The sequence below is a fragment of the Meriones unguiculatus genome, chromosome 10, assembly GCF_030254825.1.
Source record: "Meriones unguiculatus strain TT.TT164.6M chromosome 10, Bangor_MerUng_6.1, whole genome shotgun sequence".
NCBI lineage: Eukaryota > Metazoa > Chordata > Mammalia > Rodentia > Muridae > Meriones > Meriones unguiculatus.
In genome coordinates this window covers 84,529,215-84,673,393 of record NC_083358.1, presented here as the reverse complement: position 1 = coordinate 84,673,393, position 144,179 = coordinate 84,529,215, and the positions used below count along the sequence as shown (strand labels likewise).

The following is a 144,179-nucleotide window of genomic DNA, read 5'->3' as shown; positions in this document are numbered from 1 at the left end:
TGATAGATCATACATTTGAAAAACTTGAAAGTTTACCCCTAACACTAAAAAATAAGGAGAAACAGAGAACCAAATTAACCCAGGACAACCCTATGAGAACAACCAATATAAGGAATCCATAGCCAGGCTGTAGTTCAGACCTTTAATCCCAGCACTTGGAAGGCAGAGACAGGCACATAGGAATTACAGTGATTTAAATTTAAATGCTACTTGCAAAGGGCAGGCTGAAGTTCAAAGTGAGTGTCCTTTGTGATCTAAAAATAAACACACTTAAACCTCGAATTTATATATAAAGAAAAAGGGGAATACAGTATATGTATCCACACACACACCATCGTATATTTAGTTTTGATTTTTCAAAAGATTTTTCTTATTTTTATTTTATTTATTTATCTATTTATTTGTTGGTGACAGAAAAAGTCACCAAAAAAACATTTGGAACTAAGAAAGTTTAACCTGCCAAAAAGGGAGCCCCCCAGACGTAGGATTGGGGAACAGTTTTATTTTTATCTTTCCAGGAGAACAAAAGCACCCGCTGGACAAATGAAACATCTGAAGAAAAAGAACAGATCATCAAGAGAAAACATCCCAAGAAAAAAGTAAACCGGCCACCTCCAATCACCCACCTCCAGCTTCTCTCTGCCGCCCTCTACAGACACAAATGACAAATGGTCCTCACGTGGTCCCAATTCAATTAAAAAATAAACCTGGTTTTGGGGTTGGAGCATGGGTCTCTCCTTTTCTAACCCATGCATGCTTGTAAAAGGATAAACCAAAATCCTTGTCTCATATCAGAAGAGACACCAGGTATGGAACAGAGGAAAACAAAAAAAGAGGACTATTCTATTGTTGACTAGTCTCATTATCTTTTGGTTCTCAACTGACTTTTTAAAACTTGTCTTAAGGTATAAATATTACCTCAAAACCTGTAAGACTGTTATGTACATACAAACTTTCTGTCATGATACTAGTAGTCATACAGAGTACTAATTCTAGAAATAAACTTTATCTAGCTTCCTGGACACACCTTCAGGTTTGAGTCTGAAGCAGGTACCTTGGAATAAACTTTTCGTACCTCAGATGTACTTAATAGATTGTGGTCCTCAACCTTCTCAGAGATCTGCTGAATATGGCATTTAAAATGTTTATGGTTTTCTACCATTCCTAATAGTGTCCAAGAAGATGATGGGGCCCTGAAATGACAAATCCACCTGAATTCTGGTAACGCTAACCACTGGGAAAAACTATCCTATGCCTCTTCTGCTGCCAGGTTCTGAGCAAACAGTAGACACCTTTAGGTTGACTGTTGTGTTCCTCCTAGCCAGGATTGCCACTAAGCTGACAAATACCATGCAAAGATCAGCTTCAGACTACAAACTGCTTAGGACATTCAAATTGCTGAATTCACATAAGACTGACACAAACATTTAACAGAACTTTGAACTCAAAAACACTTAATCCTAAGACTGCCAAACCAAGCTGGATATTGTGGGAAGCTTGGCAGAAATAGCTTCATTATTGTAAATGGCTTTACTGTGTTACAGTTAAAAATCTTTCCTTTGTATTTAGACAAAAAGGGGGAAATGTGGCAGGATATTTGATCATGCTGTAAACCCTGAAATTGCTTTGTTTACTAGAAAAACCTGTTTCTGGTTTCTGGTTCAGTCCTAGCACACACCTTTATTCCAAGAGCTTTCTGTTTGTTAAATAAAAGTCAACCATAGGTCAAGAGGCAGAGCAAGCCACTAGTTGACAGGGAGTAATCACAGGGGAAAAAAAAAACATAGAGAGTAAGAGGAAGTCAGGGGGACAGATAGAAAGGCACACAGGAAGTAGAAGGGAGAGACATTTAGTTTGGGACAATGTGGAGAAGGAGCATTCCTGTTTTGGAGATATCAACTGAGGAGAAAGGTCAGCTGGGTGCTTTCTCTGCCTCTCTGAGCCTTTCACCCTAGCATCCGTCTCCCACGTCTTTATAGTTAAAATCTAATGATCAAGATTTTGTTTAAAACAACACACCAGGCATCTACAGGGTGCCATTCATATAGTAAAACACCCATACACATAATTTGAAATATATATATGTGCATATATATTTGAACCTCTATCAGGCATCATGTACAATATTGTTTCTTGTAACTTCATTTTTAAGAGTGAAAAATACTTTTATCCAAATGTCAAATAAATGTTGGCGCATGATTTAACAAGGGGGAAACGTTCTGAGAAGGCATCAATAGGTGAATTCATCACAGTAGAGTGTACTCTTATAAGCCAAGATAGCTATAATCCCACAAGCAGCATCATATGGGACCACTGTTTGCGTACATTATTGTGTATGGATATGAAAGATTGCCATGTATCACTACAGTTATACTTTGTTCATTTTTATGTGCACACTGCATTTGACAGCACAATCTTTTGAAGACAGAGCATGATCCTATAATAACATCATAAATTTTGTTTTGGTTAGCAGAGCAAAGTGGAACTCAAAGACAAGAGATGCTATTTATAAAAGGAAGATTGGAGCATTTGCCTTGAATGTAATGAGTAATCTTGACTGTCAACGGGGATTGGATTTAGAATCAATTAAAAGACATGCCTCTAGGGGAAGAGGGTCTATGAGGTCATTTCCAGGAAGGATTACCTGAAGGGAGAAGATACCCCCAGTGTAGGCGGCACCTTATGATGGGTGGCCCAGGTGCAAAGAAGCCAGGGAAAAAGCAGTCTTGTCTGCCTACCTTCTGTTCTTGCTAGCGTCTGGTTCTTGCTAGCGTCTGTCCTAATGCTGCTTGCTGCAGCTGTGACTGCTATCCTTCGCTAAGATCAGACTCTAGCTTCTTCAGCCTTCCAACAAGGACTGAAGAGCAGTATCTCTCCAGGAACGTTCAGGCCCTCAATGCCACACTGGGACTGCTGAGGTATCCAGCTTTGGACACTGAGCAGCGATCATCTGCTCGCCCCCGCCAGCTTTAACCCAGCCTTTGTTGGATGACCCAGGCCCTGCAATGTAAGCCAGTAGAGTAAATCGTCTTTTACAGCATATGTTCGTTCTATCCACGCTGTTCTTCTAGAGGACCCTGCCTAGCACAACTCAAAATTAACAATGCAAGAGAGTTAATGTCATAAAAGGAGACACATGAAAGAAGGCAGGATCAGGTGTCATGCAAAAGGTCTTACCTGGAAAAGTGAGTCATTGTTTCTCCAGATAAGGAAAGAAAGAGGACTAACAGCACCAAGAATACTTCCAAGAGGGACTACTGTGATGAAATTACCTATTGATGCCTTCTCAGAATGTTTCCCCCTTGTTAAATCATGCGCCAACATTTATTTGACATTTGAATCCGGGAACTCTGGCTAGATGACAGGCAGCTAGAATGCTAAGAGTGGGACTTCTGAAGACATGATTGTGATCATGGCTGTTGTATTTGAATGATTAATATTTACTATTTTAGTAAAGCTGCTGTTAATCCTAAACAGCTGTATAACCAAATCACCACACAGACTATGATTTATTTAGTTAACCTAGAACACAATGCTAGGCAATAGTTACTCCATCCTAAACCTCCAAGCCTTCATAGTTTCCTGACATTTAGATTCACCCATTATACTTGCTTTTTGTGAAATCTTAGATCCGGTTCATTCTCCAAGACATCTCCTCCAGCTTCTCTCTCCCAGTCTCTCTCTCCCAGCCTCTCTCCCAGCTCTCTCCTCCTCTGCCTCCCACTCCTTCCTGTCCTCTGGCCCCTCCTACTCCTTCCTCTCCATTCCTCAACATTGTGGCTAGTTGTTTTATTTTGGCATGTTTACACAAAGTTGAGACAGGTAATGCTTAGAATAAGTATCACAATGCAATGTCCGGATTGAAACCAGAGAGTGGGGGAGAAATCAACATTTGAATGAACAAGGGTAAGATGTATACATTCCAAAAGAACATTATGCCAACACATGGCCCCAGTTTTTACTGGGTTTTTACAAACCTCTGCAAACCCAAATCTAGGGAACAGAAGGGCCAGTTTGCACCTTTTGTCATAACAGCATTTATAGTCACTGCCTGTAACTCCATTTATTCTAGGCTTCTAATAAACCAGATTCTACCCTTAGATTTATAATGGGAGAAAATATCTTAAAAAATATGATGGGCTGGAGAGATAGTTCAGCAGTTATGAGCACTTGCTATTCTTGCAGAAGACCTGGGTTTGATTCCCAGCACCACTTTACCTCACAACCATCTGCAACTCCAACAGGCCCAATGCCTTCGAAGTACACTTATGCAGATACAGGCAAAACACTCATGCACATATAAAATATTAAAAGAAATGTACAACATAAAGCACAGGTCTATGGCTGTATCTCAGTGATGAAGTATACACTTGACTTTATATTCCAATTCCAGCATCACAAAATAGAAGAGAAGGGAAAGTGAAAGAAGGAGGAGGAGACACAGCTACAGTGTATACAAAAAAAAAAAAAAAAAGGAATGAAGTGAGGAAACAGGAAGTGTTCACTGTGGCTGTGTGCTGAGTGGCTTACATTGTTAAACCTAAAACAAGGCTGAAAGATAAAGTGTTGTAATTATTCTGGTGTCCATATGTAAAGACTGAAGCTTGTTATAAGAATTCAGAGAAGAGGACAATTATGGATTCCAGAAAAGGACCAAGCAGCTTACAGAGAAACACAGGACAGGTGTCAAAAGACTGGTGGGAGAAAACTGGGCAGGAAAAGGACATTTTGAGACAAAACACAGACCTGGACATATACAGAAGAAGGAAAAACAACAATAGTTGCCCATTCTACTTGAGGGGGGAAAATATAGGTAACAGAAGAGTGAAATGAAAAAATAATGTTTGGGGCCAAAATGAGAAGACATTTGAAATAGCAAAATAAAAAATTTTAGTTATCATGGAAATGTGTGTGGGAGCATCCAATTACTCGAGAAAGATTTACTTGTGAAGTCTAAGTAACGCTATCTCTTGTCCATAATTCTAAAAATAAAAAGTATGGGGCTTTTTTTGCCAAGTTTTTGTTTTATTTTGTTGTGTTTGAGGCAGGGTCTTACTATGTAGCACTGTATGGCCTGGAACTCACAGAGATACACCTACCTCTGCCTCCAAACTATTGGGATTAAACAGTATGTCATTATGCATAGTGCCTTGAGCCTATATTTTTTTAAAAGTAATTTCTTTGGAGATAAAAGCTGATGTGCTCTGAGTTCCTCTGCCTTCAACTTTCACCTGAACCAGTGTTCTTTGTTCTACATAGTATGGCACTCAGGTTTCACTGAAGAAACAACTGGACTTGACCATGGGGTACTGGACAAGATCTAGTTAGGAGTTTGTAAAGTAGATTGTATAATCACAATATTGCCTCCAGAAATGTAAAAGTCAAAACCTGCTTTACAAAACCCATCTCCTGTGACAATGGATGGAATGGAAGGAAAAGAATAAAGGTGAGGTGACCACTTGGGAATAGTTCTAGATAGAAAAGAAGAAGAAGAAGAAGAAGAAGAAGAAGAAGAAGAAGAAGAAGAAGAAGAATATGAGGTAAAATGAAGCCATCAGGGTGGCTGAATATAAGACTCTATGAACCAGCTGTGGCAGCCAATTGGATGTAATGAAATGAGGAAACAATCAAAGGAAATTTCAAGATTAATTCTTGGGTCTTGATGGTAGCGTTTTCAACAACAGCATTAACAAGAGAAATAGACCGCTAATGAGTCTATTTTAATGATGTTGACTTGGAGTACAGGGGAACATGTAAGTTGTGTAGACAGAATTAGAAACAGTTCTTCAACCTTCAGGAAATCCCAGGACTTGAAGGTTAAATTTGAGATGTAACTTCATAGCCAGCATCATGAATGTCCATATTTTTTTATATTCTCATGCTATCAGAAATGTAGCTTTGTAGAATCCATTCTTATGTCCTTATTCTAACTCTGGAAGTTTTCAAACATTAGCCTTTGAAGTTTTTTGGTTGGTTGGTTGGTTGGTTATTTTGATTTATATCAATTTACAAAGAGCACTAGAAGCAAACACAGCTATACTTTCTCTCTGGGAATCTGTCTTACTTTAAGATTTTATCAACGTTCTGTCTCTGTGTCATAACTCAGTGTTCAAGGGCCTCATTCATCTTAATATCCCACCAGGGATCCCATAGAACCTGGTGAACAGGAAGTAGCATTTTGAACATGTTAGAGAACTCGTATTTATAAGAGGGAAGGAGCTAAAACCAATAAAAATTCAGAAGCCTGACAGTTTGGTAGATGTTTGGGGGCTTGGTGTTTTGAGGTGCATTTCAGAATATGTCTGTATGATGGACACACTGTTTCATCCAGTATTCTCACCACTAAGATATGTTTCAAACTCTTGGAGTTTGAAAGCCATAGACCTATCTTTGACCCATTTCCTGGTTAACCCCTTAAGTTGCCTATTTTGAGTGGGACCCAAGAGAGAGAAAGGTCAAAGATCCAGACTGTAGTGCCTGTCAAAGATTCCTGTGTCCTGGGATCCACTCATCTAAAGAAGTAAACAAATAAATATATGAGTGCTTTTAAAATAATAAATACTAATTTTTTTAATGTGAGTGTGCTACTGCCACATGATATCAATTAACAATTTTGGGACTGAATCCATGAAACATTCGTTGCACAGCATGAACTGAGTATTATTTCATCCTAACCCTGGGCATGCACAGAGCAGGGTGTACGGGGTCAGTCACAGCTCTTAGAGGGGCATGGAAGCCCAAGAGCAAGTGTGACTCCATTATCTTTAGTGCTTCCTCCTCCTCCTCCTCAGTCCACACTTGTTGTCACATGGGGAATACAGTCCCTTGCTAACTGAGCAAGACCAAGTGCAGGCCTGTGTGCCATATGGCTCACCACAATATGCTTCAGGAACGATCACTCCAATGCCAAATGTCTTTGAAAGAAAGAAGTGAAACCAAATCTCAGAGTATACACTTTATGTAGGTGAAGAGCTAGCCAACAGGTGTGACTCATTGTGTTCCCTGGACAGTGGCTGACAAGTCAGCCTGATGGTCGGAGACAATGAGAGGACACAACCAGAAAGCTAATGACAGGAGCTATGAGGAGAAGTACATAAATGTGCCTCTCAAGCTGAGCACAAAATGGGAGGACATTTGTGCCTTAAGAGATGTTTAAACAAAGGGCAACCACTGCAGAACAGGCCCTCGCTAACCCACTGACAGGATAACTTACCCTGTGAGGTCAGCCAGGCTGTTTCCCTAGCACTCAGTTTGCTCAGTGGGCCCATGTACAAAAAAAAACATGTGCATGGAAATGGAAGTCATGCAGGGACTTAGCAACCTGAACTTGCTCTGTCACTTCTGAGCGTCTAACCTGTGAAGAATAAAAGCTGAGGCACCAACCAAGGCCTCACTTCCTGGGAAACACAGCTATGTAGCTCCTTACACTGACTTCCTTCTCTAATGAAAGGGCCAGCAACTATACATAGATAAATTGTCTATGTATTAGTCAGGAATCTTTACAGGAACAGAACCAAAAGAATGAATATATTATAAAACAGGATGCATTCAACTGACTTACACAACAGTTACTGGGTAGTCCAAAAATGGTTGTCTGCAAATTGCCATTTCACTGGCATCCACTTTTTAAGGATGATAATTCTCAAGATGAGGGCGTAACTTTGATTTAAATCCTAAGGCCAGATCAGTCCCGGTCTGCTGCTAAAGGCCTGGAGATCACTGAAGATTCAGTGCTCATTGGAAGGCCAAAGAAGCTGGATTCTGTCATGACAGTATCAATGCACTCACCACCAAGAAGTGAAGACAGGCAAGCAAGCAGCACCGCTCTCTCCTCAGACCACTTTATTAGTGAGCCACCACCAAAAGGTGCTACCCACTGTAGGGGTCGTGGGGACATTCTCCCCTCAGTTAATCCTTCCTGGAACTTCCATGATAGGTCTCAGAGGCTTGTCTCTTACTTGATTTGAGATTCAGTCAAGTTGGCAATCAGGATTAAGCACCACACTCTGGAGATGAATCAGCAGTCTCTTCCTACAGTACCATCAAATATGATCTGACAGACATGGTGTCCCTCACAAATTACACGCAAATGATCAGGGTCTCATTTCCCAACAAAATGATGTGGCAATGAGATCATGACTATGAAATTCATAGGACTTTCCAGGACAGAACAACACAGGAGTGCCTAGCTACAAGAGAATGTAACAACCTACCCAGACTCAGCCATTAGGGCAGGAAGGAGAAAAAAGACTCCGACACTGGGGTTCTGTCATACAAAATGTAAAACAACACTTCAGCCAGTCGTTAAAACATGCTCTCTCTCACCCATGCTATGTTCTCCTTCAGGACATAGAGCCAGGGACTCAAGATTAAAAAAAAAAAAAAAAAAAAAAAGTGATAGTTTCCAGTATTACAGTTAGTAACTCTCTAACAGAATTTCTTATTATTTTTATTATTTCCAAGAAGGTTTCTACTAGAGTATATAAATGGTTTAAGAAAACTGAAAGCTAAGACAATTAGGTACACTAAACCACGGAGAGAGGTTCTTAAACTGGCTGGGGTGTCTACTGAGATTGTTATAGAGAGATCAGCTTGCTACTGGGGTCAACGAGGGTGGTGAGGGATCTACTGGTTCTCCGGGTACCCTCCTCAAACTCCCAAATGTGGCAGTGAGAGGTAGTTAAGAAACTCAGCTATGAAGGGCTCAATCTGTTCCAGAATGAAGAACCCTGGCCACTGCAGAAAAACCTCAAATAAAGAAGTTACAAATACCAACCACAGCTTCCTGACCAGTTATACAAAGTACAAAGTAATTAGACAAGTTCTCTTTTCTGCTTGTCCTGGGTATCTTTGTATGTAGTAACTATTCTTTCCAAATCCACATCCCCTGTGACTTTAAGCTAAAAGTGTGGGTGGCAATGATCCTTACGGTTAGCATTACAGAATCTCTAGGAGGGACTATAAATAAAACTGGAAGAATTAACTCTAATAAAGATAATAGTAGCTGTTAAGACTTTGTCTCTCCCTTTGGGGCAAAAAAAAAAAGTGAGAAATTTCTTCTGTGTCCAAAAAATAATTAGAAACATATACATACATGCATGCGCACACATATATACATACATAACTATTATTGCTGGGCAGAAATTTAAAGCTGATAAAGGATGTGTATGGATACTTGGTGGCTAAACCTGGTCAGTATAGCGATTCAGGACTTTTTAAAAATTTTTTAATTTATTTTTTTTATTAATTACAGCTTATTCACTTTGTATCCCAGCTGTTGCTCCCTCCCTCAGCCCCTCCCAATCCTGCCTTCCCTTGCTTTTCTCCTCCCATGCTCCTCCCCCAGTCCACTGATAGGAGAGGTACTCCTCCCCTTCCAGCTGACCCTCACCTATCAGGTCTCATCAGGACTGGCTGCATTGTATTCCTCTTTGGCCTGGTAAGGCTGCTTCCTCCTCAGGGGGAGGTGATCAAAGAGCCAGCCACTGAGTTTATGTCAGAGACAGTCCCTGTTCCTATTACTAGAGAACCCACTTGGAGAATGAGCTACCATGGGCTACATCTGTGCAGGGGTTCTAGGTTATCTCCATGAATGGTCCTTGGTTGGAGAATCAGTCTCAGAAAAGAGCCCTGTGTCCAGAAATTTTGGTTCTGTTGCTCTCCTTGTAGAGCTCCAGTCCTCTCCAGTTCTATCTATCTCCCCCTTCTTTCATAAGATTCCCTGCACTCTGCCCAAAGTTTGGTTAAGAGTCTCAGCATCTGCTTTGATACCCTGCTGGGTAGTCTTTCAGAGGCCCTCTGTGGTAGGCTCCTGTCCTATTCCCATTTTCTCCCTCTTCCAATGTCTGTCCCGTTTGCCTTTCGTGGTTCAGAATTTTCAAAGTGTATGTACCATGCTCCTCACACCCACCCACATTTCCCTTCCCTTTTGTTTTTCCAGTATTTCTTACCCATGTCTACCTTAAAGACAGTCTGTTTGAAGAACCTAGAGTCATTTGCTTTCCTAAATGAACCTTCATTGATTAACCATCTGCTCTAGTTTTCTTCTGTTGCTGTTATCACAGCAATAACCAAAAGCAACCTGGGAAGGAAGGAGTTTATGTGCCTTATAGGTTATGGTCTGTCAGCAAGGGAAACCAAGGCAGGAACTAAATCAGAAACCATGGAGGAACTCTGCTTACTGGCTTGCTCCCCTTGGCTTTCTTAGCTGCCTTTCCTGTACAGCCCAGGTTCACCTGCATAAGGATGGCACCTCCCACAACATGGCCCTGCTACATCAATTAGCCGCCAATACAATGCCCACAGACCTGGCCACAGGCCAATCTGATGAAGGAAATTCCTTAATTGAGAGTCCCTCTAAGTTGGCATCAAGCAGACAGCCACTAAGCGTCATGCGGTCCCATGAGCTCTCAGTGTTTTTCAGCTCTACTTGCAAGCTTGTTTCTATTGCTTGTTTCTTGGTGCATCCAATTGCCTCTCGTCACACTGAATTTTAAAATAATTCAGATAAAATTTGAGGATTATAACAATATTTTCCCCCCAAAGAAAATTCAGAAGATTTGATAGCTTTAGAACTACAGACCACCTTAATCCAAGTTCAAGGTCTAAGATTTCCTAGATCTGGTCTGAATCCTCAGTGCTTAGCTGGGTGGACTGGTTCATTGAGCTCACCCTTCCTCCTACAGCACAGTTCTTCAGGAATCCTAGTCTCAGTTCCCTGCCCCCTCTCATCCCCCAGAGCTCAAAATTTTACTTCTTAGTTCTTTTGGGCCCAGGGGGACCTGCAGAAACCGATGCTCCAACCAAGTACCATGCATAGATAGGACGTAGACTCCCTGATCAAATGTAGCCCATAGGCAGCTCAGTCTCAATGTGTGTTCCCTAGTAAGGTGAACAGAGGCTCTCTGACATGAACTCAGTGGCCAGCTCTTTCATCACCTCCTCCAGGGGGTGGGATGGGGACAGCCTTGCCAGGCTACTTCTTAGTTCTTCAAACTTGTAAAAATTAAGTCAACCCTTGTGCTAACTCCCCCAAACTAGCTAAGATATCCAAGTTCACTTCTTCTCTCCTCCCAGCAGTTCTGTCTTCTTGACTTGATCATTGAAAAATGTTTGATACTGCTTTTCAATTTCTTTTAAGAAGCCAGTTAGCTCTTAAGAAATAAGTTGCCAGGCATGGTGGTACAAGCCTTTAATCCCACCATTTGGGAGGCAAAGGCAAGTGAATTTTTGTATACTGGAGAGCAGCCTGGCCTACACAGCAAGCTCCAGGACAGCCAGGACTACATAATAGAGACCTTGTAGCCAAGAAAGGAGAGAGAGAGGGCAGGAAAAGAAGAGAAAAGAAAAGAAAGAAAAAACAGAAAAGACAGAAATCAGAAGTCGGTTTAAGTACAGCAAGCTGAAAGGCCAGCTGCAGATTTTGAGAAAAAATACCAATGGAAATAATGAAGATTCTCTTCCCCTAAAGCAGTAGCACAGCCTGGAGATGACTCAGCAGTAAGGTTCTTGGCCATTGGTCCTAAGTACCTAAGTTTCATTCCCATGCCCCTTAGAGTGGAGGTGGGACAGCAGGTTGTCCTCTGACTCCACTTGCACACTGTAGCACATGCACATACACACACACACACACAAATAAATAAAACATAATTAAGAAAACTAAAATCAAGGAGACCTGATTTTACATTATAGCTTCTTGATACATAATTTAAAACCTTCTTTTATCCAAAGGTCAAGTTTAATTCCTTAAACATTGTCAGCATTTCATCTTCTATTCTGAATGTGAATGTATATGTAAATATACAAGGAAGTAATAAAGAATACTGTTCAAATAGTTCTAACACAAACGTAGTGAAGTGGAAGGAGTCACTACGGCCCAAGATCTTTTCCAAGAGTACAGAGTGAACGCTGAGACGCAACTTTGACAATGTGCCTTAGAGCACGGGACAGACAGCATGTCAACAGAGAAGAGTCACATCATGATGAGGCAGGACCAGAAGTTCAGCTGTGATAAAGCTCAGAGCAGACCTCCTGCTGCTGGGCTACAATCCTGATGACAATGACCTTTAATGTTGCTGTATATAATCCTCCTCGGTTCAGCTCAATCACGGATGCACAGAATTCTCAGTTCTGGCTTCTGCCCTTTTTTTTGATTTTCATTAAAACCACAGTAAATCAAGTAAAAAGGTAATAATGGCCAGCACTGAATCTTAAGAGTCCTTTCTCAGGTTGATATCCAAGTAGGGCATCCTCAACTTGTCACAGGTATTCTCTCCCTGGGACAGTCTAACTGCATTTGTCAGTCCTTCAAGAAAGAAATAAACACCCTGGTGCCTGACTTAAGAAACTGAAATCACCTCTGCTTAACAGAGCTCCATGAGATGAGCACTGGGTAAGCAAAATGCAATAATGGTGAGGAAAGAAATTAAGACTATCACACTGAACCTCCATGGTCACAGGACAGCACAGCCAAGAAACATTCCTCATGGTGCTAGGAAGGAGACTTGGTGCAAATAGAATAGTCTGAATTCAAATCCCTAACACTCACACAAAATCCTGGCACAGTGGTACACACAGGAGGATCCCAGGGACTTGCTGATCAACCAGCCTAGGCAGTGAGTTCCACATTCAGCGAAACACGGTCTCAAAGTGTAAGAAGAAGAGCTAGAGAGCTGGCTTGGTGGTTAAGAGCTCAGGCTGCTCTTCCAGAGGATCCAGGTTCTGTTCTTAACACCCACATGACAGCTCACAAGCATCTGTAACTCCAGTTCCAGAGCATCCAACACTCTCATTTGGCCTCCTTAGGCAGGGCACACATATGGTACACAGGCGTAGACACAAGAAAAACACCCATACACAAAAAATAAAATCACAAAATTTTAAATAAAAATAAGATAAAATAGGAGCCAGGCAGTGGTGGTGCACGCCTTTAATTCCACTTGGGAGGCAGAGGCAGGTGGATCTCTGGATTTGACGCCAGCCTGCTCTACAGAGTGAGTTCCAGGATAGCCAGGGCTACACAGAGAGACTCTGTCTAGATAGAAATAAACTGAGGAAGACATTTAATATTGACCTCTGGACCCCACATGCAGGGGCAAGCACACACAGAAACACACACGCACATGCACAGGGGCACACGCTCACGCATGCACGAGCTTGTCACTCTTAATTCACCCCAACACCAACTCCAAGATTAAGTTGGCTCCTGTGTTCACAGAGGGCTGGGAGAGAAATTCTCCTGGCCTTTTTTCACATTTCAGCATGTCACTTTTGAAGCCCAAGTGGCTTTATGTGCACAAATACTCTTCTCAAACACACGGGTCCTCTTACTTTTCATCATAAATTTTAATAAAGATAATTATTTTGCAAGTTTATCTCCCTTTGAACATAATAAGTATATTTATCATTCTTTGAAAGATTTCACAATGAAAACTGTATAGCTTCCGGAGTTTTTTTTTTCCTAGCCAGCAAACAAGGTTCACTTTGTTGGATACACTTCCCTGGTAAAAACAGAATTTTTTTTTTTCAAATAGGAATTTTAATTTAAACATTGTAATGTAAACATATTATGTAGTCTTAGAGCTAGGAATAGAATGTCATCCTGGAACCCTAAACAGCAACTTGTGTTCTGTAAAACTTCTTAGCTTTGTATTTAATCCAAAGATTTATGCAACTGCACCAAGAAAATTAGTGTTAGACTTTTCTCAACATTCAACGTAAAACATTACACATAATAGGCTGAATGGGGAGGAATTGTGATTAAATGCCAAAAATGTAAACACGAGAAAGTAAACATGAAAACAAATCACTTTAAGAAATCATTTAATTACAAGAAAATTAGCCTGAAAATTGCAGACTTCTAAACAAACCGTCTATAGAAAAACAACAGCTCATTTACCGTTGTGGGTTTGTTTATTTCTCCTTCAGATAATCCCATCTATTGAACCTAGTCTTTTCTGGCAAACATTAGAATATATGGGGTCTTTTCATGTTTAATATTCCATAAAACAGAACTCGCTTTCTTCCTGAAATGAGAATGATTTTGCTTCAGAGAAACTTTAGATTGCTCTCTTGTGACTACTTCAACGAGCCCCTCCCCAAAGGCATCAGGAAGTCAGCCACGGAGCGGCTGTTTTACCCATGGTCCCCGTCATTCACTTCATTTTACCAGCCCGAGTACACATTCTGAGAAGAGCTCCCGAAGTCCCGCAGTTTCAAATTCCTTTTGTAACTCCTCCAATGTTGAATACTCTTTGACTTCAAACGCCAGAAACCTGCATTATGCAAGAGAAGCTCATGAATATGCGTAGATTTGTCAGAGGATAATTACCCATTCAGTTGCTTTTGCATCTGCAATAGTACTAAATTATACCTTTTGTGTTCCGTTTGTACTTTTGTCTCAGACAGTACACTAATCATTTTCTCTTTGCATTTCTTTCCACTTGAGTCCACATCTACTTTGGAGGTTTTCTGAAGAACCAGGTACTCCTAAATGATAATCAGTATGTTAAATGCAGACCATGTGCTGAATGGCAAAGCCCTGTTGTGGGAGCCAGAACCCACAAGCATTTTCCTGCCCGAGGGGCACTCTCAGGATGCAGCAGTAAGACAGCTACAAGATATCTTTACGGAGGTGCAGAACATTGCTCCGGTGAGTGCCCTGTAAAGAGCAATTAAAAAAAAAGTACTCACCTCTAAATCTGGACTGGACAGCTACTAGAGGGGGCTATTTAAACTCTGTTGTTTAAACCGGTTATTTAAACTACTTATTTAAGCTGGCTGCTCACACTTTCTGTGCCCTAGTTAGCGAGCGGACTCCACTCCGGGACTCCTAACGTGACCCACCTCCTGGTGATACTGGGACTACTGAGAGAAGTGAGACACACACACACACACACACACACACACACACACACACACACGAGGCACTTCCGGGAGGGACACGGCACGGAACACAACACACCCCTAACTGCCCATCTACACATGCACTGTACCTTCCTGGCCCCAGTATACAATCTCATGAAAAAAAAAAAAAAATCAGAGAAATTCATGTAAAATGACACCTTAGAGAGAGTTATTTTAAAATATTCATGTCTCTGAACTAGTGGAATTGTAGTCGTAAGAACAAATACACGTTAGTAATTCATTATTCTGTTGGCCAAACGCTGCATTTATCCTAGTGTGCACGAGCTGGTCACAATCAGAGCTCAGGTAAACATGACTGAGGAACCTAGTACCCATTTTCATCAGCTAGTGTGTTACCCTAAAGGTTCAAAGTTTATAATGCACACAGGCTGCCTCAGAATAGGTGGTTGCTCGGTTAGGCTCCCCTGCTATCTACAGATCAAATCTAACTTCTTACTTTCCCCACACCAGAACCCAGCAAGGACTTGGTTAAGCAAATGTCAAAGGAGGTTGTGGTAAGGACCTATCTTGGGAAAACTCTGGGCTGTTGTTCTGCAAAGCTTTAAGATTATAGGTTGTTCATGCTAAATCTGTTTTAAATAAAATCTCTGTATCTGTGCCTAACCCCCCCTACTGACAGCGTAAAACTTACTGAGTTAGCTCTGAAAAGGTTTAAAACATAATGAGCAGCTTTCCTTGTCTGGCCCCTCATAAAACAGGCTTGCGGGCTTCAGGATGAGGGCTTGGAAGCCTGAAGATGATGGCTTTGAAAGCAGCTGCTGAGACAAGTCAGGTGGAAAGAAGAAGTCGGGAGGAGGTGACATGCTGACAGTCCTGCCGACCCAACCCGCTTCCTCTGAGGCTGGCTCTCCGCTGTAAGGGACAAGCCTTTCTTTCAGGAACTACAGATACAACACTGAAGGATCAGGATGCGCTTTTTTGCACCTGCATATGTTAGGAATTTTGCAGACTGCTCACAAACACACTCCTTGCTGTGCTGAGCTATGGAAAAATTAGTATGTACCAACTTTCCATGCTCATTTATACAACTGCAGCTTATCATTAATATGAAACAAATACAGGCCTGGGACTTTTTCAAAAACTGTTGCTGGTGCTGGAGAGACAGCTCAGAGGTTAAGAGCACAGGGCATCCTTTCAGAGGACCTGGGTTTGAGTCTCAATACCCACAGAGCAGCTAGAAGCTGCCTGTGGCACCAGTTCCACGGGATCCTACACCCTCTTCTGGCTTCCTTGGGCACTGCACCTGCTGCCTCGACAGGCAAAACACCCGTGCATGTTAGGAATAAGCAAATATCTTTTTAAAACTATCGCTTTCATTAAGTGGAATAATTTTTAATTTATTTTAGTTTTTCTGAGACAGGGTTTCTCTGTGTAACAGGTCTGGCTGTCCTGGAACTCTCTCTGCGGGCCTTGAAGATCTACCTGTCTCTGCCTCCCGAGTGCTGGAATTAAAGACTTACACCACCACACTCTTAAGCTTTGGAAGTTTGTAGCTATCGTTAGGAACAAGATATTCAGTTTAAAAAAGAACTTGAGGTGGGGCAGGGGTTAAAGAAATGGCTCAGTGGTTAAGAGTATGTCTGCTCTTCCAGAGGACCTGTTAGGTTCCCAGTTCCCACTTGGTAGCTCAGAGCCCACTACGACTTCAGCTGCAGGGGATCCAACACCTTCTTCTGGCCTCTGTGAAAACTAGGCACACATGAGATGCACAGACAGACAGACAAAATACCATACACACAAAACAGAGAAATATTAGAGAATAAAGAAAACCAAAGGAGAACTTAACATGATAATAAGTACAGCAGAAACACCATGCTTCCACTATCCTGTCCTTAGAAAACACACTTAAAGAAACACCACGTTTTACAGAAAGTAGATTCATATTCAACATTAAATTTCTGGCACCTTGATGTTGCTTCTGTCTCCTTGTAGTAAAATCAGTATTATTTTACCCATGAACATCAGTCTTCCTGTCAGCCTTAACTCGGAAGCCCACTTCTCCACAGCTTTGACATATTTAGTCCTTGCTCTCATGTGATCTAAATGCAAAAGAGTTATCCACAATCCGTCATCCCCGGCCGTGCTTTCTGGCAAAGTACACTTCGCACTGCTGCCTGCAGTCTCTGGCCGGCTGAGGACGAGCCTCAGATTCTGCTGAACCCAAAGAACCAGCTCGTGGACCATAGGTTCTGACAAAAGCTTCCCGGCTTCGTCGAGTAACTTTTCCTTCACCGTAAGACACTGGGCCCTGGTCAGCTGTTCCGAGTTGACCGAGACCCCGGGTAGACACGAAGGGTAGCCGGCTGGTAAATGGAACACCAGCTCTAAGGGCACGGCCTCACCCACAAGTCCTTCAGCTGTCGTGTGAATTTTCAGTACAGCCCCATCTGTCTCTGGAAGACATCCAAAGATAATCATTAGCTGTACATAATTCAATCGCAACGGAATACTAATCGCTCAAAATTTCCCTTTTAAATCTCAATTTATTTCTCATAGGAAAACTCTTGAGTTATTTTATGAAGAGACACACAACGAAAAAAAAAAAAAAACTGATTTAGAGGTCATTTCCCCCGGTCATAAAGACATGTGAACAACTCCACGCAAACGTCCTTGCAATTTGCACTTTTTAGCGCCCAAAAGAGTAGTTTTGGTTCATATCACTCCCTTTCACATTTCACTGGAACTTAGGAAAATCACAGATCCACTCTTACAGGTGTTCGGTGGAGAAGTCCGCTCGAAGTTACCCATGGTGAATCACGTGGAGAGCGAGGTGGTGGCAGGGCTAGGAGAAACGGATGGCTGGGCGTGATACTGAAGGTGATGGGGCCTGCTCTTCTCCTCCACCCTCGTCCCTGTCAGCACGGAGGCAGCCTGAGGAGCTGAGCCTGCACGGGCGTCCATTCAGCACCCGCTGGCTCCCTGAGAAGGGGCGGGGGTGGGGGAGCGCACCTAGGAGATGACATGAACGATTCTGCTCTCTTTCAGGTGTGCTCGGCTTCACCACTCTGACACGTTCCACATCACTTCACCCCACTTTCCAAAAAGCTGATGAAATGTCAGGCCAGTTCATTCTGCAGGGGCCAGAAGCGCCCACGTCGGAGAGCGGAGAAGGGAGCCGGGTCCAGAGGCACGGCTGTGGCCTGCTGCCCTGGGCCTTCCTCAGCCTGTCCTCCGCCTCTCCTCAGCAGGGGAGCCGCCAGACCCCAACCCTGGAGGGCTGCCGCAACAATGCAGACCTGAACGCGGCCCCCACGAAGAATCTAACAGAGCTCGAAAATCACTTCTCAGCCATCTGATCCCAATGGTATAGAAGAGCCTTTGTTAAGCAGATTCATACGGGGCCAAGCACATCTGTTGCAGAGGTGTTCTTTAATGGGTGTCAATATCAGCTGCGAGGAACTATTTTCAGACATCATCCAGAACCACAGGCAGGAACCATTCCAAAGATCATACTGTCTTTTCTTTTACATGTGTAATGTATATACCAACAAACCTTTCTAAATCTAACGGCATATGTGCTTCTAGAACCTATCACACACTTCAAACCTCTTCCTTCTTCCTTCCTTAATTCTACTATCATTATTACTACTATTACTCTGTGTATGTGTGTGTGTGTGCGTGTGTGTGTGTCAGAGAACAACTCAGGAAATCATTCTGTCTCATCATCTTAGAGGATTCTGGGATTGTCAGGGCCATGTGCAAGCACCTCCACCCACTGAACCACCTCACCAGCTCCAAGTTTATTCTTCCTTTCATTGCGTTCCTCTTCTTAACGAGACAGTTTACTGTCAAAATAGGCTCCCATAATATCCGTTCAGTTCATATATTTTGCTCTAACGGGGCTTTTATGGACCTGCAGACAACACAATCCTCCAGCAAGCCTGCACGCTCTCTCAAGAGGGGGCAGAATTTTTAAAGATCTTCATTTATCCAGCAACTATCCCTGGGCACTGTCAACCCCTCCACACTGTGCTGTTTGGAAAACAATGCGGAAGAAGCAGATCTGTCACAATGGCTCAATCCCGTGTTTCAAAACATGACGTAAAGGGCAGGCTCCGTCTTCCCAGACCTACACCTGAAAGGGCTTCTATTAGAGATACGTGAACAAAGGTTTCTTTTTTTTTTTTTTTCCTTTAGAGATTTTGTGTGAGAGAGAGAGACAGACAGACAAACTGACTCTATGTAGTACCGGCTGGCCTTGGCCTCGCTATATGAACCAGAGAGCCTTCCAAGTGCTAGAATTAAAGGCGTGAGCCACCACACCCAGTTTTCAGCGTGTGCCAGTGTTAAGTGTGCATGTTTGAGTGTGTGTGTTGAGAGACAGTTCCCCACGGTCTCTCTCAGTCTGTAGGGCGTTCCTCTGGGCGAGAAAGCACAGGACAGTACACATAGCATAGTCTTTTAAGACGAAGGCTGAGAAAAATTCTACTTTCATAAGACTGGAAGGTCTATCTTTTTATTAAATGTATTTACCAGATACATAAAAACAAAATTGTATACATTCACGTGGTGTTCGTGGTGATATTGTGATACCCTCACGGTTTAGATCAGGATAAACTTACTGGTCTCCTGAAGACTGTGGGGTTCTCAAGCTCGGTGTCCCTCAGCTGCGACGAAGACCCTGGTGTGCAACTCTGCATGTACACCCACCTGCGCTCGGCCTCGTTCATTACAGTCTGAATGTAAACCGCACGCCACAGGCTCATCTGTTTGCATGCTTGCTCTCCGGTAGGCGGCGCTGTTTTGGAAGGTAGTGGGACTTTAGGAACGTGGGGACTGCGGGGGTGGAGGTGGAGAAAGTGGGTCTCTATGGAGTGGGCCTCCAAGTTTACAGTCTGGCCGCACTTCCTGTATAATTTCTGCTTCCTAATCAACCTAGGTATGAGAAAACTGCCTCGTTCTCCTGCTGCCACGGCTAAGAGCTCTTCCTGTAGCCACTCTTTGCCCACCATGATAAACTGTACTCTCACTATGAGACAGGGAAAAAAAAATTGTTCTCTCCCATTTTTATGAGAGAAGTTTGCTCACAATACATCGTGAGATGTGGAACTAGGAGACTATATATATATATATATATATATATATATATATATATATATATATGCAAACATGCTGGGTGAGCAGGGAGCAGTACTGTCTGTTGCCACTTGAGGGCGCTGCCTCCTTACTGCTGAAGGTAGGGAAGATGCTACTGGCCCAGAAGCTGCAATGGCTGCAGCACTTGGCCACATATACATATATATATCATATATACATATATATCATATATACATATATACACATATACACATATACACATATACATATATACCTTATTGCTCTCTCCTTTTTATTCTTCTCTCTGATAACGAAGCATCTTCCTCTCACAGCAAATCCTACCATCCTTAGCGTTTTGTTCTAATCCTTTTAACTTCTTATGCTTTTTCTCACCCTCCCTGCTTCTTTCTCTTATTTAGAAAATGTCTGTTTAAAAAACAATCCAAAACACTGCAAAAACCCAATGCGGTTAATTCCTCAACAAGCTTCTGACCCATCTCTCTCTACCCCTTCATTGTCAAATCTCCCTAACATGTAACTCTGGCCACCTCTTCCCATTTTCTCATAAATCAGCCTCCCCATAACTGCTTAAACTGTGACCTCTACTGACATTTCCTTCTGGAGCACTCTTCTCAAACATGACCCATGACCTCTAAAATGCTACAAGGAAGAATGGGGAGAGCTTAGTAGGCCTGGTTGCTTACAACCTGCACACTCCCAAGCAAGGCCTGCTGTCAGGACCGGACCAGGGCTACCTATAAGAGATGAGTCTGAGTCCTTACAATATTCTGTCTGGTAGGAGTGTGCTTTGTACGCCTAAGGGTTTGAACCCCATGGTCCCAGACCAATTGGATGATGTCCACTCGACCATAGGACTGCAATGGGTCTTCTTGCTATGCAGGTGTGCCTGCCGACTTGAGCCCTGCTAAAGCTCATGTTTTATTGTCCTGGGACACTAACATCACTGTCCAAAGCTTCACTCTCAAACAAAGCTAATTTGCTAATCACCTCCTAACCACTACTGTGTGGGGAAGAGTGCACTTTCCCAGTAGGCACCAGTTCTCACAGTCACACAACACTGCTTGGAAAATTGGAAAATCTGGCGTGCTTGTCCACGTCTACCAGAGGACCACATCTGGGAGCTTGCTCATTGATTCTCCTGTACCCTTCTCTCAGCTGAGTTACTAGTATATAACGAAATGAAGCTCTGAGCTGAACAGATTTTCTGAGTCTTGTAAATCTTTGAAAATCACTGGGTTTCTCCCACCACGGCACCCCTCTAATGCTGACCTTATGCTGTCCATTGTACTTTGAACTCATTATGGTATTTTCCGATGTAAAATTATTATACTTAAACCAAATTAACTTTTTCTCTACCTCTAAAGTATCCCAATTTTGTCTTTAAAGAATAATACCCTCCCCAAATGGAGAAGGGATTGATAAGAAACATGTTCTATAGTTACAGAGGCTTTAAGTTTATGCCATTGGCTTAGAAGCATGGATCCCATGAGTGCTGAAGTCCTTGGGACCTGTGGTATAATAGACCTATGAAGGCATGCACCCTGTTCCCCTGACTTGTGAGTATACTTGCCTGCATGCCAAAGGGCCTGCAGACCTGAGGAAGGATGTTGACATGCGGAAATCACTGAATTGTCCTGAAGTGGGGAGGGGGCAGGTGGAGGTGTATGTGGATTTTAACAGAGAAGGAAACATATCCACTGGGGCAGGAAGCTCTGCTTTGGGACCTGATGATAGAGGAAAGGGGCCTTCGGGAATGGGGCACAGGTACACAGCAATGCAGCTGAGAAAGGCAAGCCGGTGAATGCCCCAGAGGCTTGTGGGGCGCACAGAGCATCATTTCCAACAATCTACTTCATCTGCTGAAAACTGACTTTGGACTTCTAACCCTTAGAACTTCAGTACACTGAAGATGTGGGTTTCAAGCCACCCATATGTGAGGATTGACTGCAGAGGTCACAAGTAGCTACTGCGGTAACCTGGCTGTGCTACATAAACCCAGCATGTCCTAGCCCAGTGCAACACAGGAACTGGCCAACAGTCCAGGAAGCTGTAAGAGGGCAGGCAAATCTTTGCAAGTTTCTTTCTTTCTTTCTTTCTTTCTTTCTTTCTTTCTTTCTTTCTTTCTTTCTTTCTTCCTTCCTTCCTTCCTTCCTTCCTTCCTTTCTTTCTTTCTCTTTCTTTCTTTCTCTTTCTTTCTTCCTTCCTTCCATCTTTTCTTCCTTTCCTCCTCCTCCTTCTTTCTCTTTGCTTCTTTTTCTTCTTTTCCTCTCTTCCTCCTCTTCTTTATCTTTTTAGTTTTTCAAGATAGGGTTTCTCTGTATAGCCTGGGCTGTCCTGGAACTCACTCTATAGTCCCTGCTGGCTTCAAACTCATAGATCTGCCTTCCTCTGCCTCCTGAGTGCTGGGATTTAAGGTGTGGCTATCAAACCCAGCTCTTCCTTGTGCTATTTTGTGGTCCCAGTCAACAAACAGACTAGCAATGGGAGTGGGGCACCCTAGCTCTCGTTTTAAGAAACTAGGAAGGAGACTACTACTTGCATATTCAGAAGAAAAATGGCTTTAATTCTTGATGTTGAAGGAGTCATAGTATTCCTAGTTGATCTCCCTGGCCAATGTCACACACACACACACACACACACACACACACACACACACACCAGAGCTGCAAGCTAAGGCTGCACAAAATGGCTCTATCTGCATAAGAAAACAAGAAGACCTGAACAGACCCTGTTCTAATGTTCTAATGTCAAGTTGTGGTGGGAGAATGAAAAAAGAAATCACAGAGTCTTTTTTAAAACTCATTTTCTTCCCCAAGAACTCTTTAAAGTGTCTATCTTACCCTTGCATTTTTGATCTGCCTTAGTATCTATAGCAAAAACTGGCTCCTTTTTCTCCCAAATCTTTGTGTGTCTCATTCATTCAAAGTCTAACTGTTTTTTGTTTTCTTTTTTGTTTCCTAACAAAAAAGAAAATTGTTCTACTCTAAAGTTATTATGTGCTTTGAGGTTATTTAAAGTTATTAACAGCTTAGCACGACAATGGGTAACAAAGAAATAACTGTACATCTGATGTTAATCTTTGTCCCTGGCCCACACAACAAGACAGCTATTAACTCACAAACATCACTCTCAATAAGCCTGCACCCTAATGAACTCATGCCTGCCCTACCACGGTAAAATTCCCAGAAGACGCAAGACTGTTTTCACCTAGTCTAAGCCTTCCACAGAAAGACGCAGGGTTCACCTTCTAGCTCACTATTTACACAAGTCAGTCTGCCTTGCAACAATATTGATGTTATAACTACACCTCAAACTCAAAGAGATTCAACTCTTACCCTTCCTAGCCCAGGTACCCAGAGAACTTAGGAAGCTGCGGCTGGAGGATTGACAGTTGGTGGCCACAGTCGGCTACAGCAGTAGACTCTGTATTAAGATAATCAAACCTTAACCTTTCCTAAAGGCACACGAAAGAAATCATGTTCCTAATATGGCAGACAACAGAAGTTCAAACTAAAAAACAAACAAACAAACAAAACACTGAATTAGAACCCAGATTCCACCCTAACTCTATTTTTCAAAGTTTCTCTTACTTCATCACCTACAACACATGACACAGTTTCACCACAGTGACACCAGCAAAAGTAACCAAAATATATGAGAATGGGTTCTTCGGGATTTATTTAGCGTGCATGGAGAAACCGTTCACTAACTAGACCCAACTCACATTCTCTGTGCATGCTTTACTTTTCCCAGTTCTTACATAACCTCAAAGCCTTTGCACAGGAAAGCACTCAAAAGCCTCCCAGACACTCTGCACTTCATGAGACCAGGACTTTCTTTGCTTCTACTCCCAGGCCACTCACCAAAAATATGCATATATAAATGCTTATTTCATGCTTCACCTGGCTTCTCACATGATTTAAATGTCCTCATAGAAGAAAACAAAACAACCAAAAGGAATGGAAGTTAAAGATGGCAATTCTACCCTTTCAAAATAAAGTTCAAGACTGTGCTGATTTTAGAGAGCTGAGTTCAGCCAGACAACCAGCACACAACAACTGTGCCAATGTAATGGTTTTACAAGACAGTGGAGTCCAAAACCGGAACATCAGGGTTAACAAAACACAAAAACCCACTGGGAAGCTATTGCAAGCCTATTGTGTCACACTGTTGTACTACTGTTGTGCTATAATGTGATTCCTCTCATGTTGAAACTTTTAAATCTGTGAGATGATTCTCGAACTGCAACTCCATTAATAATGACCACTGAATGAAGGTGTATGCTCTCCATGACCTCACCCGGAAAATGGACAACACCAGCTTCACCTGCCTCAGAAGAGACTACACACACACACACACACACACACACACACACAAACACGCTCGCACATGAAGTGGAACATGGGCCCCACCCCACCTCTGGACTGTTCTGAATATGCACTAGATCCTGTTGGAGGAGGATCTTATGCACTGGGTCTTCAGATGCTGATTTCAGTGCCCTGCAATCTGGTTTATGAATGCTGAACCACCTCCTGTATCCATGTGATGTAAGGAATCTTCCCCAATTATCCCTGATTGGTTAATAAAGACGCTGAAACCTGTGACTGGGCAGAAGAGAGGTAGTCGGGGTTTAGGTTTCCAGGCAAGAAGAGGGGGAGGAGAAGGTATAGCAGGAGAGAAGAAGGAAGCCATGAAAACAGACTGATGAAGCAAAAGCTGCCTGAGAGTCATGAGATTGGCAAATGATTGGCTTTCATGTGGGTTTTAAGGATTAGAATAGCTCAAAATCTGCCCAGCATAGTGCCTCCAGCTTAATCACAAATCATAGTCTCTCTGTGTTAATCATTGGGGAACTAGCTGGTAAAAAACAAACAAACAAACAAACAAAAAACTACTGTTCTAAAACTTTCCTGTATTAATGTCCTGTATTAATAAATATATACAGAATAATTCATTATATAAGATCCCACCTATACTTTTGTTCTAAATGCTCAAACCCTTTTTTCTCAACATGTGGAGTTTTTGCTAAGAACTTTTCCTCCACCAGCCCCCTTACTCAGTGGAATGAGACACAGTGCCAAGTCCAACCCTGTAAAGCTTGGTGGACCAATCCGATCATCAGTGATCTTCAGTGCAAACTAAAGCTAAGAAAACCTCTCTTCAAGACCCTCATAAAGATCAGGAGGTGTCAGGTGACCAGTCAAACCTGCCACCTGAACAGACACATGGGATGGAGGGGAACAGACTATTTGGTCCACCCCCACTCCTTTCCCACAGCTAGAAATATGATGTTTATATTCTTTGTAACCCGAAAAGATCGTTACACACAGTGCCTCTTCCTTCGAACTTACTCTAACATCTGAGTGGCCAGAATGTAAACAGATTCCCTCAGATTCTTGGCATCAATGAATCTCCACTAAACCAGACCCATTTGTTCAAGCCTTTTCAACTCAGGGCCTTTAGAGCTGGCCCTTAGTGTCTGCCTGGGTTTTCCTGGACTGTCTTACAGAGAAATGTAGGCCCTCGGCAAAAGTCTTCTAATTCCACTGAAGACAAGAGAAACTTACTTGGTGGGGGCCAGGGAAGGAATAATGGGGTACAGAAATAATGGGGTACACCCTCAAACCCAAAGTGCCACTGACAGTGTAAGTGGTAGTCACACAGCCGGCTACACTTGGTCTGCTCCGAGAAAGCCTTAACTTCTCACAGTTCCCAGCGGGGATCAAACCCCCCTATTTCAACTGCTGAGTGGTTCTACTCTCCAAAGAACGTTCTAGTAACAAAATGTCCGAAGTGGTTACACTGAATTCCTCTATAATTCAATTACTTATTGATGCCAGAACACTGAATTAAATTAATTAGGAGGCATGGCTTGAAAGTCAGGCTCAATTTAGCAGCAGATAAAGGGCCACAGTGTTCTCAACATTAAGAAACCATCCTCTTTCTCTCAGTGCTTCTTTTGGGGATTTTCTCTGACCTATCAAGAGTATTCTGGCCAACCATGAATTCATAATGTAAAACACCATTTTTTTTTTTTTTTAATGTCACGGGACATCACAGGTTTGCTTCTCCCAGATATTTGCAAGTGAGTCAAGATACAAGAACTCAAGAGACATGGGTGATCCCTTTAAATATCCACCTCAGGCAGAAGCAATTATAGGAACCCAAAGCCCCCTCAATCACAGATGTTGATAGCTTCCTTAGGTCTGGCACAATTCATACTGTCTTCTTAGACATAAACCGATTTATGGTCAGATAGGCAATTTCAATAGTAGTTACAGTGTAACGTTAAGGATAGATCCTATTGACCCCAAAATGTGCATAATGTATTTGGCAGCTGAGAAAAAAAAAATCAGGGTCATTTTCTTCTGCACACTTTCCCAAAAAGGGGACATTTGGGGGCACTGGAGATGCCTCGGTGGTTAAGAGCGTTGGCCCCCTTCCGGAGGCCCCTGGGTTCAGTTCCCAGCACTCACATGGCACAGCTCAGTACACATACATGCAGGCAGGCAAAACACTCATAAACACACACATAAAACTTTAAAATGTAAGTGTGTGACAGGAGAGGACCAGTTCCTTAAGGGAAGCCAAGACAAGAATGGAGCAAGTTTCAGCAATAATAATAATAATAACAGCGATGCAGATTAAAACCTCCCAGAGAGGCCCACGTTAGGAGAAGGCGTCCACGAACGCGGGCTGCAGGGCAATGACTCCGGCACAAGTCTGGAATTGGCTGCCACCGTTCAGCAGCCTGGAAAACGTTGAAAATAAAAATAAAAACCGTTCTCGGGGCCCTAGACAACAAAACACTGCGCAGTCTCGTCAAGGATGCACGACTACTGATGGGGGGTCATTGGCTGTTTGGGGGGAGCTGCATTTCCACGAGGAGGGCTGTGAGCGCCCTGTGGGGGAGGGCACTGCGAGCGCAGGCCGCGCCCCTCCACCCGCCCCCCACCCCCGCCCGCGGCTGCGTGACTCCCGGGGCCCCCCGGCTCCCCGCTGTGGCCGCGGGGTGGGAGGCGGGGTATTCACCTGAACAGCTCAACATCTCCCACTCGCGGGGCCCGCAGAAAATTGCGGCCAACGCTGAGAGCTCCTCCCGCACAGCCTCCGCCATATCCGCGCGCCCAGAAGCCCAAGCCGCTTCCGCCGCCCCTGGGAGCAGAGCGGCCCACGGCCACACGGGGGCGCCCCGGCCCCACCGCCGGGCCGGGTGCGGATGGCGTGGGAGGGGGCGTGTCTGTGGGCGTGGGTAAATGCCTGGAAGCTCCGCCCAGACCTTCTGCTCTGTAACGCCTAAGCGACCTCACGCCAGCTTTTTTCCTTTGCTGCTTTCCAGAGCTGAGAGAGACCTGTAAAGCCACAAGTGCCCCACAAGAACACGCAGGCTGTGAACCCACCGTGTTTTATCTATACTTGGCTGGGAGGGGATGGGGAAAGTGAAAGAAACTTAAGCAAACAAGTGTCCCGGATCCCACGGAGAGCAAAACACAAATTCCCCATCCTTGTGTTGCTCTTAGTGATCCCCCGCGGTCAGGGAATTCCAGGAAAGACATTGGTAATGACCTCCAGGATACTGACCTGGTCACTAGCCCTGGGATTATGGACAAGGTCTGGATGATCTCAGAACTTTCCTGTCAAAGATGCAGATGAGGAAGAGTGAGGAGTGAGACTCTAGCTATTGGGGTGTGGTCCAAAGCCACAGGCTACCTTTTCAGAGGTTTGGTGCGGTTTGGCTTGGTTCAACTCAGTTCAGTTCGGTTTGGTTTAGCTACTTGATGCATACAACATAATATGTCTATTACCATTGTGATTCCTGAATTTAATGGTGAAACCACCATTTTTAAATCTTGATCTAGACTTAAAAGCATGCACAGTAACCACAGGATAACCAAATCAGTTTCAACTTTGTTTTTAGTGAACAAAATCTGTTACATGTGGTGAGTAGTTCTGTCTAGCTGTGTTTGACCTGTTTTGTTTTTTTTTGTTTGTCTGTTTTTTGTGTCTTTTTTTTTTTCCAAATAAAAAGTTTAAACTCTACAGCTCCCAGAAGCTGTTTGCTTGGTCAGGTAGGTTCCACACCTTTGGTTTACATCAGATATAACATTGTGTGTGTACATCAAAGAATTTAGGTAAGTCCACAGTGGTTCTTTTAACTGACTTCTACAAAAAAAAAAGAAAAAGAAAAAAAAAGTGAATAATTTTACCTGACTCACGTTACTATCACTATCATCATTTCTTTTGCTAAAAGGGGAATCTGAAAAAGGAAGAGAAATTGGCTTCCAAGAAGAGAAAGGAAATCTGAGAAGATAGACAAGAAAAGCTTTCCCTAAGGATGCCCTGAGATTTCAGTGACCCCAGGCAATTAGGAACCATGTTGTGCACATAATTAGAAAGATAAAGGTTTATTTAAACACATAATTATCTATAATGTGGCCAATTTGTATTAAAAGAAAGAAAAATACAATTCCTTTGAGTTATTTCCAAAATAGCAGTTCAAGCCAAGTTCAATGGGTTCATAATTAACTGCCAAAGAGACCTAGGGAACAGATTACATTTTTAATTTACAGTATCACTCTGTTATTCAATTTTAGTTTGAAGTCCAATGTTACTACTAAAAGCAATGGGAAAATATTAATTTGGTTATTTTTCATATTTGTTAAGATGGTTCACACAATAACCGAACAGCCCTCATCCTGTTTTTTAATTTTTCAAATTCAATGTGTGATATGAATAAAAAACCATGAACAGTGTGATTCCAGTCGTCAGCGGTATTAGGAGGAGCTCACCGGTGTCTGCTGTCAGCAAGGGGTCCATGGAAATTGATGTAAAAGTACAGCCATCTATTATCATACTTAAAATTTTCTGGTCAGTGGGTTTCCTCTTTGCTTTCCTTTCTCCGTTGATTCCTTAACCTGCTTTTCATACTTCATTTAGCATGTTTAAATAAAAAGTCGCTGTGAATGTCTTTTAAACTGACACTGTGCCGAGACACTGAAGTCCCATGAATACGTTTCTTGCACTCTGACATTTAGAAATAATCATCACAGAGGCAGCGTAATGTCAGCTTGATATTTCTCACACTAGGAAAATAGCAGGTACATGGCAGATCTCTGAATCTACCGCACGGTAATCATTTTTCTTGTAATAAATTTTCTTCCAGTCAACCGGCTACTGAAATTCTAAATATTTAAATGTGAAATGGATGTCTACAGTATTATCTGCCTCTCTCCCCACTGCCCACAAATACACATGCCAGGGAGTGCTTTGCTAAAACAATATTATCTTTCTATGTACTTTTCTTAAAAAGTAGTATCCCCAAGACTTGAATGGGGAAGGGCTGTAAACTCTCACCTCCAGTTAAAACCACTAATCCAGGAAGTCAGTGTAAAGAGGTCGTTTCTTTAATTTCCCCAGAACAGCTCTATCTGTCTCAAGAGTAATATAAACTTAAATACATGTGTCTAAAATCATAAGTCAAAACCCACTTGCACAAACAAATAATATGCAATTTGAAGATGATTAGGATACGTGAAATGTTAGTATCCTGGGGAAAGCTAAGTAGATTTAATGAGAAAAATTATGACCTGAGAACATTTAAAAAAAAAAAAAAACTTTCAAAAACCACCAGCCTGAGGATGTAGCTCAGTGGTGGGGCATTTGCCTGGGTTGAAGTTCAATCAGCTTCCTAAGTGGATCTAACTGGGAGAAGTTGAGCAGCTGCATCTGTCTAAAGAGTTCCTGTGTTTACTCATTTCTCGAAATGTTCATGGATTCTCTGTGACTGTTGACCTGGCTCTGTAAACCGCTTGTTGAGATAGAAGGATGAAGCAAGATGTCCTTGTTTTCACAGACTCCACTCCTCCATTTAGGTAAGAGCAGTCACAAATTCTTTCACCATGTTGTGGGTACAAGCACTGCCACGTTGTGTTAACCAAGGTGAAGTTCAGTGTCCTGACACAGTTGAAAGGAGGGAGGGTGGAGTGTACCGTGCCACTGCCCACAACTTGCCCGGAGGAAAAACAATTTTGAAATGTTCCGGAATGTTGGAGGCTTCCAAAAGTGAGCAAATGGGTGCTCTTAATTGACCATAGATCTTTCTGTTCTGTTACAGGGTCAGAGTTGTAAAATTATCTCTCGCCATGATGTCGAAATAGAAACAATGAAATTCTGTGAGAATTTGACCCAGATTTCTCTTTTGAAGAAAAATATGCCAGCACCGTGTCCAGATAATCTGTATTCACTCCAGCATATCCGTCGGTGCCTGCCTGTGCTTGGCTCCTAAATACAAATGGTATCAAAACAGTTCTAGCTTGCTTTGTGGGAAGCTGTCCCCAGGGGCAATGTCTACTGTAATTTCAGTGCTTGTCAGTGTTATCCAAAAAACTCATTGTTGTCATCAGTGTTTTAAGGTTTGTTTAATTAAAATAATATCCAATACTTAATTTTGGTTGCTACAGCAAATGTACTTACTAATTATATTTTCTCACAGCATATGAGTAGGATAACCAGTTTTTATTTTATGAGATCAAGACTGGGGGTTGTGTGGCACTTAAAAAAAAAAGAAACTTTTCAGAAAGGAACTATAAATGTACAAAGACTGCTGCTTCAGAAAGATAGTTATTGAAATGGAGGGAGATGGAGGAAGGCACCAGAGCAGAGTGGCAAAAAGTGGAGCCTGGGTTTCTTAAAGGCAAATAAACAGAAACACGATAGAAGGAGGAAAGAAGGTATGAAGAGAAAGGGAAAGAGAAAGGGAAATAATGAGAAAAAAAAACCACAAGGTAGAGAAGAAATGGATTCATCTTAAGCAATGACGGTCTGAAATTTTACTCAGTAACAGCATGGGAGCTTTGAGTGGGATTGTGTGAAGGGAAAGTAAGGAGGCCATAGCTTCTTCTTTTGTGGGTTTTATGATCTTTATAATGAAAGTTGATTTTTTAAATTTAACTTTATTTATATAAATATTTATTACAATTTATTCACTTTGTATCCCTGCTGCAGCCCCCTCCCTCATCTCCTCCCAGTTCCACCCATCCTCCCTCTTCTCCTCCTGTGTCCCTAGTCCCCTGATAGGGGAGGTCCTCCTCCCCTTCTATCTGACCCTAGCTTATCAGGGTCTCATCAAGCCTGCCTGAATTTACTCAATATACCATTTCTTCTGGGTATTTAAGTTCTGAAAACCACCCAGTTTAAGAGGAAAAGCAGAGGGAAGGAAAATAAAACACACCAAAGCTGATTTGAGAGGATAGAGGTGGGAAAAGATGCTGAGTCAGAAGTTAAAAGGTTCTGACCTGAGATGCTTAAAGGATTTATGGCTTACGAAGGCTCAGATGGGAAATGCACAGAACTTAAAACTTCCTTGGCTCTAACAGCATCCACGAGGTTTTCTCTCACATGTTCCGGTCTGGAGATACCAGTGTCTAGAGCCAAACTTCTCTTTTGTGGCTCTGTTCTCACCTGATCCCCAATTCTGTATGGACCATGATGGCCTGGGGTGTTCCAACCACCATGCCCACATCCAGCCAGAAGAACACTGTCTGTTTGGATGCTGTTGGCTAGATCTCAATCCATGAATGTCCCCGTTTAAAGGGAATCTGAACAAGACCATTTTTAATCAGGGAGATGATACACTCATCCAAATAGTGAAGAAGAAATGAAGTAATGATAAGACATCTTCTTATCATTTTTTTATTATGGAGAAAAGGCAGTGCCATGGGCAGACCACTGATGTGCCTGCCACATCAAGATGCTGGTCATGAGACTAAGTTGTCATAAAACTCTGACAACCCAGCACTCCCCCATCCCTTGAACCCCACCACCTCATGCCCTATCTTACTAGCCTGCCTTACTTTTCTCACATTTACCACTGTCTGAAGTCATTTTTGTTTGTTTGTGTCTTATGGCTTCCCCATGCTCTAGTGTCAAAAGCTATGTCCTCTCCAGGTCCATAACCTGAATGTGATAGTTTTGGTAGGTGTGGCCTGTGAGGGTTGACTATGTCATGAGCATAGAGCCCTCACAAATGGGATTAGCATCCTTACCAGAGAGGTGGAGGGAACTTCTTGCCCTTGGAACCAAATAATGAAAAAGAGAGAAAGCCCACTTTTCTCTAAGACAGCAAGCTGGCTGTCTTAGTTAGGGTTTTATTGCTGTAAAGAGATGCCATGGCCATGAAAACATTTAATTGGGGCTGGCTTACAGTTACAGAGGTTTAGTCCATTATCATCAGGGAAACATGGCAGCAGTCAGACAGACATGGTGCTGGAGAATTCTACATCTAGATCACAGGCATCAGGAAGACAGAGTGACACCGGGCCTGGCTTGAGAATCTCAAACCTCAAAGCCCACCCCCACAGACACACTTCCTTCAACAAGGCCATACCTCTTCATCCTTTCAAATAGTCCCATTCCCTATGAGCTACGGAGACCATTTTCACTAAAACCACAAACAACCCTCACCAAATACTGCCAGTGCCTTAATCTTAGACTTCCCAGACTTGAGAATCATGAAACATGAATTTATGTTGTCTATCAGTTACATGGTCCAGTCTCCTTTGACTGGAGAGCATCCTTGGACATCACACAGATCGGAGGATAAAGAACCTGTCTCCATCACTAAATCAGGCCAGTTTGCCCTCAGTGATGACTCATGTTCCAAGAGGAACTGGAGAGGACCATTTCTCAGAGGCTGAAGCTTTCTGGATAGAATATGACAATGCAAGATGTCTTGAAGGGTGGGGCAAACATCTTTGATATTCTTTGTGGTTAAGGCTTAATCGAAGCGTAGAGTTCTGCACACCACTGGGGTTTCTGTGGTCTAAATACTACTGACCCCTAGCACCAAAAGAAACCTCCAAACTTTCCTGCCGAAGGTTAAAAAGATAGGAGTGTATGGCTTGACAGCAGTCAACTGTCGTAGTCTGAGCTGCTTATTGTCAATCTCTAGTAACTTAAATTCCCCAAACAGAGAGATATTGCAGGCTCCAATCTTAGCTCTTGGAAAGCAGAAGGATCAGGAGATCGATGCAAGTCTGGGCTACATAAGACCCTGTCAAAAGAAAGAAAAGAAAGATAGATAAATGGTTAGATAAAGAAATAAATTTCCCAAACAGGTTATATTTTTTGACAGATTTATTTACCTTTTGTGTTTTCCTGCACGTATGTCTGTGCACCACCTGTGAGTAGTGCACAAAAAGGCCAGAAGATGACGCCCCTACAGACACACTTAGGTATGAGAGTTATGGACAATTGTAAACCTCTGTGTGGGTGTTAGGAATCAAATCCTGGTTCTCTGGAAGAGCGACCAATGCTCTCAACCACTGAGCCATCTCTCCAGTCCCAGAGTTCAAATTTCTTAAGTGTAGAATTCAGTAAATATTTGTTGAGACAAACAAGTATTTATAATTAGCTGTTAGTAGACTCATTTCTTTGACAGTTACTGAGTACACAGTACATGCTAACTACATAATGAGGTCTCAGAAAGTCCATGAGTGTCTTAGCTGTGAAGAGACACTAGTAAACCATGGCAACTCTTATAAAGGAAAATATTTAATTGGGGCTTCCTTACTGTTTCGGGGGTTTAGTCCATTATCATCACAGCATGAAGCATGGCAGCACGCAGGCACACATGGTGTTGGAGAGGTAGCTGAGAGTTCTACATCCGGAGGAGCAGGAAGAAAGAGCGACACAGGACCTGGCTTGAGGATCTGAAACCTCAAAGCCCATGCCCAGCGGCACAGTTTCCCCAATAAGGTCATACCTCCTAAGAGTGCCACTCCCTATGGGCCTATGGGGGCCATTTTTATTCAGATCAGCACAATGAGTAAATAAAACACAGTCTTCTCTGCCTTCCAAGAGTTGGGCATCTAATGTATCTGGGACATGAGCTCCTCCTGTGATGGAGCTAGGTGAGTGGAGGCCCACTGCAGAGGACCTAGGGAACCTGTTTTGGCCATTGTGATAGAGGCTTTTCCATCACAGTGAGAAGGAAGGGAAGAGGAGAGACTGAGTGTGAAGTTTTTTGCTCATGTCTGCCAAGGTTCTTATCTTATCACCAATTCAGTACTTTGGGGAGGTAGGTATTAGACTTCTGCCAATAAGCATCTGTTGAGTGCCTTCTGATACTGGAAATATTGCACCGGGTTCTTAGGAAGCTTTAGTAATGCGGCTTCTTAGTGATCAGTGTTTGTAGGACAGCATGAGAGACCAGGCTCGAAAGATAACACATTTGATCAGCAGCAGGAAACCACAAGAGTAGACAAACTTCCCTGCCTGCCTCTCAAGACCATATATTTGCCAGCATTGGAACAAAGATGTAATTGTAGTCTTGGTCTTTTTTCTTAATCACAATCTGGATCAAAATAATAGTTTTTCTGTGGGAGTGTTTCTGCATTTTCCTGTTGGTTTTCACTTTTTTATATTGTTCTGTTTTCAGCGGGGAAAAGTCAAGAAAATAGAAAAAAAAAAAAAAAACAAGAAAGAAATAGAAAACCTTCAAACATTCTTATCACCTACTAACCCCACTTCAGCTTCCTCCTCTGTCTCCCTATCCCTCTCCCTCCCACTCTCCCACTCCCTCCCTTCTCTTTCTCCTCCCCCTCCTCCTCCCTCAATGGAACATTTTTCTTAATTTTGACCAGGAAGATGGCTCAGCTTGAACACATTTCTTGCTCAGATTAAGTGACCTGGATTTAATTCCTGGATCCCATGGAGAGCTGATTCTCAAAAGTTGTGCTCTGACCTCCACTTGTAAATAATAATAAATTTTAAAAGAAGCTTTTTTTGAGACAGAGCTTCTCTGTATAGCCCTGGATGTCCTGGAACTTGCTCTGCAGAGCAGGCTGGCCTCAAACTCACAGAAATCCACCTACCTCTACTTCCTGAGTGCTGGGATTACAGGCATGCACCACTATGCGTGGCTTCCCGCATTTAATTTTTTAACTAAAATCTAAATTATTTCTCTAACATTAAGGGTTTTCTTTTAAGCTTTAAATACTTATTTATTTCATTTTATGTTTATGGGGTTTTGCCCCCGTGTGTGTGTGTGTGTGTGTGTGTGTGTGTGTGTGTGTGTGTGTACCACCTTCATGCCTGGTGTCTGAAGAGGCCAGAAGACAATGTCAGATCTCCCAAAATTGGAGCTACAATGGTTATGAGCTTTCATGTGGGTGCTAGGAATGGACGCTTGGTCCTATGCAAGACCAACAAGTGCTGTTAACCACTGAGCCATCCCTCCTCCTCCTCCTCCATTCTTAAGGTCTGAATCCCATGCTCCCTCAGAATCTGAGTTTAGGACTCCTCTTCCATTTTTACATCCCTCATGTCTGTGACTCGCCGGACCACACTGTAATTGCTCACATGTCTATAGTCCCAGCAGTGAGATGTCATGAGATGCAGGAGATATCTCTATGGCATCTTTAGCTGTGCCCCCAACTCTTAACACAGTGCCCAGCATATAAGAAGCTTTCCTCTGTAGTCTGAACTAAGAACAAATGGATGACAGAAACTGGGGAGATGGCTCAGCCAATAATGTGCTTGTAGCACTCATCTTAAAGAGCTGGGCAGGGCCATAGCACCCGCCTGTAATCCCAGCTCTGTGGGGGCAGAAACAAAAGGATTGCTGGAGTGTTCTGGACAGCCAGTCTAACCAAAGCAGCAAGTTCTGGGTTTGCTGGAAGACACTGTCTTAAAAAATAAGATGGAGAGAGATTAAAGAAGATACTGGGTATCAACCTCTGGCTTCCACATGCGCCTTCACAGAGAGGGGGGGGGGGGGCTGAATGAGTGCTTTAATGTAGTGTATAATTAAACAGGTTAGGGTTCACGCTGCTCACCACCTCCGCTCTGACTTTTACGCCACTGCCTTATCTATTGAACATATCAACATACTGACACACAGCTATGTTGAGCAAGCCTTTACTTGATTCACATTTGGAGTTAATGGAGAAAGTAGGAATGGACAAAGGATTCGGTGTTTTCTCTTCACACAAAGCCTTGTAGCAATATACAGGACTAATAAGGGCAGACTTCTCACATTTCACATTTGAATCATAGTTCACAGCTGTCATGTCACCTTCCATATGTGTACGTGTAAATGACATTAAGGGGATTATTAGAGATTATATATAAGATGGAATTTGGACATCCTTGGACCTAGTCCAGAAGTCACCTGCTGGGTGAATCTACCCATTCTTATGTCCCATATTGATATAAGAAAGTGCATAGCATCCAATCCTCGCTAGAATTATGAAATATTTTCTCCCGAATGTGTAGCTAGAATGTCATGCTTTATTACTGTAACGGTTAATATTAATAGTTATTAAAATAGTTAAGTCACAGTCCAAGTGGCACGTGCCTTTGAGCCCAGTAGTTGGGAGGCAGAGGCAGGCAGATCTCTATGAGTTTGAGGCCAGCCTGGTCTACAAAGTGAGTTCCGGGACACCCCGGGCTACATAGTGAGACTGTCTCAAAAAAAAACAAACAACAAAAAAGTCACTTGAAAATACCTCATGATATATAATAATCAACCAAAACTGTTGAAATTAAGACACTCCTAGATCATCTTTCACTTTGTTACTCATGATAAGTAGTTCCTTCACTCTCTCTCTCGCTCTCTCTATATATACATACATTTATATATATTATTATATACAATATAGTTTACACATCTGGTGCCAAAACCCTTGGTTTATACTTGTATTATTATATCTAATATATATAATGTGTACATATTATATAGACTATGTATGTAATATATAATATATATAATGTATATATGTATGTGTGTGTGTGTGTAGGTATAGATTTAGATAGCATCTAGATTGAATTGTTTCTAAAAGTTGATGTTGAAACTCACCTCCAGTATAAGAGCATACAGGGATTATAATTAAGGAAAGAAAATTGCTACAAAGTTCTGAAATACGGTGCTGGTGAGCTGCACACACATGCATACATCACACACAGACACATGCATGCACACACACACACGCTCACACACACGAAGAACTTCTGCAATGATGCAGTGAATCGCCACCTTTGCCCTAGAATTTGAATATACGACCTTGTGGTTGAAATCAGATCTTCAAAACAAAGCACGGAGAGGGAGGCTACAATGTTCTTACTTTTTTTCCTTATGGACTATTGATTTCAATTTTTAATACCAAAATAAAGTATAGATTTATTTCTCCCAAAAAATAAGGGTATATAAAAAACCTCACATTAATAAAAGATTGGTAATTATATAAAAAAAATCTGGTACTTAATCTTAGCCAATCAATATAATTTTACAAATCAAAATAAAACTCTTCATCCAAAAAAGGTGGACCTGGAAAAAACAAACATGAAATGTAAGTGAAAAATTATGAATTTTTTTCTTCCAAAAAGTACTAAGCATTTTTTTTCTCAACAAAAAAAATTAAGTTAATTCAATAAACTGCCTTCATGTTTTAATGTACTATCAGATTCAAAGAAAACCTAACTTCTGGGACCCCCTTCCCCTCTAGAGAAGGAGCCATTCCTCACCACTGTCAGAAGGGACAAACAGCTACTTGCAGTGCCTGTTAGCATAAGAAAACACAGGCTGGCCTCTAGGCTCAGCACCTGTGGCTCTTCTCATCTACCCCCTCTCCTGCCCTGAACTGCAGCAGCTCAAGGGCTTCCCTTCCCTCAGCTGCTCATTCCTATATAACCCAGATAGTTCCAGCATGCTTGAGCTCGGTGTTCTCTCTCTCTCTCTCTCTCTCTCTCTCTCTCTTTCCCCCAGCTCTTGCTCACTCCTTCACTCCTTTGCCCTTAACTCTCTCTGTCTTCCTCTCTTGCTCCTCTCTCTCTCCTCTCTCATGCCCTGGCCATGCTTTATCTACTACATTTTCTCCCTGTTCTGGACTTTTCCAGATGCCTCTGGCTATACAGTCCTTCATATCTACAATAAAAACCTTCCCCTCAACCATTCCTAAGAGCTGTCATGTCCTTAGTTTACACATCTGTGGCCAAAACCCTCGGTTGATACTTGTATTTGAGGAACTTCTACTCAGATCTTTAAAATATAAAATATGTAACTTTCTAGTACAGGCATTTGCTGTGCTAAATTAAGAAGTATTTATGGCTTAGAATTTTTGTTAGCTTTTGAAAAGATGTTTTTTTAGATTCATTCATTCATTTTTTAGATTCATGTGTATGAATGTTTTGTCTGCATGTATGATACATGTCTTGTCTGCTCTGTATGATGCGTGTGCCTAGTGCCCTTGAAGGTCAGAAGAGGGCATCAGACCACCCAGAACTAAAGTCACAGATAGTTATGAGCCATCATGTCAATATGGAAATTGAACCTGGGTCCTCTGAAAGAGCAACAGGAACTTCTAACCATTGGGTCGTTTCTCCTGCATGAGTTTTTTATAGCTTCGTATTGTGGCCTAACTTACTGGTTCAAAAAATTATTCAGGGGCATAATTTTCCTTGTGACTTAATAACTTTGGGTAACACTTTAGTAAAAGGAAAGCAAGAAAGAGCAGGACCCATCTGTTATGAAATATAATGTGTTGAGGGGTACTTTTGGTGGGCCCAGGCCAAGGTGTGCCCCTGAGTAATTATGCCATGCAACAGCCATGGTGTGAAAGAGGTGCTGTGCATATACAAAGGTACTTATGCCGTCTTTCTTTGACTAGGAAAGCAAAACTCTTGCTTGGTTTAAGTAAAAGATAGATGATGTTAAATGGTTTTCAAAGGTTTTTGTTGTTTTACTTTAGCCTTAAATGCAAATGTAGTTTTTATGTTCTCAGATGAGAAAATGAGATGAGAGTCATACCCAAGCTTAACAAATACATGGGTTGGGCTGAGCCCAGAGCTTTTCTATCTAAATATCTCTAGACCTGGGCCCGGAAGCTTCTAGCCTCTATACAATCTAATCTTCTGCAAGCCTGGACCTTGAGGGCTTCAGCTTCCAGCCTCTATCTGATAACCTAGGTGTAGATTGTCTTTGACCTTCGAGATTTACAGCTAAATAAACTCATCCTTTCTAGTTCTTTCTGAATTCTAGTTGGCTAGTTCAACTCAGCTGTTCAGACTCAAAATTCCTCTCCAAGATGACTCTCAACTTATCACTAAATTGCTCTGCTAGGAAAAACTGACTCTGTACTCCATGCCCACAACTGCACTCAACTGAACTGCATCAAACTATACTGTACTCCTGAACTCTACTGTACTGTCATCATGAGCTCTCTTGTGCTCTCTCTTTCTCTGCTGCTCTTAAGTAGCTTCCCTTTCCTGCTCTGTTGTCATATTCTATCTCTGTTGGGCATATTCTATCTCTGACTCATTCTGTCATATCTTTTTCAGATTTGTCACTTTGTCTGGGATTGTTTGGGATTAAAGATGTGTACTAAAGCCATGTCTGTATTCTAGCCAGAGGCATTAAAAGTGTACACTAAGGATGTGTCTGTATTCTAGTCAGATCACAGGCCTAGATCTTTGGATATGATCCCTTGCCAGAGTAGCCATGTTGCTGGATTAAAATTTCTCTACACTTAAATTATAGAATAACTTACTCCAGACAATACAAAATGTAGATAAACAAATAGTCCTATGACATTCAGGACTTTTTCCTCTTTTAGATAAAAATGCTTTAATAATAAAAAATGTTCCCTGTATCTTTACTGGTTGACAAAAACAATAAATGAATCCAACTTACTAGTTAAAAATATCAAATAAATATTGATTTTAAAAAAAGAGGTTATTGGGGGAAGGGAGAGGAGTGGGAGTATGGGAATAGGATAGATGCAGACAAGTAGACAGGTAGACAGGTGGATAGATGGGAACAGAGCCATGAGGGCAGAGAGAGAAGGGCCCTTTCAGAGAACAGATAGAATGGACAATGGGGGAGAGAGAGAGAATGAGAGAGGGAGATTGTGTGTGTGTGTGAGAGAGAGAGAGAGAGAGAGAGAGAGAGAGAGAGGTGGTGGATACGTACTTGGGCACCTGGCTCATCATCTGCGGTAGCAGGTGATGACGTAAGCAATCGTAGGTCCCCGAGGGCAGGCCAGCCAAACTGCCTGTATGCTAACACTATCTGTGTGCTAACTACATCCACCACCTTAAATATTTGTCTTGTCAGATGGACATCCATAGAGCCAGTGTGGGTCTAGAAGGGTCTGTCTGTCTGTGGGTACATTCTGAAGGATTATCCAACACTCCTTATTGACACAGTGGGTAGCCAGGACATGTCTTGGAAAAGGAAACTTTGTCCTTCAAAGTCCATCAAGGGATATCTCGAGCTCAAACCTACAGACATCAAGGGCATCTCAGTTATTCTCATGAAGTGTGGGACAGACACCCAGCTCGTTCCAACTACACTTAAAGGGCTGGAAGCTGACTCTGTGACTCACTGGTAGCTGGCAGTGATATTAAAATATTTACCTGCTGAAGGAGTGTGGGCCCTGAACAGTTTGAAAACACCAGCCCGAGCCTCTAGTCTGGCTACAGCAGTGCTAGGGCACTGCTGAGGGGCATTCTAAGAATCGGTGGCTGAACACAACTAGTACAACCAGAGTTTGCAAGTGCATTTAAAAGCGTGTTACCTGATGTAATCCTCAAGTTTTGTTATGTACACATTAACATTTCTCAGTTTATGGGTAAGAAAGCAGGCTTACAGATGTTAAACTGTTACATCACACTTCAAATAATAGGAGAACCTAGGAATATGGCTGCTGCCTCACACAACCAGCTTGTCCTATTACTCAGTTCCCAATACCAATTATAAGAACAAGAAGCCATCTATTTTTTTTTAACACTGTGCTATCTAAACAGACATCAGAAAAGGAAAAGCAGCAATGTTGAGCCAGGACTTAAGCCTCATGTCACTAGAATCACTATTCCCAGCAGTTTTCACTGAGTGACTTACTTGGCCTATTGAAATGTTAACGACTAGAGGAAAGAGATATGTGAATGCAACACTTTCAATATTATCTTTAAGAACCTCTCCTCTGCTGCTGCCAGCTTCTGCAACCATCAGCAAGTAATGTGAATTCAAAAGTATGAACCAAATCACCAACTTCCTGGATGAAATTTATCTGACTTTAGTCTTAGTAAGCAAAGCAGGAAGTTGTAGAATTTTTTTAATTTTTAAAAATTCACTATCTTAAACTCAGGCAGGAAAATATATGTATATTAAATACTTATGTGAAAATGTCCTTCTTGCTGAGGTAGAGCATTTGTCCAGCATGGGTAAAGCTCTGTTTTCAATCTTTAGCAAAAGAAAAAGGAAGAAAAGAAGAAAGGAAGGAAAGAAGGAAAAGAAAGTCAACCCACAAATTTCCTCTGATGTCAACTCCCAGGGCAAAAGAGAAACAATGAGAAAATCTAACATAACATGTCTCCTTCACAAATCACAATCCCGCAATAATAGCACCTAATGAAAATGACCTGAAAGAGCTTCTAGACAAATAATTTAAAAGAACAATTATGAGTATGTCCAAACAACTCAAAGAAGACATGAATATATGAAAACAAAAATGGAGAGTAGTGAAATAAGATAGTCAATCCAAAATATGAAAATAGAATTCAGCAAAGAGAATTGCTGAAGAAAACTCAAACTGAAATGGAAATGAAAAACTAAATAAGCCAAATAAAAGGCTCACTGGAAAGCCTCACCAGTAGAACAGAACACATAGAAAACAGACTTGAGGCTGGAAAAAGAGGTAAAGAAATTGAGTCACTCTGTAAAAATTAGTGTTAAACGCGTGTGTGTGTGTGTGTGTGTGTGTGTATGTGTGTGTGTACATGCATGCAGAGCATATCAACTCTGGACACCATGAAAAGACATAATCTCTGGATTATGGGCATAGAAAAAGGAGCATGCCATAGAAGCAAAAGCATAGAAGAATATTTCCCAAACCAAACAAAAAGAGATGGTTATGTTATGGAAAACCCACTAGTGATGACCACTCAGAGGCACAGCTTATTGCCTGAGTTTATGTATTAAAATTCTTTATTCCAGCTGCCTGGGACTACTTTCAGGTATTCAGGACTGGAGTATAGACCTAAGTGTCCAAAATATGGTGTTTTTAAAGACAAAAGCCACTTCCTGGCATCTTACTCCACAGCTGCAATGGGGCTTTACAGAAGCAAGCAGTCTAACAGAAGCTAAAATAAGCAGTTAGCTGGAGGGTGTTCAGGACAAGCAGGCAGTTTACAAAAGCTAAGATAAGCTAACTGGTGGATCTTGACCTCAAGTTCCTAGAAAAGAGTTTGATAATTCTGAATAGGATTCTCTATTGGGATAATCTTTTTGTGCACTTTGTAAAGGTTTTCTTATTAAAGGTTGTATTATTCAATTGTTGATTCCCATACCATCAGAGAACTGAGTACTGTATGTATCTTGTTATCGTTATTCTATGGCCTGTCACCTGCCTCAGTATTTTGTAAACATACATCTTCCTCACCTTCTGATTGGTTTAATAAAGAGATCATGGCCAATAACTGAAGCAGGCGAGGATAGGTGGAACTTCTGGGCAGAGAGAGAAAGCGTGGGAAGAATTGAAAGGCTAGAGATTCACCAACCAGACAGAGAAGAGGTTGTATGTACCAGAACTGAATGAGACATAATGGACCACATGGCAGAGGTGAACTAGAATAAATGGAGGTGATAGCCATCAAAGGCCAAAGCTTATAATAAATAATAATAATTCTCTGTGTCTTTATTCAGGAGCTGGCAGGTCAAGACTGTGTGGCAATAAGGCTCCATCAGATCAGATTCTAGTTAAGCCTGAAATGGCCTCAGCAAGAATACAAGATGGAGGAGCCTCTTGCATTGTCTTGTCCTGTCACAATCATCCAAGTACAAAAGGTATACCTATAGATAGGACCATAAATGAAACTCCCAACAACACAGTATATTAAAACATTAAAAACAAAGAAAAATGAAGGGCATTAAAATCTGCAGGACAGAAAGGCAAGCCTATCAGGTTAACATGTGATTGTTTGACAGGAACTTTTACCACCATCAGGGCCTGGAAAGATGTGTTCCACAACTGTGGAAAACCACAATTGTGAACCCATACTATTACACACAGTAAAACAATTAAAATCAAGGGCAAGGCTAGAGAGATGGTTCTGCCACTAAGGTGCACTGGCTGCTCCTCCAGAGGATCTGGGTCCGATTCTCCACACCCACATGGGAGCTCACACCTGTTTGAGCTCCACTCTAAAGAGATTTGATGCCGTCTCCTGTCACCTTTGGGAACCAGACATGTGCACAGTGCACAGACATCTATGCAGGCAAAATACCCATAAAATATTTTTTTTTAGAAAAATTTAATGAAAACTAAAAACTTTCCATGACTAAAGAAGATTAGGTGATAAGGACTAACCAAGCTTTACAGAGGGTACTGGAAGGAACACTTTGGTTTGAACAGAAGGACAGATATACCTGGGCTAAATCTGGAACCATATCATATCAAAGAGTTCTAAGAAAACAGCATAAACACAATGAAATGACAGGCAATAAAGAATCCTGTTTGTGGCGATTATATCAGTCCCGTAAGTTCTTCTGACCTCGCCTGGTGTTATTATGTTTGAAGATCTTATACTTCCCTAGATGACTCCCTTCAACCTGTGGCTTTATCATCTATAATACAGTGTCTCTCACATATTACCCCCAAATTCTGAACTCCCTTCCACTGTCTCTACTTGCCTTCTTAATTCCAAATGACCTCATACTTAGCGTGTCTAAAAATGGTTGTATTTCCCCAAAGTACACTACATTTCCAAAGAAAATCATTTTTCCCCTAATCTTAATAGTGGAGCTAATCTAGGCAGAATGGTGGGGCTCCCCTGGGCTGGTGACTGTCTTTCTTTCTTTCTTTCTTTCTTTCTTTCTTTCTTTCTTTCTTTCCTTTCTTTCTTTCTTTCTTTCTTTCTTTCTCTTTCTTTCTTTCTTTCTTTCTTCCTTCCTTTCTTTCTTTCTTTTTTAAATATATAAATGCAGGGGAGCAGCTCTCAGACACCATGTAGGGGGAAGGAGGGAGGAGAAGTAGAAGAGGAGGAGAGAAACACAGAAAGTGAGAGAGAAGAGAGTGAGAGGAGAGATTGGTGACTGTCTTCCTAGTGATTCAGATCCTTGGCTCTTCTGGTTGATACTTAGCAAATTGCCTCCTAATATCTTATAGAATCCCATCATTGTATTTCCTCTGGTTGAAAATGCTCCTAGTCTCCCCATCTGGCATCCTTTGCTCCTGAAATCTGCCTTAGACATCCTTTCCCCAGTGCCCCGTCACAGTGATAGATTCGCCATGCATGCCTGGATGTGGAGTCACATGCTCCATGAGAGAACACTGCCTCATTCATTCCCCATTGTGACCCTGCAGTCTAGTGCCCTGGCTGACACATAGTGTGGAACAATCACTGACTCCTTCCTATCAGTCTCTCTTCCTCCAGCCTGCCCATCATAGTCCCTATGCGATCTGAAGATAAATATCAACATTTGTCCTTCTATTTTTCAGGGGCTTGTTTTTCAAATATGTTTCCATTTTCTACTACTATGAGAAGAAAATGTAGAAAAAGTTAGGCTAGAGACAGTGTTGTGTCTCTAGGAGTTAAAGCACTTATCTCCATGCCAGACTACTTAAATTCATACCCTGGATAAGTAGGGGTATTTCAATGTGGTTTCAGAAGAGAACAGATTTCTATCAGTTGCCCTTTGACCTCTACCCATGTGCTATGGCAGGAGTGTACCCCCACACATCCACATTCACATGCACAACAAAGTAATAAAGTAATAGTAATGTTAAATTAGGCTAAATGATAGTTTTCTTCTGAAATACATTAAGAAGTAACAAAGCTGTGTCTGATGCCGTCAGGTCAGTCTTGGGCTCCTCTGTCACACAATTTCATTTACATGACCTTCAAATGAGGCCAACCTATGATAGAGATGAGTCAGGAGAGAAACAAGACAATCCTGTAATCATGTCTGGATACAAACCCAACATGAACATTGGTCAAGGCAAGGAAAGACAGAAAGATAGAGAGAGAGAGAGAGAGAGAGAGAGAGAGAGAGAGAGGGAGAGAGAGAGGGAGAGAGAGAGAGAAAGGAAGAAAGGAAGAAAGGAAGGAAGAAAGAAAGAAAGAAAGAAAGAAAGAAAGAAAGAAAGAAAGAAAGAAAGAAAGAAAGAAGAAAGTCTTTGTATCCTGGCTGCCATGAGTGACTTGCTGCTCCTTTTTCAAGTAGTGTCACAGCCTCTGTCTGAGATCCTCTTTCACACGACTAACCTTGATTTTGACAACAGCTAATCCTACACAAAATCCTGCCCCCAAAGCACTTCACACAAGCCAGAATTCTACAGTAGACCTCTGTGTAAACTCATCTTACTGAACTGTCCAGACTGTTGCGGACAGGCTGCATTAATCCTTGCTGCCAGGGTAATAAACCAGGTATGGTCAATCCAAGTGTCTTTCTCTTGGCTACAGAGACGTCAGATTTTTGCCACAGAACTATGTAGTAGTAGAAACAACATAGTATCAGCACAAAAACAGATTTGTTGATCCATGCAATCATACTGCAGACAAAGACAGAATTCCATACACTTTTTTTTTTTTTTTAAATAAAGAAGCCAAAAATACACACTGGAAAAAAAGGCAGCATCTTCAACAAATGGCATTGGTCAACTGGATGCCTGCATGTAGAAGAATGCAAATAGATGCATACTTATCATCCTGCACAAAAATCAGCTCAAAATGGATCAAATACTTCAATATAAACCAGACACACTGGACCCGACAGAAGAGAAAGCAGGGAATAGGAAAAAAGTGATTGGCACAGGAAAAGACTTTTTGAACAGAATACCATTAGCATTGGCACTAAGATCAACAATTAATAAATAGGACCTCAAAACTGAAAAGCTTCTGTATGATAAAGGTCACCACCATTTGAACAAAGAGGCAGCCTATGAAATAGGAAAAGATTTTTACCAACTACACATCAGATAGAGGGCTAATATCCAAAATACATAAAGAACTTAAAAGAACTCAATCTCAAGAAAACAAATAACTCAATTAAAAAATGAGATACAGTTCTAAACAGAGAAGAGAGAAAACTCTAACTGCTGAGAAACACTTAAATGTTCAGCATCCTTAGCCATCAGGCAAGAGAAAATCAAAACTACTTTGAGATTCCATCTTATGCCCATCAGAATGGCTGAGATCAGTAAAACAAATGACAAAGATGTGGAGTAAGAGGAGCGCTCATTCATTGCTTGTACAGCAGCATGTGGAAATCAGTGTGGAGTTTCCTCAGGAAGATGGAATTGATCTACCTAAAGATCCAGCGATACCATTCTTGGGCATAAACCTAAAGAATGCTTCATACTATCACAGAGACATTTGCTCAGCCATGTTCACTGTTGCTCTATTCATAATAGCCAGAAACTGAAAACAACCTAGATGTCCCTCAACAGATAAATAGGTAAAGAAAACATGGTATGTTTACACAATGTAATTTACACACAGCTGCTTAAAATAATGAAATTTGCAGGTAAATGAGTGGAACTAGAAAAACTCATCTTGAGTGAGGTAATCCAGACCCACTGATAAAGAGAGTTATGGAATGTATGTGGATATGAACTGTTAAGTCATATAGAACCACAGAGGTTAGGTATAGAGTAAGGGACTAGGGATGGGGGCAAATAGCTTTCTCTAGGAAAGGGAAGTAGAATAGTGATAGATGGATAGGGAGGGGACTAGAACTGGAGCATCAAGTGAGGAGAAAGAGGGAAGAGGTGGAAAAGGGAGGGAGTATGAAAGAGACAGCTAAAATTAAGGGCTGCTTGAGGGATGGTATGGAAACCTAATACAGGAGAAGCTTCCTAAAATATAATAACATATAAAAAGTGTTCTAAATGAAATCATCAAATAACAAGGGGAACAGAGCTCCACCTAGCCATTTTTTGTCAGTAAATGAAGCTTGAATTTACTGGAATTGGGCCATATCTAATTGAGTTGTTAGCCAAAGGGTTCCTATAAGAACCTACAAACAACACATCCCATTGCTAGGACTATAGCTTGCTCTTCACAAACTGATGGCAAGAGCTCCATTGCTGAGGACAACATCTATACAGCCCATTGAACATGAAAAAGACTATCTGGTGCTAGAGCCTTCACCTTTACATGCTAGCATCTGCAGTACAGGAAGGTACTTTTGGATGCTACCAAAGGAGAAATGTAAACACCAAGAGAGCCACAGACCCTTTGATCTACTTGGTGACCTGCCAGACATATTGGTGCAATGGTCACACAAAGCTTGTTGGGTAACCAACCAATATCTGATTTGACTTAAGGCCCACTCCAGGGGATGGAACCCATACCCAACACTGCTTGCGTGGCCAAGAGCATGAGATTAGATAGCCCAGGGTGCTAGGGTAAAAACAAATACCACAGCTCTAAAACAAAAAGTAATAAAGTGACTCCTAATGATGTTCTACTATACTCACAGCTCAGCCATCATCAGAGAAGCTTCCTCCTGCAGCAGGTGGGAAAAAATACAGAGGCTCATAGCCAGACATTAGGCAGAGAATAAGAGAGCTTGGAAAATGCAGCCTTAAATTGGTTGTCTCTGCCAAATCCCCACCCTCAGGGCTCAGGGAGCCCTCAGACAAGGAGGTAGAAAGAGTGTAAGAGTCAGAGGGCATGGAGGACACCAAGGAAACAAGGTCCTCCAAAACAGGACCAATGCACGTATGAACTCAGAGGCTGTGACAGCGTGCACGGGGCCTTCATGGGTCTGCACCAGATGGGGTTCTGGAGCTGAAAGGGGAAGTGGACACATGCCTCAAGCCCTAACCCAGAAGCTACCTCCAATTGCTAACCACTCACAAATGAAAATTTAGTTTTCTCCAAAAGAGTCTCCCTGGCAAAACAATGAGGCTACATGCTCAGCAGTAAATGGTCAACAGAAAACAAGCTCAACAGCATTATTGAAGTTTCCTTGTCCCACAATATTGTGTCAAGGCCTGTGAAAATTTTTAATCTTATATTTATTATATAAATATAATATATATATATATTTCCTTTCCTCTTTTTACCCTACAATTTCTTTGCATATACTTTATGACTTCCAGCTTATATGGGATTCCTGAGTGCATGAACAAGTGGGTTTCTGTGTCTACATCTGTTTCTTGTGTCTTCTCTGGGTTATTTTCCTTCTGTTTGTCTTGTCCTATTCTGATGTATCTGTTTTTATCTTATATTTTATTATTTTCCTTGAGAAGCCTGTTTTCTAATGAAAAACAGAAAGGAGATGGATCTGAATGCAGATGTGAGGAGAAACTGGGAGTAGAGGAAGGAGAAATCAGGATATTTTATGGGAGAAAAGAAAAAAAAACTGTTTTCAATAAAAAAATTAAACTGCTTTTAATAGCTGAGTAGTATTCCATTGTGCAGATGTACCACAACTTCTGTATCCATTCCTCCGTTGAGGGACATCTAGGTTGTTTCCAGATTCTGGCTATTACAAATAGAGCTGCTACAAGCATGGTTGAGCAAATGTCCTTGTTGTGTAGTTGAGCATATTTTGGATATGAAAGGATCATCTTGAGTGAGGTAACTCAGAAGCAGAAGATACACATGGTATATACTCATTCAAAGTGGTTATTAGACATATAATATAGTATAAACATATTAAAATCTATAGACCTAAAGAAGCTAAACAACAAGGAAGACCCTAGGGAAGATGCTCAAACCTCATTCAGAAGGGCAAATGCAATATATATGGGAAGCAGGAGAAGACTGGGAACAGGACAGGAACTTGTCACAGAGAGCCTCTGAAAGACTCTATTGAGCAAGGTATCAAAGCAGAGGCTGATACTCATAGCCAAACTTTGGGCAGAGTGCAGGGAATCTTATGAAAGAAGGGGGTGATAGAAAGACCTGGAGGGGAAAAGAGCTCCCAAAGGAGACCAACAGAGCCAAAAAATACTGAGCCTTGGGAGCCCTGGCAGAGACTGATAGACCAACCAAGGACCATGCATGGAGATAACCTAAAACCCATGCTCAGATGTAACCCATAGACTGTCTCCAAGTGGGTTCCCTAGTAAGGGGAGCAGAGGCTGTCCCTGGCATAAACTCAATGGCAGGCTAACTAATCGCCTCCCCCTGGAGTGCGGGGGCAGCCTTGCCAGGCCACAGAGGAAGACAATGCAGCCAGTCTTGATGAGATCTGATAGACTAGGGTCAGATGGAAGGGAAGAAGGTCCTCCCCTATCAATGGACTAGGGGAGAGGCATAGGAGGAGAAGAGGGAGGAATTGAGAGAAGACAAGGGAGGGGACCACAGCCAGGATATAAAGTGAATAAACTGTAATAAAAAAATTAATAAAAAATTTTTAAAAATTAAACTGTACTGGCAGTATCTAACTTTATAACTCTGGCTTTCTTAAAATTGTGAAACAAAATTTCATTCATTCTTTTGAGTGTTTTCAGCCTGAGGTAAACTGGAAGAAGAAAGACCAGAGGTCACAATGATACTTGCCAAGAACCTTGTGCAGAAGTAATCTTCTGGCTCTAAGGACTTTGAGAATTCTAAGTATTGAATTGGCTCCTAGCCTTCATTCTGGAGATAAGCAAGTACTGGAAACACACTCCAATGACCTCAAAAATACAATAAACAAAGAGCTAGAGCTTCTGTGGATGGAGAAAGAACTTATTTCAATTTTAATTGAAGAGTTAACATTTGCTGAAGCACAAGAAGTTCTGCCAGGAAATTTAACTGCTAGCCACAAACAAATATTCATTTATTAAAGATGTTTGTGTTTAGATGATTATTTAAACCAGAAGCTGTTTAATAGCGGAATTATTCAGCGTTCTCTAAATGCATTCATCAGCAAACTATCTGGTCACAACACCTAGTGTGAAAGTTTCAGTAGGCAGATACTGACGTCGGCTTTCAACCCGAAGCTAGCTCAAGGGAAAGGAAGCATATAGACAGGATTGCAAACAAACCAGATTCACTCTTTCAAAGAACCATAATTAAGTAACGGTTCTTTGCCTTCATTTTCTGAAGATTCTCTTTCCGGCCAAGCTTACTACTCCACAGTTAAATATTATGTTAAGACACCAGCTTGAAAAGTAGCTGTCCTGGGAGGAAAGAGATTGCTGGGTAGAACATACATAAACGGTTCAATGGTGTTTTAAATTGTCTACCTGGCTGAAAAAGTCAAGAAGGGGTGAGTTGTGGATCAGGGAAGAGCCCAGGAGAAAATTGTGTTCATTGATTCTGCTTTAAGCTTATGCTCTTTCAGGTGAACTACTGTTAGAATAACCACTGGGGCAGCAAACGTTCTCATAGTAGCGAGCAAACGTTTTCTTAATGTTTATCATGTAAAAGTTAATACAAATCATATAGCTTTTACAAAGCGACTTACTCCATATAACCAAACACTGTTAGAACCCCATTCCAATCCTCCCGTACATTTTTTTTCCTCCCAGGCAACTTTTAGCATCATAGAATTGTGCCTCAGTTGTAGCTTCCTGTAATGGATCACATAGAATTAATGCTTTTCCATCTGGCTTTTCAACAATAGGGTGAGCTTAGCCAGGCAGTGGTGGCACACACATTTAACCCCAGCACTCAGGAGACACAAGCACTCAGATGTCTGAGGTCAAGGCCAGCCTGGTTTATAGAACAAGTTCTGTGACAGCTACAAACAAGCAACAACAGAAGGAAAATAGAATGAGTTTAAGTTGTGTTTGTTTGCAACACTTTGGTTTTCTGTTGTATTGCTGGTAACATTTGAGTTGTTTCCAGCAACTAATAGGAATACATGGCTTGAAGTTAAAAAATGGTTTTAACAAGAAAATGGTTGGCAGATAAGTTGTTTTTCATTATTTTCCTACTGAAAACATGAAGCTATTGTTCATAGACTTTCTGTAATCCTATGTCTGAGTCTGGCATGATGGTACACTGTCTTTAACGCCTTCATTTGAGGGCAGGAAGATCTCTGTGAGGCCAAGGCCAGCCTGGTCTACCTAGTGAATTCAAGGCTAGCCAGGGCTACATAGAGAGACCATGTCACAAGCAAACAAAGCAGTCTCTGCAAAGACAACTCGCTGTTGTCCTGCCACTGATGAACCAGTTCACCACACCTTTAGTGACTGCCACAAGACAAATTTGTTCTCCGAGGGTTCTAGAAATCAAAGGCCCAAAACAGGTCTATAAGGTTCAAATTCAGTGTCAGCAGGGCTTCTGGAAGCTTCAGCATACCTCCTTACCTGATCTCTTTAGATTTTATTCCCTCCGTGTGTGTGTTCCTGTGTGTGCAAGTGCACATGTATAGATGCATGTGTGTATATGGGTGTGCATTCATGTCCCTGTGTGTGCAGGCGCTTGTGTGTGTGTGTGTGTGTGTGTGTGTGTGTGTGTGTGTGTGTGCACATGTGTGCTCATGTGCATGAGGGGGCCCAAGGACAAACTGCAGTGCTGTTCCTCAGTCTCCAACATTATTTTAGAGACAGGGACTCTCATTGGCTGCCAAGCAGGCTAGAAAGACTGACTGTTGAACTCTGGGGAGCCATCATCACCCTCTCTGGCCCATACATGGATTCTCATGCTCCCTGGTGCTACATAATCCAAGATGATCACGATCCTCAGCCACATGGGCCAAGTCTCTTTGCCGTGTGAGGCAACATATTCACAGGTTTGGGGGATTAGGAGATGGACACCTTTGAAACGGGGCATTGGTTAGTCTGGCACACCAGTCCTCTGAAATGAGTTGTCTCCAGTTCTCCCGTATACTTTGCAGATCAAGAGAGGAAACTTGAGGTGGGGTCTGGAGGGGGGGTTCAGCAGCAGTTACAGACACCCCGAGGGCACTCATGATTGTTGATTGCCTAAATGAAGATATTATCATTCCCTGTACCCCAAAGCATTCCGGGAAATTAGAAGTAGTCATGTGCCACTCAGTGCCTTCAGTCGTGGCTGCCAAGGATGGTTTTGTTCCAAATTCTAATCTTAGCCAAAACACTTAAGATCTTTCTGTATCTCAGCTCCCTCATCTAAAAAGCTGATCACCGGGAAAGGCGGTCTGGATTCAATCTGCAGCGATACTCATTTCAAGTGGAAATAAATAATACAGCACTCTAGATGACTCTGGCCTTTAAAAACATAATTTAAATTAATATAAAGCCATGCATCCTGTCAATGTAAGATGTTAATTAAAGGAGAAACTGAGTCCGAATTAGGAAAATGGGACTAATCACTAGTCAACACTCACCATCTGCAGATCCAGTGGTCACCTCTAGACTGCTTGTAATGTTCTAAGTGTTTATATCACCTGCAAAACTACATATGGAGGGCTGGAGAGACGACTCAGAAGGTAAGAGCACTGGCTGCTCTTCCAAAGGTCCTGAGTTCGATTCCCAGCAACCACATGGTGGCTTACAACCATCTATAAAAAAAAAAAAAAGAAAGAAAAGAAAGAAAGAAAGAAAGAAAGAAAGAAAGAAAGAAAGAAAGAAAGAAAGAAAGAAAGAAAGAAAGAAAGAAAGAAACTACATATGGAAAGTCTAGCTCTCAAAGTGATAGTGTTAGAAGGCAGGGTCCTTGGGAGGAGGGGAGGAGTCCTGAAAATGAGGAGTAGTACCTTTACAACATAAGTCCAAAGGAGCTCATTGGCCCTTTCTGCCACATGGGAATGCAATGAGAAGACGTTTATGAACCAGAAGTGAAAGCTTTCACCAAACACCAAATCTTCCAGTGCTTTTGACTTGGGCTATCTAATCTCTAGAACTTTAACATTTTTTTCTGTTGCTTATCAACTGTCTTATCTAAAGTATTCTGACCAGACTAAGACACTGCTCATATAATTACAGCCCTAGATAGCATTTTTGTGTAACTGGATTATGGGTCATTTTTCTTTTTCTTTTATTTTGGCAAGCAGATTTTATTTCTAGGATTAAAAGTAAAGTAACTTTTTAAAAGTAGTTTCATGGGTCAGTGAGATGGCTCAGTAGACAAAACTGCCTGATATGAAAGTCTGGTCCTCTGAGTTTGATGACCAGAACCCATTCACACACACACACATAGCATGCTCTCTGTCTCTGTCCCTTCCTCCCTCCCTTCAAACCCCTTCTATCCATCTCCTCCTCCCACCTCTCTTGCACACATACACAATAACAGTTACTTTTTTAAAAAGTAGTTTTAGGTCTGGAGGTGTAGACCAGTTGGTAGAGTCCTTGCCTAGCATGAGGAAGGCCTGCTTTTGATCCTTAGGATTGCATAAACTGGGCACAGCTATATTCCTCTGATTCTGCTGGTGAAGGCAGGAAGATCAGGAGTTGAAGGTCATCTTCAGCTAGCTCCATAGTGAATTCCAGGCCAACAGAGACTACACAAGACCCTTTGACTACTTTGTTTTTGAAAAGGTAGTTTTAGAGTCCATATAATTTTATGTACATTTAAAAAAATTGTGTGTGTTTGTGTTTGTGTTTGTGTGTGTGTGTGTGTGTGTGTGTGTGCGTGTGTGTATACACGCATGCATGCATAAGCCTGTGTAGGTATTTATGGCCAGTTTCCTCAGAAGCCAAAAGGGGGAGCTGGATCCCATGAATCTGCTGTGACACACTAGACATGGAGTCCTGGAAGCAAACCCTTTTAGGGCCATATACACTCTGAATCATTGAGCCACTTCTCTAGCACCCTCCCCCACAATATACTTTGTAATTGGTTTGTAATTTAATAATGAGCTTCACAATCTAGGCACACAGACATATTTTCATCAGAACCTTTAGAGAGTCATAATCTCCCTGCCCACCCCATTCCCCATTGCTCCCTTTATACCATCTTCTTCCTTTGTCTTCCTTTTCGTAGGATATAGGAGCACCCTCTTCCCATTTGTTCAAGCCACAATCATAGAAGCCATCATTTATCTGGCTTTCCCTTCACCCGGCCCCCCACAAGCCATCTGCCAAGAGCCACTGTCTCTTCTACCCTTGACAATCCATTTTGAATCTCTCCATTTTTCTTCCTCTCTATTGCCAGCACTTTGAGCTGAAACAGCATTTTATAGAGTTGGAACTGCAACCCAGCGATGAGTTATGGAATCAGTTTAGTGGGTGACAACCAGCATTTCTTCTTCTACAGTGAAAGGGAGTGCAGAGCCTCAGGGTGCATCCCTCATGGACAGGGTACTGTGTCAGAGAAGTTTTGTTTATGTGTATGCTTATGTGGTGGGTCACACAAGTGAAATATATCACTCGTGGCCAAAAATAACAATAATAAGAAGAAGGTTTAGAGAGCCTAGGTCACATATTTCTCCCTTGAACTTCCTAAATCTGGGAACACTTACCCTTAGTATGTTTAGAAGCCAAACATTAGTCAGTAGCACAACAGCTGCAACATGAGCCAGCCGCTGTCCTACCACATCTGTATCTCTCATTCTTCTCACCATGCTCTGGCCTCCCTGCCACTGAACAGACACCCAGGTAGTTTCCCCTACCCCCCACCCCCAGGGACTCTATACTAGCTTCCTCCTGATTTTAAGGCAAATGCCACCTCCATGAAAGCACCCTTTCTAGTGTCCCCTTCACCTCTGCTTTCTTCTTTCTTTCTTTGATGGCACCTACTCGTCTATGAAACTACCTGATTTATTTCTGGTTTTCAGACTTGTTTACCATCTCTGTGTTTGTGAGAATGAAGTCCCAAGAGCACAGAGCCTTGTCTGTCTCCTTTGCTGACTCTTCTCTGAAACCACTTGGTTCATTTCCGTTTTTCAGACTTGTTTACCACATCTGTGTTTGCTAGAATGGAGTCCCGTGAGGACAGAGCCGTGTCTGTCTCCTTTGCTGACATGTCTCCAGAACCTAAAATGCAGCCCACTGTGTAACGTATATAACAGATAAATATTTTTGATTTACTGGTTTACTCAATGCAAATCCTATGCTAGGCCAGGACTGGGGAGATAACTAAGTCATTACAGTTCTCCCTGCACAGCATAGGACCTGAGTTCAATCCCCAGCACCATTGTAAAAGACTGGGCTTGGTGGCTCACACTTGTAATTCCAGTGACAGGGAAGAAGAGATTGGTGGGTTCCTGGGGCTGGCTAGAAATCCAGCCTAGCCCATTTGTACTCAATACCATATTATTATTTTCTTATATTCTTATTTCTTATATTCTTATATTTCTTATATTATATTCTAATATTCTTATATTTCTTATATTCTTATTTTCTTATTGTTTTTTCTGAAACAATACCAATTTTCTGAAACAATACCAACAACAATTCCTGTTGTTACTTTTCTTCATATTAAAATGTCTCTGTCAGGCAGTCTTGCAGGAGGCTAGAGTGAGGAAAGAGTGTACTAACTTCGTCACCAGTCAGACGAAGACCAACGATATTGAAAGGAACAAGGGTTCCAATCTACTGTAAGCAACAATAAATGCTGACATAATCATTCCCCACAACCAACTCGTCCTGGTTATGACACTCTACAAAGTCCACCAAACAATTCCAGCATTTTACAGAGTCGCCGTCTCTCAGTCTCTCTCTCCCTCTCTCTCTCTCACACACACATCCCAAAAGAACAAGGAAGTCTTATCAACAGTCCTGATTACCCAGTAGTGGGTCAGCCAAGGTAACTGACCCATTAATGCTGGATTGGCCTTTCATAATAATGGAGGCTTTGGCTTGTTTTAATGAAAGACAAATAAATAGCTTATTGTTTACATTCTTATTAGTCATCCATTTTTCCTCTTGATATTTTACTATCATAAGCAAAGAAAACGGGCTCTGCATTTGGATAACATGATAAAGATGTTTATATTTTCCAAAGGTTAATGCTAAGATTAATATTTTTAAAATCCACTGGTTTCAAGTGTATTGGGAAGCACACAAGCACATCATTAAAAGCTTATCTGTTTCTCCTAGGAATGCTGAGGCGCTTAGACTTCTTGGCTGGGTTCATCAACAGCAGGTCACACCACCTCTTCTTACAAGGGATAGATGTAGCCTCATAACAAGTAGCCTCACTCCAGGCCATAGAGTCACAAATTAGAATTTAGGGCTGGAGAGATTAGGGTTCACTGAGTAAAGTGCTTGCCAAGGAAGGATGAGGGCCACAGTTTAAATCCCGAGAGCCCCTGTGAAGGCAAATATATTAGCATGCATCTATAACCCCAGTTTTCCTACAGCAAGATTAGAGCCAGAGATGAGAGGATCCCTGAAAACTCAAGGGCTGGCTAAACTTCCACACACTGCAGCAGCAAACGAGAGACTCCATCACAAACAAGGCAAAAGACAATCATTGACACGAGGTTGTCCTCTGAGCTCCACACATGCACACCCTCATTTGCACACACGAAAATGCATGTACACACCGGTTTTTGGCTGGTTGGTTGGTTGGATGGTTGGTTGGTTGGTTGGTTGGTTGGTTGGTTGGTTGGCACACACACAGATTTTAGGCTGATTGGTTGCTTGCTTGGGATTTTGGTTGGTTTCTCTTGTATCGTTGGTTCTCCTGGAATTCACTCTGTAAACTAAGCTGGCCTTGAACTTAGCCACTTGCCTCTGCCTCCCAAGTCCTGAGATTAAAGATGTGTGCCACCAAGGTCGGCTCACCGAGTTAAAAACAAAACAAACAAACAAACAAAAAAATTAGAATTTAGGCTAACTCCAAAAACTTACACAAGTAAAAAGAGTATTGCGAAATCTCTCTCTTGATGGGATTCACACTCATAGTCTGCCACGTCTGAAGCAATCCCTCACCTTGATTCTAATTACTATATTTTTTTGAAAGAGAAAGTCAATAGTTCAAATTCCCAGTTTACAGATGAAAAAGCAAACACCAGCAAGGCGAAAACACCTGTATACGTCACCTGTCTGTCGAAGAGGCTTCTCATCTGCCTTTTCAAACTTCAGTCTGTGCTCCCACTGCCGGTCCAAGCCCCGTCCAAGGGAGGATGGACTCATCTGGTTCTCCTACTGACCACAACATGACAGCTAACAAGTACTGCATATATGTTAAACAAATGAGCTACTCCTAAAGTTTCCACATAAAATATTTATTTACTAGAAGAGGTCATGCGTACCATCGAAAGCATGTGGTGGTTATGGGACATTTCGTCAGTCCCATAAACATATATTTCCTTTTTATATTTTAGTATGGAAAAAAGAACCCCTTTCATATGTGGTGTTGAGGAGGACACAGACCAGCAAGGGAGGAAGGAGCTACAAGTTAGAGATCCGAGAACAGGTAGGCAGTGGATCCCCTCTGGTAGAATTTCCAGGTAGATGATATGGTCAAGCAGATGGATTTGGGGAACTCAGAGGATTGGTGGTTTCCCACAGGGAAAAAAAAGCACCTCATGCCTCACCTCGAAACAACTCAGAACCTGAAGTGGCAGTCTGCTAAGGTCACAAATGCCTGCTCAGGACACCTTGAGACTTAGTCAATCACAGCAAGGCTGGGGTCTCCTTGGGTCACTGCTGTCCCCACTTACAAGACCTTTAGCTGATACTCAAGTCTGACTGAAGACTGTCCAGAACTTTTATACTGCTCTAAGAATGGATGGGAAGGGCTGACCCACCCCATGGGGAACTGTGATCAGCACAGCAAGGAATTTCAGAGTGCTGTGGGCAAATGCTTTCAATGGCTGGCCAAGAACTTAGGATACTCAAGACACCTGAAAGGCAGTCAAACATCAGGGCAGAACGCAGAGAGCTTGCAGAAGGTACTTCTCCTTCTCAGTGTACCAAAAGCCCCAGACTCAGTTCCACAGCCTTATTCATGAGTTTTATGAATTTACTCTTTAAATCTCTCTCCATCTCCCCCACTGTCCAGGTTTAACTATTTAGCAAATCATCCTGTTTTGTTTTTTCTCAAGACAAGGTCTCTCTCTGTGGGCCTGACTGTCCTGGAACTTACTCTGTAGACCAGGCTGGCCTCGAACTCAGAGCTCTATCTGCCTGCCTCTGCCTCCCGAGTGCTGGGATTAAAGGCTTGTGGCACCGGGCCCTGCTATTATTAAGCAACTCTTTAGCCATTTTCCTGTCACTTAACCTACCTCTGTTCTTCCTCACTCAACTAATGTGATGCTGAGAATATCCCCAGGGTGGCATTTAAGTCAGATTTACTAAAGCCACCCTCAAAGCTATGCTTGTTCCTTCCTAATTGCCTTGTTGCAAATTATAGCTCTTCCTAATAGCACAGGAGAGTTGGAGGGGATGCCAGAGACACTTCAAGCATTATTTTAGCACTGATAAAACTAAGACTCTATGGGAGTCATGGCTACTATAGGCCAGGCACCTCTACGCTTCCCAATTCCCAATTCAGAGTCCTTTGCTAAGGTGTCACGTCCAATCATACATCCTTTCTGTCTGGAATACAGCATAAAACCCTGCTTATTTTTATCTTCAGAATCCTCCCATGGGGAGCCTGCCTGGTAACACAGATCTTTCCAGGAAATTTAATTGTTGGGTATTGCTTGGAGTTTGCTAACTACTAGGACAGACCCAGACTAAGGCTCTTTTGTAGGGCAATCCATCAGGCCCATAGCTCACTCTGCTGACCCCCTCTGCCTGGAAGAGTTTGCTCATTGACATTGGGTGGAATATTGGAAATATTTGTATTTGCTCCTAGAGTGATTTTGAAACCTCACATAAGATTGTGTCTTACATAGAAGTACAAAGGTGTATATATTGCATTTTAATATTGAAATCACAAAATTTCTTATACTGAAATAACCACCAGAACTTCATTCATCTTAATTTCTGTAGCAGAAAATCTAGTAGAATCGATTGTATCTGGGGTAAACATTGGAATGAAATAGTTGTTTTCTAGAAGTGCTTTGACCTTGAAGAAATAATCGGAGAAAACAGTGCTTGTTTTCTACGATTAGAAATCTGTTTTCTATTATCTATAGCATAGGTTGTTTATCTGAAGGAGCTTTACAGCTTTTGCATGACTTTGGTCACAAGACAGTCCTACCACACCTGGAATGTCTTGCATTATTGAGTACTGCAAAGAGTACACAGTAAGAGTTGCAGGGGTGTGCTCTTTTCTTTCACCAAACATACAGATTAAGGGGCTTTGGTATGAGGAACTTGTTTTAGCCCAAAACAACTTTTGTGTAACAATCAATAAATGCTTTTGCAAGGTTCTTTGACATTCAGTTCACAGAGGCTGGATCTCCCCGCTGCCAGCAAGGTCTAATTCATCCTTGAGTGACCCTCTTTTTTTGATCCTCCCACAAGACTCAGAACACTTGACATATTTCCTGTTAAATTGTCATAGATGCATTACATCCATGTTTTCCTATTCTCTGAAGTCATTTTCTTTTGTTTGTGTTTTTTTTTTCTTCCAAATTCCCATTTATCTTTGACTTTCATCCTCGGTAGAAATGTTCACTGTCCATGTTACCGTCACTACTCCCTTGGAACCCTCTCTGACAGATCAGGCGACTTCTGCTGGCATCATCAAGGATGTGGTAAGATGACAAGAGATGTGGCCATGGGATTTAGCTGGAGGTAGATGAAAAGGGAAGGGGCTACCTACTGTGGGCAAGAAGTTTGGAGCACCGTGCCATAAATGACAGTGGGCACCAGCCACTCAAACACGTACAGTCCTTCCACGAGGAGCTGTTATGTGTGGTAGATTATCAGTTACTTGCTCAGGGAGAGTGACAAATTTGCCACATCATACTTTTAGGCATGCTTAGGGACCATCCAGAGGAAGGGAGAGCAGTAGACTTTGGTTGCAACTGGCCATTAGAAGAACACATGAACTGCATCTGAGAGTGTCACGTGGGTTTCTATTTGTGTCAAGTGGCTTTGAGCCGTGCAGTTCCACCTGTGACCACGCCACCAACAGCTGGGATTGCTATTTTCATTTTGAAATTCAGCTGTTCCTATGGCGGTTTCAATGCCACATTTCAGGCACATTCAGAAGCATGACTCATGATATTCTTCTAAGGGCAAAACCACTCAGTACTCTATTCAGTTAGTGCTCAGCTTCCTGATCTACTGATACTCCAGACCCAGATGCAAGATTCAGACTGCTTGCAATTTGAGAAGCAGGAAACTTCCGCCAAGACACTTGGCAAAAAGCACTGGAGCTCAGGAGAGGCCAGAGAGGCAAAGAAAGGAGATCAAAATCTAACTGCCAAGGCTTCATTTAATGTACAAGAACCAACTGATTGCATAGTGCCAATCCTCCTGTTAATAAACACAAACTAAAATATATGCAACTTCTGGTTTTCTCTGAGGCTGGAATCTCATCCAGGAGATGGGAAAGGGGCTCTGAAGTATATAAACACAGGCAACCGAAAGAACTCAGGCCCACCAATCTGCCCACTAAATACTATTTAGTCATACACCATACAAACTTTTGCACTAAATAGTGTGGCTTTATTTTTTTTTTCTCCACAAAATACAAAGTTTGCACCACATTATAGCAGTGTTTCAACACAAGAAAATCCCAAGGTGTTCGTTGGGAGAGGGGTTATACAATGTTGGTTTGTATCATTCTTAATATGAAAGGAAACTGTCAAGACACAGGATGCTGACCAGGTAGACCATGCAGGTTATTGCTTAGAACTTGCATAAACTTGAAAATGGCACACATACAAAGTATACAAACATTTCAAAATTTTAATGAAAGTACCAAAAAGACACTTATTACCCCTTCAAACAAAGCACAACCAGAAACCAAAATCAAAGGTCCCAGATTAAATTTTAATTACTGATACAGCTTGGTAACACTGGTTTGGAAATTATCTGGTCTTGTGTTTTGTAAATAAAACTCTTCAGTCTTATGGAAATAAATTATTAGGCATATTTTGAGAGGCTTCAAAAACCTTTATGACAATATAATATATGATAGTATCAGAGAAAGGCTGTACATGTAACTACAGCTAACGAACACATGTACTGCTGTTCTAAAGTGGCTTTTGCAAATAAGATCCAAGGTGAAATGTTATCACAAATTCAAATAACTTAAAAACCCCATAACTTACCCTACTTTTAAGAATATCATCTACACCAAAATTCCTTAAGTAAAAAGCAGACATATTCCTTCAGAAACCAACCAAGCAAGAAACAAAATACAGAGCACACTTTATTTACAGCCGCATTTTTAGGTTCCGTTCGTTATCCAAAAAAGAAATGATTATAACGCACATCAATTGCAGAATTACGTAAAAATGCAAAGAAAAAAAAAAGTGAGACAGTGTCTAACAAGTTTCCAGCCAGAGTGTATGGAGCTTATAAATCTGAGATTTAGAAATAGTTTTCATTGTGTTTGGTCTTGTGTGTAGGGCCTGGCATCTGAACTGCTGCTTGGAGTGGATACGTGTAAATGTGGATACATGCAAACACACTGTTCTTAGAAGCTGCTATTGCAAATAATCAAAGTACGACACGCTACCAAGTAGGTGTAAGCTAAAGTCTGGACCACAGAGGTACCAAGGCTCAAGTCCCCGGGTGCTGTACTCCCGGAAACATGACATAACTCATCGGCTAGCAAGTTTGTTTTCAAATTAAAAAGCAAGACTCTGAAACAGTCTGCCACAAGCCAGACCCTGTCCTCACCAAAACAGCTCCATTCTACACCCTCAATACTGCCATGCGTTCTAAAAGGAAATTTATATAATGAACACGTCTATGGTAGATCCCCAGCTGGAACTTTATAAAACTCTTGTCACTAGGCAAGTTTAGGAACGAGCTTACAGACGGTTCCTAATAACACCATAATTACCTTTGTTTCATGTTTTAAACAGGTTTTATTACGTCCTAACCGGCTTCCCATAGCCTCTTAGTAAACTGTGGTTTGTCAGATCTTCACGCTCCTGCGATGCTTGTTTCCATGAGGAAACCTATTGGTAAACTTTGAAACTTGCCACAAGAGATTGAGAAGCATACAGATGACTGGGGGATGTCTCAGAGAGAAATGCAGAAAGGTCCTGGCATATGGAAAGGACACTGAAGTCTGTGGGGCATTAGAGAGAAGAGTGAACAAGACAGGTGAGTTCAGACAGAAAACGCCCCACAGAGGAAGAAATACCGTCTCTGAAAGCAAAGGCAGTATTGCTGTCTCCCACGCTAGGTCCTATGGGCTTTTCTTATTTCTACACATATCATCAGAGTTTTGCATCAGGATTGGCTTTCAGCAGCTTTAGCGTGAGCCAGTTGTGGTTAAGGCCAGAAGGTCTGTGTGTCTCTTTAGAGTCTCTTCATACAGCAAGGTTCACACTGGTGTGTGGACTCCCACCTGCTGAAAAACACTGCCGTTCTGACAAACTGCATGTTTCCTTTCGATAAAATCCAAAACACAAAACAAAATGCATCACCTTCTGTGAAACTCTCTGGACGCCCAGAACCATGTGGAGTTTCCAACTGCACAAAGAACGAAAGGGCTTAAAGCAAGACAGTACAAGAGAACCAGTCTTTAAGACGTTATTTACAGAGGTAACAGCAACGTAGGAAAAACATTATCCAGAGAGGTTAATAAGGTCTTGTGGAACATGCTGATTCTTCTTAATAATGAAAGGAAAGAAATGTGCATTGTGACGGCACTTTTCCCTTTGTGCCTCCATGACAAAACGACATTCCCAAATGCCTTAGAAATGCTACCCACAGTCAAGCTGAATCCTCATGAAGAAGTTGTCTCCAAATGCCCGAGGTCTCAAAGGAAGCAAGTAAAGACTCTGACACTTGGACAAAAACTGAGTTAAGCAAATTATTAAAATTTATGAAAGATTTCATCCAAATACTTCTAAACTAGGCAATTTTCCAACCAGACCTTCCTAGACTCAGTTTATCCAAAATACAGCAAAGTGACTCTCAGAGATAGTAACAACGTACCATTACTCATCTCTTAACATGTAGCTGGCCCAGGAAATAAAAAAATCAGTTAGAATGCAAAAAGCCAACATGCCAGAGAGTAATTTAGTTTGAGTTAATTTCTTTGCATGTATATGTAACTCCATTTTGAATTTCAAGTGAATGCAAACAATTCTCCAAATGATTTTAGACACAAGAATGCAAATTCTATGAACCCAAGCTTGAAAAATGTTAAGTCTCACACATAAAATATTGAATGCAGGATCCACGATCTTGCATGCTATTAGTTCATTTTAGCTCTTTTTTTTAAGTTTCACAAGAAATTTTATTTTCTAGAATACTACACATTCAGATTGTCACTAATCTTTTCTAGAAAAATAGAACTGCTTAAAAATTTATACCAATTTGCTCTTATTTTCTATAAATATTTTTAAGAGTTTTAAATATCAGAATGCCTAATAGACTCATTTGAATTAATCCATGTAGCCAAAATACTTAATATCTAAAATATCTAGCAAAAATTTGTTATTCCATAAATGAAAATTTTATTGTTTTAACAAACATCATGTTCTGTCTTTATTTGTATTTTAGGTTGATAAATATAATCACAGAACAGCAAAATGCAGCCGCGGTGAGGGGCTGACTTGCAGTGGCAGTTTGCAGGGCATTTCCATTGCATTTCTCTTCTCTGAAAGAACGTGGGAAGTTGAATTTTGGATGCTGCAGCTAATAAGGCATGCTAACAGAGGCAACGACAAATCTTAGTTTAATGTTTGATATTCTGAACATACTTATTTGGTGACTGGCTATGAAAAGCCAATGGCAATGAAATAGAAATGACCTTTTAAGCACAAAACAATTATTGCCTACATGGAGATTCATTACTGTATATTGTCATCGTTTTGATGGTGAGTTTAAAATCTGTCCAGAACTACAGCGATATCCAAAGAGTCAAAAATATTTATCTCAAGATTTATTCCTTTCTTAGTCAATTTCCAAAATAGTTTTATAATACAAATGTCTTCTTACCCCTTTGTAAAAGAGCCAAGAACAATATAAAATCACTCGTGTTCCTATACCTTTACCCTTTAGACCACCAATATACACTCATGTGCCTATGGTGTAGACAGAAATAAACTTGGCAAGCCATTACCAATGTAGCAGTAGCTGCTTTTCAGATAAAGTCCTATCTTTTACATTCATCTTTCAAGAGGAAATATACCAATTATGAGACAATCAACCTAACTCTATTATTTGATTGACTGAAGCTTAATTCCCATCTTTACACATATAAGAACTTGCCAGGCTCTACTTGTATTAGACAATTAAACTAAAATACATTACATTAAATGTTTGGATTACATTCCACTAGCCTCCTTTCATCATCACAAGATGAATAATGAAAGAGAGTCAAACGTCCTCCTAAAATCTCAGACTCCAAATGGATTAGATCTTTTGGTTTAGGTTCAGTTAAATTCAAGTATTCCCCACTAATTGAATTAAGTCTTTTTCTAAAGAACAATCATTAAAGTCAAGTACTTCAGAAAAAAATAAATAAAGGCAACAATAGCTAAATATATAATTCTATATTTGGATTGAAAGAACCAAAGTAAAAGTAAACACACAGAATGACAATTTCAGAGTAATTGGGTTAAATCACCTTCCTTCCTTCCTGCTCTTTAAGAAAAACAAAAAAGCAAAGATAAACTAAGCAAGTTTGAGTAAAATCTGTGAGTAAAACACAAACACCGACTTGTCTATAGTTTCAGTCTCGCCAAAATAAGGCCAATTTCAGGAGTATGTCAAATGCATTTGGGAAAAGACTGATATTCTGGTATCAGGCTTTGAACTCAGGGAAGTATGTTTTTCGTGGGAAAAGTACAAGGAAACAGAGGGGAAGGCAGTAGTAGTGAGGACGCGTTCCTAAAGAGTCCTCCTATTAGCTTTGGTGGTCATCTCTCATCATGCACTTTTAGAAGACCTTTATCCCCAAGATCCACACAATGGGTCTTAGGCCTTGCCTGACTATAAAATTTTTAAAATATAATCGGATAAAGCACTAAGGATAAAAATAAAGCAACATCTGAAATCTTAAAATGCATGAAGTGTTTTCAAATACGGTATTATCAAGGCAAGAAATATTCCATCATAATAGATGACTGCATATCCAAATGAAATTGTGTCATTGCCGATGGCCTGGGGAAAAGGACATGTTGGCAACTTAGAAATTATACCCTACCCGGGCACTGACAGTAGAAAAAAAATAAAAACACAACATGTTGAGCTGCTTACAGACTGAAAAGTAGTTCTCATTCCTTCGGCACAATGGGTGGCGTGCCAAGGCCACCAAACTACCAGTCATTTCTCTGCAGAGAATGAATCCCCATGTACACTGAGAGTTCAGAAAAGTTTCACTGCCCTACTTACAACTTTTATTTAAACCTTGCCATTTCTATCCATGCTTAAAATGCAGAAGGGAGGAAAAACCTTGGAGTGAAAACTAATTTTATTTTCTCTTCACTAAAGATTAAAGAAAAGGAAGAAGAAAACACTGAATCCCCGATTAACAATCATAACTAACAGAGCAGCACAGGAACATGCCAGGAGCTCATCTACCAGTAGATGCGACGTGGAGGAATGAAGATGGCTTATGGAAACAGAGGTGTTTGATGAAGCCTTTAATCGAGTTTTCCGTTCTGAAGGCTATTCTTCGCTTTTTCTTGTCTGATGAGAGAGATGACTTTGAGGCATCCTTTCGTGATTTTGATCATCCACATGACATTCATCACATCCAAAACAAGACAAGAAGAGAGCCAAATAAACTGAACTGTAAATCCAACCCTTATGAAGGGTTCTGTTCCGTACACGGAGTACATGTAGGAATACATTGGAGGTATTGCAATGATCCGCACAATGAAAAAGACCACTGTCATGAGAATTCCATTGATGACGTTGGCTTTGGAAAACTTGGGGTACTTCAGGGCTTCAAAGAACCACCTGATAAGAGGATCAAAGAAATGTCACAGTTATTCCACAGCTTGGGAATCTGCCGTCTTATTCTCATGTTTTAGGCCACAGAAAGAATTTAAGGATCACACTGTAACCCTGCTGCTTGCTGGGAGAGGGAAGCTGAAGGCAAGCAGATCCTGGGAACTCATTTGCCAGCTCATCTAGCTAAATGCCAAGCGCCACACTCAATGAGAAACCTCGGGTAAGAAAGATAAGGTGGAGAAGCAATGGATGTCACCTCTGATACACATATAGGTGCGTGATGGATGTCACCTCTGATACACATATAGGTACGTGAGCACACCCACACAAAAATGACTTTTATGAAGAAGCAAAGTGCCTAGGAGAGTGAACACACTGCAAAAGAACAGCTGGAGGAGCCATAACACTTACTTCTGAGAAATCACTGTAAAGCTAAACAGTCCAGACAGCAGAGCATCAGTGAATGAAACAAACTAATGACACAAAACTCTCAGAGACAGACACACAAATACACCAAGGTGACTTTTGACACTGACATTAGGTAAACTCAACAGAAAAAGTATGGGCACAGTGCAAGCATCGGTGCATGGGGAAAATGAACTTAAGCACAGAAAATAACTCAAAATAGATTAAAAACATACATGTAAAACTATAAAACTTCAAAAAAAAAAAACTATAAAACTTCTAGGAAAAAAAATAACGTTTTTAGATAGGACACTGAAGAGCAAGCCATAGTGGGGCGGGGAGGGGCAAGACCAATAAGCTGATAACCTGGACTTCACCAGAATTAAAATTTTGCACTTTGAGGCCAGGCATGATGGCCTTTAATCCCAGCACTCAGGAGGCAAAGGCAGGCAGATCTCTCATTCTACATGAGTGCCAGGACAGCCAGAACCACACAAGAAACCCTGTCATGTCTTAGCTCAGGATGTTTTAGGTTCAGCTTCTTGGCTTTGTATGTCACATGAAACAAGCAAGCAAGCAAACAAATGAATAAAATTTTCACTTTGAAAAAAGATTAAAAAACAACAACCACCGTGTAGTTGAAAATACTTAAAACATTAATATGCAATAACATACCATATCTAAAATAACACTTAAACCTCAACATTACGGGAACGGCACACTTATAACAAGGGTAAATGATCTTAAACATCCCATTACAGAGGATCCAAAGCACTCAGATGGAGAATGAGCATACTACAAGACACTTGAAGCCCAGTGGCACATGTAGGAGACTGAGATACCATCACTTGAGCCTGGGCAGTTTGAATCAAATCTGGGCAACATGATAAGGCCCCTTCTCACAAAAAGGAAACAAATACAAAAAATTATCATGTTGAAAAAAATCAAAAGCAAACATGTTCACCACTGTCTGTCATTAGGAAAACAACAAAATGGAGATAGATATAGTCACTTTAGAAGGCAGTTTCACAGTTAATAAAGCTACGCATATTCACAGCACACAACCCAGCTATTCTAAGCGAGGGAAACTCAGCAAACATGCATTGCTATTATGAATCACAAAGCCTGAGGCACTCGGCCCACTTCAGAGAAGCAAACGTCTATGGGTTGAGTGGTGAAGAGTGAGGAAGATGACAAAAACAGCTTGTCAGGAATCAAAGGAGATAGAGATAGAAGCTTGGGGAAAATCATGGCAGAAAAGAGGAAGACAGTCACAGTTGGAGACAGTTATGTGACATGTTAAAGAGCCTGAATTTTATCCTCTAAGCAGCAAGGCACTGTGTATCATTTTCACTGTGGAAACTGATAGCACAGAGGGCAGGGCTGGAGGAAGGTCAGTGGTCTGCAGCAGGGATCAGTGAACTTCTTCCATCAACAGAAAGATGCGGACATTCATATCCTAGATCTGGAGACAGGATGTTCTGGGTTCAGCTCTTGGCTTTGTTTATGGCTGTCGGGTGAACGCAAGTATGTGAAGCAAACAAATGTGGTGGTGGTATTCCAGGAAAAATAAACAAAAAGCAGCGGCAGGTTTGGCTGGCCAACAGAAGTCTGTCCACCTGTTCTTAAGCAACAGTCCAAAAGGACTTTCTACACCCTGAAAATGTTCTATGGCTGTGCTGTCCCACTCGGGAGGTGTGAGACACGTGTGATTAAAAAAAAAAAAAAAAACTGGCTCGGAACCCATTATGAAGTTGAGGATGACCTTGAGCTCTTGAGCTTCCTGCCTCAAATCCCTGCCTCCTGTTGGGATTAAAGGTGTCAGAAACTCACTTCCGAAAAACATAAAAATGGCCTTAAGCCTACTAAACAGATTATCTTCTTAAACAAGTAACATTAACATATATGAAACATTGACAAACAAAAACTTATATAGTACTTGGTGAAATGTTAACCATACTTCTCCAATTTCTTTTTTCTGTCTGAGAAATGACAACTTTCTGTCCTACTGTAAAGGAGAAAGACAGGAAGAAAGAGAGAGAACAAAGAAAAGAATCCAGGCTAATCACCTGTAAACATACCAATATCTTTGTCTCCTGAGAAACAAATTAAAGGTATTTATAAGCAGGCCAGCCTCGTGTGTGGGATGCTTTTAGAAGAACATGCCTTGTCTAAGACTACTTGTGATCAACAACCCAGGAAGGTATGGACATGGGTCTGACCCTCTCGGGATGGATGCTATAGAAGCTAGCTAACTATCTCAATTCTAAGTAAGAGAAGTCTTATTAACTAGAGAAGTCTTCTATGCCAACAGTATGAACTACACACACGCTCTAAAGACCTCATAGGTAATCCAAAGTGTTTCCAGTGCAGAAAGGATGGGGTCACGTTCATGACCTTTGGCGCCTTCCTCCTATGCCCATGCCTCATGGTCACCAGTATCTGTGAGCTCACTCACAGGCATGATGTGATTTAAGCTTCATAACTCACATGTAACTGGTTTGAGACTCCCAGCTTTGTGTTATCCTGTACTAATCACAAAAGACTAAGGTTTCTGCAGGTTTGGAATTTTTGACTGACTAGATGAGGGAATTACAGGAAGAAAGGTGGGGACAGCCGACAGGTACAGCAGAGAGGATACAAAATTCATGTTGAGTAGTCGGAAACAAAGCTGGTAGCATATGGAGCATATCACAGAGAACTCTGAAAAGCAGAGAGTCGTGTAAACAGATGCTTTTCAATAAGAAAAACGGTATCAAAAGAGGACCATGGAAAGATGGCTCTGAAGTGGCCAACCATGAAGATTGTGAAGGCTGAATATAGAACCACAGGTGTGGAAAGAAAGGGACAACTGAGCAGCTCAAGCAAAAGAATCAACAGACCTTGTTAAATGAAGGGTAACAATATATTCATAAAACTTTCACTGCCACGGATAATAACAGAAGAGAGGAAATGGGAGCAGGATGAGGCAGGGGGTGAATGTCCTCTCTTCCTTCAGGACCTTGAAGGCAGGCTACAAGTCAATACTTGCTTTCCAAGAACAGAACAGGGAAAAGAAAAATTTCCTAGTGGGGGAACCTGGCAAACTTCACCTTACACAGGCAATGAATGTTGACATGGCTAGAGATGTCATGGTCAAGTATCCCTGGTAAGGTGTGACAGGGGGAATTCTTACCTGTACAAGACTCACTCCATGAGAAAAGCTTCCAGTGAGCCCAAAGCAGGAACACTGTATGAGAAAACTGGCCAGTTCCCAACAAAGAATCAAGGTGAGGACAATCCAGGAAAGACAAGAACCCATTATGGACCGGAAGAGATGATGGAGACATGTCACCAGAGAGGAGGGGCATCATATCCAGTGTGACACTTTACTAGATCCCAGAACAGAGTGAAGACACTAATGGAAAGTCTGGATTCTACGAGCCCATCATTTGTCAGTGTTTCAGTTCTCTTTGTTTGAACAGCCAGCTTTTGGTAAGGCAAGATGTTAGCAGCCAAAGGCTGTGATGGATTAAACACTGAAATAGAAAGCCAAATCAAAATGGAAAGCTTTGCTGTGTTAGGATTCGCAGGGATGTTGGACATAGATACAAAGATCAAGAGAGACCGACAGAAATGTGAGCCCCCAAAACCCTCTAAGACCCATTTTCCTCATTTGTACAATGGTGACAATAATTTCTATCAGACTTTTTTGTTTTTCTATTAAAGACTCAGCATCTTTTAAAAAAGGTTTCTACAAATTAACATAAACCACACAACTTTAAAACTGATAACATTTGTAACTTACCGCTGGTTCACAAAGGGGCTGGAAAGCTCAGCAAGCAGGCGGAAATTGGCAATGTACGCAAGCACTCCCTTTTTCTGAATGAGAGACAGAAATCGTGTCAGGGACTTACCAAAATACATAAAATGTCCTAGAAACAGCCAGTCACTCCAGTGTATAATCCATCACTATAAAAGCAAACCAGGTTTCTGCCTTTATCATTAAACTAATTTTCTTCTTTTTAAAACTTTGTTAGGTATATGAATGTGGACATGAATGTTTGCATGGGTACCACCATAGGCATGCCTGCTGCCCTGGGAGACCAGAAGGTGTCAGAGGTCCTAGATCTGTAGTTATGGCTGGGAGCCATCACGTGGATGCTGGGAACTGAACCAGGTCCTCTGGAAGGGCAGCAAGTGCTCTGAACTGCTAAACCACCTCGCCAGCCTCCTGCTTTCCTTCCTCAGGCTTTAGAGATGTGCTTGGACTTCTGCAGGTGATCTGTCACACTTAACTTTCCTTAGTTCTTTATGTTCGCCTAGGAAAACAGAAATCCAGTGGCTGGCTCACACAGAACCAGCACACGCTACAACCCACCACTCCACTATCCTCACACACGTCCAAAACAATGACATACAAGTGAGAATTTCAAAAGTTAGAGAGTTTTGAAGTAAACATCTAGGGGTGTCCCTTTAACAGCCAAAATGAAGTAGAAGAGCTTAGACATCTGAAAAAGTGTAATCATTCTAAATAATCCACGAGCAAGTATATATTTGCTAAACATAATAGCATGCAAACCTTGCCTATCATATTTGATCTAGAAATATACATTCATCAATCAGAAGATCCTAGAACTAACACACACACACACATACATGAGACCCTAGGATCTTTCTCAGTCGAAACATAACATTTAGCACATTCTAACAATTTTTTAAGATTTTTAATTTATTAAAATACAGCAGAATACCAAAAACATTTAAAAAAAATTCTTGGAACTGTATTTAATGTACTTTCAAGATCGTCGTGAGGTGGACTTGTGAGATGGCTCAGTTTGATGCCTGGATAACACACGGTGGAAGAAAAAATGTCCTCTGATGCATGCATGCACACAAGCATGCACACACACACACACACACACACACACACACACACACATTAAATTGCCCTGAGGCAAATGGAATCCCTCCAGCATCTCTAATCATATCAGAGTTATGATGTATCTCAGGGGAGGGCCTGCCCATCCCCAATCCAGATAGCCACAGAACTTGGTAAACTATTTTCGGGCCAGGCATGCCATGGAAAATTAAAACAACATGAAGCATTAAAAATTAATTTTTATCTGAAAGTTTGCTTTTGCTACTTATCTACATAATTATTTGGGGGATTTAAAATTCAGCACTTGACCATAGAATCGGCCCTACTGGAGCTATTTTTTTTTTTTCTATTTTCAAGTTCACTGTCTTTAGTGACACTGAAATATGTGAGTGAGAAGAAAGGAGGGATGGCCAAAGACCACAGCAGCAGGAAAGACAAGCCCTGTGTGCCCAAGAGGGGCCAACTTATCACAGCGACACAGAACACTGCCACCTGAACAGCAATGTGTGAGATATCAGCATCTGAGGGTTTACCGTTTCACACAGCAACATGTGAAAAGTTAACAGTGTCAGTTAGGAGTAGCAACACTAACTCAACGAAGGAGTTTGTTTGTTTGTTTGTTTTTTCTCATGACAGTACACAACCACTCTTACTGTCCCTTTGCCTCTGTTGAGCAATTAAATTTAATAGGCTATATTATATATGTCAAGGATAATATGTAACATATTTAATATGTTACATGTATTTAATATGAATAATATTAATATAATAAAACTAGTTAAAAGTATTATCTCCAATAAGCTCAAGAAATAACATGTTTTTCTGTCCCACCATATAGCAGGATATTTTTCTTTTCTGTTTCCTTTTTCAGGAACATTTCTCCTTTTCCAAGGACTGCCTGCAGCCTAAGGGAAAAAGAATTTTAACACTGTGTAAAACCACCACATGAAACCTGAGCTTTGCTCTGACTTGCATTTCTGCTCCTCAGCCAGCCGTGCACCAGTTTTCACTGTCAATCCATTATCATAAGCCCAGGTTACATATTCTCCCAACAAAGATACCAGGATATAGAATGCGTTTTTATTCCAACAGCAGGCTTCTAGAATTATAAAAATTAGGTTTTCTGTTCCCCAGAAACATCTAGCCACTTTGAATCTAAAAAATCTTGGTTTAGTAGACCAGTCAGTTAAGTTCCTTTGCAGGGAGGAGCTCATTATTTACATTACTCATCCCTGAAATAGGCATCGTACTCTCATCCTCAAAAGTACACTGGACACCCTGAAAAGTTATGAGAGTCCTGTTTGATGTGGCTACCATTTTCTGATAAATTTCGTTGTTGCTTTGAGTCTCATACAGCTCATGCTAACTTTGAACTCACAAGGTAGACAAAGATGACTCTGAACTCCTGAATTTCCCACCTCCACCTCCTGCCACCAATTATGCCTGATAGTAAGTGCTGCTATGGACAAAACCCAGAGCTTCCTGCATGCTACACAAGCAATCGACCATCAAGCTACGTTTCCAGCCCCTAACTTAAATATAAGTTTTGAAGCTATCTTGTTTCCAAAAGCTGAGTAACTGCTTCAGACAACTCAAATGTAGATGGTTCCCTCCTGTGGCCTCGTCAGAAATCAAGGAGCTCTGAGAAACTGCGTATAAATATTTGCTTTACTGTACTATTTTTTCCTACATTTTCATCCTCAACTTATTTATAAATTAAAGCAAGCCATTCTTGTCCCAACTCAGAAAATCTGAATTTGTGGCAGCTGGCTTTTCAGCATCTTTGTGGTCAGCAATAGTCATGGCTGTCTTGTAGGCATGTGTCCCAAAGGTTCTTATCCTCACACAAAGTTCATTTCTTAATTAAGTGGTTCTGATGAAATGTAAAAGTGAGTGAATACTTTATAAAATCTTAAACATCATGAGTTATGTAGAGGTGTACAAGGAACTTAGCAGGTAATAGTATCTCTCCCCTTTTGGTAAGACACTGACATGCTGACCCTAGCCAAAATGTGTGCATGTGGTACCTGCCAAATACATAGATGAACAACACCTCATTTGCATGTTAGCAGTGTGCCATCAACTCTTATTTTGCTTTCCATGTCTAAAATCTCTACAAAACTCCAAAGTTCAACTTGAAATTCTGTTTTTCAAAAAGCATCTAAAAGTGGGGGTTGGGGACTTTTTGTTGTCATGTGACTTCAGAAGAACCTGATCCCTGCTCCCCTCTGACAGACTCAGGTCTATGTTGCAAGAGGTCAAAATATCTTCTCAGTCCCACAATCCTCCTCCCACTACCTATTTTGTCAAGGGAAAGTCTGAGCCACAGCCCTGGAATTAGGAAATGCAAGTTTATTGAATTTAATGTAACAATCAAAAGGAAAATGTGGTATGTATGTTCATACAGACTTGTCTAAGTGAACGCAAAGCCTGCTGCTTTCAACTGAGCATCTGTGTCTTTCTGAAAAAAAGCTATCTGGAAGTATAGCTTGATTTAGTTGTAGCTGCCCACTGCATTCTAGACTTGTAAAGTCCCATGTCCTTCCATGCCTTTACATCTCTTCCACTAAACCTGGATTAATGTGGGAGGGTTGTAACAAAGAAATGGGTAGAAGGTGGAGGGGACAGGGTTTCAGCAAGAGAATGTGTCACAGTTCTAGAAGCCAAAAGTCCAAGGTAAAGGTGCAAACAGGTATGTGCTTCTGAAGGTCAAGGGAATTCTCTGCTCCACCCTTGCTGCCAGCCTCTGATGGTTCCTCCACTTTGGTGGCCTAACTCTGATCTTCACACAGAATTCCTGGGCTCCAATTTCCCCTTTTTTATTGGACATTAGTAATGGTTCATTAAAGGTCCATCCTACTGGAACATGAACTCCTCAAAACTATTACATATGCAAATGGACCTATTTCCAAATACACATTCAGAGTTACTGAAGCTAGGGATTCAGAATCTTGGAGGGAACTTAACTGAACTCATATCAACATGGAATCCCCAATTCTTTTCTGCATATTGCACAGTATGTTTCGTTTTGATTATATTCCTCTTTAATTAGATGTTATGGGTCTATCTGCCTCTAACGGTGTGTATATGTATACATACACATACATATATATATATATATATAAATGTGTGTGTGTGTTTCCATATAATGGAATGATGGCCTTTTTATCAGTGGTATCTGGGCATTCTGGTAAGGTATTATAAGCCATCTCATTTTCATTGCATAAACTCTTACAAAACATAGTCACAGCCAGGGACTTGGGGGCACACGCCTGTAATCCCAGCACTCAGGGAGGCAGAGCACTGTGAGTGGAAGGCCAGCCTGGTTTACAAAGAGAGTCCTGGACAGCCAAGGCTACACAGAGAAACCCTGTTTTCACTTATAGATTAAGTGATTAAGCACTATCCCAATGCTAATCACAAGTGTCAGCCCAACACCCAAAGTCCAACAGGAACTATCGCCGCCTGCAATTACAACACACTTTAGTTGCACCAGAATGTCCCAGTGACGGACGAGCTATTATTATAAACTCTAAGTCAGAGTCACCGTGGATAGTTTCACATCATGGGAAGGGTGTCCTGGGATGTCAGACTGTCAGGGGTGTGACTCCCAGGGGTAGATTACACTCATTTTTGTTTTATTATGAGTTCATTCTAATATATAATGGAAGTCACATTTGTGGCTAGGAAACAAAAGGATGAGAGGCAGAACAGCCTGACCTCTCTAGTTTGTACAGCATGAAGCAGCATTTTTAAAGTAACAGGAAATAATTTGCTGCTCACATTGCAAGTTCATGCATATTTTATGAACATTCTTAATAAAAAATTGTGGTGACTTGTTAAAAGCACAAATGAGTTTGTCCAGAAGAATTGGTCAAAGGGGCTGGAAAGATGGCTCAGCAGTTGAAAGCACTTGCTACTCTTGCAGAAGCCCCGGATTTGGCGGATTTGGCTCCCAGCACCCACATGGCAGCTCTTAACTGCTTCTAACTCTTGTTCCAGGGAACCTGGCGTCCTCTTCTGGTCTCTGTGAGCACCAGGCACACACAGGATGCACCATACCACATATATGATACATACAGACACATACACATAAAAGTAACAAATAGATAAATCTTTGAAGAATAAACTGGTTGGAGTATTTGACTTAAAAGGGGGTGAAATTTCAACATGATGGCACACACCTGTTATCCCAGCACTGAGGAAGATTGTAAGTTCTAGCCAACCTGGGCTACATAACAAGTCCCTGTCTCAAAAGAAATCAATTATTTTTTTTAAATGAGACTAGAAGAATAAATATGTTTAATATAAAAACTGAAGTTCTCTGCCTTTTCTCTATCAATTCTGTAGTGAATTAAAGCAAGAGAGATGAACTTTGAAAATACATAACTCTTGTTGAGGTAAATTATGCAAAAAAGTTATTCTTAGAGGGATTCTTACTTAAACCAGGTAAGAAAATCTTAGAAATATTTTTTTGTTACGATAATTTCTCTATTTTTGGTTGTTTCTGTCTGTCTGTCTGTCCCCCGTCCTGTTTTGCTGTGAGACAGACTCACTTTACGTATACCTGAGGCTAGCCTTCAACTTGGGATCCTCCCGGGCTCACCTGCCAAGTGCTGGGATTGCAGGTGTGTGCCACCATGTCCAGCTGAGTCACTCCTCACTATCACGGATTCATGTGTGTGATAAGCATGAGTTCTTGTTCTTCAGAGGTAAATTTCCTCATCCGTGCTAAATGCAGCTCTTCTCTCTCTGTGTCCCTCTCTCTTTATCTCTCTCTCTCTCTCTCTCTTCCAGACAGGGTTTCTCTGTGTAACCTTGGCTGTCCTGGACTCATTTTGTAAACTAGGCTGGTCTCGAACTCACTGAGATCCACCTGCCTCTGCCTCCCTGAGTGCTGAGATTACAGGCGTGTGCCACCTTGCCTGGCTCTAGTCTGTTTTCGATTAACAGCTTTTTTCTTCTTTGGGTCAGATGTTTGAAGTCTGTGGCAAGGGACATAACTATGCCCACTGCGACTAAGCAGACACCTACAAAACAGGGGATAATACAGTTCTAAAGTAAATGAACTTCCTTGCCAGATGACTTCCTGCATCCTTCAAAAGCGCAGCTTTTCTAAAGGTGAGAGCCACTACCAAATTTGTTTTTTTTTTTAATTTTTATTTATTTATTGGCTAACTGACTTATTTTATACATATGGGTGTTTTGCCTACATGTTTATATGTGCACCATATGTGTGCCTGGTGCTATGGAGGCCAGAAGAGGGTGTCAGATTCCCCTAGGACTGGAGTTACAAACAGTTATAAGCTGCCATGTGGGTGCTGGGAATTGAACCAGGTCCTCTGGAAGAGCAGCCAGTGCGGTTAACTGCGAAGCCATTTCACCAGTTGGCCCCCATTTAAAATAATAATAATAATAATAGTAATAATAATAATAATAAAAGAATTTTAAAATAGACATCCTAAAGTTATAAAAACAGTGAAATAATAAAACAGCAGCAACTTTAGTCTTAATTACAGTTTAAAACTTTTCTCTCTGGTTAATGGTGAGCTCAAAAGTATGCTTAGGAAATACACTATATTGAAAACTGCTGTTGCCCACTTCTAACTCCTATCGTGTCATAGAAAAAATGTGGCCGAGAACCAAGGAACCAAATGAGTATGAGAGCCAACACAACTTTATGATGTCCTTTAAATATCAAGTTGCGGGTAAAAATAGTACCTTGGAAATGTCTTTCTCTAACCATATTCACCCAAAGTGCAAATTCTCTACACTTTAAGAAAATGTGAGGCCTTCTAAATTCTCTCGAGCTCAAGAAAAATCTTCACTCTTTTATTTGGAGTACAGCGGCTCTTAATTATGGTGCCTAGAGCAGCAAAGGGCCTGAGAACAAGCATTATTATTGTGTGTGACAGATCGCTGTGGAGGGGTGCAAGTGGCACAGTGTCTGTACGGAAGGCAGAGGACAACTGTGTTAAACCACTCCTTCCATCTTCCTGTAGGGTCTGGAAATGGAATTCAGGTCTCAGGCTTGCCCAGCAAGGGCCTTTGCCTGCTGAGCCAGCTCAGTGGCCCCTCTTTCTTTAATGTTCATGTGTTTTATGCACACGAGTCTCATGTGTCCAGATGCACTCACCTATGCAGGTGCTTGAGTAGGGCAGAGGTCAGTGTCACCTGTCTTCCATTGCCACTCTCCACATGACTGTCTGAGACAGGTTCTCTCACCTGCGAATGTCCTCCCCACTCTGACTGCCCTCCTAACATCTCTGTTTCTCTGTGTAGTCCTGGCTCTCCTGGAACTAACTCTATAGACCAGGCTGGCCTCTGCCTGCCTCTGCCTCCCAAGTACTGAGATTACAGGCATGCACCACTATGTCAGCCTTCTGATTTCTTTCTTGCATAACATCACCAGCATGCCAGCTCTATCAAGTTCTCTGGCTACAGATCGTATAACCATTTTGTGAACTGTAAAAATACAGAGCACGTTAGCTAGAATTTCCACCCCATGCCCGAGGTGGCTATGTCTACCCAAATATGCACCAACTACCATGTCCTCACAAACCCCATTTCCTGCCAATCCCACCATGATTCCACAGACTGTATTTCCTGCCAGCCCAAGTCCTGAATATCTCCCGAGAAGAGGGGATGTCTTTTCCCAGGGACTCTCTCCGTAATGTCTTCTGACCTACGAAAGCTTCTCTACTTTTTCTGCCAATCTAAATATAAACTTTTGCTGAGACAAGATCTCACGGTGTAGCCCTAACTGGTCTGAAACTCACAGAAGTCTGCCTGCCTCTGCTTCCGGAGTTCTGTGCTGGAATTTTAGAACACAGGCCCCCATACCCAACCCAACGTGAGTATTTTTAAGACCAAATTTGGTCCTACATGTCTCAAAAGCTCTCAGAAAATCTGGAAAGGTATATATGTACAATCTACATCAACTGTAATCACACACACCAAGTGCAGCCAATACTATGTTTAGAGGAAAAAAGAAACTATCCCTTTTCATTCCCTAAGTTACTGTGGTATCACTAACTTATCACTGGTTACTTATTTATTTACTGAATTACTGAGAAAGGATCTGCCTGTCCCGTAGTATATACTGGCCTCAAACTTGCTATTTTCTGGCCTGAACACCGGGGTGCTGGAATTACAGGCATGCACCACCATGCCTGGATGTTTGTTTGTTTGTTTGTTTTTTCAATAGTTCTCTAGTAGAAACCACAGGCTCACAACACACACACACACACACACACACACACACACACCTCTTAGTTCAGAATACTCTAACTTGACTGTTCATATTAATTATGGTTACAATATCTGAATTGGAATTATAATTAATGTGAACAGTCAAGTTAGAGTAAATCTCCTCCCTCTTCTGCTTTACAGTCCCCTCGACGTTGCTAGGGACAATTCAAAGCTAGGTGCCCTGTAACCACTTCTCCCTTCCGGCTCTGATCTCTGGGCCCTTCAATTATCAGTCACAATACAAATTGGTACCTAATCTAATCTTGCCTCTACAGTCAACTGACTGCTCTCCTGAGTATTTCTCCTCTGAACACAAGCAAGATTAGAGACTCCAGATAGGGGCCACGTTGGGTGTACTCCAAACAGGCAAATGAGAACTTTTTCCAATTAGACACTGTGTCTTTCCTGGTGGAACCTAAGTTTGAAAACTGTTTTCATTTCAGATGTGATACGCTCTTGATGGAGATAAAGTGTGGCCAACTACTACTCCAGGGCTTCTTTCTTCCACAAGTTATCAAATCTAAATGCAAATTTAAGCTCTATTCATTTAGGCTTACCATTCTAGTATGTAGCTTTATTTTAAGAATATCATACATTGTCCAACACAATAGTTTTTCTTCCCAGATTTCCATAAATAAGATTTCTTTTCTTAATTTATTGTTATAAAATATACACAACATGGCATCAGTGATGTTAAGGACGTTCATACAACCATTACTGTAACATTCCCAGAACTTTTTCAAATTCTCGGCTAAAACTCTGGTCCCATGAAATAATGAGCCCCTATTATCCTTTCTGCCCAGTTTTTGGCAACTAAGAACCTATTTCCTCTCTGAGGACCCGATTATTCTAGGCATCTAATAAGAAAGGTCACAATAAGCTTGCTCTTAGGAAAATCTAATTTAAGAGTAAAATATTGACCAGGATGAGCAGGCTGATCTTCTTGGCTAATGGTATATGGTGATTTAAAAACAAAAAAAGCCAAGCCCAGAGATGGCTCAGAGACCCAGACTGAAGTTATTTAACGTCTAAAAGTTAAGTATTATTTTTTAAGCTCACTGAAGAAAACTGTTGACTGCCTGCAAAATCTTTCATTTTAAATGACTGGAGCTATCAAGGAAGGTGGTTCGGTAGCTTGACTGACAGCTGTCAGGTCCATCCCTCATGGCAGGCCAGAACAGCAACTGCACAGAGTGGAAACTGAGCAACTTTACCAGGATGGGAAGAGAAGAAACCTGGCCTGGGAGACACTGCTATCAGCTTCACAGTTCCAGAGTTGGCCAAGACTGTGAAGGACATTGCTGGGACCCTTGGACAGGTTGAGTGTTAAAAGGTGACAATGAAAACTTCCATCCACCATTTTTGAAGCTTGTCAGTCAAGCTTTTCAGGGGTTCCCAGGGTGTCATCTGGACAATCAATAGTTTAACGACTCTCATGGATGCGGCAGACTCTCATCCAACCACCAATGCCTTCACAAGACTCCAGACTAGAAGACACTGGAGTTAGGGAACCACCCAAACTACCCTGCCGAAGTAGGAAGTTCTACTTTGCCAAAGTCAGCTTCAGGTGATCCTTAAATGATTCTGCCCGCAACAGGATAGCCTTAGACACAGATACTCTAGTCTTCCTGGATCAGATGTCAACCTGGTGGGGAGGTACCTCCTACATCCACGGCACCTCGTGTTTATCCACTCCTGGCTGCTTCATCAGCTCTCTCATCAGCTGGCAGTCCAGCTCTTTCTTCCCTTTGTACACAGCCTCTGTGACGCAGCGGAGATGCCTTGAGGCATCGTCCACTACGGTAGAACTGTCCACCTTGGTGTAAGGGAGGGTAGGCGAAGCTACTCGCATGGGCAGTGGGTGACTATCAAGGCTGACAAACTCCAGGCCCACCCGGCAGTTGCTGTAGAACTGAAGATTTAAGAAACCACTTAAGACAGATTTCTGTGAGTTTAAGACCAGCCTGGTCTACGTACGAGTTCCAAAACAGACAGACTGGGCTACAGTAGAGAACCAGTCAAAAGAAGAAAAAAAATGGGAAGAAATTGAAAAGAGAGAGAGAAGGAGGATGGGAGGAAGAGAGACAGGTCCGAGAGCAAAGATTATGGAGATGTGAGGCTACCAAGGATTGTGGGTGCTGAGAACGTGAGGGGCAGTGGAGCTCAGAGGAGAACACAGAAGGTGCGTGAAGGGGAGACACTGCAAGTAAGGCTCCTGGGAGACCCACAAAGCTATCTCCGGGTGCCGAGGAGCAATTCAGAGCTAAAACGTTAAGAGCTGGGGTCCTGACAGCCTCCGCTGTCAGGGTTCAACACGCCAAGCTTGGAGCTCCGGATACAAAGGGAGCTACCTTTCAAATGGTCAAGATTTCCATTTGAACCGGCATGTGACCGTGTGACGGCACAATCCACCAGCTGTTTTCTTTCCTTATTTATATCCGTATTGAAAGAAAAATAGGATTAAAAAACAACAACAAGCTTAGGATAAAGAGACTGCTTTGCTGAAGTTATTCCAAATCCCTTGTTCCCAGAGGACTGTGAAACAGCAGGCAAAGGCCCTGCCTTCCCTGTCCTTTGCTTACTTTTTCCTTTTCTTAGCACTTCAAGTCCATTTCCTAACCTAAAGCTGAGGAAAAGACAAACAGAAACTCAGCTATGCCTGCAACTTAAGAGAATGCTCACATCAAACATTCTATACCAAGCAGTAAACGCTGAACAAATACCTAACATTTAGAAACATAACTACTATGGTAGTTACCTAATTTTTTTCTTTTCTTACCATTTCCATGTGTATATGCAGTGCTCATGTGAGCATGCATGTTTACACACAGTACATATGTGTGTGGAGGCCTTAAGTTGATGGAAATCACCCTCCATTGCTCTCCTCCATCCACTTTATTCATTGAGGCAGGGTCCCTCAATAGAGCCCAAGAGCTGGTGGTATACCTAGTCTTTCTCTGGGAACCTCTTCTCTATCTTGCTAAGGCTGGCATTCATGGAGGGGGGAGGCACTGCATGCCCCAGCATTTATGTTCTGGGGGTCCGAACTCAGTCCTCAAGCTCACAGAGCAGGCTCTTTAACCAGTGAGCCATCTCCTTAGCTCCTATGCTTCTTCTTTAGGCTGTCCTAATGGGAAAAAACGAGGGTGGTGGGGATACAGTATTTGTATGTGTTGACTATAGTTAAGTACACTATTAAAATCTTTTTAGCTGGGCGAGACACAAGGCCTTTAATCCCAGTACTTAGGAGGGGAGGCAGAGACAGTTGTGTCTCTGAGAGTTCAAGGCTGGGCTGGTCTATATAGCATATTCCAGGACACTAAGAGTTACTTAGTGAAACCCTGTTTCCAAGAACAAAATCTTTTTAAACTAAGGATTTTGCTTCCTAATTCCATTAACCATAAATTAGTGAGAGGCATTTAATACACGGCATTTGTATAGAGATAAAAATTTATGATGTAATCCAGCACTCGGGGTGGCAGGGGCAGGCAGATCTCCTTGAGTTCGAGGCTAGACTGATCTACAGAGCTAGTCCAGGACAGCCAAGTCTACACCGAGAAAAAAACATTTGATGTGTATGTGTTTGTGTGTGCATGCATATGTGTGTGCAGGTGTCCACATGTGCATGTGCAGGCTAGAGGTCAAGCTTGGATGTCTTCTCTAGTTAATGTCCCCTTATTTTTTTAAGATTTAAAAAATATATATTTATTGTTATGAATATGAGTAATCTGTCTTCACACACACCCAGAAGAGGGCATCAGTTCCCATTACAGACTGTTGTGAGGCACCATGTGGTTGCTGAGAATTGAACTCAGGACCTCTGGAACCGCAGCCAGTACTCTTAACTACTGAGCCATCTCTCCAGCCCCAGTCCCCCTTATTTTTTGAGACGCTGTCTTTTCATTGGTCTGGAACATGCCTATTTAGCTAACTAGCTGGCTAGAATATCCACCTGGCTCCCCTCCCAAGAGTAGAGTAACAAGCATGAGCTACCATGTCCACTTTTTCACCCAAGAGCTGAGGAATCAAGCTCAGGCCCCAATGATTACTGGGCAACAGCATTCCAGCCCCTAAATAAAGGCTAAATAAAGAGCCAATATTTTCCTAATCCTTAGAATCTGCCACAAAACTACCAGTTTTTGGTGAATATGGCACAACAAAGTCTTTTGCTTCCAATAGGACTTCATACACAACCGCTCTAGGGTATTTCTAATATATAAACTGAGGTAAAGTGTTAAACAGAGGAAACCACACAGAAATGTGGCCCTTAGGACACATTGCAACCAAGACTTTTAAATGAATTGATGAAGACCCATTAGAAACCAAAGTTTCTTCCTAAACTGCAGCAGATGGGTGTAATAAGTAGATGCCAGGACACTGCAACAGTGCCGAGCTGAGGATGATGTACATGCAATGACTTCCAAGTTCACATGTTTTCGGAAGGAACTGTAACTAATTATACACAGGTGTGGTTTGGCTGGAGCCAGGCAGTGAGTCATAAAAAAGAAAACTAAGCACATTGAGTCATAAGAAAAAAAATAATAATAAAAGAGCATAGCAAAGACATCAGGATGAGACGACACAGTAGGGGGAGGGGAGTGTCCTTCTAAAAATGCATTAAGGGGCTGGAGAGATGGCTCGGGGGTTAAGAGCACCGCCACTCGCCCAGTAGACCCAGGATTGATTCCCAACCCCCAAATGGTGAATCACAACCATCCGCAACTCTAGCTCTGGGGGATCTAATGTTTCCTTCTGGCCTCCCAGGGCACCAAGCACATACATGGTGCACAGATATACATGACACAAAACACCTCCATAATAAATATTTTAATGTATTAAAGCACAGATCAATGCATATTCTCACAGTGAGGGATGACATCATGCTCCCCTTGCTGACCAGCCTCCTTTCTCAGGGGAGTAAGCTGGGTGGCAGTTTAAAAAGCTTAGCCTGTTTACTTCTTTGTACAGACAGAAGCGGAATTCCCAAGATTTAGATTACCCTGGTAGGAAAAAAATTTAATCTGGTGAATGTGGTAGAGAGAAGTACAAAAACCATCCTGGAAACATATAGCCTAAGGCTGGGGAGAGAGCTCGGTCGGAAAATGCTTGCCTTGCAAGCAGAGAGAGCTAAATTCAACACCTAGCACCCATAAACACAACAGCCAGGCCTGATGGTGCATAACTTGAAATCCCAGCTCTGGGGAGACAGAGAGACAGGTTGAACCCACAGGCCCAGTGGGCAGCCGGCCTAGTCTACTTGGTATATTCCAAGCCAGTGAAACACCTGTCTCAAAAACCAAGGGCATTAGTACCTCTGGCCTCCAGAGGGAAATGCACACATACATGCACACACATACACACACACACAAGCACACAGCATACACAGACATGCAAAGGTATTGCAAAACCTAGGTGTGGGTGCTGGAGAGATCACTCCACGGCTAAGGACAGGTGTTGCTCTTGCAGAGGAATGCCCGGCACCCACATGGTGGTTCGCAACTGTCTGTAATTCCTGTTCCGAGGGCGCACGTCCTTCTGGCTTCCCTCAAGCCAGATATGCATGTGGTACACATACATACATACATACATACATACATGTAGGTAAAACACTCATATGCATAAAGATATGTGCATACATGTGTGTGTGTTTTAAAAGCCTATGTATAACCTGTAATATCTAAAATCCACATCCTGTTTTTGGAACTATTTCTTCATTAGAGTATATATTTACGTATTTTAAACCAGCAAGAAACTTGCCTCTACTCCTGCTTTTTTATTTAGTTCCAATAACAAGATCATTTAAAAAAATGATCTTTAGACAGTTGCAGGCAGGAAGTCAAGTGCTTCTAAATGATTCTTATAAATAATAATTTTATAACATTTTACTCCAAAAAATAATTATTATTTTGTGTGAGCTTACTGCATGAGGAAAAACCCTTCATACATTCAAGGAAGTGTAACAATATTAATAGCAGACACTTAGAAACTTCTTTTGCTAAAAAGCACTGAAATCTACACACATCCAAGGCTGTTAAATCACAAATGCATCGAGAAAGACAAGGATCTACATCTGCAATGTCCTAGGTTTGTTTGGGTTGTTCTGTTTTTTTGTTTTTTGTTTTTGTTTTTGTTTTTAAGTGGAAACTCAAGTAGTTAGTGTCATTTGCCTGGCTTGGTTTATGAATGCAAAGACACACACTAAGGCACGAGTGGTGGCCCAAGCTTGTCATGCCTCCGCTTGAGAGGTAAAGGCAGGAAAGTCAAGAGTTTAGGGGAGAAGTTGCATGAGGGAGAAGGAGGGATGGAAATGATGTCAATACAGTATGCGTGTGAAATCCTCAAAAAAAAAAAAGTTGCCATAATTGTAACTTCAGCCACATTGATATCTTCTGTGAATTTATCATTATGATTACTTAAAAGACAAAGAGCCCATAAGCACGGGAGAAAATGCATATAACTCCTGAATAAGCTTGACAAGATTGTAATGTAACGCACTGCTTTTCTTTTTAATATATATTTGGTGCAATTGATGCAAGGGGAAAAGGAGAGGGAGTTATTTCAAGATTAGGCTCAGCTAGCCTATGCTGTATGAGACCCCATCTCAAAAGACCAAAACCAAACTAAACAAATTAGGACAAAAAAACACTAGCAGAAAACCACATATGAATTTATTATAAGTTAACTTAAGAGTGTGCCCACTTTGAATTAATGCTCACAGAATGATGGGGTGTGGTGACACAAGCCTTTAATCACAGAGCTCAGAAGGCAGAGGCTGGCTGAGCTCTATGAGTTCTAGGCCGGCCTGCTCTATAAATTGATTCCAGGACAGCCAGGGCTACACAAAGAGAACCTGTCTCAAAATAAATGAACAAAAAACCAAACAGACAGACAAAAAGACTTATATGCTTAGATTTATGTGTCTCTTTCCAGCTGTGTCTACTGGCTAGGATACTATGAATGCTGGCACTCACCAGTACAAAGAAGAATGCAGCTAGTGCTGAGCAATGATGAATGACAAAAAACTTGTCGCCAATCACTTTCCAATTCAAAAGTATAATCAATAAATCTGCAAGAAAAATAAATGAGATGTCAGACTGGAAAACAGGTGCTTGGTTTTATAAGTGTATTTTATTTATTTATTTTTTTGTTTTTTTTTATAAGTGTATTTTAGCTCATTGTTAACTCCTGGGTGTCTGCTCTGATACCAGAATCCTGTCATTCATCCCTGACTCCACCCACTTTTCTGTCCTGTCTATATATTTATAGACATATATATATGTCTATAACATATATACATATATATAATTTTATTTTTTTTTAGAAAGAGCTCATGTAGCTTAACTAGCTTCCAATGTGCTATGTAGCCAAGGTTCACCTGGAACTCCTTATCCTCCTGTTTCAATGCTGGGATAACAGGCATACACTTCCTAACATGCTCAACAGAAAAAAAAAATCAAAGGTACAGCTAAATATTAACAAAAACTAGTAAAACCACCAAGAACTATGCCTATTCAGAAAGTGGACAAAGAAAGAGAAGGCACAATTTCTCATCAATAGATGCTCGGTCGAAGTATCAGGACTTAGAGAACAGTGTAGTTTAACAAAACAGAAACTGTTCAGAATATGAACCCATGCTTTCCCTAGCAAACAGTTGAACATCAAACGTAGCCTGGAAGACTGATGGCCACCATGGGTTCACACTTTTGGATTAGAGCATCTAGAATGTAGGATTTCATTTTTAAAAGCAAAAGTTACTAGCACAAAACTACATATAAACAGTTTGAAAGAGGATTCAAACTGTAAATTTTAAGGAGAAACTAAATATTATAACTAAGAAAAATAATGTAAGAATATCAGTAATTACCTGATACCTTTCTCCAAATACATCCATTTCTCTGTATATTCTGTCTGCATGTTCCTTGATCATAAGCTATGACAATTTTGTAGCATAGTCTATAGAGACTAAGATAACCACACTTTGTGCACTCAGCGTCTTGTGGATTGCTGTCTTATTTGGGAGTATCTTAATAATTTTATTTTTGTCCAAGATTCTGAGCTGCTGAGGATGTAGCTCTGTGGAGTGCTTGCCTAGCATGAAGGAGCCCTGGGTTTGGTGCTCAGCACCACAGAAGATCCCTGGAGAAGTCTGTTTATATCAGCAATTTTAAGTTGGAGGCATCTAAAGCTGAATGTTATCCTTGACTACATAGCAAGTTTGAGGTCAGTGTGGGAACCCTGTTTCAAAAACAAAAACAAATGAACATAAAAAAGACTGCCTGAGAATTGCTAGTCTGCAAAGGCAGTAGTTAAACCAGGAACGTGGGCATACTATGAATCTTGTGTGATCTTGTCAACAGCCTCGTTTTCTGTCAAATGGGCAAGCCTTTCCCCAGCATGTTGACGAGTTCCTTTTTTAAACCGGGATATCAAACCATTTCCCTAAAACTTATTCCTTCCTCTTAAAGAGTGACTTATTGCAATATAATTATTTTTGTTACAATTTACATCTTCATGACACATAAGTTTTCTATTTAAATTCATCCCATCTTTATCATTGTTGTGTCATATTCTACTTTGGCTTGTATTTTCTTTCAGTTATTTGGTAAGCTTTAGAATTATAAAATAGGATTCTTATATAATAAACGTCCAAATTGTGGCTAATATCTTTCTCATTTGAGTAAAATAATCCAAAATGTTTCTAGCTGCAATTAAGATGGCATATTCTCTATTTCCCTTGTCACTGTGAAAAATGCCAACCCAAACAGCCAACATGAAAGAAAGCAGAGCAGAGGGGAATGTGGAGTGGGAGCCCACACCTTAACTGATCACTTCTAGACAGCGTGTATGTGCAAACTTTACCCAAACAAAAAACCATGACTACTGAACATTCTTCAAGGGCCCTGGCTACTGAGGGGTACAGATTACCCTTCATTAGCTTTATAGTAATAGGCTCTTTGAGAAAGAGAAAAACCATTGTTGTTGTTGTTGTTTTTTTTTTTTTTTTCTTTTTTCTTTTTAAGTGTTAAGGCCTCTATTATTTGAGGCCTTTCTCGAGGTCTAGAAAGCAAAGCCAAAAACTAAATTTCAGGCTCTGCCGTCTTTGAAGGTTTTATTTTCCCCTGTAAAGATCCTTACAGCTATATTTTTCAAACAATCCAAAATCATGAAGAGTGTATTCTTTGCATCATTCCATGGGGAGTTGAAAAAGCAATAGCAATGAACAATGTTACAACATACCAGAAATGAGGTAGCCTGAAGTAGTTGCAATATTCAATTTCACAAGCGATGGATCACCCCTAAACATATTTAAAACAGAAACAAAACAAAACAAAAACCCATCACATTATCTTCCTAAACATATGGTGGTTTTCTTTTTCATCTTGTTTATTGCGACAAGGCTTCGTGTGGTCCAGGCTGGCCTCAAACTTGCTAGGGCCACCCTTGAACTTGAATTCCTGATGGCTTGCTTCCGGTTCCCTTGCTAGGATCACAGGATGTATCAACACACCCCAACACAGTATGAATTTTTTCACTCAGAAGACCTGCTGCTCCTACTCCCCATAATGTCTACTCTAAGTCCAAGCCAGCCTCCAGGGTCTTCCTAAGGACTAGTCATTGATTCTTGGCATTTAAAAACTGAACTCTTCTAAGAAACCATTTAACACCAATCCGTACGGGGTTTAAAGAGTCAAAAACAGACCTCCTAATGATGACCAAGAGCAGACTCTGTATTTTAGGAAGAGCTTACAACTATTCCCAGAAGCCTCCAAATCCATGAGCAGAACACTTGGTGAGTTGCGGCATGCACCAGGTCCAATGCCCTTGGAGGATGCCCAAGAACCCACTGGCCCTTGTGGAGAGTGGGTCACTTTTGATTCTGGACTCTGTTACAAACCTGTCTGAGCCTGGTGCTAGCTAAGATAACACTTCTGACTGCACAACTAGCCACAATTTTTTACATACACATATATACACATATATGATTTTTAAAAGTACAAAAAAAAAGTAATTTTATGAAAAGACTTACAAGTGTCTTCATATGATTTGTTCACATAGGAATGAAATGAAATTTTAGATGCTGAAATGGGAAATCATCTATAACCCATTCAATTTGGGGGTAATGCAGTCCCATCACTATTACTCTACTGAGGATTAGAGGGACTTGCCTATCACCCTTGAATACAGTCAGAACAGGACAATTTGACCCTGGTGTTGTAACCAGGGTCATATATGCATATCAACATAATGTATTTATTTTAATTTTCCTATTTCCATTATTATTATTATTATTAATAATAATAAATGAGTGTTGTGCAAATATATGTATGATGTGTGTGAGTGTAGGTGTGCACATGCTAGTACGTGTGTGTGTGTGTGTGTGTGTGTGTGTGTGTAAGTCAGAGGACAACGTTCAGAAGATCTTTTTTCCACCTTTTCTGTGGGTCCCAGGGGTTGAACTCAGGTTCCCAGGCTTGGGAGGCTGTAATCTGGCGAGCATCTCACCAGCCTAGGATGGTACCTATTTACCCCATCCTTCCTGTCATTTGTAGTATTACTCTGAAATTAACACACAGAAAAACTGGCACTAGCTGAACTAAAACAGAAATACAGAAGCAAAGTCGCATGTTTTTCACACACTTTAGCCTCTAAGTGCAATCCAGGAAAATTGGACCTGGAATAAGTCACAGAATATACAATTAGGTAAAAGTTACCAAGGCAAAACTTGGCCAAGAAGCCACATCAATTATTTATTTCTTTATTTATATTTTGGAAAATGTACTTCTCAAAGGAAAGGTTCTGTTTACAACCATGTTAAGAAAATTAACATGAGGGAATTAAACCTACAATTTGTTTAGACTGAGAATGTCAAGGTATGAAAGATTCTAAATTTTGAAAAAAAAAATCTGAGTCACTTTGAAAAAAAAATCTTCCTAATGAAAATGTATAAGCTGGTATAATCCTGAAGGGATAATTTTATACTTATGTCAGGGGTGGTACCCATGTAGTCACACAGTGATGGTCAAAACACCTGGCTAAATTATCCTGTATCCCACAAACCCACCTCACATCCATACTTCCCGCACTCCTACGCCCTTACGTGAAGCTGACCCAGGCCTTCCTATGCTACTCCAGCAGTTTGCAAAATTTCTGCAATTATAGCCATACTCAATGTTTTCAAAAAGATGCATCTCTATGGTTACCTTAGAGTATTACCTAAATATTAGGTAAATATTTCTAAATGTAGATTTTAATTCCTCTTGCATGGCCATCTAAAAGTCTCATTTCCATTCTCTGATGGCAAACAATGGGTCACACACAAATTTGAAGACCAGTCTTAAGTAGTGACTGCTGCAGCAGACTGTCTTAGCTCAATGAAGACACTATTTTATCCGCAACAGCATTTGTAATAAATAACTTGGTTTTGCTCAAATAATCACATTCTTCTTGCTTGCGACAGCAATTGCAATATGAAAGCAAAACAGCCCTCAACATTTGTGTTCAAATCTAAAACCATTTTAATGTAATTGGCTGAAGCAGGACTGAATACAAGCACTTTAATAAGGCATGCATCAGAGATAATCGATATGTTTTCTGTTTTAAAGGAATGTAAATGAGGCTTTCATTAATAATTAATATCAGGCTGGAGAGTTGGCTCAGCAGTTAAGAACACTGGCTGCTTTTCCAGTGGACCGGGGTTCAATTCCCAGCATCCACATGGCAGTTCACTACTGTCTGTAATTCCAGGATCCAACACCCTCACAGACATACATACAAGGCAAAACATCAATGTACATAAAATAAAAAATAAATTTTAAAAATTAATATCAAAGCATAAATAAAAGGCAGTAGCTGGGAAAAAAACGGCTTACCAGAGTGGATCAGCTATAGTAGCCTCATCAAAGAAGAACAGGTATAAGCCAAAAGTCCCAACCAGCAAAGAGTGGCACGTAGACACTACCCTGAAATGAAACAAGGCACACACACAAAGATCTCAGATTCCTTGCAATGAATAACTTGTTCCTCTAAGACGTTTTCCATCCTGAAAAATTTACACCTTGAAGCATTAAAAGTTAAACATGAAAGAGTGAAGTGTAGGAGGAGAGCACATCTGAGAGTCACTGAACCCTGTCATGTACAAGGGCCAGGGGCATGGCTCAGAAGCAGAGCACTTGCCTGGCATGCATAAAACTCTAGGTTAAATCCCCAGCACCAATCAATCATTAGAGACCAGGGATGTGGCAGAGGCAGATGGATCTCCATAGGTTTGAGACCAGTCTGGTCTCCATAGCAAGTACTACCTCAGCCAGAGTTATATGGTAAGACCCTGTCTTAAGAAACATAATGATGATGATGATGATGATGATGATAATGATAATAATAATAATAATAATAATAATAACAGACAATGGTAATAAAGAAATCATAGGGCCGCGGCTTGATTTCTCTTTCCTTTTCAGTTTTTTTCTTTTTAGTTTTTCGAGACAGGGTTTCTCTGTGTAGCCTGGACTTGCTTTGTAGACCATGATGGCCTCAAATTCACAGAAATCTGCCTGCCTCTCTTTCCCTGAGCGCTGGGATTAAGGGTGTACGCCACCGCGTCCGGATATAGAGCTTCATTTTTTAAATGAACAAGTTCTATAATCCTGGGCAAATCATTTCCCTGTGTTGAGGTTCTAAAGTGGAAACACACTCCACTCTGTTAACAGAGTCCTGCTGGAACAGACAGTCTGATAAGGCCACGACCCCTCAGGTTCCATCCCGAAGCAGTGTGGCCCGAGGATGAGTTTTCCTGCTCTGGGTAGGAATGACTTCCAGTTCTACTGCCCTGAACTGGTTCCTGTTTATGGCCCTCACTACTAGTGAGGGGACCTGGAACCCACGTAGGCCACACAGGTACTCCACAACTGAGATGCGCCTCTGGCCTATCTCTCTATTCCTAAAGCAATCTGAAGGGATCATGGCTCAGTGGTGCACCGTCTTAGAGATTCAGTTATCGGTGTGCATTCCCACGTACCAGCACAGTTGTGATGGATCTGTGAGGAGCAACAGCAGATGCTCTTGGACATTCTTCATCATTATTAGGAAAACACTTCCAAATAGAAAAGTTGAGAGCCGCTGACCTGATGTTTTTTTATTTGGTTGTCTGTTTTTAATTTTTGAGATGGGGTCTTGCTGTATTGTATCCCTCAAGCCAAGCTTGAACTTAGAAGGTTCAAGGGATCTTCTCAAGTGTTTGGAATATAGGTATATGGCATTAAGAACATACCCCCCCTTCTCTCTGAGACTTGTGTTTCACCTCCCAGTGGTAGAACAGCAGATGTGCCACCACGCCTGGATTTGTGGGGTAAGGCAGATCATACCAGGGATTTATGCATGCTAGAGAAACCCTCTTCCAACAGAGCCACAGCCCCCACAACCCTTTTTAGAAATACTGAATTAAAAGTTCACAAGATCCAGGTTGTTTTCCTTTATAGCATAAAATAAGTTTTGTATGAAAATTAATTCCTTGAGCCTATTTAGTTCATGATGCGATGACTCACCTGCAACTTGACTATCTGAGCCACTGGGCAATCACCCACATAACAATCGAGTTGATGTTTTAAGCCAGCTACAAAGTTTTCACGTCTTAATTTAGAAGCTTACAAGTAATGAAGTCTCTTTTCATTAAAATGAAGGATGCAGGAATAACTAGAAACTACTGATGTGAGATAAACGTTTCTAAAAGCAAAAGAACTACATCAACCAATATTAAGTTTTCTGTTGGAAAAGTTCATTGTACCTTGAGCTGTTAGTCTACATGGTCATCTAAACAGGCTCTTAAATAGATGAGCCATGCTATTACCAACTGTGTCTTAAATTCACAAAGAGTCTCATTTTAGTTTGGCCATTGACCAAAACAATAATAAATAAATAAATAGCTCCATTGTCAATCAGCTTAGCATTTGCAAGTGTGAATAATTAACCTAACTGAACTGTTTTACAAGCCTGGGGTTTCTGTGTCAAGCACACCTGCATTCCTTTGAGAACAGCAGCAGAGGAATGTAGCACCATGCACGGCCTGGACCTAGTTCCCCTACACAGATGTAGCTGATGGATAGCTTGGGCTTCATGTGGGTGCCCTAGTAAGGGGAGCGGGGGCTGTCTCTGACATGGACTCTGTTGCCTGCTTTCTGATCCCTCCCTGCTAGCTGGTGGGCCTGCCTTGCCAGGCTGGGGTGGGCTGTAAAGGCGGAGGCTCCCCTTTTCTGAGGAATAGGGGTGGAGGGAGGAGGATATTCCTGCCTCTGCATCTACTGGGATTAGAAGGTATGTGCCACCACCATCTGGCATTCAGACACTGCATCTAAATCACCACACAGAGGGCTCCCTACAGTTATTCAAAACCCTATGAAAGGAAAACACAACCTCTCCTAAAGTTCTGAATAGTGGTTAGTAAACATATATAAAAACAAACAAACAAACAAAAAATCTCTGTTTTCCGCCCCCTCCCCGAATGGTCCAGCAGGTAAAAGCACTTGCTGCTGATCCTGAGTCCTGGAGGACCTGAGTTCAGTCCCCAGGATGCACATGGTGAAGGGCGAGAACTGATTCTTCTACCCTCCACACACGTGTGATGGGGTATGTGCACCCACACATACAAACATACAGAGAGGATAAAAACTTTTACGTTTCCTTTTGAAAAATAAAATCTAACTTTTATATGCTATTTCTGATTCGCAGGTTTCGAGTGTTATTCTTCCCTGAGGTGTTAAGTGGTAAATGAAAGTATGATAAGCTCTTGGATGGTGGAAATGACATTTAGTCAAAATTCTCACTATCCTGAATGGAAAAGCAGATACTATGAAGCATCCATCGGTCTGCACCAAAAGTCATCACTTCTATAGCTGAGTGCCGTGACAGCATTGGGGAGACGGAGGCAGGGAAACCAGGAGTTCAGGCTGGTCTTAGGTACATAGACAATTGCAAGTCAGTCTTATGCTACATGAGACTCTGTCTCAAAAAAACAAAATAGCAACAACAATAAGAAAAGTCTATACTTGCAGAAGCTGCTGTTAGAAAACATCTGAGATTTTTATTTTTTAAAAATGCAAATCCTATAGTAGCTAAAGAGAAACACCTAAAGGAAAGAGATTTGAAATTAAAAAAAAAAAAAAAGAGTTGTCTGCTGTTTGGAGCTTGTTTCAAGGTTGGAAGCTGAGTTTTAAGGATATCAGTATATCCTTAAAAAGAAAAATAGCCCAAATGTGGTGGAGCATGCCTTTAATCCCAGTGCTCTGGGGGAGGCAGAGGCAGGCAGGTCTCTGTGAATTCGAGGCCTGCCAGGTCTAAAAAGAACCCAGGACAGCCAAGGCTACAGAGAGAAACCCTATCTCAGAAAACAAAAAAAGCCCAACTTCCCTTTGTACTCTTTAAGTTCCAAGTATACAAGCTAAAGCAGGAAGCAGGAAACAGAGAGATGAGAAAACCCCATTTGAACAGCTAAATGAATCTGATGAGGGCAGATTCCCTCTTCAAAGCAGAACTCAGTTCCACACATTATAATATCCTGTGCCACAGAACAGTGATGAGACTGAATAACGCAAAATAGTTTCCAATTTCATTTTCATCTCTGCTTCTATCTCCCCTTGCCCTTCCTATTTCTTTGGCTTGCAGCTACACAAGATTCGAAAGCTTTTACAGATTTCAACCAAACTGAAAGGAAAACAAACAAACAAAAAAGAGTTCAAAATTTACTCAGAACATCTGTCTCTCCCACTGGTCTTTCCTACCATTCTATCTTCAGATGTTGGAAGAGGTTTTTTTAGGATAATAATATATGAACCAGAGAGGCTGCTCAGTGGTTAAGAACACCGGACGCTCTTCCAGAGGACAGAAGTTCAGTTCCCAGCATCCACATGCAGGCTCACAGCCTCTAACTCCAGTCCCAAGGCATCCAGCAGCCCCTTCTGGCCTCCACAGGTCCCAGGCCAGCACGCTGCGCACAGACAGACATGCAAGCCAGACATCCATCCATACTACGGAAAATAAAGCAACACAAAACCCTGCCCTCTGGTCTGCGGAGCTCAATCACACTGAGTGTGTCTAACCCACGTGGGCTAGTCACAACTCCAAGAAATATTTTCTTTCGTTTCCACCACCAAAAGATTTGTGTTTTTTGCTGTGAACTTTTCAAAAATCAATAAAGAAAAGACTTTCCTACAGTCAGCTGGAATATACTTAATGTTCCCAAACTTACCTACAAAGTGAAAAAAATGTCCCTTGCATTTTTATTTTGTGATGGATGTTTTGCTTGCATGCACACCTACTGCCTGTGGAGGCCAGAAGAAGACCTCAGATCCCATGGGACTGGAGTTACAGAGGTTGTAAACTGTGATGTGGGTGTGGGAATTGAACCCAGATCTTCCAGAAGAGCAGCCACTGCTCTTAACCATGAAGCCATCTCTCCAGCCACCCCCATTCCTTCCGTAACATCTTTTGATGTAAAATTTCTTAAACTTTTCTTTTACGAGATATTGCCTTTTTTTCTACTCCTAAGAGCAAACAAAATTCCTTTTTTAAGAGTCTAAATGAAGGATTTTTTTTAATCTCATAAAACTATTTTTAAGTCAATTAATTACATTTTCATGGCTTTACCTTGAGTTCCATTCAATCTTCTTTTCGACGCTAAGACTACTATAACCTGGAGAAACTTTTGCTGAAAACCAGTAACTTATAAAATGGAAAAGAACCTGAAAGATGACAAAGCTGCTACAAACAATGCCGATGACCAGCGTGGTATTGGCCTCCATAGTTCTTCAATCTGTTAAGAGAAAGGATGGCTGTGAGCTGATGTCACACAAGCCTACAATATGTTTTAAAGGTTTAATAAGTGCATATTCATGTCAGTACTTTATAGAAGTATAAGAATATAATCTAAGCTAAGAAAATAAATGAAAACTTTTAGCCTCCTGTTTCTTCACATTTATTATCCATGTGTCATATCATACATTTGTCATTTAAAACAAAAATACACTAAAGGTCCCTTTTTTAAGTACCTAAAAGGTACTGTGGTACTTTAGAGATCTCCATATCATAAAAAAACATTTTAACAATAGGATTCAAACTTACCTTATTTAGGAATTTAATACTAAGAGGGAATTTCAATTGCTGCAATTAAAATTATTCTTTTAACAATATTTTAATTATATATAGACAAATCACCTGATTTCTCTTTGACTCAGTTTTCTCATCTATAAACTGAGAGTTGGTCAGATAATTTCTAAGAAACATTTAAGGCCAAAATCATAGAACACTGCCTGCAGTAACAAATAAAAAATAAATTATAAAGTTAAAAACTGATTGTATTGTGAAATACAATATTGAAAACAAAGTCTGAATTTTAAGAAGAAATAAGTAATAAAATGAACCACAGGGCCTGAGAGATGGCTCAGCAGTTTAAGAGTCCTTGTGACTTTTGCAGAGGACTACAGCTTAGCTGCCAGCACCCATGTAGGGTGACTTAAAACTATCTGTAATTTCAGGTCCATGTCCAACACTCTCTTCTGGCCTCCATGGGTACAGGACTTGTGTCTACATAATGATACACAGACATACATGCATACACACAATTAAAAATTAAATGAATATGCTGGGCAATGGTGGCTCATGCCTTTAAGCCCCAGCACTGGGAAGGAAGCGGTAGGTAGATCCCTGAGTTTGAGGCCAGCCTGGTCTATAGAGCAAGTTATAGAACAGCAAGGGCTAAACAGAGAAACCCTGCCTCAATAAATAAATAAGTATCTTTAAAAACAACAAACAAATAAAGAAAAACCATAACACTGGAACTATAAGTTAGTGGTAAAGTTAACATTTTTCTTAGACCAAAAAGCCTCCATAACTTTTTAATCTGTTTTTTTTAACCATTTTTAACTGTTTTAAATAAATGAATAAATGAATAGATAGATAAATAAATAAATAGATAAAGGAGCTTTGGTTTTAAAGAACAGCTAGCGGAAGCTGGGTGTGGTGGCACAGGCCTGGAATCCCAGTATTTAGGAAGGCAGAGGCAGGTGGATCACTGTGAGTTCAGGTTGGCCTACAAAACAAATCCAGGACATCCAAAGCTACACAGAGAAACTCTGTCTTGAAAAACAAAACAAAACAAAAACAAGAACAGTTAGTGGAAAGAATAGTAGTACCTACACACATGTACACTCACACACTTGAAGTATGTTTTCTATGTTGTTGGGCTGAACTTTATTTGGGCTCCTAAAAAAAAAAAATCTTAGGGCTGGGCATGGTAGCACACTCCTGTAATCCCAGCACTCAGGAGGCAGAGGCAGGCGGATCTCAATGATTTTGAGGCGGCTTGGACTACAAAGTTAGTTCCAGGACAGTCAAAGCTATATAGTGAGAGACTATCAAAGAAAGAAAAAAAAAATCTTAAGGACATTCAGACCAAAAAGTGCTAAGGCATTTGCTCATATCCGGTAGCCCACTGTTTCACTCTGCCAGGTCCTCAGAAGAGAGGGAATGAATCAATATATATTTCCAAGCTCCTAATTTGAAGCAATAAAGTCACATACTGAAGCCAATTCAGCAGAGGAAAACCAAGTCACTGCCTGAGCTAGCAATAAGCCCACTTCATCCCCTGCCAACCAAGACATCATGAATTGACTCCGTCTCCCACAGGGCTCCTTCTGACAGAATTCATATGTCTGTAATGAATTCTCTTATCCCTCTCTCCCTCTCTCATCCTCCCGCCTCATGAGTTTGGTAAAATTATTGATATTGTATTCTTCTCTGTAAGACCCCATTAACTTTATTGCTCATTTACTTCCTTTTAGTTCAATGTGTGTGTGTGTTGGGCCTTACAAAATTAGTCTGTGGCCTCTTAGCCTTGGCTCACTATTAACCAAATAATACATAAAAGTAAACTTTGTACAATAACAAACGTGTTATGACGTGACTACGTGGGACCTTTTCTACAGGTAAAGCAATTGCAAACCGGGAGGCCAGGGGCATAGCTACTTAAAGAAAACGGAATGCTCCACTAGGAGGCACTGAGGGTATACACTCAATAGTAAGGACGGTTTGCCCGAAGGCTTTGGATGCTCCTCCCTGGCCCTGGAACAAGGGTTACTGGTAGACTTTTATTAAAATTCAGTGTATACATGGGCATTTCTTGAATGCTTCCTAAAGTTATCATAAAACTTATTACACATTGCCGGGTGCGGTGGGGCATTCCTGCAATCCCAGCGCTAGAGAGGCAGAGACAGGTAGATTTCAGAGTTCAAAGCCAGCCTGGTCTACAGAAAACATGTCTGAAAAAGAAGAAGAAAGAAAAAGAAAAGGAAAAAAAAAAAAAAAAAGGAAGAAAGAAAGAAATGTAATATGGGGCAAGAGAGATGGCTCAGAGTTTAAGAGCACTGACTATTCTTCCAAAGGACCTGGGTTCAATTCCCAGCAACCACATGGCAGCTCACAACTGTCTGTAACTCCAAGATCTGACACCCTCACACAGACATACATGTAGGTAAGACACCAATGCAAGAAAGAAAGAAAGGGAGAGAGAGAAAGAAAGAGAAAGAAAGAAAGAGAGAGAAAGAAAAGAGAGAGAAAAAAAGAAAGAAAGAAAGAGAGAGAAAGAAAAGAGAGAGAGAAAGAAAGAGAGAAAGAGAAAGAAAGAGAGAAAGAAAGAAAGAAAAGAGAGAAAGAAAGAAAAAGAGAGAAAGAGAGAAAGAGAGAGAAAGAAAAAAGAGAGAGAAAGAGAGAAAGAGAAAGAAAGAGAGAAAGAAAGAAAGAAAGAAAGAAAAAGAGAGAAAGAGAGAAAGAAAGAGAGAAAGAAAAAAGAGAGAGAAAGAGAGAAAGAGAAAGAAAGAGAGAGAGAAAGAAAAAAGAAAAGAAAAGGAAAAAAAGAAATGTACTATGGGCCCAAAAGGTGGCTGAATGAATGGAACTTGTCACCAAACTAACCACCAGAGGAGAAAACTGTCCTGCAAACTGTCCTCTGACCTCTACATGCATGTCTTAACACATATTTGAGCACAGAACACGCACACACAGACACACGCACAGATGCATGCATGTATTTACACAAACACATTAAATATAAATTTTTTAAAAATGAAAAAAAAATAATTACTTTCCCCAGTCCTAGTTTTTGTGAATCATTTGTTATAGTGGATGAATATATATACATACACAATTCCTTATTTCATGTGTTTTAGTGTTTTGCCTGCACGTATGCATGTATCTACACCCACTGCATGCCTGGTGCCTGCAGAGGCCAGAAGATGTCATCAGATCCCCTGGAACAGAAGTTATAGATGGTATGAGTTGCCACATGGGTGAGATTAGATCCCAGGTCCTCTGCAATGACAGTAAGTGCTTTTAACTGATGAATCCTCTCTTCCACCCCCAATATTTTATCTTTTCTGTCTTCTTGGTATTTGATGAAAGTTTTTCTTTGCCAAAGGGAGAAAAAAAAAGTTTTATTTATAACTAAACAGACTACCATACATTCAAGCTGTGGCTTCTATTAAAGGCTCAGTAGACAGAAGCTAATTAAATTGTTCTCCTCTCAGCTCTGCTTCTTAATAAGCAGCTGCTTGTTTAATCGGTCATGCCAAATCAAGGACTCATCTAGAGATTATTACAAATGTCTCCCAGAAAACTAAGGCCTCTTGGTAGCAGCAGTTGCCTGTTCCTTCACTTCAGGTTCCTAAATCAGAGGAATGGTAAAAAAAAAAAAAAGGACAGAGAAAATGACGCCTAATATTAGCCGAGATGAAGGGCCTTGGCAGACTTGGCAATCGCTAAGCACAGGAAATCACAGAGAGTGTAGAAGCATTCAGCCTCATTCATGCACCTCTACATGTGGCCAGTGGCTGGCAGGAGGCTAGGAAGCCGGCCTAGTGGGAGCTGTCCTAGAAAAGAGCAGCTCAAACAGATAGGGAAAACGCACGCAAGTGCCGAGAAATGAATTCTACCATATAATTAGCTGTCTTGATTCACAAGAATTGTAGACACTAAAAACACTTCTATTGTTTTGCTGAGTACAATGATGCTTGCTTGTCCCTTTCCCACAAGATGGCACAAACTTTCAGAACAAGCTTAGACCTCCCCCCTCTCTATGAAAGGCTCCCCCTACAGGAGGACGCTCGTTCTCATTTCTGGAGGCATCGTCCTGGAAACAGCAAAATGAGCTGATGACATCTTCACTTCAGAACCAACAATACATCCAACATTTGTCACCTGTCAGCTATATACCAGGCTTTGTGTTGGTGCTTGGAGTGCTAAATGGGAGACACATTTGTGAGCTAGTAGGGAGGCAAGGATCTCTATAGCAAATTCTAAAATTAGGGGTGCAATGGATGCTTCATGCTCGCTAGGAAGTAATACCTAGCAGGGACAGTGCACAATGGAGCGATACCTAATGGTACTCAATGACTTGAATAAAAGAGGATATAAGGGAAGAAATTCTTTTTGTGTGTGTATGTGTGTGGGCAGGTGTGCAGAGGCCAGAAGACAACCTTGGGTGTCTCTGCTCAGAAGCCATCTTACCCTGCTTTTTTTTTTATTTTTTTTGTTTTTGAAACATGCTGTCTCACTGGTTTATAGCTAGCCCAAGAAACTACTAGCTGGCCAGTGGGCCTTGTGTCTCTTGCTTTCCCAGAACTGACATTTTTCTTTAAACACGGGCTCTGAGACTCAAACTTAGGTCCTCACATTTGTCTGGTAAGCACTTTACAGGCGAGAGCCATCCTCCAAACCCAATAACTTCCCTTTTATTGAAATACTGATTAGATGCTTTGAGGCGGAAGCACAAACAACTCAGTTCCCTAGACAGCGGATCTCGTTCTTCAGAAATAACTCCTCACCCCCCCAACCACAACCCAGACTCTTATTTCCCTCCATTCATTATCCTCTTGTAAGTACAGGGATTTCTGAGGGAATACATCTGGATCAACAGAGCCGCTTCCACGAAGACGTGCGCATAGGAACCGCTGCCATGATGTGTAGTACTAAAAACCCTTAAAGGGGCCTGGGGAAGAGCTGTGTGTTTGTCTTTAAGAGCAACAGGGCAGAAGGAAGCTGAGAACAATGCCTCACTCATGCTTAGCATTCCTTTTCCATCCCTAGCAAGCTCCCTTGCCCGCTTCCCACATTTATTCCAGATACACATGCCAGCCAATCTCCAATTGTCCTCTCTTCTAATAGAAACATCTCTTCCCATTTCACCTAAAAAAGAAAAAGGGCTACCAGGCATGGCCTCTCTTTAACTTGACAGTGTTTACAGTCTCTCTCTGCACACGAGATTCTGCCTGGTTATGCATCTCTTCCTCTCAACATGGCGCTACAGTTAAATGTGCCTCTGGTAGTCACCCCACTCCCCGGATGTACCGGAGTTGGATGGCTCCCTATGCGATTACACAGGTCCCCAGGCTCTATCTGGCCCAAGATGAACTAAGCCTAAAGCAGCCCTTCCTCCCTGGCTTCGTAGTTCAGGCACTATCACACATCCCACTTCCCATCTCCTAACCTACATCAGCTCAGGCATCCCTGATGCCTTCCTGTGTCACTCCCACAAGCCACAAAATGGCAACCTCTAAAGGACTGGAGGATGTCAAGTAAAGGGTAACTTGATTCCAGCAAGGTTCCGAACACTTCTCATGATGGATTTATGGCTAATTTGAAAAAAGTGACTGGCTAGCAAAACTTGGCAGATCCCGAGCTAGCTAAAGCCCAGAAGCCGGATGTAGCTCTAAAAGCAGAAGTGAGCTCAGGAGATAGTGCATAACTGGATTTCTCTCCTAGCTGACATGGTGACTCCCAACCACAAAAGAAAATTATGGTAGGGTAACTTAAGAGAGAGAGAAAGAGTGAGAGCGAGTGAGAAAGCAAGAGAGAGACTTAATATTGTGAGTGGCACAAATCAATGAGCGGTAAGAGTATAGTAAATAAATCATACACAAGGGAACCAACCTCAGACTCACTTACAATCAGGATAGGAAGGCTGGCAAAGTATGAGGACCCCTTTACCCAGAATTAATCACATAGTAAAGAACTGTTAAAGCGTGTAACTAAAATGGTGGGTTTTAGAAATATATCCTGTCATGAAGAGTTAGTGAGCTTTGGAATGGGATTTCTTAAAAGCTCTGCCCTGCAGACTATCAATGTAGATGCTGAGACTTATGGCCAACCTTTGGGCAGAGTGCAGGGAATCTTAGGAAAGAAGTGGGAAACAGTAAGATCTGGAGAGGACAGAAACTCCACAAGGAGAGCAACAGAACCAAAATAAATCTGAGCACAGGAGTCTTTCCTGAGACTGATATTCCAACCAAGGACTATGCATGGAGATAACCTAAGACCCTTGCACAGATGTAGCCCATGGCAGTTCAGTATCCAAGTGGGTTCCATTGTAATAGGAACAGGGACTGTCTCTGACATGAACTGATTGGCCTGCTCTTTAATTACCTCACCCTGAGGGGGAAGCAGTATTACCAGGCCACAGAAGAAGACAACGAAGCCACTCCTGATGAGACCTAATCGACTAGGATCAGAAGGAAGGAGAAGTCCTCCCATATCAGTGGACTTGGGGAGGGGCATGCATGCAGAGGGTGAAGGAAGGGAGGGATTGGGACAGGAGGAGAGAGGGAACCACAGGGGGGATAAAAAGTGAATAAAGTATAATTAATAAAGAAAAAAAACATTCCTTAAATTAAAAAAAAAAAGGATTTGAGAAGAACTGGACTGTAGCTCCATTGGTTCGAGGTCTTGCGTAGGGTGAGCGAAGCCCTGGTTTCTAAACCTAGCACCACATAAAGGAGGTGTGGTGATGTACGCCTGTAATCCTAGTGCATCTGTTAGCTGTGTAACTTTGATCTCAGTTCCTCAACTGAACCTGGATTTTCCCATCTTCTATTAGACACAACAGCAAAGCTGCCTCGGCTCTCAAGGGAGAATAATTGTGTTCCTTAGGGCACTAAGAACAATACTGAGCATACAGGACCCCTCAGGAGCTTCTGCTTCCAGCACTGTTCACCAGCCTACAGAAAAGGAAATCCAGACAAGAGAGATGAGGGCCTGTGTCGACCACACCTGGCCCTAACTCATCCCTGTTTTTATCAGCCAACACTAAAAATGTTGAGGGTTTATAGTCACGCCCACTTATAGTTCACTCACTGTCTCCTGCTTAGGGTTCAAAATGTGAGCTCTGGCATCGTGTTCCAGTTGCCACGCCCGATGTCTGATGCCAGGCTGTCCCACCATGATGCACTGCTAACCCTCTGGAACATGAAGCTGAGATACATATCTCTACGATAAGAAGAATATACCATCCCCGGGCATGGCACGCTCGCAAGAGAGTAATTAATACAACAATCCCAGACCAGAGGGACTGCACCTGGTGAGTGTGAAGTGATAGAATGCCCAGACGGTCATCTACAAGTCCCTGCACTGTAACCACACTACCTTAGCCTACTAATCTTAGCAGGTTTCACGGTAAAATTTCCAAACCTACAGCCGTCCACTCCCCCTCCTGTTAGTCTCAGCCTCCTACACACACATACACAAAGGCCAGAAACCAAGCTATGAAAATCTTCAGCAACCTGCTGCCAGACACACAGAACGCTTGCATCATCTAACTTATCTTCCCATCTATCTGAAGCCTGCCTCTTTCACCAGAGCACTGTGGAAACAGCCTTTTGGACCTCCTTAGCAATCTTCTGATCTTTATTTTCGCCTCCTCAACTGGCTAACCTATCTTTTCTCTTTGTTTCTTATTCTATCTTAATTTGTTTATTCTGTGTGTGCATGTGTATTTGTATGTGTATGTATATGTGTGCACATGTGTATGTATGTGAGCACATGCATACGGCACAGGAGTAGACGTCAGAGGACGATGTGCAGAGAAATCATTTCTCTCCTTCCACCCTGTGGGTCCTGGGACTCAGATCTGGTACATCTGCAGGCTTGATAGCAGGTGCTTTTATCCACCAAGCCGGCTGGCTGGCTCCTATATCAGCTTTTAAACAAGCTCAAATCCCCAGTAAAAAACAGACACCAACAGACCCACAGCCTCTTCTGGGATTCTGTGACGGGTAATGCTATCAACTTGACGGGATCTAGAATCACATAAACCTCCAGGCATATCTGAGAAGATGTGTAGCCAGGGCTAATTAAGGTGAGAAGTCCACCTTCAATGTGGACCGCCACTTACTAAACAAAAGGAGACAGTGAGCTGAGCCAGGACTCATCTCTTTTCAAGCTAGCTTGCATTTGCACAAGATAGAGCCCTCAGTGGGTGGAGCTCCTGTCCTGAAGGCACCTCTCCTATAGCCTGGCTGCAGAGCAGGCAGTCTCCTTAATCGTGCCAATCTCCCTCCTCTCTACACTACAGGGCACATCTTCCCTTTTCTCTACTTCCTGACTCTGGGTGCAATGTGGCTAGGCGCTCCCAAGCCGTGGGCCAGAATAAATTCTTTTTCCTTAAGCTGCTTTTGCCAAGTACTTTGATACGGCAGTGAGACATGTAACTAATACAATTGCTATGCCTTCTCTCACAATTTTATCTCTTCCTTCCACTTTCCCACTCACATTCTCTTGCTCTACCTGCTCCTCAGCAAAGTCCTAGAAAGGCTTGTCCATTCTTTTGTCCATGCATTTGTCGTCATTTCCCAGCTCACTTTTTTTTTTCCCCAGCTCACTTTTCAACCCACACCATCCTTATCCTTGTCTTCATCACTCTCTGGGACTGGCCATTTCTAGAAGTAGGTCAACACTGGCTCCTGCACACAGCGTTCATGCCATCTGACCTCCCAGCAACATCAGACTTCTTGACTGCTCCTCCTTTAAACTCTCTTTCTGTGTCTTCCCAGCCCCATGCTTCCCTACTCAGCCATTAAATAAGAGACGTCTCGAAGGCACTCGGCCTCCTTCCCTCTAACTTCCTCCTCGGTGGTTTTAGTCACCATTAGACCACAAAAAACAAAAAACAAACAAAAAAAAAACCTGGAATTTAAAACATCCATTTCCCAGGGTTTTTGAAGACCCGAGTACACAGAGCTAACTGCTAACTGCCCTTACTACATGGAGGTGTTGAGGCCGTTGCAAACCAGCTCACACCCTGACCTCTAAATGTCATCCCAGTGTCACCTGCTTCCGTCACCTTCTACTACGCTACCACATCCCATCTACGACAAAGTTCTATAGATTTTACTCTTAAATAGCTTTCAAATATTTTTTTTTCTCTAGCTACCGCATCACTTTTCTGGTAAGTCTCCACATGCTCTCCTTACTCTGAAGGACTGGAGGGCTCAGAGGAATCTTTTGTGAGAGCATCTCCAATCATGACACCTCTACGCCTATCCTCAAAATCCTTATTTGCCCAATGCTGCCCTAAGGAAGGCTTTGCCTCCTCCAGGCTCATCTGGCTCTTGCCCCCACATGCTACTTCTCCAACTATATAGCCTTGATGCTGTTATTAAAGGTGCAGGGTCCACTTCCTCCCTCCACGAGCCCTTCATGCATCCTATCCCCCACTCCTAACCCTGCTCCCACACTCCCAACCCTGTTCCCACACTCCCAACTTAACTCCAGGGCTCTTCAGTAAACAGGACAACCCTTACTTCCCCACAGACGTCTTCCCTGAACTTCCTTAACAGTCCTTCACAGCTGCAACTCAAGCAAATGTGCGCGCCATGGGGAAGGAGGGCTGGCCAGGCCTCCTCACTATTGTAGCTCATGTCTAACGGATGGTCTCCCAAGCACACAACCGGTGTTCAATGTCTGTTACTAATGTTCACAGACATTCGTGTTCTTCTTGTTCATTTTATTATTTAATACATTTATTTATTCTTTGAGACTCTCATGCTCAAATACATATTTCTCTCATATTCACCTCCTCCCCACCTCCACCTATTCCAATATCTCCCCGTATACATATACATTACATACATATATATATCTCCCACTCCTGACTTCATGTCTTTTTTTTAATAACCTCCAGAGTGCAACTGTGTAGCCCACATACTCATCAACCCAACAAAGTCCTACCAAAACCCGTATCCCTAAAGAAAACCAACTCTTTCTTCCCCAGGAGCTGCTCTCCCATCCATGCTGGAAGACATTCCCATTCTAAACGGTGATGTCTATTCTGCAAGTACTTCCTCATTTACCACATATTTTATAAACTGACAACCCGGCTACTACAGGAAGAAATGTATGTTGACGTTGAGAAGACCTCATTTACAAATGTGTCCAAAAGCAGAGTAACAATATAGATGAATTAATGCTGCTACAATATTTTTTTCCATCCTAAATTTCCTCCATCCAACATATGACATGCATTCAAAAGTCTCACGTATATATGTAACAATCTGCACTATGTTTTCAAAGTCTTATCAGCTGCCTGGGTACTTACGCAGTTATTTTCCATTCTCATGGGCCAAACATGGAGGATTTTAAATCTCCTCACGGCAAGCTGTAAGTCATTTGTAAACGAACAGCAGATGAGCTACTTACAAGCCCAACAAACAAACTAACAACCTATTAAAAGCTGAGTAGGGACACTTCAGGCTCATTGCAGGATCTGTTTAAATGCTGATAAAATGGCCAAGACCGATTATGGGTTTTGCAATTTCTGTGTAAAGATTAGCCATCACCACACTTTTAACTTTGCATTCATGTAGAACTGGCACATTTAGGCATGCACACATACACAAACATGTCAGCCAACTGCAGTTACAATTTTTGGGTTGATTTTTAATTTTATGTGGTATATGCGATTGAATCTGGGGCCTCCTATATGCAAAACAACTGCTCTACCAGGACCTATATCCCCAACTGTTTTATTTTCTTAAGACAGAGTCTCACTAAGTTACTCATGTTGGCCTTGAACTCATTCTGCATATCCCAGCTTCAGCCTACCAAGTAACTAGGAATACAGACTTGTGCTTATGGCCCTGCCTTGTTTTATGTTTAATGGGTGTTTTGCCAGGAGTCTGTGCACCACATGCATGCCCGGTGCCCAAAGAGATCAGAAGAGGATTCAAGTCCCCTGGAAATGGAGTTAAGAACAGTTGTGAGCCAGTAATCAAATGTGGGTCCTCTAGAAGAGTAACCAGTGCTCTTGAAAGCTAAGGGATTTCTTCAACCCTTTTTTTGTTATTTTTAAATTATGCCTGGACAGTTATATGAAAACATTAAGAGAATTACATTCACCAAGTATGCCTCTTTTTTCCTTCTGAGCATCAGGTTCAAGGGCCATCAGCAATGTCTACAGCTAAAGTCTGCAGGGCCTACAAACAGCAGGCAACCCATATAGACCCTCTAATAGCCATATCTCCGTGTGTGTGTGTGTGTGTGTGTGTGTGTGTGTGTGTGTGTGTGCATGTACATGCACACTCCCACGTGCAAACATATGCTAAGGATGGAACACGGGAACCTGCACACGTTAAGTGAACACTCCACCATTAACCTACACCCTGGCCCTTCCTTTTCTGCTCTAAGACAGGATCTCACTATGTAGACTACCCACTCCCAGAGATCTACCAAGGTGTGTGCCACGACACCCAGCAATGGCACCGCTCTTTAACCAGAAGTAAATGAAGGGAAAATGAATAGCCAGGAAAAGATGAGGATCCCTGGGTTGACTCCCTTTTCTGAAAGGCCTGGTCTTGCTTAGGGTTTAACAAGGAAATGCTCTTTCCCTGCAGGTTCAAACGCTACACGTGAATAAGGGCATCCTTTATGCTTGTTCTCTATTTCCTCACCCTGTAACCCACCTGCCTAGCAGGAATGAATTCTAAAGAGACAGCAGCTCTTCTCTTTGGCTCACCAGACTGTTTAAGGAATGAACACAAGCCAAGTATTTCTTTTCCTGCTGAAAGGAAATGGAGGAAGCCCTGGGGACATCCAGATGAGGAACCAACCTCCTGGAGAAAGTTACAGCTTATCAGATGACTGGGTGGCAGGGTCGAGGGATGACCTTCCAGGAAAGAGACTACCCCTTAGGCACTGCTCCTTACACACACTCTTGACCTATCCTCAGGTCAGGACCTCCTGAAGATAGACTGGGGAAGTCACTGGATCTCTCCCTTCCTCTTCCAAAGTGGTCACCTTGAACAAATCTCCTTTTCCTGCTTTCTGCTATTAATTTGGCTCCTTTAATTGGCTTATGAGGAAGGGTAGCCAAACCTGGCATAGGAGCATAGGCTCTTTCCAATCCCTGAGTATGACTACGATCTTCCAACATTTTTGTCGCCAGTAGCCTGTACCAGAATTCAAGTTTAAGACCAACTCTTCAATTCTGCCTGCTACAGACCCTTGCATCTGACACTTAGCAGTTTGTGTTAATAAACAACACACAACAAGCCCTCCCAACACTAGGTAATGATTATAAGCACAGGAGGCCAGGACAGTAAGGAAGCAAAATCTAATCCCTAATTTTGGTTCTGTACAGTGGCTCCACCTTGCCACTGCAGGGCAGAGAACTTGACAATTCTTATCTGAAAAGATTTCGCCTTATCCAACGTGATCTTATCTCTTTGTTACTATTTAAATGCCTTCTAGGAGTCCCTTTCTGATCTCTGTGCAGTGTGCTGTTCCTGTGGTCATTACTGTTGTTTTTATTTACTCTTTTGCTAGAAGGGAGTGACAGGGACTCTGTAGCCTAGGAACACACTATCAACCCAAGGCAAGGCTTGAATTCCTTACAATCCTTCTGCCTCAGCCTTCCAAGTTCTGAGATTTCAGGGATGAGACACCACACCCATCTTGAGGTCTTCCTTTCTGTAGTTTATTTTAGAAGGAAAACGGTCTCGGATAGAGATTTTTCTCAAGGATCCCATTAGTCCTTGACAGAGTTATCTTACATGGCAAGTGTGGAAGTTGCCCTGTCTCCTTTAGTTTCTCTCTGAGAATCCCTGCTCCCTCTGATCAGGTTTTCTTTCTACTACGAGGGTTATTAACTGAGATTTTAACAATTTTTATTCTTATTTTCCTCAACTGCATCAAAACATTTTATGTGCTTTAGTTTGGGGTGTTGTGTTGTTTTCAGCGCTGAGGACTGAACCTACGAGCCTTCACACGCCTGGGCAAGCACTCGGCCACTGCGCTCTATCTCCAGCCCTCTCTGCACTTTCTATTTTGAGACTGGCTGCAAGTTGCCCTGGGCGGCCTTGAACTTTCCATCCTCCCTGCCTTCCCATTCCGATTCATGTTCTAGTTTTTAGTTTTCTTCAAAATAAATGGAGTCTTGTATAATTCATGTTTTGCTCATTGTCTTTCACCTTTTGTCATATTCAGTTGTGGTTTTTCCTGCTTTTCATTCTTCGCACCTGGCATTTATCCCCAGACTTGGCTTGCACTAATGCCTAACAAGAAATGTGGCCCCCACCGGCAAGGACCTCTTCTCCAGATCTCCCTCAGCCCCACCGCTTCTCAGCTCCCAACTGCCACTGAATTCAGTTTGGTTTCTAGGGCCCAGAGGCTCAGAATACAGGTGGCACTTGTAACTCACGGGATAAAAGTTGCTTTTTCTCATCTCACCCCACTTAAAGAAAAAAAAAAAAAAAAACTTTCGTTCTTCAAACATCTGAGCTTTGATGACAGCCACTGAATTTCGGATAAACCAGAATGCGTTGAAGCCAGGAGGACACAGTAATTGTGAAGTCACACTACTAACCACAGTAGGAGGCGCAAATCAAAAGTGTAGGTTTAGAAGCTAGTACCGCTTGAGAACTTCAATAAAATTAACATTTCCAATGCAGTACTAGACCTGAGTCTTAGGAGACTGTGCTGTAAGGTGACAGAGGGACCAGGTGGCAAAGCACCAGCTGGGAAGGCTCGGAGCCAACTTTTTTCTTCCCAGCTTCTGATATGCTTCTTTTCAAATCAGTGCCCTTTCCTTCCCGGAGAGAGATCCTAGCAGGAGCTGTTTGGCTTAGAACAGCTCTTGGCCCTCTGCCAACACATGAAATCAAGGAAAAACTGGACAACACACAATTTTTCCCGAATAGTTTCTTCTCTATTTTTAAGAGGGGGAAGGTAGAATTGGCACACCCGCCAAGCTTCCCAGAAGTCAGAATCTGAAGAGCCGGGAGGTTCTTCCCACCTCCCAATCAACAGTACACTCGCCACCAGAAAGTAAGTCCTTGGCGCACTGAGAAGTGGTTGAGGCAAGACTCTGCCTCCTACCTTTGCTTTCCTTCTGCCTTCCTGTTCCCCTCAGGAAAGTATTAAATGCGGCTAGAGAAGTTGAAGAGCCAACTCAATAGGTTCCTTAGACTTACTCCATTTGGCTGGAGGAGAATCAACTCCCAGCCCCAATTCTTCCTTTAAAAAACTGTTTGTCACATGTATCCATGTGTTTTGTGTGTGTGTTTGAAGGTATGTGCATGCATGCACACTGGGGCACCATGGGGTGTGTGTGTGTGTGTGTGTGTATTGTCAGCACTCAAGGGACGACGTTCAGGAGTCAGTACTTTCCTTCCACCATATGGCGCCCAGGAATCAAATCCGGTTACTGAGCTGGACAACAAGCAGTTTTACCTGCTGATCCATCTCTCACAGCCCATAATCCCAGCTCTTTTTTTTTTCCCCCAAGGTTTCTCTGTGTAGCCTTGGCTGGCCAGGCTGTAAACTAGGCTGGCCTTGAACTCAGAGATTTCCTAGCCTCTGCTTCCCTAGTCCTGGAATTAAAGGCGTGTACCAGCAACACCTGGCCAATCCCAGTATTCTTTAATCCCAGAGAGGCTGAGGCAGGAGGATCTCTGAGTTCCAGGACAGCCAGAATTACATAATAGAGAAACCCTGTCTCAAAAAAAAAAAAAAAAAAAAGAGAGAAAAAGAAAAAGAAGAAGAAACCCTCTCTTATAGTACACAATACATGTAGCCAAGTGTACTAAAGCATTTAACGGCCACCAATCACTTTGTGATGTGACACTACCATTCCCAACCAAAGATGAAGTCTGTCTCTACCTTTACCCATCTGAGCTGGCCTTGCCACCTGCTGATACACAGAATACAGCAGAACAGAAGTCATGAGAGTTACAGAGCAGAAATAACTCACAGCAACTCTCAATACCTGCTCTTCATGCTCCAGTATTGTTATGCTGGCTATGAGGCCATGAGGAAGAAACTGAGGCTGGAAATTGGAGCTGGCAGCCAACACTCAAAACCAATGACTGGGCACATTAGCAGGCCATCTGGGATCTTCCAGCCCAGTGACCCTGAAGCTAATGCACCCTCTTTCTGAGTCGGTACCCCACAGAGGAACTGCCTAGCCAGCCCTCTATATCTCAAGAAATAACACTGTTTTAAGATGTTCCATCAAGAACGGTGATCCCTGTGTGATGGCTCAAGCCTGCAAACCACGCAAGATTAGAAGGTGGAGACAGGAGCATGAGGAATGCAAGTCATCCTTAGCTTAGGGAGTCCAAGGTCCACAGACACTTTCAGAGAGCCCCACTCAGAACAAAATAAAATAGAGGTTGGCATGACATAGTGCCGCATGCCTTTGATGCCAGCACTGGGGATACAGAGGCTTTCCTGGTTTACACAATTTCTTCCAGGCCAGTCAAGGATACATACGGAGATCTTGTCTTTTAAAAACCAAATATAGCTGGGCAGTGTGGCAGCACACCTTTAATCCCAGCAGTTGGAAAGCAGAGACAGACAGATCTACAGAGTGAGTTTCAGGACAGCCAAAGCTACACAGAGAAACTCTGTTCTATAAAACAAAACAAATAATAATAATAATAAAACCAAATAAATATAAATCAGTGCTTCATACTATAAGTCCTTTCCTAAGCAAGAAATATCACACCTAACATCTCTGTCAGCCCAAACCATACAACCTGACATTTTTTTTGTATCTAACTCCGTTAAGTACATCTCAATCTTTCTTTTTCTCCTAGGCCTAAAAGCCCTGAAGCCCATCTACATTATGATCTGATTTGAGTCTGGTAGCTTAAACAAGACGTCTCACAGCACAGAAAACAATTAATAGCACAAAGAGACAGATTATAGAATGGAAGAACATCTTTGCTAGCTGATAGGGGATTTTAACAGAATATATAAAGAACTCAAAAAAATAAAATAAAATCAAACACCAAGAAATCTAACCTATAAATGTGCAAGTGACTTTTCAAAGTGACAATTTCTGACAACTCTCAAAGTCCAAATGGCCAGTAAACATATGGGGGACATGTTTAGTCGTCAAGGAAATGCCAATCGAACTACGAGAATCCAACTCAGCCTAGTCACAACAGCTACCATCCCAGTAACAAACAATCAAAGGTAGTGAGGGCATGGGTGGTGCAGCCATAAGGAACTCACGCTATTGGGGGGACATAAATTAGTGAGGCCACTAAGAGAATCAATATGAAGGTTCCTTCAAGGCCTAAAAATAGAACTGCTGCGTGATGCAGCCACACTGCTCCCAAGTAGATGCCCAAAGAGATCTAAGTCAGCACACCACAGAGATAACCTGCACGTCAGGTGTGGTTCCATTCTCACTGCGGCACTATCCACAATACCCAGTATGGAATCAACTGAAGTGTCTGTCCACAGATGAAGAAAAAAAAAAAAAAAATGACAAACACAGGGGAGTTCTATTCAGCCAGAAAAAAAAAAGGAACAAAATTAAAACTATACCATTTGCTGTGTGAACTAAGCCAGATCCAGAAAGACAAATCTTGCATGTTTTCTCACATGTGGCATCTAGTTGCCTTTTGTTGTTGCCACTGTTGTTGTTCTTAATGTATACAACTTAAAGGCAGAAGGGGAGAGGGAGGACTATTTGGAGGAAAAGAACTAACTTCTGGGAGAAGAACGAAAGAGGGTAATACGTGGAAAAAATAACAAGTATTACATATTCTATCAAGTGTGGAATCTACAATTTATAAAGGTACAAATGGTAGCTCTTTAGCATGCAACTTCCACACCTCTGTGTATGCATAGCATTGTACTTGGCTCACACTCACCTCCCAGTATCTTCTCTTTTCCTGATGAACCTCCCCTCCCCCCCCCCAGCCACACCAAGACCTAGAAACAGGACTATTTGAGAAGAATAACATTTTAAAAAATAATAAAACAAGACAGCCAAAGGACACATTGTTAGATAGCCTTGTATTCTGTTCCTCAAGGGTCATTAAAACTGCCAAAAGGACTGAGTAGATTCTCTTCTAACCTCCTTCTATGAGGCTGGCTTCACCTAATGCCAGACCTACCTACTCTATTAGCCAACGAACTTGATGCGTACCAACCTGATTGAGCATCCGGTGTGGAACGTGTCAGGAGGTTGAAGACAATGATGTGAGCGTTTGTTCTTGTTTTGTTTTTTGTTGTTGAGACAGGATCTCTCTACATAGAGCCCAATATGTCTTGGAACTCATTATGTAGACCAGGCTGACCTTGAAAGTACAGAGATCTGCCTGTGAGATTAAAGGTGTGTGCCACCACACCCACAGATGTGTGTGTGTGTGTGTGTGTGTTTAACCGACTTCATAGCCTAGTGAGCTAACATGAAAGTCAAAGCAGATGTTTCATTAACATCACACATTTCAGGCCTCAAGTTTAACTCATATTTGATTTCAAAAACACAAGTGAATCATGAAAAAGGAAGTAAGCATGGCCCATAGCCTCCGTCTTGGAGAGTTGTCCAGAAAGCCTGGCTTGAGGATGCAGGTCTGTAATTCCAGCTACTTGAGAGGCTGAAAAGGAGGATCCCAGGTGAGGCCTGCCTTGGCTACAGAGATCTGTTCTAGGGGCCTGTTACTGAGACAAGTATTTGGTGACTCCAGAAGCCCAGATCCTGGTGGCTTCTGGGTGGTCAACTTCCCCAGCTTGATGAACCAGGATCAGGCTGACATACTCAAATCATATACTGTGTACTGCCTTGTGAAGGCACTGTCCAGGATGAGTATCACATTGCTGTTTATTTTGGTCATGTGTCCCTTTAGGTCCTGTTAAAGCTATTTCTGGGTTAAGCCCATGAACTTACACCTCACCCTACTGACCTTTTACTGAGCGCCCCTGGCTAGCATCAAAGAACTTGATCCGAAATGCCATCAGAAAGTCAAACCGCTGGGTTTTACTATAAGAAGCAAGATGATCGGTGTATTCACCACGGCGCTGCAGACACAGTGTTGCTTTGATTAAAAACTCAAAGGAGAAATTCATCTTCTGTAGGGATGTGTCATTGTGTGGAAGCCTCAAGTTCACAGCCAGTGTCTTTCTCAACCACTCTCCACCTTGTTTTCAAAGACAGCACAGCCCACTGAAACTGGAGCTCAGAGACTGGCTAGGCTAGCCAGCCAGAAAAGCCCTGGGACCCTTGGAACCAGAACAGTCAGAGTCCTCTGCTCTGGTCTCCCTGCCCAGGATCCTGAACTGAGTTACAGATCAATTCTCTTTGGCTACTGCAGTGCTACAAACCAGAGCTTGTAGCAAGAAGAGAACAGGAGTTATACTAGCCAGCCTTTGCCTTATGTTTTGTTTTCCCCCTAAATTTATTTTCTGTTACTATATATGTGTATAAATGTTTTCAAGTTGTCCCAAATCCCCTCTCCTCCCAGCTCCAATGCTATAACTGAACCCATGGTTTTGTATATGGTAGGCCAAGCTTACCACACCACTGAACTACATTCTGATTCACCTACTCACCGATCTATCTGTCTGTCTACAGCAGGGTCTCATATAGCCCATAGTGGCCTCAAACTCCTTATGCAACAGAAACTGCTCTTGAATCTTCATTATCCTGCTCAGCTTCGCAAGGGCTATGATTACAGATGTGTCACCACACCTGGTTTCCTTTTACCCACTTGGAGAGTGGAGATGGAGATCTTACCAAGTTGCCAATCCTCTTGCTTCTGGCTCCCCTGGCTGGGAAAACATTTATTACGTCGGGCCATACGACAGCATTATCAAACCCACCAGATCCACAATGTCTTCAGGGTTTGTTTCTGAGATGTGGATCTAGGAGCTGCCAGAATGTCGCCTCTGCTTCGGAGATGAGTCTTTCCTCTTGGCCTCCCACTCCAATCTTTTATCTTGCCCCACACAACTCCATTTTTCTACAAAACATGTAAGAAATCTCTTTGGTAATACAGGCTTTCAAAAACATGAAACACGGGCCTGGAGAGACGGCTGGCTTGCTGTGGGTTTTGCTCTCTAGCCTCCCCTGTGAGGTGGTTCCCACCTGCAGAGCCAGGGAGATCCCAGGGGTTTTCTGGCTAGGTAGTCTACCCAAACACTGATTCCAGTTTCAGTGGGTGATGCTGTCTTTAAAACCAGGGTGGAAGGGGCCAGGTGGGCGTGACAGAGCCTGTGCCTTTAATCCCAGCCTTGGGAAGCAGGCAGATCTCTGTGAATTCCAGGCCAGCCTAGTTCTACGACAGCCAGAGCTACCTGGCAAGACCCTGTCTTGAAAACAAACAAAATTTGTAGAGTGATGGTGAAGTCATGGATGTCCTGGCTTGCTTAAACACACATACACACACACACACACACAGGTCCCATTATACCACACAAATACAAAAATAAATAAATATGTACAACAAATAAAAAAAAAAGACAAGTGATATTGCTTAAACTGAGCAAAACTGTAATCTCTATGAGTCCTTAGAAAAGCATTAACAAAGCTGGGTGTGGTGGCACCTGCCTTTAATCCCAGCATTTAGAAAGCTGGGACTTAGGTGGGTCTCTGAGTTCTAGGCCAACTGGGTCTACAAAGTGAGTTCCAGGACAGCCAGGGCTGTGTTACACACAGAAATCCTGTCTCAAAAAAAAAAAAAAAAAAAACGTATCTGTAGATGTGTGCTCAGTCTCCAAGTGGGTACCCTAGTAAGGGGAACAGAGGCTATCTCTGACATTAACTTAGTTGGCTGGCTCTTTGATCACCTCCCCAGGGGAGGGGGGGGGAGCAGCCTTGCCAGTCCACAGAGGAAGATAATGCAGCCAGTCCTGATGAAATCCAATAGACTAGGGTCAGAAGGAAGGGGAGGAGGTCCTCCCCTATCAGTGGAATGGGGGAGGAATATGGGAGAGAAGAGGGAGGGAGCTACAGAGGGGATACAAAGTGAATACATTCTAATAAATAATAAATAATTTTTAAAATATTTTAAAAACAAAAAAAGACACATTAACAAATTACAAAATTTGATTCAATTTTTAAGTGACCCAATACTTTTACATGTGTTAGAGCAATCATGTTAATCAAGCAAGACTACTTGTAAAAACTGTCCTGCCTAGGTATGGTGGCCCAGGCCTTTAATTCCAGCACTCCAGCGGCAGTGGCAGAGGCGGGCAGGTGGTTTGAGGTTAGCCTGGTCTACAGACTGAGTGCCGGGACAGCCAGGGCTACTCAGAGAAACTCTTGCCTTGAAAACAAAACAAAACAAAACAAAATAAATCAAAAATAAATAAATAATATATAAATAAGTAAATAAATAAATAAAATAACCTGTGTCCCTAAGTAGAATACTCTTGTCTAGGGGGCTTTCAAATTAAAAAAATTAAAAATTCATCAATTAAAATTCCTCCTTGCTGCCATTCCATTAAATAAACACATACCAAGACAGAAACCATTTTCAATGCTCTCGAAATATATTGTTCTTTTTCTTTGTAGAGTAGCATTGGGGCTAGCTAATACAGAGCCTTAAAAGGCTGTCTTCCCTACTGTGTTCATCCTCAGCCCCAAAATATAGCTTTCGGTGGATTTTTAAGTCTGCTTGGAAAAAATTTGACCAATATAAGTTTCTCCTTATACCCCAAAATTAAAAATTAAATTAAAGCCAATATAGAAAACTCATCAGCAAACCGGGTGTGGTGGGGCAGGTCTTTAATCCCAGCACTCAGGGGAAGGAGAAGCAGCTGGATCTCTGTGAGTTCAAGGCCAGCCTGGTCTACAAAGGGAAACCCTGTCCAGAAAAAAAAAAAAAAAAGAAGAAGAAGAAGAAGGAGGAGGGAAGGAAGGAAGGAAGGAAGGAAGGAAGGAAGGAAGGAAGGAAGGAAGGAAGGAAAAAGAAAAAAATTCATCAGCATACAGAATATAGTTGGCTCTAGAATCTGGGATCCAAAATTGGGCTCACGGGAGTAGCTAGGCCTATACCCAAAGTTGGAGGATATAAATAACCAGAATTGAAAACATTGGACAAATGCCAGACAGACAGGCAGACAAGAAAGGGTTGAAGTTAGGCACCTATAAAACAGTGAGAACTGCACACGTAAGGAATACAGATGGTTCAAAAGAGGATCCAAGTAGGTCGAATGTCAATGACAAAGCCAAGCAGTACCTAAGCAACAGGCTGATACCTGGGTACTTCTTTCTGTAGGCTTTGCTTTATTTTACCTGGTGGTGGGAGTCAGATATTAATTGTTATGAAAAAAGAAACCAAAAGACCAAAGACTAGTTTCTACCTTTGGTCAACTCCAGGGCACACAGTAGAATTAGCTGCCTGACACTGGTTGCGGCAGAAACTTGAAGTCTGGATAGCCTGGTCATGTTATAAAAGAGAATGAGAAAACTGTTCCAATTCTTGGTGAGGCCAGCAGCCAACTCCTTGCTGAGTTCAAGCAGCGAGTGAGGCTCAGAAACAACTAACAACTAAAGCCCCTGAGCTTTGCTCAGAGCTTCTCAGAGCCGGGAAATCTGAGCCTCCTACTCATCCTTCCTTCCCACAGCTGAGCCCCTGTGCTCCCCTCAGCGGCCCACGGAAGCTGGACATGACCTAAATCCATCAGCTACTTTGTTCTGGGCCATTTGTTTCCTCACTTACTCTACAGAGGGAAAGCTACTTGCTCCAAAGAAATCTGCTTTGAAATCCAAATGCAACATCCTTTCCACACTCCTTCCTCCTCACCCTTCAAAAGCAATTGCTTGGCTCTTCGATGAACGAGCGAGTGGGAAGTCCCTGTCTGCATCTGCCCCATCCAGCTGCCTCTGTCTCTATGAGTCTCACACTCTCACAGACCAGAGGGTCCCCTCAGACAGACCAGCTTCTCAATCACCTCCCTCCAGTGTCTCCAGCAACCCCAACCCTCTACCCCCGCCATACCCACACACCTCCGCTAACCCTGATTTTCCACCAAGCAAACGAACAGTGGAGTGAGGGTTAGGAGTTTCTTTAAAATGCAAACTAGAAACAGAACAAGAGTAAGAACTTGTTTCAGATACTCATACACTTATTTATGTTCTGGGTCTCAAAATAAAAATGCACTTTCTGACGTCCCAGCCCAGTAATGTTTGAAAGAATTCTGACAGGCCTGGGACACTGGTCCCATTGTTCCGCATCTCCTTTCTCCCGTGTGGTTCAAGCTCTGAGCAGACGTGCAGCTATCTTCAGGGACTATTTTCAAGAACACGGGCCTTGTACGCTGCTTTACAAGCTCTGGGTATCCACAGCACTATGTCTCCCTAACCACACCCAGGCACCCTGAGCAAAGAGACCCCTTTCCATTTCTGCATTATCTTGGCTTATCCGGCCGGGGATCTGCTGTGACCTCCAAAGCCTTCCAAGGAACAGCAGGCCTCTGTTTCTCAGCGTGCCACCGTTCATCCCTAAGAGAAAGACACAGCCAGAGTACCTCAGGCTTCCTCAGAAAATTATTTCACTTTCCTGATGTGTTCATATAAGTAGTACTCTGGCCAGTGTAAGGTGAATACAGCTGTCCCTACCACCCAGATCAAGTCTGTTTGCCATACCAAGGCCATATGGAATATCTACCTCCCATAATGTTCTCTTTTTCCCTCACGGGGCAAAAGGAAGTAGGGAAAGCGCTAGAAAACTGTCTCCCCATGGTGGGAAATCTTCCTTGCTCAAGGACAGCGGCCCGAGCTATCCGACCTAACTCTCATAACGCTACCCTCCAGGAAGCCCTCCCTTTTACACATGCCCGCTATTCTAATTAGTTCACTAGCTTCGTCAAAGGAAAAACTGCAGGAAAAAAAAAAGTTTTCTGTACGTCAATGTAGACTGCCCAGCTAACCCTTCTCAGGAATACTAAAGCGCAAATGAATCTTTAATTTGTAAGGCAGAGAACATTAGCTTGGAAGCTGGGCCGAGGGAGAGCTGAGGCCTGAAGGGTTTCTTATAAACAAAACTGTGTGGTGTCCTCTAATAAATGGGGCTTTGAGAAGAACACAGGCATGCCAGGCCTCCTCTAGAGCACCAAGGGAGGAGTGTGAATAGGTCCGATGACTAGCACACAGTTGCCCTTGATGATGAGGGACAATAAATACCCAAAGAGTGACAGATCAACCTCAAGACTACTCCACCCCCTCTTTGCACCCCAGCCCCTTTCCTGTTTCCCTTCAGAAATCTGGACTCCTTTGCTCCATTAGCTATGGCAGTGGGGGGGGAAGGGAAGCTGACCATCCCTTGTCAAAGGGGGTACTTACAGGGAGTGCTCTCGCTAGTCTAATTTAGCGTAGCACTTCTAAGAGCTCACCTCACAGGGCTTCTCTTGAGAGTCCAATGGAATCTCTACAACGGAGATTCCAGCAAACGATGCAAGGACAGGCCAAATCTTGCATCTTTACTCTGTGAGTCTATTCAGAAAATCCTCAGCACCCGTCCATCCCGTCCATCTTCTCTGGTGATTGATGTTTCAAGCCTCTAACAACCGTCCTCCCCTAGTCACTCCCCAGTGAATATAGGACTTCAGCGGTAAGAGCCATACTTCTTTTTACCCAAGTGATGAAGGCCTTTTACTGGAAGGATCAGAAACACAAAGCTAGTAATAATGACTAAGCAACCGGGTCAAAGGCATCCAACCCAGACAGATAAAACTCATGAAAGATGACGCAGGTAAAGAGGCAAACACTGGACAGAGACAGTGTGATGAGAGAGAAGGAGTTGCAGGGGTGGAGAGAAAAAAAGCACCTTCAAAAAAAACCAAAATCCTCTGGATCATCACATGGCACAGCAGAGGGAAGCCCCGAATCCTAGCCTTTCAAGTGTTCCGGCATTGCGGGTGCACATTTCTAGATTACTTCCATCCACACAACTTAAGGAAATTAAAAACAAGAAGAACACATCTTTAACCTGACAAGAGCATTTAAAACGGGAAGTGGGATTCCTGAATTTATTGACTTAGGAGCTACTCACCGATGCTCCACCCTGCACTACCTGTTCACACAGAAGCATTTCACCCTAAAAACGTCCCCATCCTAGATCCGTTTCTTTTTTCCCCAATTACCTGACGATGTAAAGGCTTTACTGAATAAAATGACACAGTTGTCCACTTTAGACATTCATTCCCACCATCCACACAAACTCCTCCACATTGCCTCCGAACTTATATCTGGATTAATTTAAACAGCAAAGGTCACTTTTTTATTATTCTGCAATGTTACATACACGTGCCCACTGACCAGCAAATGCTTACAATTAAAAACAAAACAAAAAAACACAGGCGAGAAAGTGACCCTTAAATGAACTTAAACAACTCAAACCCACTTTCACAGAAGCTGTCCTACCATCTTGGAAAAGTGGGGAAATAAACACTGGCATTAGAGACCCCCTTTTGCTGCCAGGGTATAAAAAGGCGCTTAGTTTAATCAACTTGCCAGTGGTCTCAGGGGCTGGAGAGAGAAACCAATTCCCTGTCCACTAGACTTCAGCACTCACGTGGCTAAAAAACGGTACCCACTTGAGAGCCACCGGGGGCTTAAATAAAAGCTACTTGTTTTATCAAGAGGGTGGGGAGGAGGGGGCTGCCACTTGCTGCGCTGAGACAGTGAGCCGGTCTCTTGCAAGAAAAGCGTCCCCTGCAGGCCCAGAGGTTGCACCCACCCGCTTTGGGCTCAGACCCCTTAAGCGCCCCTAGCCAAGCAGGAAAGCCGGGACCAGACCCCGCAGCCCGGGAGAACCGAGCGGACTCGGGGCGGCGCGGGGGCCGCGGGCCCGGGACACCTTCCGCTCAGAGGCGGGCGGCGCGGGGCCGGCGGCAGGAAGGATGCTGCGCCGCCGCGCACCTGCGGGAGCCTCCCGCGCGCTCCCACCCGCCTGCCTCGGGCGCCCGGGCTCGGCCGCGCTAGGCCGGGGCGACGCGGCGCCGCGCCCGAGGCTGCGCCGGGTGAGGCCGCCCTCCTCCCGGATCCCGTCCAAACGGCGTCACCTGTGCCGGGTCCCGGGACGAATCGCGCGCGCGCGCGGGCGGCGGCTGCGCGGGGCCGGGAGAGCGCGGCGGGGCTCACAGGCGCCTGGTCATCCGGCCCGGCCCGAGGGCTGCGCCGGCCGGAGCCACGCGCGAGATGCTCGCGGGTGCCGGGGAAGCCCGGAGGAGCTGTCGCCGAGGTTCGCGCCGCCGCCGCCGCGCCCGCCTGGACTGCGGGCTCGGGTTACCGCAGAGCGGCTCCTTAAAGGGGCCGCGGCCGCTCGGACTCCGCCAGCGCTCGCCGAGGCTCCGACCCCAGGCCGGAGTGGGCGGGGCCCCGAGGCCGCGCGTGGGGGCCACCTCCCGGCGCTAGAACTTGCGGCTCGGCGGGGGCTCGGCGGCGCGAGCTCCGGCGGTGGGCTGCGAGGGAACCCGGAGAGCTCACGCCTCGCCCACGGGTGCAGAGGGTGGTTCGCGGGCTTTCCCAGCAAGTCACCGACCTCACGAGTGGGGAGAAGGGTGTGAGCCCGCCCCCGCAGCGGTCAGCGTCCCGGCTCGCCACGTAACCAAAACCCTTGCCACCGGTGAATTCTGCACTCTATGCCTAAGTGCCGTGCAAGTGATCGGCATGGCTTGCTTATCGGAAAGGGGATGAAAGGGCAACCGCTGATTTGTTTTCTTCTATTTTTTTTTTTCTTTCGTTCTTTTCTGCCACGTCTGCTACGGCCAAAGTCGAGCTCCGCCCCATTCTGGTTTTAGTCTGCAGGTGCGTGCCAAACCCGGTAGGAGGCACATGTGTGGAAGAGGCGTGATGTCTCAGAGCAGCCTCTTCCCAAAACCCTGGAGAACACCCTTGAAGGACCTCAAGTAGTCAGAGAGGGTAGCTCCTGCCTAGCATGCCCAATCCATCTACATCCGGGACTCTCTCTCTGCGGCCAGGGTGTTTTAAAAGGTCTTGGACTGTTTGTGAATATATACTGGGTGAGTATCCCAAATTGCCAAGTCTTTCTGACCTACTGTGTCAACCTGACGGAATAAAAGAAAATAATGCAGAGGTACAGATAAGCTGTATAAATTTGCAAAAAGCAGTTACAAGTCCTGTTTTTTTGAAAAGAGGTAAATTCTAAATGAATCATTTGGAAATTCCACCATTAATGGTATAGGGCAGTTGTTTGTGAGAAAAACCTACCAATAAAGCTTACATATTTGACCGAATACGTACACACAGAGAGACAGGTCTGCTGCAGACTTGGGCCAGAAAGTGCACACACAGTCTCACACCACATCCGCATTTATATTCAACAGGAGGGCCGGAGAACCGAGATCCCATTTATTAGAACCCAGAGTTCTCTTCAGCAGGGCTGTCTTCAGCCAGCTGACCTCACCAAAGCTCACTCCTTAATCTATATAAATGGAACAACACTTCGGTTATGTCCGAAGGCCCCCGATCTTGGCAGAGCCACAGAGAAAACCTCCATCGGCTACAAGGTCAGAAACACAACCAAGAAGACCGTGCAGAATAGTCCTCACGTTCCGTCCAAGAGTCTCAGAGCATTCCAGGGACAGCAGCACTGTGGCCACGCCTGTTTCGTCATAGGGATTTCACAACCTGCACGGCCCTTGACTGTTTTGCTTTGCTCCATGCCTGCTTCATATACTCATGTAGCTCTATCTCTTCACTCCGAGGGCATGTGGCGGTTATACGCAGATATCTGTAAGGTGGGTCCGGAAGGGACAAACTTCACAGCGATATCTCAGGGCTCTGTCATCTGCAGGCACCCTCCTAGCTTATCACTGTTGGTAGTCAGTTGCTCTGTTCTCCCCTGCTGAGTGCACCGTCCTTGCCTTGGCATCCAGGATTCTCCGACTCCAACAGCAGTAACCAAACAAGGCAAGCAAACCTACCGAAACACATACGCTCCTTTGTTAGACCTCTATGGATACATCACCAAACTGCCAAACTGTTGTCGCGATTATATCAGAGACAAAGACCAAGATCTGAAAAGAGCTCAGGAAATGCTCGCTGAATCTCCAAACTTATTTTTCTCCCCGCTCTTCTACACCCTCCACTTTTTGAAACAGTCTCAGCCAGCCTGGGCTGTCATCTAAATTCATGCAAAATCCACCACAATACACACCTAGCCTGAATGTTAAGACCTTCAAACTAATTTTTTAAAGTGACTTTGGGAGAGAATATATCAACTTTGTATTTTCTGAAATTTTTATGCAATTTAATTTCTTTAGACAGTTCATTTCAAATATTCACCTTTAAATCCTAGTTCCCCTCCCCCCAACACACACACACACACACACACACACACACACACGAGTTTCTCTGTGTAGCCTTGGCTGTCCTGGACTTGCTTTGTAGACCAAGCTGGCCTTGAACTCACAGCGGTCCGCTGGCCTCTGCCTCCTAAAGTGCTGGGATTTATCTATTCTTAAAAAGAAAAAGAAAAAAAAAAAAATATATATATATATATATACATATATATTCCTTTAGATACTGCAGATTTCCCAGATGAATTATTTTCCAAAAACATTCTTTACACTTCTAAATAGAACTGATTATAAAACTGAGGCTGAAAACTGCTTTGTCTTTAACAAGGTAGCTCAGGAAAAAAACTGCCTCAAGTTCTCTTGCTGTTTAGAGAGATGGCGCCTGGATGACACCACACACTCAGATCAGAAAGTTTTGGCTAGAACTGGGAATGGTGGCTCAGGGGCAAAGCCCTTGCCTGGGATGTGCAAGGCCCTGGATTCATCTACAGCATGGAAGTGGGGGGGGGCAGAGAAGAGGGGCTGGGGGGCTGGTTTAGTTAGTAACAGCAATGAGTAACTGCTCTAGGATTTTTAGTATATCAAGAATGTTTTTGCCAGATGTTATGAGTATTTATTTAAAATTACTTTCAACTGTATTTTAGGATACTGAGAAACATTATCCCTGTGGGGGTGACATTCTAGGTAACTCTTGAGTTCTTTTTGCTTACATTATGTGTTTTTTTTCTCCCTGAATATATGTGTACTGTTTTTGTTCACATTTATGTGTGTGTGTGTGTGTGTGTGTGTGAAATTTTTAGTTAAAGCTTCAAGTAAAAGCCATGGCCTCCCACTTCTCACCTATCTTCAGCCATGTTCCTCGAGCCCTGCTGTGCATTCCCTGTTTTCTAATACTGTTCTTACACTGCTTCTTGATTTTCAACTCTAGACACTGTTGGCTGGCATCTTGTCACAGTGTTTGAGGTTCTAGCTCTTTCCCACAACACCATTGCCACCCATTCCCCAACCCCTGCCCTGCCCTTACTCCCAAATTAGCCTCATCACACTCAATAAATAGTAATTAGGGTTTACTCATCCTGACAGGTAAACAGAATGCATTACCAGGTCGATAGCATGTATGACAACTTTTTTCTTGAATGTTTTTCCCCCTGGTGTTGCTTTTTTGTTTTCTTTTTAGAACATGTATCAAACCTAAATGCTATCCAATTTTTTTAACATATGCATCAAATACCCATCAGTAACATCTTCCAGCACGCAAACATGTCATTTTGACCGTCTTCAGAGGGGTACACAGAACACACACAGTCTGGAAAATATCTTTTTCCTATTCTCCCTGTGGTGTTGAAACAGCTGATGTCTCCACAGTTCATACACTTCTCTATCTGACTTCTTTTTCTTACTAAAATTTCCCATTATGCTTGAAAGTCTAAAACCTCAACAGGGGATCGAAGCAGATGCTAAGACTCACAGTCAAACTTTAGGTAGAGCACAGGGAGTCTTATGGAAGAAGGGGGAGACAGAAAGACATGGCGGGGGGGGGGCGGTGGACAGGAGCCCCACAGGGAGACCAACAAAGCTAAAAAAAAATCTGAGCTCTGGGGATCCTGTAGAGACTGATACACCAACCAAGGACTATGCATGGAGAGGACATAGACCCCCTGCTCAGATGTAGCCCATGGGTAGCTCAGTCTCCATGTGGGTTCCCTAGTAAAGGGAGCAGGGGCTGCCTCTGTCATAAACTCAGTTGCCTGCTCTTTCATCATTTGCCCCTGGCAATGCTGCTTTGCCAGGCTGCAGAGGAAGAGGATCCAGGTAGTCTTGATGAGACTTGATAAACTATGGGCAGATGGCAGAGGAAGAGAATTTCCCCCTTTCAGTGGACTAGGGGAAAGGGGTGGGGGGAAGAAGGAGGGAGGGTGGGACTGGGAGGAATTGAGGGATATATAATGGGTAATTAAAAAACAATAAAATAAGAAGAAAGAAAGGAAGTCTGAAACTTCTCGATAATGTGTCTTTTTTGTTCCAATGATTATGTTGAACACTGGGAGATTTTCATCTTATCTACAATTTTTTTCTTTTATATCCTTGAATATTCTCTTCTTTTCTTCTTCTCTTTTCTTCTTCTTCTTCGTGAATTCTCAGTAGTAGTGTATTACCATGTCTATTTTATTCTCTACATTGATTACCCTTTCATCTATCTCTGGCCAGCACTCACACTGAAAATGCTTCATGTGCTGGCACAGCAGCCACCTCAGGGGGAAGGGGAGGCAGGAAGATCGCAGAGGTTCACTGGCCATCTATTTTAGCCAAAATGGCAATGCTTATTGGCAATGCTTCAATAAGAGACCCTGTCTCAAAAAAAAAAAAAAAAGTGAGGCAGAGAACAGTAGACAACCAGCGTGACATGACCTCTGATTCCATATGCATATGCACAGGTGAACACACCTACACACATACATGTACACAGGCACAAAGTGATCTACTTGATCCGCCTTCAGCTCTCAATAAGCTCTTGCTGCAATCCCTAAGCCCTTGGCTTTTCATATTAAAGCTTAGATGACACCTAGAAATCAAGAAAATCTGTTTTTCTTCTTTGACACTTAGCTCTCTATTTTGCAATTAGCCTCTACCTCAGTTCATTTCTCCTAATGTAGGTGATGACCTCACCCAATGCTAACTTTATCTCATCTTTACCTTAATCTGTCCTTGCTCTCTCCCCGTACTCCTAGTTAGCAATTCTCGATAGCAATTCCACCGTACAATAGTCGTTGAAAACTCTCCAGAGCCCCAGATCTATGTTCCTGGTATGCTACTGTTTTCCTGGATCGATGTAGTAAAATGTACACTGCATTGTCTCTCTTCTCCATACTCTCCATCCTTCCACCCACATAGTGACCAGGCCCGATGATGCTGAACTTCCAGGATCAGGCGTGCATTCAGGGTGGCATGGTGGTAAACCAGACTCTTCATTCTCTATCTTTCTCTGCTTTGGAATGATCATGCCTCTAGTCATCCAACTCCAAAACTTCAATATTTGGGGGCCAGTGAAAGAGAGATGGCTGAGTGAGTAAAGGCCCTTGCTGCTTAGCCTGACAACCTAGGTTAGATCCCTGGAACCCCTGAGGAGAGAACTGACTCCCGCAAATTGTCCTCTAATGAGGATGCATGCTGTCCTCAAATTCACTATAGAGTTGAGGGTGACCTTGAACTTCTGATTCACCTCCCTCCACCTACCAAGCGCTGGGATTACAACCATAGGGAACCAGACTTGGTTAATGCAGTACAGGGGATTGAACTCAGGGGCTACCTTGCCTATCATTAATGCAGGCAGAGCAATGCTCAGACTTAGCTCTACGACCGTATCCTCTATGTCCATCTCAGTCCTCAACTCATTCCACCTGAATCTAACTACAAGTCATTTCATAAATCCCTCTTCTCATCTCCGTAGCCTCCCTCCTCCTGTTCTCTCCTTTAAGAGTTTCAACAAGTTTACAAATTATTTTACACACGTATTTTATTTTTCTTACTGGGAAACTGGTATCAAAAAGATAGATGCTCCAAGCTATGTTTTTCAAACCATCTGTGACAAAAATAACTAGAATCTTGTGAAAAAAAAAAAATATATATATATATATATATATAGCCTCTTAGGGCTCAGTAAGTAAGGGTGCTTGCCGCTAAAACTAATGGCCTGAGTTCAGTCCCTGGGACCCATGAGGTAGGAGGAGAAAGCCAACTAACTCCTGCAGCTTGTCCTCTGACTTTAAAGTGCGACAATGCCAAGTTTTACAGCTCTCACGAGCAGTGTGATTTAAAGTATGCCGTTGTCCTTACTCAGGTACTTTAGCTGAAAAGTAGTGATAATAATCTTATATAAATTTTAAAATAGATTTCATGTGGATAAGCCCTGAGTTGCTGCGAGAACTAAATGAACATTAAAAGAGAATTAAATGAATCAATGAGCAACAACAGTTTTAGAAAAGAACCCGAGCCTGGCAGCGCAGGCTCTCAGCTATTTCCGACACTGAAACAGAAGAATCACAAGTTCCAGGCTGTGCTTTAGAAAGAGTTCAAGACCACCTTCCTGGGTAACATGGTGTGATCCATTCTCAAAATAAAAATTATAGAGCCGGGATGTAGTTCTACAGTGGAGCACTTGCCTGGCATGTGTGAGGCCTTAGGTTCAAGTCTCACTGCTGTGAAAGAGAAAGAAACGTGTAAAGCAAACTAGACTCGGCAAACACTGCCGTATCAAACCAATACTGCTGGGCATATTATCATTCATTATAAGTCCTGTGAGGCTAATTTTTGTCCATTCATGAGTATATCCACTCAGCCCATCAGACCATGTGTATTAAATACCAATTTACACTAGTACGGAGTTCCAGGCCAGCGGAAGAGATGAGAACTTAGAGAAAACAGACAAGCATGGATTAAACTGTAGAATGTTTATAGCAAAAGAGGCTGGAAAGTTGGCTCGGTGAGTAAAGGACTTACTGTGCAAGCACGAAGACCAGAGCGTGACTCTCTGGTACCCATGTACATGCAGCGATGGGCCTGGCAGACTTCTCTGGAGGCAGAGAAGAGGCTCCCAGAGCAAGCTCGCTAGTTAAAATTAGTTATGTCAACAACCTGAGTGCCTCAGTGACTAAGGTGTAGAATGACTGCAGAAGACTCCCAACAGCAACTTCACCTACCCCTGCACACATGAGTACATACACCACACACACACACACACAAATAATAATAAGAAAAAAAAAAAAAAACCTCAAAACAGTTTGTGCTGAACCTGAAAGGATGACCAGAGCATCACTAAGGAAGTACACTGTGCTCAAAATTACTGTGCTAGAATAATATATGTGAGTCTTATCTAATTGCACAGGAGCTGAATAATGACTGTTTATTCTGAGTCCTCACAATGTGTCAGACAACACCATAAAAAAAGTTTATTTATAAACGTCTTAAAAATTACTCCAGAGATCAAGCAGTGGGTGGGAAAGCCCCACGTCTTTCAAATACCCATTTCCCAGTAGGACAATCAAAATGTTGAGAGCTTAGATCTCACAGGAGAGACTGGTTGGAACTTGGAATTTTAGCCCAAAGCCCAGGCAGATGTGAAGGAAGAGGTCTCCAGAAAAAGAAGGAACATGTAAATTCATAGACCCATAGAGGGACCTGTCATGTCCCCAAGAGCCCCCAGAAGTAGGAATATACAATATGGAATTACAGAAACAGCCGCAGAAGCCAAGACCAGTAAGGACACAAGAGATTATGAAAAATGCACTACTATGCCACACTAAATCATGTGGACTCTGCTAGGGAGATGAGAAGGCAGTGGAGGGTTTTAAGCAGCAGAAGGAAGAGATCAAAGACCGAGAAAGAGGAAGGACGGCAACCTGCCATGAGGCAGCAAGGGCTTGGCTCACTGAGATGAAGAGTGTTAAAGTCAGATCAATTGACATGGTCATGACCTTGGAAAAGAGAATCCTTGGAGTCACAGTAATCCACAAGTGACTAGAGTAATCGGTATTATAGGGACTGAAGAACTTAGGTTAGTGTCTGATGCTATATTTTAGATCTGGTAGGCACTCAGTAAATTACAGGGTTGTGCTAACATGTTTATTGCTGTAACTATTGTAATATAAATATGTCAAAACCCAGCTTTGTTCTTCTTGAAGGAAGGACATATTAAATAAATACACTTACTGGTGGTGTTGTACTTGGGTCATTTAAAAATTAAACCAGTGCTATGTTTGATTTGTTTAGACACTGTAAGTCAATCGTGTTAAACAGCAAAGTTTCAGAACCACAAGCAGATAGTATGAATGTCATATTAAAGGTGCAGTTCACCAAATCTATCCTGTAACTAACTGTATGTCACACACACACACACACACACACACACACACACACACACACATTAAGATATGCTCTTTTAGAAAGAGTCTACAGTTTAATCCCTCTGGTTTCTGTCCCGATATCTACCTTTTCTTCTTTAAACAGGGTCTCACTGTGCAACTCCACCCTAGAACTCACTGTGTAGACCAGGCTGGCCTCGTTTTCTGAGGGCTTAAATTAAAGACGTGAACCACCATGCTTGGCCCCTGGCCTTTTTCTCTCATTTACAATACCACCTTTCCCTCAGTTGTTTACATTACAACTATAACTTTGGTCCCTTTATTCTCATGTTGTAGGAGTGGAGTCCCCAAGGTAAAGAGGAAAATAAGATGTCTGGAAAATTGACAGAATATTTTTAAAATATCACTAGAGTTGTGGGATTAATTCTTCAGACCAACTTTACAAAATCCCTTCAGTCTCTTTCCCAAAGCTAGTTAGCTATCATTATTTTCCCCCAAGTTACATTAACAGTGTCTAAACTCAACAAATATTCTTAAAGGGGCCAGGTAGTAAATAGGTCAGGATTTGTGGGCCAGATGGTCAGTTACTCAGCTGCACATCTAAGACCTAAAAGACAATACAATTAAATATATATGGTTGCCAATAAAACTTTATTTACAATAACAGATGGCAAGCCCTTGTTCCTCACTTTGAAGCCAGGAAGTGCTATTTCTAAATGTCACTCTTCTGTTTAGATACTAAATGATTTCCCATTGACTGCCCTTAGGATAAAAGTCAAATTTCTTAACTGAATAAACAAAGTACTTCCATTAGCCTCCTTTCCAACCTTAACTCATTTTTCATCCCCAAGTTCCAAGTTTTCTCTTACTTCTACACAATTGTAAACATTGCTTTGGAAGCTTTACATTTCTCTCCTTTCTCTCTCTCTCTCTGTTTCTTGAGACAGGATTTCTCTGTGTAATATCCCTGGCTGTCCTGGACTCACATGGACCAGGCTGGCCTCAAATTTACAGAGATCCCAGAGATCCACCTGCCTCTGCCTCCCGAGTAAAGGCATGTGCCACCATGCCCAGCCAAGATTTTTTTCCTCATCAGCCACACTCCCCACCATCTCTCCCTCACTCACCCACCCACAGCTGAGTTGATGCCATTTGTCCGTATGTAATGGACTTCCCCCAGGGAGCCTTCAGTGACTCTTCTCAATCTGCTGAGATTGCTGGGATGAATCTCCTATTGATCTGAATCTCTTTGAGGCCACTGCTGTACTCCCAAGACACATGGATTATTTTGCTTAAGAGTAAGAAAGTAGTGGCTGGAGAGATGGCTCAGAGTTAGGAGCACTGTCTGCCCTTCCTAAAGGTCCTGAGTTCAATTCCCAGCAACCATGTGGTGGCTCACAACCATCTATACTGGGGTCTGATGACCTCTTTTGGCATGAAGGTGTACATGCAGATAGAGCACTCATATACCTTAAGTAAATAAAATAATAAATAAATAAATATTATTAAAAAAAGGAGTAAGGAAGCAAGCAGGCAGTATCCTGAAGGTGAAGCTGGAAGGGGCTCCTGGGAGCTTGGTGGCAAAAAAACTGGGGCTGCTCCGTCTCCTTCTTTTTAACCACAGTCCTTGTACAAACAGCTGCTGCTGGCTGTTGTGGTTTTCAGGCAGGCTTCGCAAACTCGCATCCTGAGATTGCCCAATACTGCGACCAATACAAAGCACATTTGGCCACTTTCCTCTGAGTGACCTTGGCTTGCACTTCTGATAAATACTCCCACTTTAGCTATCCTACGGTAGGCATATTCTATGCTCCGGGGCTTCGTTTAGTCTTTACTCAGTCTTCATTCAACCCTCACAATAATACCACACAGACTTTTCTTCGTTACTCTCACTTTACACTGACAAAGCCAATACTGGAAGATGCAGCATGCAGAGGAGCTCAGAGGCAAAGGAAGAGAAGTCTGACTGTCTCCAGGGCTCCAGGCTACCTGCCACTCCTTCTCACTCCTTCACAGTATGGAGGGCCACATCCACTCCCACCTTTCTGGGTACAGACGTCTTTTACGGTTCTGCTGCAAGTTTCATCCTGCACTTTATCGACAGTGTGGTTGCATGCAGCAGTTATACTTATTCAACAGAGTCTTGGTAAGTACTTCTCAGTACTCTGCAAGTTTCACAGACCTATATTTTTTAAAAAGGCTATCTCTACTTTGCAGATGAGGCAATCCAGGCACAAAGAAGCAAATGGGGATTCCCCAATGGTGCTCACCTGTAACTGCAACACAGAGGAAGCTGAGGCAGGAGGACCTCCAGTTCAAGGTCTATCCACCAAGGCTGTATCACAAATTTTTTAAAGTGTTTAAATATGAGCCAAGTCACACAAATAATAACAGTCCACACACCTGGGTACAAAGAGACCAGATGACAGTACAGAGCATTCCTAGGTCCTCAATAAAGTGAAGTGTGGTTAAACCGAACAACCCGGGCTTTAATAACCCTTGAGAGGAGACAAAGGGGTATATGTTAATTGTTTGTTGCTGCCTAATAAACTATCACAAACTTAATGGCTTCAAATAACTTTCATTTGCTAGCTACCAATTCTATGTGTCAATATTGGACTGCACTTGGCAATTTTTTCCTGTTTTCAAATGAACTCAACCATGTATTGACAGTTAGCTCAGAGCTCACTGGAGGCTTCATGATCCAAGATGGTCTTTTAGGTGATCAGGGCCAGTTCGTACAGATGCTCTTGTCCCTTCTCTGGAGAGCCAATGCTTACTTTGTTATTTTGCTCTCACCATCTTGAAGTTTTTAATAGTTGTGGAACAAAGAATCCACTGGGCCAGGAAACTTCTGCTACCTAGCCTTTCCGGTAGCTGCTGCTGGTGTCAGTTGGGCATCTTTTTCTATGTCACCTCGAATAGGAATCTGGACAGGCTCACCCAGGTTTTTTGTTGTTGTTTGTTTTGTTGTTTTTCCCCCTTCTGGCAGGAGCTTTCCAAAAGAATGGGAACAAAGTCACTGAAGGTCTAGCCCCTAATTTCCGTAGTATCACTTTGCTGTATTGCCCAGCAGCCTACTGGGCAACCTAGATATGAGGAGGTGGAAACTTGAATTCTACTTCTTAATAAAAAGAAAAGCCATTTGCAAAGGGAAATATGGAGAGGGATGGACAGAGTTTGTGGCCACTTATTTGAAACCTACCACAGGAGTGGTATACAGTTTTGGAGGCAGGAAATAATCTGTTTGGGACATGTAGTTGAGGTATCTCTGGTAAGTCCAGTATCTACGATATGATCTAGAACATAAAGAGAGACATACTGAGGTATATGCGTTCAGTAACTGTCTTCATGGAGAATGTAGGTTTTTAAATAAACAGATGCATATTCCCACAGAATTCTCATAACTGATAGTAAAAGCTAACAAAAAGATCCAGTCAGTATCTTGGACCAATCAACATTGGTTCTTTCACATATTTCACACCTATGTCTCCAAGGGAGAATGTTTGTAGTTCTAATCCACTTTCTGCAGCCAGCTCAAGTTTAGGTGTTTCTGGGCATGTGCAGAGTTATCTGTATATACAGATAAGACAACTTACTGTCTTAGATACGGTTCCCATTCCTATGATTGGAACACCATGACCAAAGCCACTTGGGGAGGAAAGGATTTATTTCAGCTTACACTTACAGGTAACAGTCCATCACTGAGGGAATTCAGGATAGGAATGCAAACAGGGCAGGAACCTGGAGGCAGTAAGCGCTGCTTACTGGCTTGCTCCTCATGGCTTGCTTTTTTATAGAGCCCAGGACCACCAGCCTAAGGATGGCACCACCCACAGTGGGCTGGGACCTCCCCCTATCAATCACTAATTTAAAACTGCCTTATAGCCTGTGCTGGCTAGTGTTATGTTAACTTTACACAAACTGAAGTCATCTCAGAGGAGAGAACCTCAATTAAGAGAATGCCTCCATGAGATTGGGCTGTAACCAAGCCTGTGTAGAACATTTTCTTAATTAGTGATTGATGGGGGGAGGACTCAGTTCATTGTGGATGGTGCCTTCCCTGGGCTAGTCATCCTGTGTTCCATAAGAAAGCAGGCTAAGCAAGCCATGAGAAGTAGGCCAGTAAGCAGCACTCCTCCAGGACCACTGGCAACAGCTCCTGCCTCCAGGCTCCTCCCCTGTTAGAATTCTCGTCCCGACTTTCATCAGTGATAAACAGTGATGAGGAAGCATGAGCCTAATAAATCATTTCCTCCCCAAGTTGCTTTGCTCGCGGGGTTTCATCACAGCAACAGAAATCCTAACCAGGACACAGCCAGATCTGGTGGAGAATTCCGACTTTCAGATAACTCTAGCTTATGTCAAATTGACATAAAACTAGCCAGCAACACTTATGAGGACCTATAAACAGAAAGAAAATTACTTGTTCCTCAGTTCCAACCCAATATGCCACAGCAGAATAGGAATAGAAGCAACCAAAATTAAAAACTTAACTTTAGAAATGAGAAATAATTTTTAATACTTTAAAATACAGTACTTTTAAGTGTTTTATTGTATTGCTTTTTTTTTCCAACTTAAAGACTATCACTTGGACATGCTAAGAGACCTAAGAAGATACCCCAGATTCAGTGTCTCTCTGATCTTTCCTGTTTCCCTTCTCTTGTAATGGAAGTTTTGGTTTCTTCAAAAACCTCAGTTCTGTTATATAAACATGTTTCTGTTTTAACTTCAAGTGTGGGATTTCAGTTTGTCCTTTAGCTTGCCCACAGGTGATAGGGACATGGTGTTTGCCAGCTGGAGTTAGCTGAATTCTGAGGACTTTGAGGTGTATAAACACGAGAACCCTGAGTGAGAAGGCACGCCAGCTTAGAAATGGATGGAGGACTGTTTGCTGTGTTTGCTGGCTTGCTGGTTTTACCTGGACTGCTGGATATCCTGACAACTGAGCTTTGTATCACCCCCAAAAGAGCCTGAAGACTCTACCCAGCTGGAAGAAGTAATGAGAACTGAGTCCTTTCCCCCTCTAGCCTTTCTCTCCTACTTAGAGGGATGGAAGGATGCAGCTTTCAGGACCCCCAAATAGAGTTTCAAAACTAGTGCCTACATTCTCTCTTCACTGGGAGAGATTCTAAACCAAGTTCACTTATCTACTTAACTAGATCTGCCCCTAAAAAGAACACTGCTGCTTTTGACCTCCTTGACCAAACTCCCTTAACTAGTAAGTATTAAACTCATCTCACGGAGACAAGAGCCCAGATGAACACTGTCCCAGGACAAGCCTGTTTTCCTGGTCTTGTCTATTTATAATAAAAGTAAATTGCTAACCCTCTATTGCCTGTATCCCCACTGTTCTTTTCCCGTGAAGAGAGTATTTAAAGTGCCACATTTCTCTTGGAGGTGGCGGTTGAATGAGACTCTGTGGCCTCCAGAAATCAGACCCCACCTAAATTCTTACAGGTCATCTGCCACTGCTGCACAAGATAAATGGCTTATTTCCTACAGACTCAGAGGATCCACGCAGAGTGAGGAAATCAACAAAGACCAGAATTGCCTTCATCGTTGGTATAGAGGGAAAACCCTACCAAAGTAGGGGTGATGTAACAAGTGAACAAGTGAACAAGTCAGTGACAGTAAGACTTATCAAGGTTAGGCAGGTTCAACTGGATTCATGGCTACCTGCTTGTCAAACACCCTAAGAGAAGACACATTCTCTTAGACACATGAGTCTAATTCTGATTGAAATTCATGCTATTTTTTTTTCAAAGTGGCAAAGAAAGGACACAAGTATGGGTGAATCTGGCAGGAGTAGGGGGAGAGGTAGAAATGATCAAAACACACTGTATGAAATTCTCAAAGTTGTTTTTGGTTTTTGTTTGTTTGTTCATTTGACAACAAAAGCAGGAATCTCTTGTTCTTCTACAAAACACCCCGAATATCTATCTTTTAAGGAAAAATAAAATTAAAGAAGAAAAATGCCCAAAGAGAAGAAGGCCAAGGAGAAGGAAGAGGTCCCTATCTCTCCAGCACCATGAAGAAGCATGGGGGCCAAAAAGGTGATGAGTCCCCTCTTTGAAGAAAGGCCTAAGAACTCTGGCATTGGACAGGACATCCAGCCCAAAAGAGACCTCACTTGCTTCATCAAATGACCCTGGTACATCAGGCTGCAACAGTAAAGGTCCATCCTCTATAAGTGGCTCAGAGTGCCTCCTGTCATTAACCAGTTCACCCAGGCCCTGGACCAGCAAAGAGCTACCCAGCTGCTTAAGCTGGCCCACAGCTACAGGCCAAAGACAAAGCAGGGGAAGAAGCAAAGACTGTTGGCCTGTGCTGAGAAGAACACTGCTAGCATGGGGCTGACCCCGCTAAGGGACCACCTGTCCTTTGAACAGGGGTCAATACAGTCACTACTCTGGTGGAGAACAATAAGGAACAGCTGGAGGTGATCAGCCACAACACAGACCTGAGCTGGTGCTCTTCCTGGAGGCCTTATGTTGCAAGATCGGGATCCTCTACTTCATCATCAAGGAGGAGGCCAGGCTGGGTTGGCTGGTCCCCGGGAAGACATGCACCATTGTTGCTTTCACATAGGTTAACTTAGAAGAAAGAGTCTCTCCGGCTAAGCTTGTGGAAGCTATCAGGACGAACTACAATGACAGAAACGACTGACATCTGCTGCCACTGGGAAGGCAACATCTTGGGTTCAAAATCTGTGGTGTAAATTACCAAGCAGGAAAAAGTGAATGTCATAGAACACATGAGCTGGTTTAAGTGTCCACTGTTACAAAAGGAGGGGAGGTGAATTTGGAAAGTTATTTTGTAGAGAAATAAGTAGATTTAGTTTTTGCAGAAAGCAAATTCTTATCGCAATGTGTACCCATGTTCTAGGTAGAGCAGGACTGAACCACTTTTAGGAGATTTATCTTTAATCTTATTCATAGGACTTACCCCATTGCCCTCCGGAACTCCCAACCATCAAATATTTACTCAGATGACATTGGCACGTTCATGATGTCTGTGCCATTATGATACGCAATACATAAAAGCTGAAAGCTTTTGATAGAAAATGGTTGAATACTTTTGAAGAAAACAGATGAGTCCACAGACTGAAAAGTTTGGAAAGTAGAAGTGCAAGCCTAGAGAGGAAACTTAGAGGGAAGTATAGGGAATGTTTGGTGCTCTTCATTTGGAAGGTCTTTCTCTTGAGTGGCTTCATTGGCTCCCTTTGAAAGCTTGCTGAAGGGCCAAGGGTGGTCATGCCTGCCTATGCTTTCAGCGCTTAGCAGGCTGAGGTGGAAGGGTGGTGACTTCACCAGACTGGAATAAATGGGCGACCCGGTGTCAATTAACCAATCACTGCAGACCTTTTGTTCAGGACAACCACAGCTAACATTTGCTGTACAACTTTGCTCTGTGCTCAGCCTCCATCCCATGACATAGACTGACTGCATAAAAATAGACTCGGGAGTAGAAAAACACTCCATCTCAGGGAGAAGGCTGTCGGTTAAAAAACAGTGGTGCCATTTCTAAATGGTTGGGCTGTGAAGGTTAGGGAAGCCAAGCTGAGCCAGACAGGCCAAGGTACAGAGTTATCGATTTTGTCTTTATTTTTTAATGAGAAAGATTTCACAGTGTTTTTCTGGCTGAGAGTAAGGACATAGTTAGTTGATAGTCCCTGGGTCGAGATTAAAAAGACGAGGAAAGGACAAAACTGATGGAGGAAAGGGAATGGGACTTCTTTCAAATTTTTAGTTAAAATAGAGGTTCCATTAGCAGACATGCAGCAAGTATTACAAACTGTTAAACTGCTTTCCTAGGTTCATTTCCTAGGGCCAATTTACTCAAAGCAAACATAAATCAAAAGAGCCCACCTGAGTGCTAGTGTAGACGAGGAGACAATCTTCATGTTGGAAAATAGTTGTCATCTAAAGTTTTTTGTTTTTTTTTTTTAATGTTGGTATGTTAACAAGCTTGTTTTCATTAGAAAAAAATTAAGGATAGGTCAAGGACACCACAAGAAAATGTTACAGTTGTGTAGCTTGGTCTCCTTGTGGGACTCCTAACAGCGGGAGCAGGAGCTGTCTCTGATTCTGTTGTCTGTCCCTCTATTGGGCTGCCTCGTCCAGCCTTAATAGAACAGAAGGTGCCTAGTCTTACTGCAACTTGATATGCCATAGCTGGTTGATATCCATCTAGGCTGGCCCTTTTCTGAAGAGAAACAGAGAATTGGGTGGGGGAAGTTGGGGGCAGGGAGAAACTTGGAGGAGAGGAAGGACGGCAAACTGCATTCAGGATGTAAAATAAAATTAAAATAGAAAAAAAAATGAGAAGGGATTCAAAATGGACAGGGCATCTGGTGTTGATAAATGATGAATAGCACATTAAATATGTCATGTTCGTGCTGAGAAGCAAGCAGATTAAAGGGGGGTGAAAAGCTGGAGACCTGAGCTCAGATCCTAGCATCCACATAACAAGCCAGGCATTGTCCCACATGCCTGTAACCCCAGCGCTGTAGCAGGCAGAGGCAGAGCAGTCGCTGGGGCTTGCTGACTCTCAGCCTGGCCAAAAACTGTAAGCTCCAGGTTCAGGGAGACAGAGGTTTGCATGCAGGAAGAAGGCTGAAACTGAGGAAGAGGATGCCCAACGCCATCTTCTGGCCTTCACGTGTGTGCCACAGGGGAGCACACACACACACATATGTACAACACACACACCTGCAGGCTCGCGCAGTCACGAACTCGCAATTAAAAAGCGCTAAGCTCCAGCCATGTTTTTAAGTGTATGCACTGATTATTTACACAAAAGTCCCAAGAGAGAATAACACTGACCTTTAAGCAGCACCTCTGAAAATTCCATTTTCTGATCCCCTTTTCTTTTCTGTAAAATATTTTCTAGATTAAGTAGCTTCCCCAACTATCACTGTATTCTGAAGCCACTAGATGGCCACAACACAAACACAGGAAATCAAATCACGGAACCAACAGTATTCATTTAGCATGATAAAGTCCCTGTTTCCTCACAAAATGAGAGGGATGATTTTATCTATTTACGTTCATAGGACAGCTAGAGGAGGTAGCTGAAAGAGGTGACAACATGCTTAGTATTGTGGATTACCGTATACGCACAGATTTCACAGAAAGTGTACTATGTGGTTTTGTTTTTTGTTTTTTGTTTTTTGTTTTTTGTTTTTTTGCATTAAAGTTAGGGGTTAATAATTAGTTGAATAGGAATAAAGACAGAATTGGTGTCCCTATCAATGACAAGAAGCTCTGAGGCAGCAGAAAGGATTATTTTTTAAAGAAAAAAAAGGGGGATGGGGCAGTATAAGTAAGGAAGAGGAAAGGACTCCCTGGAGATTCGGGGAGAGGTTTTGTGATGAATGGAGGATTGAGGAGTTAAGAAAGTCAGTTCAATAAATTACAAAGCTAAGGAGTGTTGAGTGGGAAAAAAGAGAAAAAAACAACCTTTTTTAATGTATGTATTGATCAAAACCTATAAATCTGATCATATGGAAAGTTAAAAGTCATGCTTGTGATTTAAGATTATCATTTTAAAAAATGTTGGGGTTTATTTCCCATGATAGCCTAGAAATGTGTTTGTGTTTTGTGGTTGTTGTCTTTCTGGTTTATTGTTGTTGTTGGTGGTGGTGGTAGTGTTTTTAAAACAGGGTCTTATGTAGTCCAAGGGAGTCTGGAACCCCTGATCTCCCTGCTTCCAACTCCCATGTGTTGGGATTATAAGCGTGTTCTACCAGACTTTTGTTGCATATTTTTGTTATTTTGAGATAGACTCTCTATAACACAAGACAGTCTCTAATTCATGATGATCCTCCTGCCTCAGCCTCCTAAGTGCCAGGATATATATAATGGGGCAATTTCTATCACTACCCTTCTGAAGACCTTTCATGGTAAGAATTACAACCACTAGTTCTGGTGGTCACGTGGCCCCAGTTCTGTCTCCAACCCAGACAGTTTCCCTCTTTATCCTACCTTGTCATAGATAGGCAAATGCTGATGGAGGTGATCTTGGATCTTACAACAAAGTTTCAGTCTTCTTGTCCATTATTTTCAATCTTTACTAGGACTGGTGGCTGCTCTGGTGGAAAGGGCTCTAAATGCCCAGGTTTCTACAAGTCCCTACCCCCTGGCAGCCCTTGGGTTGTTGGCTTATCTCTAGGAGACCCTGCCAAAAGGTTGGTGCTCTACACACACAGGCTTATTGTTAAGTCATTGCTTGGTGTCAACTGTTATTGCATTACTGCACTATCCCTAGAGCCTCGCCTCGCGAATACCATATAATAAATGCTGGTAGATTTGGACCAAAAGAGTGAGCCTACGCATAATCCCAGTCACTTTAACGCCCAGGAGGCTCCCAAATTATCTACACTATTGATTCTTATCTCCATAGTTCTTTTAAATCCTCCAGTTTGATTCAGCCCTCATTCCTCACTCTCTAAACCCTTACCCTGTTCCTCCTGCCTTTCTTGATACGTGACTTGTGGATTTCTCGTCTTATAACATGTTTTTGCCATCACTGCTTAAGCCAAGGCTTTGCTCTCCCACGTTTTCGTAGAATGCCTCTCAAATAGACACCATAGTTCTCCCAACCTCATAGGTGGGGAAGAAAAATCTCTAGCTCCCTATTGCAGCTTCCAAACTTTTTTTCCTCCTTTCAAAAACTCTATTTCCTCTGAAGTTCTTATATTTTTGTACTACCCTATGCATTGATGATACACACACTCCTATTAAATTCATTCAAACAGGCTTTAAGGAGAGGACAAAAACTGAGCAGTGGTGGTACATGCCTTTAATCCCAGCACTTGGGAGGCAGAGGCAGGCAGATCTCTGAGTTCGAAGCCAGCCTTGTCTACTACCCTATGTATTGATGATACATTCCTATTAGCTCCATTTAAGCAGGCCAGTGACGGGGCAGGCCTTTAATCTTTCATTCATTCTCATAGTCATGCCCTAAGTACTACCACCAGTGACTACACAATATAGTTAGTGTTCAATCTTAATCTTTTTTCCCTTTGTTCTTTTTCCTTTCTTTCTTTTTTTTGAGATAAGATCTTACATATTCAAAACTGGCCTAGTCATTACTAGTGATTACAGGGATGCACCAAACCCAGTTTTATGTGGTGCTGGGAACTAAACCCTAGGGCTTCAGGTGTGATGTGTATGTGCTCTACCGACTGAGCCTCAGCCCAACTCTCCAACCTTCTAATCCACTGCTTTTCCCACTCCTTCACTCTTCATCCCCCCCCCCACTTGTCTGTCTTCACTTTTTACTGTGTCCAAAGAAAATTCCTCAGACCTAGTTCCCATGGGAAGTACCTTCTCTCTGTGTTGTTTACCTGTCAAAATCAATTCTGCTTAAAGACAATTATCTGCCATTTCCAGTGAGGAAAAACATGTAAAATTATGTTGATTGCTTTCTCCTATGTTTTTATCACAAGCTTTCAATGGCTTCTGTTTGTTTTTGTTCTTGGGACAGGGTCTCTGACTCCTGAGCCTCCAGCTTCCTCCTCCCAAATGCTGTACTCACAAGCAGAGAAGCCCACCAAACCCAGCTTCAACAGCGTTTTTAATTCCCTTGCTCCTGGTAATGGTGCTGGTTACTTAAGATTATTGCCATGTACCTTCTTTCTTCAGACCTCCCACTCGGTAAACCCATCCACCCTGTCTTCAAGCTCTCATTCACTCAACAGCAGTTCCATAGACTTCCGGGAATCTTCATCTCCATCCCAGCTCTCTGACTGGGTATCACGGTAAGGCCCAGCCCTCCTCTAAAAGCCCACCTTCTTGACTTGGTTTTGAAACTCGAATCTATTTCTTTTTCTGAGGAAATTCGTTCCTGTAGTCACACTCCTGCGGCATGATTCCTCTACTGCAGCTCCCTAATAGCAAATATGTCAAATTCTCATCTTAAAACTAATTTCCTGGGGTAAGGGGGGACATTTCTGGGGTAAAGGGCTTACCTAACATTTGCAAGGCCTTTGATCCTCAAAAAAGGAAAAAATACATTTCCTCAATTCCAAGTTCTTCATCTTTTATCCAATATGAACATTTCCCATTTAGGAAAAATTGGAAGTGCCTAAAAGGACTGATTTTCTCCATTTTTTAGTCTCGCTCCCGCTCATTCACAAGTGCTTTACAGCATCTATGAAGCCATGGAATACTGCCTTTGTTTAGATTCCCAGTGACTGACAAGTTCCAAGTACCTGACCTACTTACCTATCAGTGACTCATATAGGGCTGGCTGCCGGCTCATCATTTCCTTCTCTTGATTTCTGTGGCCTGTTGCATTTGTTAACTTTTCTGTTGCTGTGATAAAACATCATGACCAAGTTGACTTACAGAAAGAAGTGTTTATTTGGGCTTACGGTCCAGAGGGATAAGAGTTCCTCACAGCAGAAAGGCACAGCAGCATTAAGCGGGCATGGCCCCAGGAACAGGAAGCCAAGCGTTCACATCTAGCAAGCTTGAGGCAGAAACAGCAACCGCAAACAGGACAGGCCTTTTACTCTCCAGGCCCATCCGCAGTGGTAAGACTTCCTCCAGCAAAGCCATATCACCTAAGCCTTGGAGGGCACCAACTGGGGAGCAAGTGTTCAAATGCCTGAGACTATGGGGAACCATTTCTCATTCAAACTACTACACCAGTCTTTCCTGATTCTTCTTCTTCACCCCTCCTCCCCCCATGACTTTTCCATCTCCATTTCTTTGAATTGCTCACCCTCCTCTCCTTCTCTAAGAGGCAGCAACCCCAGACTCTCTATCCTGTGCTATCCAATGCAGGGTCCACTAGTGTGCTGGTGAGAATTGGTTGTCAGCCTCACAGCACGTAGACTCCCCTAAGGGACAAGCTTGTGTCTGTGGATTCACCTGGACTGCAGGGGCCACCATTTCAAGGACCTAGTCCCAAACTGGATAAACCGGAGAAAGCAAGGTGAGAACTAGCAAGGATCTCTCTCTGGTTCTTGACTGCAAACGGCACGGGACCTCGCACTCCTATTGCCATGCTTTTCCTACCATAATGGACTGTACCCTCAGGCTACAAGCCAGAATAAACTCTTCCTACCTTGGGTAGCATTTATCAGGTATTTTGCCGCAGCCATGAGAGAATTAACACAACCAGCCAACTGTATCTGTTTAAATTTAAAATAACACGAGACAAAATTAAAATTCACTACAATTGCACTAGCAGTATTTCAAGCGCTCAGTGGGTACACGTAAAACGTGTACAGATACAGATAATTCTATCATCACAGGCAGTGGTACTGGACAGGACTGACCTAAACTCTCCAGTGACCTGGCCAGCTCCACAGTTTACAATGCATCATTAGAGCCCTAAATTTATACCTCCAATCTGACCCAAGCTTCAGATTTGTACATAAAACTGCCTATTTCAGGCAAGTACTTGGGTGTCTTAACAGGCTATTGGAACTTAACTCAAAAAACAAACAAACAAAAAACACTTATTTTTCATTTTCTTCCACCTTCCTCCACCCACAAAAGCTTTTTCTCTTGTTAGATGACACCATCTCACCTGGGTTTTAAGATATGGTTTCTTAATTAAAAAAACAAACAAACAAAAAAAAAACTTTATTTGTGTTTGTTAGTGTGCATGCTTGTGTGTAGGTTCTTTTTTGGAGGAGGGGTTGGAGATTGAGGCAGGGTTTCTCTCTGTAGCTTTGGCTGTCCTCTAGCTTTGGCTGCCCTCGACTTGCTTTGTAGACCAGGCTGTCCTCGAACTCACAGCGATCTTCCTGCCTCTGCCTCCCAGAGTGCTGGGATTATAGGAGTACGCCACTGTGCCCAGTGTGTAGGTTCTCGTGCAGGCCAGAAGAAGGCACCAGATCCCCTGGGGCTGCGGCTACATAGGCAGTTGTGAACGGCTGGATAGGGGTGCTGGTAACAGCACCCTGATCCTCCTCAGGAGCAGCGAGCCAACTCTGAAGCCTCCATCTCACAAAGTTTGAAACAAACAAACAAATCTGCTGTTACCCTGGTTCTTTTTTTCATCTTCAATATCTAATCCATTCGTTTTATTAATTTCATACATAAAATATATTTCCAATCTATCCTTGGTTACATCCTGGCATGTACTCTAGTCCACGGTCCACTGTCCTGCTTATATGGCATACCCTGCTACAACAGTTTGCAGCCCTTCATGGACGCCTAATAAATATGGTGACTAAATGGACACATGTAATCCTATAGAAAAGTGAAAAAAATCCAACTTTGTAAAAAAAAACAAAAAACAAAACTCGAAAATATGTCTGAATAATAAATATTTGCTATAGAAGCTTTAGGAAATTTTCTTTTGCGGTGACAATCTTATTTATTTATTTATGTCATTTATTTATTTATTTATTTCAATTTATTTACTTTGTATCCCCTTTGCAGCCCCTTCCTTGTTCTCCTTCCATTCCGACCAACCCTCTCTCTTCTCCCCCTATGCCCTTTCCCTAATCCCCTGATAGGGGAGGACTTCCTTCCCTTCTATTTGACCCTAGCTTATCAGGTCTCATCAAGGCTGGCTGCATCATCTTCCTCTGTGGCCTGGCAAAGCTGCACCCTCCAGGGGGAGGTGATCAAAGAGCCGGCCACTGAGCTCATGTCAGAGACCCTGTACCCCTTACTAGGGTACCCACTTGGAAACTGAGCAGCCTATGGGCTTCCTTTGAACAGGGGGGGTCTAGGTCCTCTCCATTTATGGTGCTTGGTTGGAATATCAGTCTCTGTAGGCCCTCCTGGGCACAGATTTTTTGGTTCTGTGCTCTTCTTGTGGAGCTCCCGTCCCCTCCAGGTCTTTCTATCCCCTCTACTTCCATAAAGATTCTGGCACTCTACCCAAAGTTTGGCTATCAGTCTCAGCATCCGCTTCCATACGCTGGTGGGTAGTCTTTCTGAGGTCCTCTGTGTCAAGGTCCTGTCCTGTTTCTTGTCTTCTACTTCTGAAGTCTATCCTGTTTGCCCTTCTGAATGAGGAGTAAGCATCTTCCTTAGGGTCCTCCTTGTTGTTTAGCTTCTTTAGGATGATGGATTTTAGTATGTTTATAGGAAATAATTTTCTTCTGTATTTTTGAAAAGCAGTCTCATGCAGCCCACGTGGACCTTACATGTACTGACAGTGACTTCGAATTCATTATCCTCTTTTCCCTACCTACTTCTCGAGGGTATCAAGTGTATGAACTACCAAGACTATCTCAAGAAACTGCAGTGAACATATTGAAGAATAATCATTCCCAAGACAAATTCATTGAGTGGTGTGAATCACGTTACTCATTTTGCCCAACCCTAATGTTTTATGTGCTTTCCTGGAGCACCAACTGTTATCAATGTGTCAGTTTGACTCACCTCAGGAAAACTCTACTTGCTATTTCTTTTGGCTCAGCCTTAACTTCCCCAGTTAGCCCATGATACCTTACTGACCTCTTGATTATACTCAACACATTCTATCACAGTCCACTTCTCCTAGCTGTGGTCAAACTAGATTTTTTTTTCCACTTTCCACAGTTATAGGAGTTGTAGTAATGAGGCGACGGGAGGATAAGGAAACGGGAAGTGTAATAGTATTCTTTCCAAAGTAAGTCTTCCCTGCTATGGAGCTTGGGGCCTGGAGCCATGCAATTAGCGTATATGCCTG

The 144,179-nt window shown here is 42.4% G+C and overlaps 2 protein-coding genes and 1 long non-coding RNA gene across 7 annotated transcripts; 1 reads left to right on the top strand and 2 right to left on the bottom strand.

Moving 5' to 3' along the window:
- Positions 1-13,325: 13,325 nt before the first annotated feature.
- On the bottom strand, positions 13,326-27,177 carry Rwdd3 (RWD domain containing 3). Of its 3 annotated transcripts, XM_021644460.2 has the most exons (4): positions 27,016-27,172; positions 16,831-17,318; positions 14,372-14,487; positions 13,326-14,273 (listed from the first exon to the last, which is right to left on the bottom strand). In XM_021644460.2, exons 1-4 carry the CDS (start codon positions 27,098-27,100, stop codon positions 14,159-14,161), a joined length of 804 nt encoding a protein of 267 aa, XP_021500135.1. In that variant the 5' UTR covers positions 27,101-27,172; the 3' UTR covers positions 13,326-14,158. The 3 variants fall into 3 exon arrangements, with proteins under 3 accessions (XP_021500135.1, XP_060248799.1, XP_021500137.1); XM_060392816.1 differs by lacking the exon at positions 14,372-14,487; XM_021644462.2 differs by lacking the exon at positions 13,326-14,273 and having other exon boundaries at positions 14,411-14,487; positions 16,878-17,318; positions 27,016-27,177.
- Positions 27,178-60,340: 33,163 nt separating this feature from the next.
- On the bottom strand, positions 60,341-121,029 carry Tlcd4 (TLC domain containing 4). 3 transcript variants are annotated; one of them, XM_021644450.2, is made up of 7 exons: positions 120,891-121,029; positions 94,939-95,104; positions 90,174-90,263; positions 87,541-87,599; positions 85,275-85,369; positions 69,979-70,052; positions 60,341-65,792 (listed from the first exon to the last, which is right to left on the bottom strand). In XM_021644450.2, exons 2-7 carry the CDS (start codon positions 95,091-95,093, stop codon positions 65,474-65,476), a joined length of 792 nt encoding a protein of 263 aa, XP_021500125.1. In that variant the 5' UTR covers positions 95,094-95,104; positions 120,891-121,029; the 3' UTR covers positions 60,341-65,473. The 3 variants fall into 3 exon arrangements, with proteins under 3 accessions (XP_021500125.1, XP_021500126.1, XP_060248798.1); XM_021644451.2 differs by lacking the exon at positions 120,891-121,029 and adding an exon at positions 120,412-120,630; XM_060392815.1 differs by lacking the exon at positions 120,891-121,029 and adding an exon at positions 95,506-95,589 and having other exon boundaries at positions 95,034-95,104.
- Positions 121,030-121,251: 222 nt separating this feature from the next.
- On the top strand, positions 121,252-131,093 carry LOC132656913 (uncharacterized). The gene is made up of 2 exons (XR_009594718.1): positions 121,252-121,371; positions 130,746-131,093. It is a non-coding gene; the product is annotated as an uncharacterized LOC132656913 (long non-coding RNA).
- Positions 131,094-144,179: the final 13,086 nt, after the last annotated feature.

What these genes read in the sequence shown, in the direction of transcription:
- Rwdd3 (XM_021644460.2), bottom strand. Translation starts at nt 27,100, where the DNA reads ATGGCGGAGGCTGTGCGGGAGGAGCTCTCAGCGTTGGCCGCAATTTTC. An exon ending in GGAGATGTTGAGCTGTTCAG is followed by an intron (nt 17,319 to 27,015) that starts GTGAATACCCCG and finishes GATGTCTTCCAG; the next exon opens with AGACAGATGGGGCTGTACTG. An exon ending in GAGACAGAAGCAACATCAAG is followed by an intron (nt 14,488 to 16,830) that starts GTGCCAGAAATT and finishes ATTATCATTTAG; the next exon opens with GAGTACCTGGTTCTTCAGAA.
- Tlcd4 (XM_021644450.2), bottom strand. Translation starts at nt 95,093, where the DNA reads ATGGAGGCCAATACCACGCTGGTCATCGGCATTGTTTGTAGCAGCTTT. An exon ending in AAGATTGAATGGAACTCAAG is followed by an intron (nt 90,264 to 94,938) that starts GTAAAGCCATGA and finishes GTTTCATTTCAG; the next exon opens with GGTAGTGTCTACGTGCCACT. An exon ending in CTGCATTCTTCTTTGTACTG is followed by an intron (nt 70,053 to 85,274) that starts GTGAGTGCCAGC and finishes TCTCTCATTCAG; the next exon opens with AAAAAGGGAGTGCTTGCGTA.